Source organism: Taudactylus pleione, unplaced genomic scaffold (genome assembly GCF_031769625.1).
Source record: "Taudactylus pleione unplaced genomic scaffold, aTauple2 ptg000101l, whole genome shotgun sequence".
Lineage (NCBI taxonomy): Eukaryota > Metazoa > Chordata > Amphibia > Anura > Myobatrachidae > Taudactylus > Taudactylus pleione.
In genome coordinates this window covers 1-126,538 of record NW_028284503.1, presented here as the reverse complement: position 1 = coordinate 126,538, position 126,538 = coordinate 1, and the positions used below count along the sequence as shown (strand labels likewise).

At 48.5% G+C, this 126,538-nt stretch overlaps 3 protein-coding genes across 3 annotated transcripts; 1 reads left to right on the top strand and 2 right to left on the bottom strand.

Annotated features, from left to right (window-relative positions):
• The first annotated feature begins 11,914 nt into the window (after positions 1 to 11,914).
• Positions 11,915 to 22,955, top strand: ATP6V1E1 (ATPase H+ transporting V1 subunit E1). Its single transcript, XM_088470547.1, has 9 exons — positions 11,915 to 12,054; positions 17,107 to 17,172; positions 18,162 to 18,271; positions 18,348 to 18,414; positions 19,831 to 19,920; positions 20,009 to 20,077; positions 20,211 to 20,305; positions 20,613 to 20,700; positions 21,825 to 22,955. Exons 1-9 carry the CDS (start codon positions 12,022 to 12,024, stop codon positions 21,885 to 21,887), a joined length of 681 nt encoding a protein of 226 aa, XP_088326673.1. The 5' UTR covers positions 11,915 to 12,021; the 3' UTR covers positions 21,888 to 22,955.
• Positions 22,956 to 26,020: 3,065 nt separating this feature from the next.
• Positions 26,021 to 52,951, bottom strand: SLC25A18 (solute carrier family 25 member 18). Its single transcript, XM_088470546.1, has 10 exons — positions 52,672 to 52,951; positions 40,212 to 40,307; positions 35,968 to 36,090; positions 31,367 to 31,422; positions 30,557 to 30,647; positions 30,257 to 30,375; positions 29,620 to 29,776; positions 27,580 to 27,734; positions 27,137 to 27,212; positions 26,021 to 26,719 (listed from the first exon to the last, which is right to left on the bottom strand). Exons 2-10 carry the CDS (start codon positions 40,226 to 40,228, stop codon positions 26,578 to 26,580), a joined length of 936 nt encoding a protein of 311 aa, XP_088326672.1. The 5' UTR covers positions 40,229 to 40,307; positions 52,672 to 52,951; the 3' UTR covers positions 26,021 to 26,577.
• Positions 52,952 to 56,328: 3,377 nt separating this feature from the next.
• On the bottom strand, positions 56,329 to 99,575 carry CECR2 (CECR2 histone acetyl-lysine reader; the record flags this gene model as incomplete). Its single annotated transcript, XM_088470544.1, has 18 exons — positions 56,329 to 58,027; positions 60,751 to 60,847; positions 70,618 to 71,788; positions 72,544 to 73,084; positions 73,449 to 73,574; positions 75,360 to 75,715; positions 80,233 to 80,359; positions 80,542 to 80,633; positions 80,863 to 80,906; positions 81,001 to 81,130; positions 81,826 to 81,964; positions 82,347 to 82,436; positions 82,523 to 82,689; positions 83,111 to 83,169; positions 92,299 to 92,382; positions 96,885 to 97,018; positions 97,867 to 98,050; positions 99,481 to 99,575. Coding segments are annotated over 18 exons (3,642 nt in total), but the record flags the coding sequence as incomplete, so codon positions are not given.
• Positions 99,576 to 126,538: the final 26,963 nt, after the last annotated feature.

Sequence of the window (126,538 nt, the reverse complement as noted above, 5' to 3'; positions counted from 1 at the left end):
TCATACTCCCTCCCCTCTCATACTCCCTCCCCTATCATACTCCCTGTCATACTCCGTCATGCGCCTTCCCCTATCATACTCCCTGTCATACTCCCTCCCCTATCATACTCCCTGTCATACTCCCTCCCCTATCATACTCCCTGTCATACTCCCTGTCATGCTCCCTCCCCTATCATACTCCCTGTCATACTCCCTCCCCTATCATACACCCTATCATACTCCCTCTCATACTCCCTCCCCTCTCATACTCCCTCCCCTATCATACACCCTGTCATACTCCCTCCCCTATCATACACCCTGTCATACTCCGTCATGCTCCCTCCCCTATCATACTCCCTTTCATACTCTGTCATGCTCCCTCCCCTATCATACTCCCTGTCATGCTTCCTCCCCTATCATACTCCCTATCATGCTCCCTCCCCTATCATACTCCCTGTCATACTCCGTCATGCTCCTTCCCCTATCATACTCCCTCCCCTATCATACTCCCTGTCATACTCCCTCCCCTATCATACTCCCAATCAAACTCCCTCCCCTATCATACTCCCTATCATACTCCCTCCCCTATCATACACCCTGTCATACTCCCTCCCCTATCATACACCCTGTCATACTCCCTCCCCTATCATACTCCCTGTCATACTCCGTAATGCTCCCTACACTATCATACTCCCTTTCATACTCTGTCATGCTCCCTCCCCTATCATTCTCCCAGTCATACTCCCTGTCATGCTTCCTCCCCTATCATACTCCCTATCATGCTGCCTGTCATACTCCTTCCCCTATCATACTACCTATCATACTCCCTGTCATACTCCGTAATGCTCCCTCCCCTATCATACTCCCTCCCCTATCATACTCCCTGTCATACTCCCTGTCATACTCTCTCCCCTATCATACTCCCTCCCTGTCATGCTCCCTATCACACTCCCTCCCCTATCATACTCCCTGTCACGCTCCCTCCCCTATCATACACCCTGTCATACTCTCTCCCCTATCATACTCCCTGTCATACTCCCTCCCCTATCATACTCCGTCATGCTCCCTCCCCTATCATACTCCCTGTCATGCTCCCTCCTCTATCATACTCCCTATCATACTCCCTGTCATGCTCCCTCCCCTATCATACTCCCTGTCATACTCCCTCCCTATCATACTCCCTGTCACGCTCCCTCCCCTATCATACACCCTGTCATACTCTCTCCCCTATCATACTCCCTGTCACGCTCCCTCCCCTATCATACACCCTGTCATACTCTCTCCCCTATCATACTCCCTGTCATACTCCCTCCCCTATCATACTCCCTGTCATACTCCCTCCCCTATCATACTCCCTGTCATACTCCCTCCCCTATCATACTCCGTCATGCTCCCTCCCCTATCATACTCCCTGTCATGCTCCCTCCTCTATCATACTCCCTATCATACTCCCTGTCATACTCCCTCCCCTATCATATTCCCTGTCATACTCTCTCCCCTATCATACTCCCTGTCATGCTCCCTCCCCTATCATACTCCCTATCATACTCCCTGTCATGTTCCCTCCCCTATCATACTCCCTGTCATACTCTCTCCCCTATCATACTCCCTGTCATGCTCCCTCCCCTATCATACTCCCTGTCATGCTCCCTCCCCTATCATACTCCCTGTCATGCTTCCTCCCCTATCATACTCCCTGTCATGCTCCCTCCCCTATCATACTCCCTGTCATGCTCCTTCCCCTATCATACTCCCTATCATACTCCCTCCCCTATCATACACCCTGTCATACACCCTCCCCTATCATACACCCTCCCCTATCATACTCCCTCCCCTATCATACTCCCTCCCCTATCATACTCCCTGTCATGCTCCCTCCCCTATCATACTCCCTGTCATACTCCCTCCCCTATCATACTCCCTCTCCTATCATACTCCCAGTCATGCTCCCTCCCCTATCATACTCCCTGTCATGCTCCCTCCTCTATCATACTCCCTGTCATACTCCCTCCCCTATCATACTCCCTGTCATACCCCCTCCCCTATCATACTCCCTGTCATACCCCCTCCCCTATCATACTCCCTATCATACTCCCTCCCCTATCATACTCCCTGTCATACCCCCTCCCCTATCATACTCCCTGTCATACCCCCTCCCCTATCATACTCCCTGTCATACTCCCTCCCCTATCATACTCCCTGTCATACTCCCTCCCCTATCATACTCCCTATCATACTCCCTCCCCTATCATACTCCCTGTCATGTTCCCTCCCCTATCATACTCCCTCCCCTATCATACTCCCTGTCATGTTCCCTCCCCTATCATACTCCCTCCCCTATTATACTCCCTATCATACTCTGTTATGCTCCCTGTATTTATACATGTGCCTCTCCAGCCTTTCAGCTCACCGCACGTCACTGCTTTTTTGCGGTCTCTCGCAGTGCTTCAAAAGCCGCCGCACAATTGACATGCTGCTGGCGTTTGGGAGTGGCGACAGGCTGCGTTCCAGAAAATGGTGGCGTGTCCTTGGACGCAGCTTCACTGTCCCCTGCTGCGTGATTTCACAGGATATCCTGAGTAATCTGAGGGTTTCTTACATGTCCGATGTTGACGCAATCTATACTATGCTGCGTGTGCGGACCCAGCAGTGTATCACAGAAGCCGGCAGTAGTTGTGCCTTTAGCGCCCGCGCTGAATCGTGCACACTTACTCCAAGTATGGCATCATCATAGGCGGCCGGAAGCTTATATGCGTCCACTATAGAGCAGGTTGTTCAAGACCATCACGACTGTGGTCACCCACAGCTATGCGAGCGGCCAGGAGGCCGCTCCATTTTCATGGAGGAGGGCACTGATTCAGAGCGAGCGCTCTGGTCAGAGCGTTGGGCTCTGAATCAGGCTTATAAGACATATCAATTCTAGTACATTCAAGGGTGCATTCAACATTATACATTTCTGGAAGACGTAAGGAAATATACATTGAAGTTAGTTGATCATTACATTCCAGATACATGTTAAATACAAATAATAATTATGGTGAGAACACGAATCCATGTCGCCTGCTCTCTCCCTGTCCATAACTGTGTAACAAATATAAAATAAAGTTTCACTATGATTAAAATCAGCCTTAGGCCCGTATTCAATCTGAAGCGTTAAGTCCGGATCCGCGTTAAGTTACCACCGATTACGTCATTATCGCCTGTTTTGGTTTTCCACCGTATTCAGGGCCTGATTCAGAGCCGGACACTATTTGCGCTCGCTCGTTCAGAAAAAGCGGCCGGCTATTTAAATTGAGCGCTCGCTCTTTGCGGTCTGTTGACGCCTCTATGTCTGAGCAAGCGAACGAAACATGCGCTCGCTATTTTGTAAAGACGCCCCCTGGCCGCTCGCATCCTACGTCATCTCCGCTATTTATATGATTAATCGAGTACATCAAAAGGCGTATGAACTGCTCGCAGTGCTTGTGGTTGGATTTTCCTACCGCAATCATGCGAACAGTTCAGGCTAAGAAACAACCAAGTGACGTGTTCGATGACGCTGCTTTGTTAATTATGCACACCCTTAAAACGCCCGTTTTGACCGTTTGGCACGCCTGCGTTCGAATCTCCACTCCCCGTTTTCAAGCACCTTCCCCTGTTACCACCCACAAACACCTCATCCTGTCACTCAAATTAGCAGGCATTCGCTATTTAGCTGATTTTCGACCGCAATGACTGGTTGGCGCATGCGCATTACGACCCATACGCATGCGCAGATGTGCGAACATCGCTCGGAGCGAACGAGTGGCCGCTTACGAGCGGCTCTGAATCAGGCCCTCAATTTGAAAGACTTTCCGCCTAGGCGTTAAGTCAATTCAATGTAATAGGCTGTAAAGTTTCGCCTATGAATGGCAGGCAGGAAAAAGTGCAGAATTGGGGTTTTGGGGTGCAACGTTGCAGGATCCCCCGTGCAGCCTTCAGACAGTCCCCCAAAGGTAATCTGTGTCAAAAAAAAAAACTTAAGGACACCCCAAAAATTTACTTTGAAAAAGGGGGCAAAAAAAAAAATTATTGGAGTACAAAGTTAAAAACTAGCGAACTTGACTCTGGGGGGTCCCCAAGTATGCCGCAGGTGTTTTTTGTATTACAGGTGTTTGCAGCAGGTGGATTTTTCATGATTTTTCAACTTCACTTTAGCAACTTTGAAATATGCTGACCCCCATTTTCAAGTACCCCAAATTTGCTGGGATAAGTTATTTTCAGAAAAAAATACTCCTGAAACTATTCTGCACCACGTATAGAAAAACGCTATTTAGCAGCTATTGAGCTTGTTTAAAAACACCAAATACCTTCAGCAAGCCAAATCGGGGGGTACCATAGCTAACCCCCATGTCAGAGCATCATTTGGGGGTGTCAGGCTGATTTCCCCAAAAATGACAGCACTTTCCGCTTATTACAGTATCGCCGGGTGCCGTTTACGTGTACTTTCAAATTGAATACAGGGTAAAGCGTGCATGCGTGCGATACTTTAACGCCTACAAATCAGGCGAAGTCAGCGTTAAGTCCGGGCCGCGTTAAGTTAACGCGGCTCGGCTCGAATTGAATACGGGCCATAGTCTAGTCCAGTGCTTATATTTTATGACAGGGGTGGAAACTGCTTTTGGCGCACGTCCCAACACTCTTAAAAGTCTCACAGGGGCGTGGCCAAGGCGCTATGCAGGGAGGGGAATTAGTGATGAAACGTGCGATGGTCAGTGATTTTACAATTGTAAGTGAGTTTGCAATGTTTGCCCCCCATCGATGCTTTTATTCCAATGGCTTGTTCTCATCTGCTGATTGGCTACGGCCGCTGGTCAGCCCCTCCGCCAACCGCTGACTTCCGGCTTGGGACCACTCTGTATGCACGCTGCAGTAAGGTGGCCGAGTCTTTGGGCAAGCCCGCGTGCAGGGTGGAGCAGTCGCTGGAGGGAGCACAGCTACGCCTCCTCGTTTTGGTTACTTGCACCACCCTGCAATCCCAGGGCCCTACACAACCCCCCTCCCCTTTTGGCACCACACTCGCCACTGTTTATGTCACATGTATACCAAGCGGGACCTATACCCGGTCTGTGCCCTCCCACAGTGTGGGTGGCCATAGCCCTGTTCTATAATTCTAGTGGAGAATGCAAATAACCTCTGCTCCCAAGTCCAGCGCCCACACCCGAGCTATATTTAGCGGTAGTCTGCCCCAAATGAGCCCCACTACACCTATCACTGCAGAGTAGGCCGCATTTTGGAGGGTGACACCCGGCTACGGCCCGCACCCCCCGTGACGCCACTGGATGAATATAATGAAAATGGTGATGAAGCGATAATAGCGTTATGTGAACTCGTCAACGGTTGTCGTTTCTGTTTACCAAAAATGAACTTATCATCGTGTTCTGCGCACATTTTCTTCTTGCAAACAGGGGGTGTGTCCTAATTGCAGGAGGCGTGGCCACACTCCCTTAAGGTAAAGAAAAAATGCACATTTTTTTGCAGCACTGCGGGCTGGGGAGGGGGGCGCTGTGAGCCCCTCAGCCTGGTGCAAAGTCAGCGTGGCGTGTGGTCAGTGTGATGGCTCCCCCCCACAGCCACCTGCCGGGCCCCTCTAGCAAGCCCGGGTAATTAGTACCTCCTCCCCCTTGGAGAGAGCGAATGATTGCGGCCTGCGGACGGTTTAAAACAGCAGCAGTCTCATTGCTGAATTTCAATCGTTCTATATAGAATGGTGGGCCTGATTCAGACCCGGTCGCAAGCGCTGAGCGCTCGCAACCGGGTTGATGTTTGCCCACTGGGCATGCGCACGACGGAGCCGGCTCCGTCGGGCGCATGAGTAGGGCCGGATTAAGGTCTGTGGGGGCCCCTGGGCAATGAACGTGTGGGGGCCCCTATCAAAAAAAATAAATAAAAAAATATATATATATTCTCCGCCACATGCTGGTTTTGGACAATATACATACATACATATATATATATATATATATATATACACACACACACCTGTACACATACAAATACATAAATATATACACATATTCATGGTCACACACATATATACTGTATATATACATACACATACCTGTACACATATAAATACATACATATATATGTACATAAATATATATATATATATATATATATACGCACAGATAAACATGATCTGATCTTACATGATCTCGTGGTGTCAGCGGCAGCGGCGGGCCGGAAGCAGCAACAGCAAGAGTTGGACCACCAGATCACTGGCCCGATTCGCGGCTCTTTCAAAAGGGGCGGATCCTAATGTTGGGAGGGGCGGGGCTTAAAAGCGGTCTGTGCCGTGGCAGGCGACTGGAGTACATCAGAGGGATGTCTGTGGCAGGGGGCCGAGGACAGTGTGTGTGGGCCCCCAATGTGTGGGGGCCCCAGGACGACCGCCCCTGTCGCCCCTGCTATAATCCGGCCCTGCGCATGAGCGAGACCCAGCTAGCGACGGGTGCTCCGTCGCTCCGGGTCTCGCACCAAAGGGGGCGAGCTGTCGATGGTGAGTGACAGCTCGCCCCGTTTGGGGGGCGGGCCGTGGGGGGTGGCCGGCCAAACGGAGGCGTTCCCAACGGAACGATTGCCATTTGGGTGCGGCCCCACTGACATCACCAGTGATGTCAGTGGGAGAGATTCCTGCTCTGTTAGAGCCAGAAGCTCTCTGGGGCTTGCGGCCACGAGACCCTACCACAAGGGTCTCGTCGCAAGCCCGATGGTCGCGATGGTCTTGATCATCGCTACCATCAACCTTGCCGCTCGCTATAGCTGTGGGTGGTCACTCACAGCTATGCGAGCGGCCAGGAGACCGAACAAAGAAAAAAAAAATAGCCCTGATTCAGAGCGAGCGCTCGTCAGTCTCTGAATCAGGCCGGAGTCAGACAATTATCATGTGCTTGCCTAATAATATTGTGTACATTTATGTTGCTTATTGAGTGTTAGGTATATCTTTACTCAATATTCTACAACACATGAGAGGAAATTGATTTATTTCCACTGACACTTTCAGAACAGTGTGCTACAAAGAGGCCAATAACTCAATAGGCTGAGCCCAGCGCCCCATCTATTATTTATCATTATTGAATTTATATAACAGCTATTGTACTAATTGGTAGTTAATACTAATAATAATATTTATTTAATAATGTATAAATACATTTTTATATTGTGATGGGGTTTGGGTGAGGAGGAGATGTATATATTATCATTGCCATAAACCAAGTACTGTGAGGATGGGAAGAGATAGTGAGCCTGATTCAGAGCCCTCCTACCTAAAAATGGAGCGGCCTCCTGGCCGCTCGCATAGCTGTGGGTGACCACCCACAGCTTATGTGAGCGGCCAAAAAGATGGTCGCGATGGTCAAGACCATCGGGCTTGCGACAAGACCCTGCAGTAGGGTCTCGCTGCCGCAAGCCCAGGAGTGCTTTTGGCTCTATCAGAGCCAAAAACACTCCCACTGACATCGCTAGTGATGTCAGTGGGGCAGGACCCAGACGGTAGGCGTTCCCATGGGAACGCCTCCGTCTGGGCAGCAATGCCCCCGGCACGCCCACCAAAGGGGGCGTGCTGTCACTCACCATCGACAGCACGCCCCCTTTGGTGCGAGACCGATAGCGACAGCTTGGCTGTCGCTATGCAGGTCTCGCACACGCACACGACAGAGCTCCCTCCGTCGTGAGCATTAGGGCACCATCGACCCGCTTGCGAGCGCTCAGCGCTCGCGAGCGGGTCTGAATTAGGCCCAGTATCTAGCAAGGATGGCCATCGATTATCGATGTTTCATAATCATCAATGGTTTGTGTTCGATGTTGCATGTTGTTGTTGTTTTTAACATCGATGAGGAAGAACCAAATGGTTTCCCGCCATCGATGGAACAGCACAACCGAATGTTTTTTTTTTTTTTTACAAGGTACACGGTGCTCTGACCCAGGACACCCCCGAAGCCCCGCCCCCCAGTTCTGATTGGTCCATGGGCCAGTCAGTCCATGGGCCAGTCAGTCACCATCGGTTAGTGAAACCATCGATAGTCATCCATTGCATAGAGCCATATTCAATTTGAGCTGACCCGCGATACTTTTCCGCCTCCTGGACTTTTCGCCTGTTTTGTAGGCGGAAAAGTATCGCGCACGTGCCCACGTATCCCCGTATTCAATTTGAAAGTACGCGAAAATGGGACCCAGCGAAACTTAAACAAGCGGAAAGTCCTGTCAGATTTTGGGAAAACAGCCTGACACCCCCCAAAAGATGCTCTGACATGGGGATTAGCTATGGTACCCCCCGATTTGGCTTGCTGAAGGTATTTGGAGTTACTAAACGGGCTCAATAGCTGCTAAATAGCGTTTTTATATAAGTGGAGAAGAATAGTATTCAGGATTTTTTTTTGCAGAAAATAACTTATCCCAGCAAATTTGGGGTACTTGAAAATGGGGGTCAGCATATTTAATAGTTGCTAAAGTTCAGTTTTAAAAAACCTTCCGCAAGCCCCTGCAATGAAAAAAACACCTGGAACATAACTGTGTCCCCCAACTTTTTTTTTTTTTCACCCCCAAATTGAAAGTGATATTTTTGGGGTGTCCTTAAGTCTTTTTTAAAAAAATTTCTGACGCAGTTTACCTTTAGGGGACTGCCTTAAGGCTGCACGGGGGTTTCCGCAAAGTTGTACCCCAAAACCCTAATTCTGCACGTTTTTCCGCCTGCCATTCATAGGCGAAACTTTTTTGCCTATTACATTACATTGACTTTCCGCCTAGGTGGAAAGTCTTTCAAATTGAATACGGAAATACTTTCCCACCTGGCGAAATTACGTCATCGGCTTTTCGCTCCAAATAGAATACGGGCCATAGGCCTGTATTCATTTTGAGGCAAAAAGTCCAAACTTTTCGCCAGCTGGACTTTTCGTCTCCTTCGCCTGTTTTACAGGCGGAAAAGTATCGCGCGCGTGCCCGCTATTCCCCGTATTCAATTCGAACGTCGGCGAAATCAGGAACAGGCGAAACTTTGATCGGCGAAAAAATATGGGAATTTTCAGGAAATAATTGTAGGACCCCCCTAAAGATGTCCAGACTTGGGGGATAACTATGGGTACCCCCGTTTTTGCTTTTAAAAGAAAGTTGGGTTTTTAAATAGCCACGGCGGTCCCATCAAATTTGGGGTACCTGAAAATGGGTATTAGCATATTTTTAAGCCCCTAAACGAATTTTTTAAAACTTCTGCAAAAAAGCACCTGCCGCATAATTACAGAATACCCCTGAACCTATTTTGTTTTTGTTTTTTCACCCCAAAATTTGAAACAATTTTTTGGGGGTCTCCCGATTTTTTTTTTCTATTTTTTTTGGAACATTTCATTTTAAAGGGCCATTCCCAAGGGTACAGGCTATTTTTTTTAAAGCCTGCACCCCTAAACCCCAATTCTGCACTTTTTTTCACCTGCTAAAGCCAAGTGAAAATTTATTCCTTTTTTTTCACTTTACTTTTTGCACCATCTACGACAAAAAAACAGAATTTTTGGGAAATGTGCCTGGGACCCCCCTAAAGATGTCCAGATATGGGGGATCACTATGGGTACCCTCATTTCTGCCTGCTGATGGAAGTCTGGGTTTGTAATAGGCGCGGCAGGTGCATATTTGCGGCTATGAAGAAGGGGTGAAGAATAGCGCTTCGTTTTTAAAATAAATATTCCTATCAAATTTGGGGTACATGAAAATGGGGGTAAGCATATTTTTAAGTCCCCAAAGCAATTTTAAAAATTTTGCAAAAATTTACCTGCCGCTACTCTGCGCAATGAAGAAAACATCTGCCGCATACAAGGGAACCCCTGTGGATTTTGTCTATTTTAGAAGTGTTTTTTTTTCATCCCCCAAAAAAGTTTATTTTTTGGGGGGTCCTGATTTTTTATGACAGTTTATTCTTAAATGACATTCCCAGGGGTGCAGGCTATTTTTTTAAGCCTGCACCCATAAACCCCAATTCTGCACTTTTTTTCGGCTGCCAAAGGCCGGCTAATATTTTTCCCCGTTTTTTTACATTGACTTTTCGCACCAGCCAATGGGGCCAATGCTTTGGGGTGTGGTCAGTTTCCATAGGGGATGAGGCCAGCCTCCAGAGAGGCCTGTACGAACATTAGAGTCCATGTAACTGACCCTGTAATACAGTAACAGTAATAAAGTAACAATGTATAATGCAAGTACACAGTCTGAAACCTGACAGAGCAAGTGGTGGGGCCCTCACGCAGAGGGGCCCACCGGGGATTTCCCCTGTAACCCTGTGGGACAGTTCAACCCTGATTCCAGGCATGTATGGTGTTAGCTGATAGAGACAATATACTTTACGTTCAAGTTTATAAGCAGTGTAGTGAGGAATATAGGGGTAGATGTAGACAGGGGCAAGATACAGGCAAAGCCGTACACAGGGGCAGGATACAGAGGACAGCTGTACACAGAGGCAGGATACAGGGGCAGCCGTACACAGGGGCAGGGTACAGGGGCAGTCGTACACAGGGGCAGGATACAGGGGGCAGCTGTACACAGAGGCAGGATACAGGGGGCAGCTGTACACGCGCAGGATACAGGGGACAGCCGTACACAGGGGCAGGATACAGGGGACAGCCGTACACAGGGGCAGGATACAGGGGGCAGCCGTACACAGGGGAAGGATACACGGGCAGGATACAGGGGCAGCTGTACACGGGCAGGATACAGGGGGCAGCCGTACACAGGGGCAGGATACAAGTGGCAGCCGTACACAGGGGCAGGATACAGGGGGCAGCTGTACACAGGGGCAGGATACAGGGGCAGCCGTACACAGGGGCAGGATACAGGGGGCAGCTGTACACAGGGGCAGGATACAGGAGGCAGCTGTACACAGGGGCAGGATACAGGGGGCAGCTGTACACAGGGGCAGGATACAGGGGGCAGCTGTACACAGGGGCAGGATACAGGGGGCAGCTGTACACAGGGGCAGGATACAGGGGGCAGCTGTACACAGGGGCAGGATACAGGGGGCAGCTGTACACAGGGGCAGGATACAGGGGGCAGTTGTATACCGGGGGCAGGATACAGGGGGCAGCTGTACACAGGGGCAGGATACAGGGGGCAGCTGTACACAGGAGCAGGATACAGGGGGCAGCTGTACACAGGGGCAAGATACAGGGTGCAGCTGTACACAGGGGCAGGATACAGGGGGCAGCTGTACACAGGGGCAGGATACAGGGGGCAGCTGTACACAGGGGCAGGATACAGGAGGCAGCTGTACACAGGGGGCAGCTGTACACAGGGGCAGGATACAGGGGGCAGCTGTACACAGGGGCAAGATACAGGGTGCAGCTGTACACAGGGGCAGGATACAGGGGGCAGCTGTACACAGGGGCAGGATACAGGGGGCAGCTGTACACAGGGGCAGGATACAGGAGGCAGCTGTACACAGGGGCAGCTGTACACAGAGGCAGCTGTACACAGGGGGCAGCTGTACACAGGGGCAGGATACAGGGGGCAGCTGTACACAGGGGCAAGATACAGGGGGCAGCTGTACACAAGGGCAGGATATAGGGGGCAGCTGTACACAGGGGGCAGCTGTACACAGGGGCAGGATATAGGGGGCAGCTGTACACAGGGGCAGGATACAGGAGGCAGCTGTACACAGGGGGCAGCTGTACACAGGGGCAGGATACAGGGGGCAGCTGTACACAGGGGCAGGATACAGGGGGCAGCTGTACACAGGGGCAGGATACAGGGGGCAGCTGTACACAGGGGCAGGATACAGGGGGCAGCTGTACACAGGGTCAGGCATAAGATCTAGGTATCAGGTAATATATATGACCTCTATGGATACAAGGAACTGGCAGCTACACAAATAATAGGCGGGTCCCATGACACATGGGCGTGGTCAGTGTCCCTGGGTCTGTCACATGACCGGGAAGTGGGCGGTGCTTTGTGTGAGTCAGGTGACCGGTGTATAAGAGGAAGCAGCCGGCGCTCGGTGTCTCCGTCTTTCCCGTGTCCGTCTCCCGCAGCCCCGGTCATACCGGCACCATGGCGCTCAGCGATGCCGACGTCCAGAAGCAGGTGAGACGGCTCCGATAACTGGAAGGAGGGGGGCTGCGGCGTTCCCGGGTACAGTGTCTGAGTGTTCGGGTACCCCCTGTCCTCTGCCCGGTGCGGGGTGAGAGCTCCGCGGCGCCTCCTCTGGCGTCATCCGGTACTGAGGCTGTGCAGCGGCCCTGCTCCCCGATCCCTGCTCCGTCCTTGAATCCCGGCTGCCCCCCTGTGTGGTGTGACCCCCCCCCCCCAATCCTGTGCTGCTCCCCTCTGTGGTGTGACTGGGATGCCCCCCCCCACCCCCCAATCCTGTGCTGCTCCCCTCTGTGGTGTGACTGGGATGCCCCCCCCCCCCCAATCCTGTGCTGCTCCCCTCTGTGGTGTGACTGGGATGCCCCCCCCCCCCCAATCCTGTGCTGCTCCCCTCTGTGGTGTGACTGGGATGCCCCCCCCCCCCCAATCCTGTGCTGCTCCCCTCTGTGGTGTGACTGGGATGCCCCCCCCCCCAATCCTGTGCTGCTCCCCTTCTGTGGTGTGACTGGGATGCCCCCCCCCCCAATCCTGTGCTGCTCCCCTTCTGTGGTGTGACTGGGATGCCCCCCCCCCCAATCCTGTGCTGCTCCCCTCTGTGGTGTGACTGGGATGCCCCCCCCCCCCAATCATGTGCTGCTCCCCTTCTGTGGTGTGACTGGGATGCCCCCCCCCAATCCTGTGCTGCTCCCCTCTGTGGTGTGACTGGGATGCCCCCCCCAATCCTGTGCTGCTCCCCTCTGTGGTGTGACTGGGATGCCCCCCCCCCCCCCAAATCCTGTGCTGCTCCCCTCTGTGGTGTGACTGGGATGCCCCCCCCCCCCCAATCCTGTGGTGTGACCGGGATGCCCCGCCCCCCCCCCCCCCCCAATCCTGTGGTGTGACCGGGATGCCCCCCTCCCAATCCTGTGCTGCTCCCCTCTATGGGGTGACCCTGATGAGTAACATGGAGTCACATGATGTGCGGTGTCATGTGACCTGGCAGATTGGGGAACTGAGCTCCCATTCTCCGGCTGATGTGCAAGGGGGGGGGGGGGGGGGGTGTATGAGAGTGCCGCCTTTTGCCTTTTCTATACATTATTTTATGGAGGGCATCCCAATCTACAGATATACAGGATTTGGGTGCCAATCCTGTGTCTGTACCCTCCTGTGATGGGCACATAGAGATGGGTGAGAGTGTAAATCCACGGTCTCTCTTGCACCCAGTATAGTGAGATACAAATGCGCGTTGATGTCTAGTATCAGTCTCAGTGTACAGATAGGCGCCGGTGCCCAGCAGGATGCACATATACACTATTTATTTCTCTGTGCATACAATGAGGGCACAGGCTGTATACCCAGTTTCTGCCAGGCACTGTAATGCCGCCCCATCTCAGTAGTGCCCTCATTGAGTTTCTCCGTTCCCTGCTGGCGAGTTGGCTGTGCTGACCTGGCGTGTTCCTTCTGACATGTAGCCCAGGCCTCCCCCGTGTGTGTGAGATCTCCGCAGTCTGCTCCAACCTGCTCTGTTGACTGTAAACAGTGGGATTGTCCCAGTCTGCCCTCATCTAGATCCATGGTGGCCGCATCCAGCCAGCGCAGGGTTCCGGGCAGTCGCTGTGGGGTGGTGCCTGCTGTGTGTATAAACCTGTAATGGGCGACCTCTGATGGAAGCGTCTGTACATTTAATACCGGATCCGCTTGTCTGACATACAGCAGTACAGAGGCTTATTGTCTTCCTGGCCGGCTGGTCTGGCACTAGCTGGAGGATCTGCTGACCACATCTTCTTGTCATTGCAGTTACTAAAGGAGCCTACACATAGCGATGTGCTCACAATCCCACCATGTGTACGGTTTCCCCCTGAACTCTCCCCGGCAGTCGTGGGCACGATTTGGTCTGAAAAAGCTGCCAATCTGACGCACAAGCTATCGCGCCTCCTAAACCCCTCCTGACTCGAGATTGTCAGATCTGCCCTACAGCACGGCAGATCTGGAGATGCGATGTGCGACCTGCGGGGACACGCATCGTGAACGTGAGTGGGGACTCACAATTTGGGCATATTTTACACGATCTGTCGTTCCGATGCGTCGGAATCGGCCAGATCGGGTAAAATATCACTGTGTAGGCACCTTAAGAGCCGCTGTTTGCACTGCAGTGTTGGCAGAGTTTGATAGAAACCAACCACATTGGCAGAATGAGAGTCAGATCGTTTATGGCTCATGTTATGCAAAAGAGTCTGGCTATATAAGGCTTAGTGTGGGGGCTTTGCACTGCTGGGGATTAGGGGGTCTCAGCCTTTAGGGGTATCCCTCCCTATCATCCCCTGATGTGAAGTGGTAGAGTTAATAATGCTTTGCTGATATAGATGACCAGGACACACAATGCTGGTACAGCTTCTAGGTACCCCCCCCCCCCCTTCTAGATGTCATCATTGGGCCCTTTGTGTCTGCTCCCCCCGGGGACTAACGGCCGGACATGACCTGAGATCACTGCAGCTCCTGGGGCTGGTCCGACGCCTTCTGTTTCCTAAATATCTGGATTCAGTGACAATATTATGAGTAACAACAGTGTCCCCAGCACCTTGTCTATCAGGGTGATGCTTTGTATATACTGAGCTCTTCCCGTACACACTTATGTGGTGTATACAGGTAATACACGGCTACTGGACATGCGGGCAAAGAAATGAATGGGGGCTATCTGCGTCCCTCCCGCCATTATCCCCATATACAGATACACGGCTCAGCATTGACGCTGATTTTCAACCTCTTTCACCACGAGGAACAATACACAAGATTTTATAATTGCTGTGGCACACTCTCCAGTGACGCAGCGTGCCTGACCTATGCAATAACATACACATTGGCCTCTGCAGGAATAACACGCACACTACATTGGCCTCCGCAGGAATAAAAACACACATACTACATTGGCCTCTGCAGGAATAACACACACATACTACATTGGCCTCTGCAGGAATAACACACACATACTACATTGGCCTCTGCAGGAATAACACACACATACTACATTGGCCTCTGCAGGAATAACACACACATACTACATTGGCCTCCGCAGGAATAACACACACACTACATTGGCCTCCGCAGGAATAACACACACACTACATTGGCCTCTGCAGGAATAACACACACATACTACATTGGCCTCTGCAGGAATAACACACACATACTACATTGGCCTCCGCAGGAATAACACACACACTACATTGGCCTCTGCAGGAATAACACACACTACATTGGCCTCTGCAGGAATAACACACACAATGTTGGCCTCCACAGGAATAAAAACACACACACTACATTGGCCTCCGCAGGAATAAAAACACACACACACTACATTGGCCTCCGCAGGAATAAAAACACACACACACACTACATTGGCCTCCGCAGGAATAAAAACACACACACACACACACACACTACATTGGCCTCCGCAGGAATAAAAACACACACACACACACTACATTGGCCTCCGCAGGAATAAAAACACACACACACACACACACTACATTGGCCTCCGCAGGAATAAAAACACACACACACACTACATTGGCCTCCGCAGGAATAAAAACACACACACACACACACTACATTGGCCTCCGCAGGAATAAAAACACACACACACACACTACATTGGCCTCCGCAGGAATAAAAACACACACCCACACACTACATTGGCCTCCGCAGGAATAAAAACACACACACACACACACACTACATTGGCCTCCGCAGGAATAAAAACACACACACACACACTACATTGGCCTCCGCAGGAATAAAAACACACACACACACACACTACATTGGCCTCCGCAGGAATAAAAACACACACACACTACATTGGCCTCCGCAGGAATAAAACACACACACACACACACACACACACTACATTGGCCTCCGCAGGAATAAAAACACTCACACACACACACTACATTGGCCTCCGCAGGAATAAAAACACACACACACACACACACTACATTGGCCTCCGCAGGAATAAAAACACACACACACTACATTGGCCTCCGCAGGAATAAAAACACACACACACACACTACATTGGCCTCCGCAGGAATAAAAACACTACAGTACAAGTGCGCTGAGCTGACCGCCATGGCACAGTGGTTGAAAAACGCTGACCTAATTGCTGCATTTTACTCACCTGCCCCCGTCCGTGTAATATAGAACCAGCTCAACTATTCCAGCGCACCCATATATAATTGCCATGGAGTCGCCATTCAGAATTTTGAGATGGTTAAAATGTATAGTGCAAATGTTGACGTTAGTTGTCGACATTCCTTAGGCATCCTGCTGTCGACATTTTTTACTTCCAACATAACATGTATCCCTTTATAATGTATGTGCAGGGGACAGCTAAGAGAAATGGTATTATGTCTATATAATCTCTGTATGAAGAACTTTTTTAAATCCTCAGTTTGCCTTTTGCGAAGCATTTTATTTTATGGCTGAACTGGGGAGTTGTGAGGCTGCTTCCATATATCGTATGTACTATTATCCAGCGATGTCACTGGCGCCATTTGTGAGCCCCTGGTCGCTGCGTATCCGAGAGTAGTCGTCATTCTAGCCCCCTGCACCTGTCACACCCTGTGCAGTACCTCTCTCCAGCCTGGGGTGTTGCTCTCGGCTCTGGTGCTTCTAGTACACTCAGATGATGCAACAAACTGCTGAGATAGACCAGAGTGCTAGAAGCACCAGCGCAGAGAGTGATGCCCCAGGCAAGAGAGAGGAACTGCAGGGGCTGTGACAGGCACAGGGGGCTAGAATGAAGACTACTAGAGATTTGGCTAAGCTTGCAACATGGAGGTCACCGCGGAGCGTGGGGAATGGCCGACGTTCTGTCTCTGTTTTGTGTCAGTAATGATTATTAACGTACAAGGTGCCACAAATTACTGATTGCAGCAAAGAGACAAATCCGGATGTGTCACATGAGCGTTTAATACGCTACACGCCATAGCGCTGTTTCCACACATGCGCCTCGGAGGGAAGATGACCGGTATCTGCCACTTATAGGCTTTACGTTCTGTCTTGCAGATCAAACACATGATGGCTTTCATTGAACAGGAGGCCAATGAGAAAGCAGAAGAGATTGATGCGAAGGTAACTGGGATAATCTGCCGTAACTATCGATGGATGACATTTCCAGCCGGGGCCACTTAATAACGTAGACCGGTATCCATGTGTCGGCAGGCCGGGGTATACAAGTTGTCTCTCTAATTCGAAGGGAACATTTCACCTAATTTACTGGTAGTTTGTGTTTGTGCACAATCTTCAGGTCTGTGGGTCTGATTCAGCCAGGAACGCACGGATACAGACGGGCGCACCCGGCCGCTGCGAGAATATGCTAATCAATGCAAACGCACAGAGACCACAGCACAAGATGCAGCGCCCAGCCCCGTACTATCCTGCCAATCTCCCTTTACTCACAGCCTGATGGGTACGCAAGATGGCGTAAACATCGGGAACCATCGGATCCATTAGCATAATAGTAGTGACCTGACCTTGCCGCAGGATTTTGGCCGCTTCCTGTGTACAGCTTCCGGTATGGCTGCGTATGCCGTCGCACTGCCTTAATTATGCACGTCGTGCCTTAATTATGCACGCCCCCTATAACGGCGTTATAACGCCTGCGTTTCCCTGCCCCCCCCTCGTTACCACTCACAAATGGCACAACTGTCAATCAATATCTGAGGGGACTGCGTGTAGTCTGCGTACCCTAACACGATCGCACTGGCCAGTTTGCGCAGTGCAAAAGCATCGGCTGCGTGCGTTCTCTCCTGTGCGTTCCTTGCTGGATCAGGCCCTGTGTACAAATGACTCGGGAGCTTTTTAGAATAGAAGATGTATGATGTAAAGCTCTTGCCATGGGGGGGGGGATGATCTTCCTGCTACGCACCGGAGACTTCCTGTCATGTGAGGTGGTGAGTTGGAATGACCGGTCGGTAAGGAGCCCCATCGGCTGAGGTTTCCGGTCGGCATGTTCTGTGTCTGGCCTTATAATCTGACCCCTACACACATGAAGTGTATACTGTGTCTCTGTGGTGCCCGGGAGCTGGCGTCATCCTCTTCTCGTACCTGTAACCTCTCAGGCAGAAGAGGAGTTTAACATCGAGAAGGGCCGACTGGTGCAGACGCAGCGACTGAAGATCATGGAGTATTACGAGAAGAAGGAGAAGCAGATTGACCAGCAGAAGAAGATGTAAGTACAGGGCTGGCAGACGGCCGCGTGTCCTCTGATCTAGAGCCAGCGCTGACCTCTCTCCTGTCACCTGCAGCCAGATGTCCAACCTGATGAACCAGGCCAGGCTGAAGGTGCTGAAGGCGCGAGATGACCTTATAAGTGTGAGTGCAGCCGTTCTATCCTGTTACCTGTCTCATTACTGTGACCTCGGGGGAAAGTACATCTCCAGCTCCTGAGATATATGCCCTAGAATGTACAGGGGATTGGTGACACGAGTTATGTTGGGGGGGGGGGGGGGGGGGGGAGAGAATGTGTTCCCCTCTGATTAGTGAGGCCGTCCGCAGTGTTCTCCACAGAAATAGTTTCCAGCCAGGTGGCATCCAAAAGTAGCCGGGTGGGGGCCTTCGCAAGTATGCGTGCGCCGGAGAAAAGGGGCATCTCCCTTACCAATCCAGCCCGACAGGTCTCAGGCTGCTCCCCCACTGGCTCTCAGTCAAAGTGCCCATTATACAGTGCCCCCTGTAGTTTAACTTTGCCCTTATGCAGTGCTCCCACGCTTAAATAGTGTCCCCAGACTGGTCCCTTATGCTGTGCCCCCAGGCTTAAATAGTGCCCCTTATGCAGTGCCCCCAGGCTGGCCCCTTATGCAGTGCCCCCAGGCTGGCCCCTTATGCAGTGCCCCCAGGCTGGCCCCTTATGCAGTGCCCCCAGGCTGGCCCCTTATGCAGTGCCCCCAGGCTGGCCCCTTATGCAGTGCCCCCAGGCTGGCCCCTTATGCAGTGCCCCCAGGCTGGCCCCTTATGCAGTGCCCCCAGGCTGGCCCCTTATGCAGTGCCCCCAGGCTGGCCCTGGCCCCAGCCGAGCACTTACCTTTACTTGCTGGATGTAACTGGATCCAGCAGGCGCGTGGGGCAGGCTCCTCACGTCGCGGGTGACGTGATGACGTCACCCGCGCAGTGCATCACTGGGAAACGCTGGCCTCTGAAGCGACCAGAGGCAAAAGAAGCCTCCGATCACTTCAGAGGTCAGCGTTCCACAGCGGGGGTCGGCGGGGAAAAGTGCCGGGCGGCAGGCTGTTTCTGCCGGGCGATGCACCTGTGCCTCCCGTTGGTCCCTCCATCTTCTCCATGCAGAACAGATTCTTGTGAAAGAATCGCTGAGCAAATTCATCCCAGACATCTATTATCTTGTATTACGCTGGGGGCTGGGTGGTTTCATAAACTAGTTCATAGAATAGATGTCCATTGAGTGGCTGGATTGGTCCATTAGCCAATTTACTGAGATTGTGCCATGTTTTTACTGGGATGTGGTCAGAATGCTGGCGCTGGAATACCAACACCTGTCAGAGGCGGCATCCTAACCGCTGGAATCCCAAAGGTAAGTAGGGTGGTTGGGGGGTTAGGTTTAGGGTGTAGGGAGGAGGAGGCGGTTGGGTTTAGGCATCGGGGAGGGAAGGTTGGACCAACAGTTGTCTGTTTCCTAACAATATCGGGATTCCTGTGTCTGAATTCTAAGGTATTTACCTCCTCATGTAGCTCATTTCTCTCCTCCATCCTAACTGAACCCACTTCCCGTAGGATTTGCTGAGTGAGGCTAAGCAGAGACTTGCCCGCGTGGTGAAGGACACTGCTCGTTACCAAGCCCTGCTGGACGGACTAATTCTGCAGGTAGGGACCAGGTCTGAGCTGTGATACCTTGTTTATAATTCTTGCACGTTACCTGTCTCACACCTGCACCTCCGCCTCCTCCCCGCAGGGTCTGTACCAGCTGCTGGAAGCCAAGGTCCTGATCCGGTGTCGTAAGCAGGACCTGCCCCTCATTAAGGTGAGTCCTGGGGGATATTTAAGGCCTACGCTGTGCTTGGAAGATAATGCAGATGGGAGCAGGGGGTCCTTACCTTCTGTGCTGTAATACGGCTGTTACTGCTGCCAGTCATCCCTATAACTCCTTCTTCCAGGCTTCTGTACAGAAAAATATCCCAGCCTACAAGGCATCTACTAAGAGAGACCTAGAGGTGGTAATTGACCAGGAGAACTTTCTGGCTCCTGAAATGTGAGTTCTGTTTGTATGATTCATTTATAGAGACTCCTCAATATACATTCTTGTGTGGGAGCTGCCATATTGACCAGGTGATGTATCACCAGTAGGTAATGGTAGAACAGCTCCACCCAGTGGTCAAACAGTGATGTGAAAATGGTAGAAACCTGTCTTGTATTTACGTTAAGGCTTCTCTCCCACTCATACAAGGCGGCTTTCCTTAGAAGATCTGGGCTATGAATAAGATTGGGAGAAGGGAGGGGTGACAATAATATTACACGTATTTCCCGTACCTACCTCTAATCATGTTCATTATCCGCAGTGCTGGAGGGATCGAGATCTACAACGCTGAAGGAAAGATAAAGGTGGCAAACACACTGGAAAGCCGCCTGGACCTGATCGCACAGCAGGTACGCGTCCCGGCTGGCGCTAACCCTGCCTTATCGCTCTTACTGGTATACATGTCCCAGGGGTATATAATGTGCTTGTTTACAGAAGTGGAGATGTTGCCCTTAGCAACCAATCAGATTCTAGGTATTCTCTTCTAGAAGGTGCTAAATAAAGAAGTAGAATCTGGTTGCTATGGGCAACATCTCCACCTCTAATCCCGCACATTAGTAAATATTCCCCTTAGTGTCTAACGCTGTAGTTACATAAACTTGGTTTTGACACCTCCTTTCTATCTTGCTGTGTAGTATAAGGGCCTCTAGGTGGCGCTGCTGTTAGATCACAGAACTACCTCGGGCCTCGGCCACGTCAGTGGCAGATGCCAACCTTTCGTGTTGTCTCCAGCGGCATGTGATTTGGGGATCATGGCCACGGGGCATGTACCCAGATTATTAGGACATAGGGGCTATTGCTAGTATCAGCCCCTCCCTGGGGTACAAGTCTGAATGTGCAAGGGCTGAGACGCCCACTTAGTGTGTCCTTAGACCCGAGCTTTGGTCGCACTTGCCCCTATGTTTGGTGCAGTATCTCCATCATAGTAACGACCTTCAATGGGATTAAGCGTCTGAGCGTGTAACCCCATCGTGGACAAACCCGTGACACTCTCATAACACAGACCCGCCCTGTGCGTTTGAATAGTCACAGCCCAGGAACGCCCGGCTCATTTCATGTACGTCTGTCGCTACTGCGCCTCTGTGCGTACTCGCCGCGGGACACGTGCGCTGTACAAGTTTGTAGGGATTTTCTTGCAGCAGCAAAAATCTTTTATTGAACTCTGTAGACTTTGCATTGTATGTGTCTCTGTGTCTGGTCCTCACTGTTATATCCTTCCCCGGAGCTAGGACAGGAACACACAGGGCTGTAATATTGGGCATATTATTGAGAGAACCCTGTTTTTGGGGGGGGACAAAGGAAAATTTTTTTTTATGTATTTGACAATAATTGTCCTTTCGGTGGCGTTTTATTAATTTTCTGCACCTGTGCGTAATCTGCCTGCTCTGTGCTATGAGCCCTCAGCTCTATATATTAGAGAGCCGTATGCCCCGCCAGACCCTGCGCTAATCTATTTACCCGTTCTCTTCTCCAGATGATGCCGGAGATCCGAGTGGCGCTGTTTGGCGCCAACACAAACCGCAAGTTCATGGACTGATCTCTCTGCTAACACAGACCCTGAATATATTATTATGCTCCATTGTCCGTTTCAGTCGTTGTTCTGCTTTAGTTACTAGACCTGTGTAATAGAAACGTGTGTAGGGGGAGGCAGCAGGATTCCTGGGGGTATTAGGTGGGTGCGGGGGGCTCAGCTATTGTATCTGATCTGTGTGTACAGTAGCTGCTGATTCCCTATGTGTGGACCAGGGCTCTATCTCTCCCCTGTAATTACATGTAGGTAGGATGAAGCCTAGATATAGATGTACATTGTTATTGCTGTTGTAAATATCTCTTCCCTGTGCTCCGATACCTCTAATCCAAACCAGAGAATTTCTGTAATCCTGGGGTATAAATGGATGTGTTCTCTCTGTGTGTAATGTGGTATAGTCCACAAGTGATATGTCTAAAGACAAATTGCTCTGTTCCAAAGAGTTGCAATTGGTAACATCAAAAAGAGGGGTTTTCAGAAAATAGACCCTCTTCTGTATTGTATGAAATATTGCTCAAATGTATCAACACTCACTTAGTAATTCCTCCGCTATTGTCCTGGAGTCTTTTAGTGCAAACTGTCTGGGACATCCCAGTAACAAACTATACGACATTACATATACAGCGAGTAACATACACAGAAGCTGGCGTTACTCCTGGGCTGAGGTTGGACAAATCATCGCTGGTGTATCTCGCCCATCATTATCTTGCGTCATCTAGGGTGTAGTAGTTACATTTGCGCAGCTCTCTCTGCACGAAGCCCAGAAACGCTTGTGTAAATTTGCGGCTATATTTGTGCTTGTGATGAAAGTTGTGGAAGGAAAGTAAATGTTCTGCCGCTGCTTTGCGCCTGTGTTACATTGTCGCCATGTGCGGGCGGCCGTCTGTTACACGCTCTGATCACTGTCTGATGGAAAATGCTGTTGTGCCCGTTATGATCTGGAGTACAGTCTGCAGCCTCCCTCCCTACCCCCCACCCTGCCTGGCCCATCCTGCTCTGCTGGGACATGTGGTTCTCCGATCTGTCCCAGTGTCAAGTGTGACGTCTTTATTTATTACAATTAAAACTTTGACAACCTCTTGCCTATATTTTATTAACAAGGGTCTATCAGTTTATATTGGTTATTTTGATTTTATATTCTTTGAGATGATCTGGAAGCTGCTAGCACAATATGCAGAGTAAGTTTAGATGGGGAGTAAAACAGAAACTACCTGCACTTAGGGACTGGTGCTCCGTGTACTGCGGCTGATAGCTGTGTCCATTTCCATATTGGGAGTGTGTGTCCTGCTCTGTTAGCTGTACACATACAGTAGTTACTAATTGGAGGTTGCAGAAGATGTTACGTCTTTTTACCAGTGATGAAGCCTCTACCGTTCCTGGTCTGGTATATGAGAGCGACACTTTGATCTGGTTTTACAAATTGTAAAGTGAACGATCTGCTCAGACGCAGCGCAGGTTATTATAATGGGGTGTGGTCAGGTCACGTGACAAAAGTGCCACTTCAGGCATATAAACTCTGCTGTTATACAATGCTCCATATTGCACAGTTAATTCTTACAATCACATAATATTCTCTATACATACATGTAATAATAACACAATACAGAGGGTGGCAGCAGCCTAAGGGAGGTAATAGCCAGCGCTTGCTACCATTACTGTGGGGCAGAGGGGCTGCAGTCTTGCCAATTGTTACATGACTAAAAGTCCCAGTTAAAGGCTGGTGAGAATGCTGGTACTTGTTGTACTACAGCCACTGGCTGGCCTCAGGTTGCTTTAACCCTTTATAAAGTTACAGATTTACAAACCTTCTCCCATTCCCCTCACCCAGACCCCCCACCCCATGAGTCTGGCTATCAGATACCAGTGACTGGTCAGATCAGCCCAGCTGCTGCCCAGTGCCCCTTATATTGTGCCAGTCACATATACAGAGAAGGCAGCTGGGTTCTGGGGTCATCCAATACACTGTTAGTAATTGGCTCCTGCTGCATCGATTGGTTGCAAGAATGATGTAAGAGCCACAGAATGACGCGCTGCGACCCAGCCATGGGGAAACTTTAACTGAACTTTAAAATAATCCGAAGCCCTACGACACTCTAATGCAGATACTTTAATACTGGTGGATCACAGAATATTGTCAGCAAACAAAATATATATTGTATATAGTTACACCTTTTCTGCCAGCTCAGCAGCATATACATTATTCTGTGTTCTATGTACAAATGTCTGAATAAATGAGACTTCTAATTCACAAGGGCGGACGGCAGCGGACACAAGCGAGTTTGGAGGACGGCAGTATTAATATTTTCAGGTGCTCCAATAACTATGGGACAGAAGAGCCCTGCACTCTACACAGTAACAGGGAAGATGAGTACAGTGCTGGCACATTATTACCCTTCAGAATGACAATATACACCTTACAACACAGGTTCTCAAACTCGGTCCTCAGGACCCCAAACAGTGCATGTTTTCCAGGTCTCCTCACAGAATCACGAGTGAAATAATTAGCTCCACCTGTGGAACTTTTGAAATGTGTCTGTGAATAATAAATACACGTGTGCACCTGCTGGGTGACCTGGAAAAAGTGACCTGTGTGGGGTCCTGAGAACTACTGCCTTACAACAATCCCTTCGCCTGCAGTACATTCTGCCAGCCACAAGATGGTGCTGTTGTGATACTAATGATTATACAGTATGTTCCTTCATGGGGGGGTAGTTCTGAAGTTCTTAAACAGCACATTTATGGGGCAGCTTGTAAATTAAGACCACCCCTGGACCCGAAACACATTTCTGGACAACAGATTAATGAAATGTAGATGACTATTATTTACATGAGAGATTGCACTAAGTGCATACAGTGGAGGCTGCAGGTTATTAGTTGCCTAAGTTGGTGAATAACTGGCCTTGCGCCCCTACCCCCAGTGTAATGACAGGTCCCTAGTCCATAGGCTGCCTCTACTTTGTCCATGTGACATGTGCGTTCTATGTAAATCAGACGAGCATTATCATCATTGGCTAGTAATACTGGTGCATCACCGAACATGGTCAATAAATTGAATACAAATAAGCTACATACAAATACTATGCTTTACATTTCCCAGCTGTATCTGACAGCGCAGCAGCACATACATTATTCTGCGTTCTATGTACAAATGTGGGAATAAAGGAGGCTGTCGTGAAGCGGATACAAGCGCGTTGCACGGAGGATGGCAGTATTAATATTTCTGAGAGTTCCCCCAGCAACGGGTCAGCCATATAAAACTGAACACAAAACAAGCCTCTGCCTGACGACACTGCACCGGTCAGCCGCATCCTGCGTATCAATAATCACAGCCATGCACCACTCCCCTGACTGGCGGCCGTGCAAACCGGTCACCTGTATTTTCTGTCTGATTGGAAACTGCAATCTGTCCCTGCGCAGTGACTACGGGGCTCTGACTTGTGCGGTTGGTGACGGAGGCGGACACATTACCGCAGCAACTTTCCCAGTACACGCGGTGCCTGATCTGCGGCTGTGGAATGTGCCAGGAATGTCTGTGTCTGTAGGAATTTCACATCTGCCCGTCTGGTTCTTCCTCACAGGGTGATCTTAGTACGCTTCTGCTTTTCCCACTTGCTCTCCATTTCTTTTCATCTGGGTTGCTTAAGTTAATCAGATTTAACGTCCTCGTTAGTCGGGTTGCTCATTCCGCTACGGTTATTGGATTTGGAAAATAATTGGGAAAACCAAAAGCAGGTGATTATCACACCGTGAGAAACCGCCAGATTGGAAAGTGCAGTGTTTGAACGCGGTGCGGTATTTTATTTCCGGCAGTGTGATGGGAATAGTGCTCTTAGGGCCAGTGTTTGTGAGACGGACAAGCAGGGTTGCATAAGATTGATTTTTTTTTTTTATTATTATTTAAAAAAAAAACGGATTTATTTGATTTAAATAGGATTTTTTTTTTTTTTTTTTTTTTTTACTTTACATAAACGTTTAAAAATTGTAAATGTTTACTTAGGATTTTTGATGAAATTTTTTTTTTTTTCTTACATAAACGTTTAAAAATTGTAAATGTTTACTTAGGATTTTTGATGACATTTTTTTTTTTTTTTACATAAACGTTTAAAAATGTAAAATGTTTACTTAAAAAATTTTTTAAAATAAAAAATCCTATTTAAATCCAAAAAAATCTGATTTAAATAAAATAAATCTGTTTTTGATAAAAAAAAAAAAATCTATGCAACCATGCCTGGGACAAGGCATGTATGAAGATCATATGAGGACGGATTACCCCTATGTATCAGGAGGAATGATTTGGACACCCCCAGCTTGTGAACTGCGGATATTCTGGTACCCTGTAATTGATCATTTCTTTACCCATGAGTCAATATTTTTGTGACTCTAATACTTGCTTACCATCCTACAGAGCTTAAAGTTACCCTAAAGTGTTGCTTCATCTTATATAGTCTGCACAATACAGTAACAATATAGCGACCAGCAGGCACCAGGCCTGTAATCCATACCGGATTCAATCCTCCTGTTATACATAAGGTGCTATAGGGCACTGCTGCCACGTGGCACTGTATCCAGGACTTATACCGAAAAGCAGCCGCAGCCGGACGTTATGTTACAATATGAATCCCTATGCGTTTCCTGTGCCCAAACGGAAAACCTTTTTCTGTGTGTTCTCATACAGGGCCAACGTCAGCTGTCCTAGTATTTATCTCCCATGTCCGAGGATATATTCACCGATGCCGATAAAATACACCACTTGGGCTATTCCGAAGAGAGGCGCAATGACCAGCGCACGGCACACCGCCCCCTTCATGAAGGCAGAGGGACCCTCGTTTCTCCAAATCTTCCTGGTGGGAGAAGGAAAGAAGAGGTGGGAGATTGTGGGCGAGTTCGCTAAATAAAACTTTCGTTAACATTGAAAACCAAACTCTGGTCCCGGCCAGTCCTGCGTTGTGCGGGACTCAGCGTAAATGAATTATGTGTATAGAGAAAATAATCGTTTGCAGACCAGAAGCTGCAAATACTGCACGGCATGTGCACGTATAATTTATATACTTTAATCATTATTTTAAAAATGATATGTGTTACATCACCGGCAAATCCAAAGTGTGATGTACGAGGTGGGGGATAAGTTTTAAGTTTGTGTCTGTAATTTAACTGCTTAATATCAATAAAATGTCTCTATTCAGTAGTGCGCTGCTTTAATAAATGTCCCCCCCACAAGATATGGCGGTAAGGGGGGGGTTGTGCTCAGTAGGCCTTACCTGGCACAATCCGTAATTCCATGGTAAGTGTCTTCACCGACTCCCTTCTTCAGAGTCTGAATCCGGGTCTTCAGGACTAGTGACAAATGATCCACACAGTTAGTTTGCGGCTGGACACATCAGTGATACTGACAGGAGATCACATGCAGGAAGGGATCATGGGGAAGAGAAGGCAGGTAATGGAAACTGTACTGTAATAGTGAACGCTGCAGTCAGACTCACTAGCACCCAGGTGAAGAAGACATTTTTTAATTCTATAGAAAGCCGAGTTTGTTACTTCCCCTCCACGTACCGTGGTCTATAGTAGGATGCAGCACAGGGTCCCCTTACACGATTACACACGTCCTATATTATGTTTCCATAACAATGTTCACTCCAGGTACGTTTATGGCACCATGGTGAGACCAGGGATCTTGGGAAGAGATTAGATAAAATGCGCTCACCGTCTAGCGGTGTCACGGCCACCGCAGCCACCGAGCCGGCGAAGCAGCCGGCAATGAAGGAATGGTAAAATGGAGCCTTCTCCTGGGAGGACTTCTGCCCAAGTTTGTTGACATTGGCAAAGAGAGGGAAGTAGATGATAGAGAACGGGACGTCCCTACGGCAAAGAGACCAGAACATTCATATTTTATTTATATATATATATATATATATATATATACACACCGATCATCCATAACATGAAAAGCACCAGCCTAATATTGTGTAGGTCCCCCTCGTGCCAGCAGAGCAACTTTGGCCCCCGCCAGGCATAGACATCACAAGTTCTTTGACGGTGCCCTGTGGTATCTGGCACAGACATTACCAGCAGATCCTGTAAGATGTGAGGTGCGGCCTCCGTGGCTCAGACTCGTTTTTCCGGCACATCCCACAGATTCTCCATCGGAATGAGATCTGGGGAATATAGAGGCCGAGGCACCACCTTGATCTCCTTCTCATGTTCCTCAGAACAAGGTGGTACTCCCTGATGGCGGTGGCCTCTATCAGCAGGATAATGTGCCCGGGCACATTATCCTGCTGATAGAGGCCACCGCCATCAGGGAGTACCACCGCCATCAGGGAGTACGGTTCCCATGAAGTACTGTAACATCGTCTCTTTAGGCGGTACGTGTCACAGTAACACCCACATGAATGGCAGGACCCAAGGTTTCCCGGCAGAACATTGCGCAGAGCGTCAAACTGCCTCCGCCGGCTGCCCTCTGCCCATAATGCATCCTGGTGCCTCCTCTTCTCTAGGTAAACGACGTACACGCACCCGGCCTTTCACTATATGTAAAAGAAAAAGGCGATTCATCAGACCGGGCCGCCTTCTGCCATTGCTCCATGGTCCAGTTCTGATGCTCACGTGCCCATTGTAGGCGCTTTTGGAGGAGGACAGGGGTCAGCATGGGCGCTGTGACCAGTCTGCGGTTATGTAGCGCCATTCGCAGCAAGCTGCGATGCTCTGTGTGTTCTGACACCTTTCTACCATAGCCAGCAATAACCATCAGTAGTTTGTGCTACAGTGGTTCCTCCTGTGGAATAGGAGCAGACGGGCTCGCCTTGTCCTTCCTTGGACCACTTCTGCTAGGTACTAACCACCGCATACCGGGAACACCCCAGAACTGGCGATTTGGAGATTCTCCGACCCAGCCGTCTCGCCATTACAGTTTGTCAGTCGCTCAGATCCTTACACTGGTCCATTATTCTTGCTTCCAACACATCAACTTAAAAAACAAATTCAATTGCAGGCGAAGGGTGCGAATTGCCGTTGCTACGGCATTCAAACGTCGGCAACGGCAGCCCTTCTCGCACCCTTCGCACGGTCAGCCGAATGCCCGATTCGCTCAAAAGTGCTCGTCACCCTATGGGGTAGCGAACACTTTTGAGCGAAATCCCGCTGCCGTAAAGTGCGCGCAGATTCGACTGGGAAAATGTGTTCGCATCTAATTGAATTCCCTGCTCAAGGTGCGTACACACGTAACGATTTTTTGAACGATTTAACTATAACGATGTCGTTATCGTTATATCGTTTGAAAAAACGTTCATTATTTTTGGGTGGACGATGAACAATAATCGTTCATGCAGGCTCCCATTTGTAGTTTGGAGTTCAGCATCCATTCTGACTGTCCAACAGAACGATTTTCGTTCAGAAAATCGTTCTTGTACGGAATGAACGATGTCCATGTTTAAAAAAATCGTTCGTCATTCATGAAAATCGTTGAAAAAATCGTTAATTAATTTAATAACCAACGATTTTTCTAAACGATTTTCGTTAACGATTTTCGTTTACATTTTCCCTTGAAAAAGTGAACGAAAATCGCTGGTTGCTAACGTGTGTATGCAGCGTTCGCGTTCGCTTTTTGCCTAATATCTCCCAGCCCTTGTCAGGTGCCATTGTAACGTGATAATCAGTGTTAGTCACTTCACCTGTCAGTGGTTTCATGTTATGGCTGATCGGTGTGTGATATATACAGATATATATATACATTCTCTGCGGTTACCTGAGCAGTGTGGCGCCCAGCCCCTTGTACACTCCCGAGACGCCCTGTGTGCGCAGAAGGTCTCTTGCAATCAGCAGGGCGGAGGGTTTCCGGGGGGCGGCGATGGGGGGATGGGGGGCCGATGCCGGGTTATCCCCAGATACAACTCTCTGTGTTGCTAGAAAACAAGGAAATAACCAAAAGCTCTATAAGGTGATAATTACACTACGGCAAACGTTGTGGTGAAATATAATGAACGTTTGCAGATTTAATTCTTATTATCATTATTAAGAATAACATTTACTTATATAATTTATATAGCGCCAGCATAGACCGTTTACAATTATATATAAGAAAGAAACACCAATATATCCTGTTAGACAGTGACTATATAGCAGGTACATTACTGAGACATGAGGCACTGATGTCTCGTGTCTGGCGAGCCGATAGGCTGCATTCTGATGTGCTCCGGTTCCGCCCACAAAGCGTCCGTCCGCGCAGAGTGCTCGGGGGCGGAGCCTGTGACTCCTATCGCACTGCCGGGATTCTACGTGTATACTGGTGAACATTAGACAAAGCCTCTTCGTGCTGCATCAGCTGGTACTGGAGGTTTATGGGGTGTCCTAGTGCCCAAACTCCGCCCCGTACCCCGGCTTACCCAGGCGGCCTGCGTCCTGCAGCTGGATCTTCAGCATCTCCATAGGAGACGTCACTACGACCTGACAGGTCCCCGCGCCGCACCCCGCCAACATCTCCCTGATCAGGGTCAGCTGCTTCCTGTAACCACAAGGTGTCCTCACATTACAGATGGTCCTTATGGGGCGCTGTGGCCCGTCCAGGACCCATTTGTCACACACAGGCTAATACTGCTCATGTAACATGGAACCACTTATAACACACGTATGTGTCTGTGTGTGTGTACATATATATTTATATTTAGCAAGTAAGATGGACATACCCTTCTTGGGATAACCGGTTCCTAAAGAAGTCATTGGCCGCCAGTTTGATGGCTTTCTCCGGCGTGACCAGCGTGAGATTGACGGCGGCTCCTGCGAAGGACGGACGTGGTTATTCTATACTGTACACAAACACGACAACTCGTTATATGTGTCATAGAAATATTCATAGTAATGTCATAGTCGGTGTTAATACGAGATTTCAGGGCGCTCGTGGTGCCTAAACCTAACCCTCTCCCCCCTCCGTGGCTACAAGCTAACCCGGCACGCTATTTCCGGTGTCGGCATCTCAACTGATGTCGGGAATCCGTCGCCGGTGTTCTGGCCGCGAGTCGGGATTCTGGAGCCGGGATTTCGACCGCCGATAACAGCGGCGGTAAACTGGCTACATCCCGCTGGCTGGTTGTCGTTACAAATCGTCTGTAGCGAAACACTGGACCCTCTCGCTGAGTTATATACGGGCTACATGGTCGCGGGCTACATACGCATCCTAGAGTACTTATGTGCCATTCTGATTTGTGCGCTTCTCAGTCGCTTCTCGCTTGCGGCAGGATGGGCGTAACTGGGTGGCGATGGGGCAGTAGAGGGGTGTATGTACGCAGGGTAAATTTTCCTGTACTTGGATATGAGACGCCCTCATCTGATGGGTGCCGGTACTGCAGAAGGTCTGGCCCAGGTATTATAACTCCTACGCTGGGGGGTGCGCTGACGGGTTAGTGATCATGTCACGTATGGTTACGCGCCATCATGTCATGTATATAATTATAATGCTTAGTTATGTAACAGTCTAACACAAGTCTCCCAGCTCCCACCTCTGTACATTCCAAAGAATCCCTCCGAGCGGATGGTCTTCACCAGGCAGTCGAACCTGTGCGGAGAGATAAACAGACGCCAAAATACTTAATGAGTATTATTGTCTTTTATTTATTTAAATAAAATCTACTTAAATGCCCATTATGGGCTGTTACTTCCGCGGCACATGCACGCACCATGATGTCACTGCCAGTTGGGAAGATGCCGGTTAGGAAGGGAAGTAACTCGTGCCAGGTTTGCTATTCTACCTTTTTGACCCACCACCCTGTTAGAAGTGTAGGCTGTGGGGCATATTCAATATGGGAGCGAAAAAGTCCGTTCTGGACTTTTCACTCCATATCGGAGTTTTTCTGGGGATAAAGTATCGGGGGCGCGCCCGCTTTATCCCCGTATTCAATAGGGAGCCGGCGAAAACAGGAGCCTGCGTAAAGGTAAGCATCGGGAAAAATAGGGGAATTTTCGGGAATTCATCCTGGGACCCCCCTAATGATGTCCTGACATGGGTGATCACTGTGGGTACCCCCGTTTTTCCCTGCTGAAGGTAATTAGGGTTTTTAAATAGCCACGGCAGGTGTTTTCTTGCGGCTATGAAGAAGTGGTGAAGAATATCACTTAGGAATAGCAATTTTTTTCGGGAATAAAAAAACTATCAATTTTGGGGTACATGAAAATGGGGGTAAGCAGATTTTTAAGTCCCTAAAGTTAATTTTAAACATTCTGCAAAAATGCACCTGCCGCTTGTCCCCGCAATGAAGAAAACACCATCCGGATACATGGGGACCCGACCTGAATTAATTTAGATAGTTTGGCACTTTGTTCCCCCAATAATTTTTTTTTAACCCCCAAAATGAAACTTCATTTTTTGGGGGGTATCCCGTTTTTTTTTTTAAACTCTTTTTGTATCAGTTTTTTTTTTTAAATGACACTCCCAGGGGTGCAGGCTATTTTCTTGTAAGCCTGAACTCCTAAACCCCAATTCTGCACTTTTCGCACCGGCGAAAAGTCAATGTCACTGAATACGGGGATGATTGAAATAGGCGAAAATGACGTCATCGGCGATTCCGACATTTCACCTCAAATTGAATACGGCCCCTAGTTTGCTGTTTGTGGTAAATAAAAAGGGTAAGAATACAAAAATCGCATTTTACTTTTAAATACATCTGCAGTGGAAGCCAGAGTAACACTCTCCAGATTTCAGGGGACGTTACCGTCGTCCTGACAGAACAGCTTGTTCCCGTCTGATTGTTGGAAGTTATGTCCTGGGAGGGGGGGCTCAAGCCCATGTTTTTGCGTCTGCCAATGTCCTGGTTTGTGCTGGGACACTGTTGGGGGTTAGTGGTTACTGTTTTGTTACTATTGAAACCTTAAAAACAAAGGTATAATGTGTGTCTATGAGGCAGAAGCCATTTTGGAGCATTCTCGCAGCGGCCATGACATAGTGTAACCCTTATAACCAGACACTGACATGTACAGGAGAATGCTGGAGATCGCTACAGGGTGTGGTTACCCCTTCATTGCTGTAATAACAAACAGATGCTGTAACCGCCTGGCTGCGGTGAGCCGTGATTCACTGTAGGGCAGAGGAGGGGGCGGAACTGGCACTGGTTCCAGTAAATTCACCCAGTGGTGGTAAAGAGACTGCAACAGAGGAGAGAAAAGGAGGGGAAAAGCAGGGACTATAGGGGACCCTTCCCATATATGTGGCGGACGTCTGGCTCTCACCGACCCATCCCGGCGAGATTTAGGGGTCTATTTACTAAGCAGTGTTAGGAGACAGAGTGAAAAGTGATAAGAAAGTGATAAGGTGCCAGCCAATCAGCTCCTAGCTGTCATTTTTCAAACACAGCCTGTGAGATGACAGTTGGGAGCTGATTGGCTGGCACCTTATCTCATTTCACTCTGTCTCCTAACGCTGCTCAGTAAATAGGCCCCTTAGCCATAATGTGCCAGGAGCGGATAATCCGAGAGGACGAATTTATTCAATCCCCCGCAGAGGAGCGTTTGTGATGTCCAACATGGCACATTCTCCTGGCATGTTAGTGGTGGCGAGATGCGAAACGGTTGGAACACCAGCGTCTGGCGGCCATCAGCGCAAATTGAATTGCCACCATATAGTCTGCAGTCACCCGCAGGGGGAAGACGTTACCTCACTGTTTGGAAAATGATAGTTAATATAATGGATACATTTATTTATATATACATAATTAGGACCTGCAGCCAGACACATTTACACTCAATGCCCAAAATGATAAGTATTAAGGTAAAATATATAGTTTGGGGTGTCCCTGACTTTCCACAGAATATTACTTTGCCATTCCAGGGCCTTAAATAGAGGTTATACAGGTCAAAAAGCTGAAAATAAAGTCAGTTAAGCTGCTGTGACCTCATTATCCCCACCCCAGGGTATTAATCCACCAATCCGCACTGTGCATTCCTGCAAGTGACTCTATAGAGATCGTCTCTGTAATATATCCTCCTCCTGCGGCAGAGGAGGGGGAGATAGCATGGTGGGGTTATCTATAAATACCCCTGTTATTATTATCTGTATATTATTACGCTCAGTGATAATAGCCTCTCACATATATTATGTTATATAATCGCTATCTCTGATTATATTACAGGACACGTCCCCAGGACAGTACATGCACCCCCCACCCTCTGGGTGTATTACAGGACACGTCCCCAGGACAGTACATACACCCCCCACCCTCTGTGTATATTCCAGGACAGTACATACACCCCCCACCCTCTGTGTGTATTACAGGACACGTCCCCAGGACAGTACATACACCCCCCACCCTCTGTGTGTATTACAGGACACGTCCCCAGGACAGTACATACACCCCCCCACCCTCTGTGTGTATTACAGGACACGTCCCCAGGACAGTACATACACCCCCCACCCTCTGTGTATATTACAGGACACGTCCCCAGGACAGTACATGCACCCCCCACCCTCTGGGTGTATTACAGGACACGTCCCCAGGACAGTACATACACCCCCCACCCTCTGTGTGTATTACAGGACACGTCCCCAGGACAGTACATACACCCCCCACCATCTGTGTGTATTACAGGACACGTCCCCAGGACAGTACATACACCCCCCACCATCTGTGTGTATTACAGGACACGTCCCCAGGACAGTACATACACCCCCCCACCCTCTGTGTGTATTACAGGACACGTCCCCAGGACAGTACATACACCCCCCACCCTCTGTGTGTATTACAGGACACGTCCCCAGGACAGTACATACACCCCCCACCCTCTGTGTGTATTACAGGACATGTCCCCAAGACAGTACATACACCCCCCACCCACTGTGTATATTACAGGACACGTCCCCAGGACAGTACATACACCCCCCACCCTCTGTGTGTATTACAGGACACGTCCCCAGGACAGTACATACACCCCCCACCCTCTGTGTGTATTACAGGACACGTCCCCAGGACAGTACATACACCCCCCACCCTCTGTGTGTATTACAGGACACGTCCCCAGGACAGTACATACACCCCCCACCCTCTGTGTGTATTACAGGACACGTCCATAGGACAGTACATACACCCCCCACCCACTGTGTGTATTACAGGACACGTCCCCAGGACAGTACATACACCCCCTCCCTCTGTGTATATTACAGGACATGTCCCACAGACAGTACATACACCCCCCACCCTCTGTGTGCATTACAGGACACGTCCCCAGGACAGTACATACACCCCCAACCCTCTGTGTATATTACAGGACACGTCCCCAGGACAGTACATACACCCCCCACCCTCTGTGTGTATTACAGGACACGTCCCCAGGACAGTACATACACCCCCCAACCTCTGTGTGTATTACAGGACACGTCCCCAGGACAGTACATACACCCCCCACCCTCTGTGTGTATTACAGGACACGTCCCCAGGACAGTACATACACCCCCCAACCTCTGTGTGTATTACAGGACACGTCCCCAGGACAGTACATACACCCCCCACCCTCTGTGTGCATTACAGGACACGTCCCCAGGACAGTACATACATCCCCAACCCTCTGTGTATATTACAGGACACGTCCCCAGGACTGTACCAACACCCCCAACCCTCTGCGTGTATTTCAGGACATGTCCCCAGGACAGTACATACACCCCCCACCCTCTGTGTGTATTACAGGACACGTCCCCAGGACAGTACATACACCCCCCAACCTCTGTGTGTATTACAGGACACGTCCCCAGGACAGTACATACACCCCCCACCCTCTGTGTGCATTACAGGACAGGTCCCCAGGACAGTACATACACCCCCAACCCTCTGTGTATATTACAGGACACGTCCACAGGACTGTACCAACACCCCCAACCCTCTGTGTGTATTTCAGGACATGTCCCCAGGACAGTACATACACCCCCACCATCTGTGTATATTACAGGACATGTCCCACAGACAGTACATACACCCCCACCCTCTGTGTGTATTACAGGACACGTCCCACAGACAGTACATACATCCCAAACCCTCTGTGTGTATTACAGGACACGTCCCCAGGACAGTACATACACCCCCCACCCTTTGTATATATAACAGTATAATCATCCACTTACATTCCCCTGTAGACCCCCTGTCCCTGCTGGTTTTGTAGTCGGGTCTTGGCGAGGTCTATGGGGAACACGCAGGTGACGCCCACCAGTCCGGCCACTCCGCCATTGATCAGTTTAGCTGGTAAGCTGCAAAATAGAGACACCCGAATATCATCACCGAGATTTATAGCCAAAACTTCACCGCAGAGCGGCAGCAAGATGGATCCAAATAATAAATGAATGACATAGTCGGACAGAGAGACAGATAAATATGAAATAGACAAATAGGTACATAGGACACGTTGTACACTTGGACGCATTTTAAATAAATGTAGGTGTAAAATGTGACCAAGAAATATATATATTTTGTTCAGAATGCGGAGTGTGATGCAATTCAAGATGTGTCCAGCTCTGCAAGCGTACCATATGCGCCAGAATTACGCCAGGCAAAAACAGTAATATAGGTGCCGGGTGTACGTCAGGTGAAAATAGTAGTACAGGCACCAGGTTTACGCCAGGAGAAAACAGAAGTATAGGCGCCAGACGCAGCTTCACAGTTTTAGTAGTAAATGCAAAAGTTATAGCACAGGATTCAAAATGGGAATCTGCTGTTCTGCCTCAGTATTACACCACTAACCAAAATCCCCAAATCCCATCCCCATTACCCGAAACCAATCTCTACTACCCAATCTCTATTACCCAATCCCCGGAACCAAATCTCTACTACCCAAACTCCGACACCAATCTTTATTACCCAATCTCTATTACCAAATCCCCGGAACCAATCTCTACTACCCAAACTCCGACACCAATCTTTATTACCCAATCTCTATTACCAAATCCCCGGAACCAATCTCTACTACCCAAACTCCGACACCAATCTCTATTACACAATCTCTATTACCCAATCCCCGGTACCAATCTCTACTACCCAAACTCCGACACCAATCTTTATTACACAATCTCTATTACCCAATCCCCGCAACCAATCTCTACTACCCAAACTCTGACACCAATCTTTATTACACAATCTCTATTACCCAATCCCTGGAACCAAATCTCTACTACCCAAACTCCGACACCAATGTCTATTACCCAATCCCCGCACCAATCTCTACTACCCAAACTCCGACACCAATGTCTATTACCCAATCCCCGGAACCAATCTCTACTACCCAAACTCCGACACCAATCTCTATAACCCATCCCGACACCAATCTCTATTACCAATCCTGACACCAATCTCTGTTACCCAATCCACGATAGCAATTTCAATCACCCAGTCCCCGAAATCAATCTCTACTATCCAGTCCCCAACACCAATCTCTATTACCCAATCCCGATACCAATCTCTATTACCCAATCCACGATAGCAATGTCTATCACCCAGTCCCCAAAATCAGTCTCTACTATCCAGTCCCCACCACCAATCTCTATTACCCAATCCCAACACAAATCTCTATTACCCAATCCCCGAAACCAATATCTACTACCTCATCCCGACACCAATCTCTATTACCCAATCTCCAATACCCAACTCCGACACCAATCTCTATTACCCAATCCCCTATACCCAACACCAATCTCTATTACCCAATCCCAACACCAATCTCTATTACCCAATCCCCGACACCAATCTCTATTACCCAATCCCCGACACCAATCTCTATTACCCAATCCTCGACACCAATCTCTATTAACCAATCCTGACACCAATCTCTGTTACCCAATCCACGATAGCAATTTCAATCACCCAGTCCCCGAAATCAATCTCTACTATCCAGTCCCCAACACCAATCTCTATTACCCAATCCCGATACCAATCTCTATTACCCAATCCACGATAGCAATGTCTATCACCCAGTCCCCAAAATCAGTCTCTACTATCCAGTCCCCACCACCAATCTCTATTACCCAATCCCAACACAAATCTCTATTACCCAATCCCCGAAACCAATATCTACTACCTCATTCCGACACCAATCTCTATTACCCAATCTCCAATACCCAACTCCGACACCAATCTCTATTACCCAATCCCTTATACCCAACACCAATCTCTATTACCCAATCCCAACACCAATCTCTATTACCCAATCCCCGACACCAATCTCTATTACCCAATCCCCGACACCAATCTCTATTACCCAATCCTCGACACCAATCTCTATTAACCAATCTCCAATACCCAACCCCGACATCAATTTCTATTACCCAATCCCGACACCAATCTCTATTACCCAATCCCCTATACCCAACACCAATCTCTATTACCCAATCCCCGACACTAATCTCTATTAACCAATCTCCAATACCCAACTCCGACACCAATCTCTATTACCCAATCCCCTATACCCAACACCAATCTCTATTACCCAATCCCCGACACTAATCTCTATTAACCAATCTCTATTACCCAATCCCCGACACCAATCTCTATTACCCAATCCCCGACACCAATCTCTATTAACCAATCTCCAATACCCAACCCCGACACCAATTTCTATTACCCAATCCCGACACCAATCTCCAATACCCAACTCCGACACCAATCTCTATTACCCAATCCCCGACACCAATCTCTATTACCCAATCCCCGACACCAATCTCTATTAACCAATCTCCAATACCCAACCCCGACACCAATTTCTATTACCCAATCCCGACAACAATCTCTATTACCCAATCCCGACACCAATCTCTATTACCCAATCCCGACACCAATCTCTATTACCAAATTGTCACACTCAATCTCTACTACCCACTCCTTGGCATCAATCTCTATTACCCAACCCCCAATACCAATCTCTATTACCCAGTCCCTGATGCAATCTCTATTACCCAGTCCCTGACAGCAATCTCTATTACCCAGTCCCGGACAGCAATCTCTATTACCCAGTCCCTGACACCAATCTCTATTACCCAATCCCCAATACCCGACACCAATCTCTATTACCCAATCCCCGACACCAATCTCTATTACCCAATCCCCGACACCAATCTCTATTACCCAATCCCTGACAGCAATCTCTATTACCCAGTCCCTGACACCAATCTCTATTACCCAGTCCCTGACACCAATCTCTATTACCCAGTCCCTGACACCAATCTCTATTACCCAATCCCTGACACCAATCTCTATTACCCAGTCCCTGACAGCAATCTCTATTACCCAATCCCCAATACCCAACACCAATCTCTATTACCCAATCCCCGACACCAATCTCTATTACCCAATCCCCGACACCAATCTCCAATACCCAATCCCGACACCAATCTCTATTACCAAATTGTCACACTCAATCTCTATTACCCAGTCCCTGACAGCAATCTCTATTACCCAGTCCCTGACACCAATCTCTATTACCCAGTCCCTGACACCAATCTCTATTACCCAGTCCCTGACAGCAATCTCTATTACCCAATCCCCAACACCAATCTCTATTACCCAGTCCCTGACACCAATCTCTATTACCCAATCCCTGACACCAATCTCTATTACCCAATCCCTGACAGCAATCTCTATTACCCAGTCCCTGACAGCAATCTCTATTACCCAATCCCTGACAGCAATCTCTATTACCCAGTCCCTGACACCAATCTCTATTACCCAGTCCCTGACAGCAATCTGTTACCCAATCCCCAACACCAATCTCTATTACCCAATCCCTGACACCAATCTCTATTACCCAGTCCCTGACACCAATCTCTATTACCCAGTCCCTGACACCAATCTCTATTACCCAGTCCCTGACAGCAATCTCTATTACCCAGTCCCTGACAGCAATCTCTATTACCCAGTCCCTGACAGCAATCTCTATTACCCAATCCCCAACACCAATCTCTATTACCCAATCTCCAATACCCAACACCAATCTCTATTACCCAATCCCTGACACCAATCTCTATTACCCAATCTCCAATACCCAACACCAATCTCTATTACCCAATCTCCAATACCCAACACCAATCTCTATTACCCAATCCCTGACAGCAATCTCTATTACATGCCTAACCCCAATCAAAATCCCTAACCATTACCCCAACTCCTAATGCCAGTTTATTTATTTTTTGTTATGAATTTTGTATTGTTTTTCAAGTAGCAACAAGAGGGGTACAGAACGGCGAGATGCACAGAGCCCACAGAGCCAGCGGAATCTAACTCCAGTTTCTAATGTATATTCCAATACACTGGTAGACCAGAGGCTGTGGGAATTGTACATGGCGCCGTTATATATTCTGCAGTGATGTAGATTAGTGACACTTACCTGATCTTCTCAGTCATCGCTCTGTAGTGCGGTGTGTTGCAGGTTAAACCAGGTGGCGCAGTCTATCTCTGCCAGTGTCTGTGATGACCCCCTGCCCTGTAGGAGAGAATAAATTGTCCCTTTTATAGATACGTTATATAATCTTTATTCTCTTAAAAATTCATAGACATATGTTATCAAAATCTTTATTCTCTTAAGAATTCATAGACATAAAGACGTGTTTGCACCATTTCCTAAACAAGTCGTTATAATAGATAATGGTGTAATATTGTGCAGTTCAACCAAAGACATTTTTAAGATCAATTTATACATTACCCTCAAAAGTGGAGAAATAAACCTAAATTATTGTAAATATTCCTAGAATTATAGCGCTGTTGACGACGACAGTACTCCTATTGCTGAGAGGTACTATATTCAGAATTCTTTTGGGCTGCAGTACTTTACAACCGCCAGTGGGTGGTGCTAGCTGTTTGTACAATATGTTTGGCTGACAGCACTGTTAACAGCGACGCCTATAGGATGTTAGAACGTGTGACACCAAAATAATGGCTGTAGGACCTTCTGACAGCCTGTAGGGGTCGCTGTTCTTATTGCTGTCAGCCAAAACTATTTAATTGAACATTAGCATTTATTTAATTTCTCAACAGATATTCAAATAATCCCTTCACCTTTATAAATGAATCAATCTGTATACAGCGGAGTTATAGTATTAGAAGAGAAAAGGATTGTAAATTAAAGATATGATACATTTAAATACAAGCGACTACATTTGAAATTGAATGACGACCAATATAATGTTCTTTTTCCCCAGCCATTGTGACACAGTCGCCCCGGGCATGTGATAACTGCAAACACTCAGTGCTGTACACAAGCTGGACCTTTTATCTCCTGTACAAGGGTGACTGGCACAGAGGTTCATAGTACATAGATACCTGCCATCTCTCCCATCGCATTTACACACCGAGCCACCTGGAAAATAACTTGTGACCTGAGCCCACCCCTAAACTTGTCACCACTGCGGACGTTAGTTCCCGTGACCTAGTAAATAGCTCAGGTCACAGGCACAGGACACACGGAGCGATTGGGGACATTGGCGCAGCTGCAATATTCATGAGTCGCCTCAATAAAATATGTGTATTTAGTTGCACGTAGAAGACAGTTGTGGCCGGTGGGGTAAATATATATTTACTAAAGTGAGAGTTTTTATAAGTGGAGATGTTGCCCATAGCAACCAATCTGATTCTACTTATCATTTACCTAGCACCTTCTAGAAGATAATAGCTAGGATCTGATTGGTTGCTAGGGGCAACACCTCCACTTCTAAAACCTCTCACTTTAGTAAATATACCCCGTGGTGTTTATAGGGTGTGATGAGATGATGGTGTAACGGGGAATAGAGCAGCCATGTTGGGTAACTCTCAGAAGTATATATAGGGAGGAGGAAGACAGCGCTCGGTGTGAGATAGGGATCTGTGCATGTCCTGGAGTCATTGCGTGCAGACGTCTGTGCCAAGGCTAGGTGTGCCCCTACCTGGGGACTGACCGGGCGTGCCACCTCATACTCCGGGTGATTAGGGACATAGGGGGAGATGTACTAAATGGGCCTTTCCATTGCACCAAGAGGTTTTGGTTGTATTGTTCACAAAGTCGGGTAATGGATAGCTGGCAAGGACCAGCGATGCGCGTGTACGCTGGGTCCTTGCCGACCCCGACTATCTACTGAACATGCCCGTCAACCTGACGACGCTCCTCAGGTTCGGCATGTTCAGAGATAGGAGGTCGGGCTCCTGCACTGAATGAAGTTCAGTGAACGCCATTCAGTGCGGGCACCGCACCTTGACGACCTGAAGGTCTGAACGCTAGACGTTCAGACTTTCAGGTCGCCTAGTGGATAGGCCCCTTAAGCCTTGAAAAGTGATAAAGTATAGAGAGATAAGGTACTAACAAATCTGCTCCTAACTATCATGTTACAGGCAGTGAGGAAGATGTACTAAGCTCTGGAAAGTGATAAATTGTAAAGTGATTAACTACCAACCAATCAGCTCCTAACTGTCATGTTACAGGCAGTGAGGAAGATGTACTAAGCTCTGGAAAGTGATAAATTGTAGAGTGATTAACTACCAACCAATCAGCTCCTAACTGTCATGTTACAGGCAGTGAGGAAGATGTACTAAGCTCTGGAAAGTGATAAATTGTAGCGTGATTAACTACCAACCAATCAGCTCCTAACTGTCATGTTACAGGCAGTGAGGAAGATGTACTAAGCTGTAGAAAGTGATAAATTGTAGAGTGATTAACTACCAACCAATCAGCTCCTAACTGTCATGTTACAGGCAGTGAGGAAGATGTACTAAGCTTTGGAAAGTGATAAATTGTAGAGTGATTAACTACCAACCAATCAGCTCCTAACTGTCATGTTACAGGCAGTGAGGAAGATGTACTAAGCTCTGGAAAGTGATAAATTGTAGAGTGATTAACTACCAACCAATCAGCTCCTAACTGTCATGTTACAGGCAGTGAGGAAGATGTACTAAGCTCTGGAAAGTGATAAATTGTAGAGTGATTAACTACCAACCAATCAGCTCCTAACTGTCATGTTACAGGCAGTGAGGAAGATGTACTAAGCTGTAGAAAGTGATAAATTGTAGAGTGATTAACTACTAACCAATCAGCTCCTGTCATTTTTTTCAAACACAGCCTGTAGCATGACAGTTAGGAGCTGATTGGCTGGTAGTTTATCACTTTCCAATTTATCACTTTCCAGAGCTTAGTACATCTATCCCTGTGTTTGTAAAATTACAGTTAGGAGCTGATTGGTTGGTACTTTATCACTTTTCAAGGCTTAGTACATCTGCCCCAGACTGTGCTTTGTGGATAACATCTCAGAGTCTCTATAGTGTTTGTCTTGTGTCTTGTCTTTGCCATTGGCCAATGTGCGTCCTCCAGAATTCGCATATTGGAGCCCTCATTAAGCGCTTTGCGCTGTCCACGCACTCACTAATCGCGCCTGCCTGCATGGAGGTGGGTGTGGCTTGTAGGAAGGGAATCACTTTTCCGGGAGAACCGTGGAAAATACGTGGAATTATTTTACGAGCCGTGGGCCGCGTGCGAATGTTACAAGCGCTGCATGCACTGCTATGCGGCGTTCAGTGCCACGTGTTTCTTCACGGTGAATAATACGGGAATGTGTGTCAGGAGTAATCAAATGTCTTTGGTTTTAAGTCAGATATTTAAATAAGATGTGGAAATGTTTTTTTACGCACGTGCATTTGCGTAGAGTTTATACTTACGTTTACAATGAAGACATCTGATGTCCAGTGTGTGCAAGGCCTCATGTGCTCCCCATGTGTTACACTCATTAGTGCTCCCCTCAGCTCCTCCTGTCTCACATTCATTAGTGTCCGCCCAGCTCCCTGTGTCACATGTATTTATGTCCCCCTCAGCTCCTCCTAAGTCACATTCATAAGTGTCCATTTACCTCTCCATGTGCTATTCATTAATGGCTGTCAGGACCTCGTGTCTCCCCGGTTCCCGTGTGTCACACTCTTTACTGTCCCTCAGCCGCCTGTCACATAGTATCTCCTCAGCGTCCCGTGTGTCACATTTATTAGTGTCCCCTCAATCCTGGGCAGCTGTTACAATTACGGACAGCTGTTGCGTCGTCCATGTTGGGGGACATTTGAGCCCTTTCTGCACCACGGGAGGTGTCTGTCCGCCCTAAACTTGCCCCAGGACACCTGCGTAACTGTGTGACAATCGCCCAAGTTAAACCCCCACAAGCTACTGTCCCGAGAGGGTAGTTCAGCTATGCGCAAAGCACCGCACGAAGGCCGCGGGGACACTTGTAACTGTGGCACATAGAGACCGCAATCTATCTCTCCCGCAATTATCCATGATGTGCGCAGCCACCTGTCGCAACCACACATCAGGGATAATTAAATTGAGTTGTCCTCTTATTCTCCCATGATTCAGACTCTCCATCTACCCATAAAATGACCTGATAAGTAGAAATAATAACTACCAAGAGCTGTTTTATCTTATCCGGAACCTAAAATGATGTTACGGGGCGGATTTCACGCCTCAGCAAACTTCCCAGGGTCGCGAGCTTCTCGTTTTCCACTTAAAAAAATAACAGGATCGAGTTCCGGTTCCGGTGTCTATGCTGCTGCCACGGCTAAATACACTGCCAATCGCCGGTATGCGGCATCCAGGTGACCACCGCCTCCTCCTACCTCCCGGTGCACCCCCTGGGGCATTTATGTAAAGATTCCTCTCCCCCTTCATGCCGCCCAAGACTCGGAGAGTGAAGGGCCAGGAATCCAATATGGTGGCCGCGCCTGGGGTACAAACACAGCGGGCTGACTCTGCCACCAGATTGTCCTCCTTATCCTCTGAATTAGATCTGGCATCCCCCTCCTCCTCCTCCGCTGTGGACCCTCCTATCACCTATTCTGTGCTGACACAAGCCATCACAGATGCTGCAGGAACAAGCAGCTCAATTTACTCAGGTTATACAGCAGGTACCCACACAGGCTATCCGGCAGGTACCCACACAGGCTATCCGGCAGGTATCCACACAGGCTATCCGGCAGGTATCCACACAGGCTATCCGGCAGGTATCCACACAGGCTATCCGGCAGGTATCCACACAGGCTATCCGGCAGGTACCCACACAGGTTATCCACCAGGTATCCACACAGTCTATCCGGCAGGTACCCACACAGGCTATCCGGCAGGTACCCACACAGGCTATCCGGCAGGTATCCACACAGGCTATCCGGCAGGTACCCACACAGGCTATCCGGCAGGTACCCACACAGGCTATCCGGCAGGTATCCACAAAGGTTATCCAGCAGGTACCCACACAGGTTATCCAGCAGGTACCCACACAGGTTATCCAGCTGAAAAAAAGATACGGCAGTTCTGCAAAATAAATTAGGGCTAATTTCCATGATGTCCAAGAACTAGTCCGGACCCTCTCAGCTCGATTGCAAAAGGACTCATATCAGATCTGGAACAAACTGGACGATTTGGTAAATCGTTCCAGTCGTAATAATAACCTGCGTGTGGTTGGCCTCCCAGAATCTGTAAAAGGTCCTGCATTATATCATTTTTTAAAAGTGACTTTGCCATCTTTACTGGAAATGAATGACAGGTGTGAGGACCGGGTCAATTAGCGTGCCCATCGTATAGGCCCTCTCCATGAGCAACATAACAAACATCCTCGTATAGTCATCTCTCGGTGTCTTATATACGCTCACAAGGAGGCTATTTGGATGGAGTCCCGTCGCCAGCGAGACCTGATATGGAATGACTGCAAACTTCTGATTTTCCGGGATTATTCCGCAGAAGTCACAAAGGCCCGTAAGGAATCTTCACCTGTCTGTTCTCAACTTATTAAACGGGGGGTAAAAGTTTGTGCTCCTCTTTTCGGCTAAGCTGCGGATCTTTGATGGCACAACCCCGGTGGATTTTACCTCTGCGGATGATGCTCTCGCCTATTGACGTGAGTCTGGCTCGGCTGGAACTACTTCTCCTCCTCGCTCGCCACCCCAATCCGAAATGGACTTGTAAAGATAATACATCGCCAGCGCTAGGATTGTGCACGTCACATTATTTACTATTATATTGCTAATTTGTTTTTGTTTACATCGGAAGTTGTCACCACAATTGGTATGGATGGACCAAATAACCACCGTCCTCTGGCCTCATTGGTTCTATGACATTTTCTTTATGTCATTTATCTATGTGATCTTCTGTTTTGTACTGAACCCCTCCCCCCAATTTCCCATTCCCTGGGGTGCATCCTGTTCTTTACTCAGTTGTTATATGTAGGTTTACTTGCTCATTACATTGGTGGCATATTGGAGGCATTAAGTGAAAAGGAAACTTATTTTTACTTTCTTACAAAGTTAAAGATTGATGTCGCTCTTTTGCAGGAGACTCATCTCACTGCTTTAGAAACTGCTAAACTTAATATGTGCGCTAGTTGTACTCGCCTCTGCCCCCTGTAACTCCAACGCTAGGGGAGACGCTATTCTCTGAAATAAGTCTCTTCCTTATGTGATTCATTCTCCTGTTGCCGACCCTGTCGGTAGATTTGTGATTGTTGATGTCACTATTCGGTCCACTCAATGTCATTTGTAACCTATATGTCCCGAATGTGTACTCTAAGTTGCTTTTTGTAAACGTCTTTTGGCTGAACTCTCCACTTCTTCCTCCCCATCTGCTGTTATGGACGTCCCCCTCTGCCTAAATTTGGGGTTCCACTCTTTGCTCAGCAGCTACACCTCTCTGATGTTCCTTGCCTTTCTGCTGCGCATGGTACGTTATCTCACATAGACCGGTTACTGCTCGCCAGGCATTTATTACCTAGACCAGGCCCGGCCAACCTGTGGCTCTCCAGCTGTTGTGAAACTACAAGTCCCAGCATGCCTTGCCACAGTTTTGCTATTAGGGAATGCTAAAACTCTGGCAAGGCATGCTGGGACTTGTAGTTTACAACAGCTGGAGAGCCACAGGTTGGCCAGGCCTGACCTAGAGTCTCCGATTCCTCTATGGAACCAATTTGCATTTCGCACCACGCATTAGTTTGGTTTAACACTTACTCCCAATATCGATCGTGGAGCCTATCGTCAATGGCGGTTCCCTACCACTCTAATTCTTTGAAATTCGGAAATATGAGGCGACATGACAGACATATTTGCACAATGATTTGCACCAAGCATTCTGGCAGGCTTCCAAGTTAGTAATTCGCGGGACGATTTTGTCTTATGTCAAGCAACATTCTTTAGATATTAATGCTTATGTTACAGCGCAGAAATCTCTCACAGAAGCTTACAAACGGCTTCCTAACCCCTGTACGGAAGTAGTTACTTGCATTCCAAATTATCATTTTATACTGTTCTCTCTCAGATTGGGGAGCGTTTTGCTTTCATGGGCAATTTTCCGTTTTCACCTACATGGCAACAAGGTGGGCAGTTTGCTCTCTAATCTGTTAAAAGGGGCTCATTCACCTTCAATAGTCAAATCCCTAAAAATGTCGGCAGGTGCCCGTGTTTATTCTGGAAAGCAAATCCCTGATATTTTCCCTGATCTGCTGCTGATACTGTAAATTTAGACCAAAAAAACAATTATCCTTCTGGGAAGATATAACCCTACCTCAGGTGTGCGCAGGCGAGTATTACAAAATTCTATCGCCTCCTATTGGTGAAACACTAGTTTCTGTTTATATTCTTTAAAAGAAAGTATTGCCTCTGTATTTTAATTCTGCTACTCTTAAAGTTCTCCCTAAGCCTGGTCTTGATCTTGAGCTGTCGGGGTCTTACCGATCCTTCTCTCTTCTAAATTTAGCTGATAAAATTCTGACAAAGATTATGGCTTAAATTGATCCTCCCCTCTATAGCCCAAGTTGACCAAACTGGATTTGTGTGGGGCCGACCTTCAGTAGTCAACCTATGCGAGGTTCTCACAGTACAGCAGTGGTTGGAGTCCTCCAGGGTTCGGGCCGATGCGGTTCTCTTATCAGACGGCGAGAAGGCTTTTGACACGGTGACATGGGGTCATCTATACGAGGTCCTGGGTCAGTTTGGGTTCCCTGGTGGACTTCATCCAGACACTACAGGACTTTAATTCTTCACCTTTATCCCAAATTGCATGTAATGGCTATTTATCTCCTTTTGACGGCTCAGCTTTCCAGGGTGGGCGCATATATAAAGAACATTGGCATCTCTATTACCCCCACCTTTCAGGCTTATATATAAGGCCAACGTCACACCCATGCCTTCCAAAATTAAACATGTACTAGATAGTTGGCTATGGCTCCCCCTGTCACTTTAGTTTTCCCAGGCTTTTATATCTCATTTAAATGTTGCCTCTGAGTCTTTCTAGTAAAGACAAATACAAAATAGTGGTTGCTCATGATCAACCTAATAGTATTACACAGGTGCTTGTAAAGTGAGGGGTTTACTATAAGCTAGAATACAAAAATAAAACATTTTTATTTCCCTCCAGCACACTGCAAAAGAAAACCAGCAAAAAGACTTGAACACTACATGATCATAGACATTCTGACATCTTTGTCGCATAGATTTGCAAATACATGGTTAAGCGCCGGACCGCGTCCCTAACGCTACATGATAATAGCACCCACTCTGTTGTGCCACATAACACCACATACTTCAATATATTTAAGTTGAGAGCCAACTCACCTGAAGGTACCCCAGAGACCTCCAAATAGCACTACAGGTACCAGCACACCCTCCCAGTGCTGGTCCCCATCCATGCTGCTCAGAAGAGCAATACAAAATAGTGGTTTCTCATATCAACTTAATGGTATTCACAGGTGCGTGTAAGGGGCGGGGGTTACTCAGCTAGAAAAACATTTTTTCATTTTTTTTTCTTTCTAGGAAAGATGAAGACTATTGTCTGAAACTATTTTCAAAATGTCTTTGAAACCATAAGAAACCTCAGACCTCATTGGCAAAAGTTCAACTTCCCCGTTCTCAGGGTGGTTTGAGGGTACCAGACTTTACTAGGGCGTTTTTTTCCTATACATTATAGATTGGATTTAGAGACGTAGTTCTTATACTAATCAATCCTTAGAACTGGCTCTTTTTTTTCGCCCTGTTCCCCATGTGCGCTATTACACACCCCTCGTCCGTCTCTCTCCCATCTTGTATGTTAGATAATATCCTTTTTAGAGACACCTGTTTTTCTTGGCTAGCTAACCAAAGCTCCAGATTCACCACGATTTTTTTGGGGGGGGGATCTGCTCTATAGATCTACAGTAAAAAAAAAAAAGTTGACAATGTCTAGATAGTTAAACAGTCAATAGGTCGTCACACAGTAAAGATCGACATGTAAGAAGGTAGACAGGTACAGATGATCGACAAAAAAATGGTCAACTTTTTTTTTTATTTGGTTAGGGTTAGGCACTAGAAGGGATGGTTATGGGCAGGCACATACCCCAACGCTTAGGCTCCAAGGGAAGGGTTAGGGCGAAGATTAGGGTTAACAAAATGAATATATATGTGTCAACCATTTTTGTGTTGACCTCTTGACCGTTTCTAAGTGTCAGCCTTCTTACATGTCGACATTTTGTCGACTGTCTGACATCCGGTGTCTATCTATACATTGTCTACCTTTTTTAAATTGTCTCACCTCATTATTGCTCCAGCGTTATCCATCATCTTTTTGGTTATCTATGGTAAACCGCTGAAATTATTTAATACTGTCCTTAGAAAACCATGAAACCCTTATTAATTACTATTATACAACACTCCTCTCCCCCTCCTCACTTCTCCCTTTACCCCCAGGAATATGTATAGTTTATTTCCGTTATATTGTGTGTGGGGGGGGGGGGGGTTCTGTATGCCTGGACTGGGTTCTCTACCCTCCCTTTTTTTATTGTTGTTGTATTCCTTTGTCTGACTATGTTGATTCATCCTATTGGCCATTCCATGGTTTTGGCTTTGTCATGTCTCACTGCCACGTGGGGGATCTTGGCCGTTACTATGGACGCTCCCATTGTATCTCTGATCCTGTATTGCTGTGTACTTTGGAAAATAAAAACTGTTAAAAAAATAAATAAATAACAATATCCCTGGTTGGGCCAAACTATTTTTTTACCAGGCGGCATGGTGGTAAACGTGGCAGGAAGATGGCTGTATAATATACAGCCGGATACTCAATTTAGGCGCCAACAGATCAGATCATGTCCAGGGCAGGATCGGCAAGGAGGTGACCAGCTGTAACCTATACGGGCTGGGATGACCACCTCCTGCCCAGGATATAATCTGATTGGTTGTCATCCCCGCTCGTATAGGCAAGTTACAGCTGGTCACCTCCTTCCCGATCCTGCGCAGGATATAATCTGATCGGTTACCAGCTGTGACTTGCCTATACGGGCTGGGATGACAACCAATCAGATTATATCCAGGGCAGGATCGGCAGGAGGTGACCAGCTGTGACTTGCCTATACGGTGACGGGCTGGGATAACAACCGATCAGGCTATTTAAGATGTAATAGGCCGCAGCTCGCAGCGTGCATGTTTTCGACTTGGTATCTATCTGACTTATTAGGGCAGAAGTGTACGTCCATGTGCGTCAGTGGCAGAATCAGTTGTTGTACGGCTGATATCTGGTCAGAGCTGGAGCTCTCTTGGATTTAGGGGGAGATTTATCAAAGCTTGGAGAGATAAAGTACCAACCAATCAGCTTCTAACTGCCATGTTACAGGCTGTTTGAAATGATGAGTTAGGAGCCGATTGGTTGGTACTTTATCTCTCCATCTCCACCAGGTCCTTTATGAAGAGCCACCTTGGCAGTCCTTACCATGGTATTCTGGCCGTTTCCTGAGGTAATTCTTCATAGATGTACCATGTTTTTTGAGAGTGACAGGAGCAGTGTAAATAGTGGAGCAGTTGCCCATAGCAACCAATGAAGTCTACTTATCTATAATTTTATAGAATGTACTTAAATGTTATCTCAAAGGTGATTGGTTGCTATGGGCACCGTGTTCAGTCTTTACACTGCTTCATACATCTCCCCCCATGCCCTGGAGCGCACCCTGGCAGTGAAGGTGTTAATCTGAAGTACCCCCAGTGAATGCTCAGCTGTGCAGGGTACCGAGGGGCCACTTCTCCCACCGACTCCTCCAGGATCAGCAGAACAAAACCGGTCACCATGACGACCTCTGCTGCTCGGCCCGTCGCCATGGAGAGGAGTTTGGCCGGAGCATCAATTTAAATCTAGGCCAGGCCTGAGGCCTTTGTGATAATGCGGCAACAGCGCTACCACGTAATAAGCGGACTTTAACCCCGTCCCAGCCAACTCAGGGACACAGCCCCCTGTATAACAGAGCCCCTGCTGATGCACTATACAGATAACTGTATATTACCATTACCGTGACAGTATATACATATTATAGCCCACCAGCGTTATCTTACTGCTTGGGTCATTATATTATTCTCATCATTAGCACTAGCAATATTCCACACACAACACTAAGAACCTGTTCCATTATTGCCGTCGGTCCAAATAATTAAAATTAAAAACCAGTTCCATAATTGCCGACTGTCCCAATGGTTCCTAAAATCCCAGGTGTTAAAGATTTGTCCCTTGAATTGTCCCCGTTTTCACTTTTCACTAACTGCACAATTTCCTTTCACAGATCCCATATATAAAATGCCGGATACTTATTCTAATAAGTTACCGTTTCATTTTTTTATTAAAGAATAAACTTTGAAAAGACTCTAGTCCAGAAGGTCCCAAACTCCACCATTACAGTCCAGGTTGTAAGGATATCCAAGTGCTTGAGCCCAGATTGTTAAGTTAAAGCGAATAGAGGTACTAATTAAGTCACATATGCTCAAGCAGGGATATCCTTAAAACTTGGACTGTAATGGCAGAGTTTGTGAATCTCTGCTGTAGTGTAAATACTATACCAGAGGTTCCCAAACCCGGTCCTCAAGGCTCCCCAGCAGTTCAGGTTTTTGAGATATGCATGGTTGAGCACAGGTGACTTAATTAGTACCTCAGTCAATTTTATTAAACCACCTGTGCTCAACCATAGATATCTCTAAAACCTGACCTGTTGGGGAGCCTTGAGGAACGCGTTTGGGAACCCTCTGTGCTATACTAAGGATTCTGACATCCACTTAGACTGTATTGCGCCACGATGGTCCGGCTTAGCAGCAAAGCTAAAAATATTATTATTACTTTAGCAGTGCTGGGAATAACCAGTAATAACAGCCATCACTTTAGGGCATATGGGAATATAGCGCACTCATCAGCGGAGGCAGCCTTTTATTTGCCTTATCAACAGTTAGCCTATAAGCTCCCCAGGAACTAGTGATATCCCTGAGGCATGAGGCACAAAGCGGCTCATGTCTCAATGATGTTCCTAGCGAATTCCTGGACTGCATACTCATAATACCGGTCCAGCTCACAACATGGCTGCCTGGAGTGTGACAGGTCCCCTTTATCAGTGACACTAACTGAGATAGATTATTTTTTAGATATATTTTTTCCCTAAACACCCCGCAGTCACCTTATGTCCATTTTTTTTTTCACCCCACACAACTGAAAGTGAAACAATCTCTCCCATATATATAAACCTCGGATGGAAACGGGGCGCAGTCAGCTTATGTGCACAGAATGAGGAGACAACTTTTTCAGAGTAACCCGAGGACTGTCCCCTAAAGCTTATAATCTACTGCTGGGGATGAGGTGGTGTCGGAAGTTATATCACAGACATATCCCTGCAGCAGTAACCTTTAGCCTAGAACACACTGGGTCTGTTTCCTTAAGTGGAAACATTTATGGCATCAGCGGAAAAGGATTCCACAAAAATGGATTTCTGCCATTCCGTCATGTGATAAACGGCATTACCATATATCTGTATATATCTATATATAACATACAAAAGCAGAATTCTATCAAAAAAAAAAAATCTTACCTTCCCCCAAAAAAACTCTCTAGCGTCTCAGTGTAAATGTTTGCAGACGCCGTCGTTCTGTGGTTGGAACAGAGCCACGAAAAATCTTCCCAAAAATGTTCTGCACAACAAAATAGGAAGAAAAAACTTTCTAAAAAGGAGCAGGACGGTTGTGATCGGTCCTAAAAGCTGATTTTTCTCCCAACTTCAGCAGCATTAGGGTCCTGGTTGGAGTTTAGTTTATTCACCCAGGTGCTAACACTCAGATTAAGGTCCCAGCTCTCTGTCTCTCTCCTGTATAGTGTTGGGAATCCCTCTTAGCAACAGGGCTTGCCATTTGGGAGGGACAGGAAGAGAAGGGAGGAGAGACGGCTTCCTACATACAATGCAGTTTGTCAGGGACTTAAAACTGGTTTAATGATAATCCCGGAGAGGCTTTGATTAGAACATTGGCTAAACATACTGCATTGTTTATCTGTTTGCTGTAGCTCCATCCAAACAAAAGGCTGAAGATTAACGGGCGCGATAAATATACAGAGAAGTTTTTGAAGTGTTGAGGTTCATGGCACAGTACAGACGGTTTATATTGCTGAGCAGTGTACAGTCACTTCTATTAGTGCAGCGCTTGAATTCCCTATAGGAACCGCAATCAGTAGAGGACAGATATATAATAACAGCAAATCACAGAACAATGATGGAAATCTGCGCACACTGGGAGCTAATGGTCTGCAGTGGAACGCGGTTTGCGAACAGCGGCACTAAGCGTCACCAGCGCGGTACAGCGCTAATGCGTTTTATCCATGCCAGCTAAACCTAGCGTCACTTGCAGGATAGACAAAGTTTGTCAGCGTACAGTGGGCCCGATTCAGACCCGCTCGCAAGCAGGTCGATGGCCGGGCAGTGCACACGCGCGAGCCCAGCAGTGAGCGAGAAAACACTCCGGGGCTCACAACAAAACGGGGCGGCTGTCGATGTTGAGGCGGGGAAGGGGGTGGCTGGCTGACCAAACGGAGGCGTCCTTGAAGGAACGCCTGCCGTTTGTAGGCGGCCCTACTGACATCACCAGTGATGTCAGTAGTGAACTTCCTGCTCTATTAAAGTTTGCGGTGGACAAGACCCTACCACAAGGGTCTTGTCGCAAGCCCGATGGTCGGGATAATCGCGACCATCGCCAGGCCGCTCGCACAAGCTGTGGGTGGTCACCCACAGATGTGCAGGTGGCCGGACCCCCCAAAAAAAACGCCCATCAGACCTGCGAGCTGCCTCCGACAGCGAGCGGGTCTGAATCAGGACCAGAGCACGGTGCAGTAATAATATACCACAAAGAGAAATCGGACCAATGCTGGAATTGCAGAGGACAGTGGGTAGCGCAATATCGGACCACACTGCCTTCTGCCGTCCATCAGGAATCCGTTAATAGAACGTTAGCAGATGGTCGTGAATGCGGTGTAAAAAAATAAATGATCCGAGATTGTAGTCACAATTGTATGGCGGATATAAGTTTACAGACTGGCTTCATCAGTAATCGCGTGCAAAGACTGGTACGCCAGCTGCACCCGCTGCGAGATCACATGCGTATGCCCTAAAATGACCTTACAGAATTATTATGGGGCACGTGCACTGATGAGGTCGCAGGGTAACCGCGGAGGGCTCCTATCGGCCTGAGAGTGTTTACTGCACCAACAAACCCCAACGTCGCTGGAAGTGGTGCAGGTCGATCACCCGCATGCGTTCGGATTGGCCGGCGCGTGGTCTGTGTGACTAATACGTCCTCCAACCCAGATGCTCCACAGAGCACATTATGGAAAATAACGTTCATATGATTTAACTAGAGCAGCTTCTGTCCTCGTACGACCCAGGGTGGGGCAGGCAGCTCGTCACTCATTGACGGCTACTACAATGAAGATGCCAAACACGTAACAAGATACAGGCTAGGACACATACTGGTGGCAGCCATTTTCTGGGTGGGACAAATATATATATTTTTTTAAAACCGCTAGAATATAGTATAGTCACTGAGGCACGAGGTACCTCAGAGAGGTCAATAGCCCATAGTTAAACGTATAGGTGCCATTTTAACGACCCTTGGTTCAGCCCATAAAATGGATGCCACGAGGGAATGTAGGCGACAGGTACAGGCGGAGGTTTGGAGCCATGCAGGCCCGGGAAGCTCACATAGCAACCTGAGGCAACTGAAACCAATCAAGTGATCAAACTGGTTTGTCAGCTTCTGAGTTGCCCCCCGAGGGCTATTAAATGCGTCCGCTACAGCTCATACCCCCGGGTTAATGATGAAGCACTAACGCTTCGGTTTAAAGCCAAACAAAAAACCCCACAACAATGAAGTAAAACTGACACTAGCCATGGGATACACGTATAGCATTCAGGCAGGAGCGCGCTGAGCGTCTGTAGCGTCTCCGCACCGCACGCACGCAACTTTTCCTGGACAGTAACCAGTATATTAGTAATAAATCCAAGTGACAGGGCAACAGGGATCCAGGATTAAAGGAATTGTGTATTCAATGTGAAAAACAGCTGACTGGAGGGGACTCTATGGCGCACAGCTGTGAAGTAGTTAAGCCAGGATGACGTCCGCTGTGTAATGGAGTCTGGTGAATGTACACAGTTCTCTTAGTGCCCGGGGGGGGCGTCTTCCTTCTCAGTGTGGGCGTCAGACAAGCTCTTACATTACATAACCCCTCAGTCAGGCTCTTATGTTACATAACCTGAGTATTCGCAGGCCCAGGAAAGAGAGAATAATCCCACACAGGGGCGTTATGGTCACATACCCACACCAACCATTTCCTCCCGTGCCACAAACCGCCCATTTCAACCCGGATAGAAATGTATATATATAAATGTTATGTGCTAGGTGCAGATCACTCATTCTAACAGGCTACACACATGATTAATGGACCACACAAAATGGCTGCTTCCGAAGGCTCTACGGGAGTGGTTCAATATTTCTTTTGCGCCAGATCTGTCTAAAGTGACGGACATCGGGTGCGATATTCAATTGTTTTGGGAGCCCATGCCTCTTCGCACATATTGAATCCAAATAGACCGGGTTTCACCAGCTAAAGTCGTGGTTAGGGCGCCCAAAACCAAGACTTTTGAGGATGCGAGCAAAAATGTTTCCACCCGCAACCAAATGACGCAACAATTACATTGGTTCGCCGGGCGCTCATTAATTATCGCTGCGCAGAAAGTAATTGAATCGCCCCTTATGATGTGAACTTTAATGCAGCGGTTAACCCTTCGTTAAGCTGACAGATGCTCGTGAATAAGCATTTATCACCCTCGCACTGTGGCTGGAGCAATATGCAATTATATAGCACTTATCCGCGTGTATCAAACGCCTATTTCCCTATACATTGTAAACCGCGCCCTCTTACCGCTATCTCTCGTTTTATTACGGTGTTCCCACGAAAGCGTCCACGAATTTGCTGGCGTTATATAAACAAATGCTGAATGATAAAGCCGCCTGTGCGTACACGAAGCCCTTTGTGGTAAATGACTTAGCGATGGTTGCCAGTAAATTATTTGGTTGCGTTCGTTTGAAGACTGGTTCAGCTTACAAGATGGCAGACTCCGCTGGAAGTGGCAGGTGCATTGTATTTTTTACAAGCGACAGAGATTTCCGCATGACACTGAATACGCAACGATGATTTATAAACCAGGCAGTCACCTAATGTGTTTATTCTAATAATGAATTTTATACAAAAATAAAAGAAAACAAAAAGAAAAAAAACACATTAATACAAAATATCCGTCACATTCGTCATCGTGAAACAAAACTTAAATCAAAATTATCCTCTTTCCAAAACAAAACAAAAAGAACAGACATTTATCACACAGAGAGAGGCTGAGGTAAGTGGAGGTTGTGCAGAACCAATTAATATAAAAGAAAGAAAAAATCAATATATACAGAAAAGTAGCAAAAATACAAAACAAATAAATATATCATTCACATTATTTGGGAGCCTTTAGAATTCAGTCAGGTGAGCGGGAAACACTTCTATAAGGATGGAATGTTTGACGTGTTAATGTTATCAGAGGCACCATAATTCCCAGCAATCAGTGCAAGCGGGACAGGATCACAGGGACGTTCATTAATAATAACCGGGCCGGTATTGCAGCGTTTTCGTCCCTCACGATTTACCATACATTATCATAACACGTTACTGCTGCCATTTATGGCCAATATTCCACAGAAAGATTCCTCATTGGACGCAGATGAACAGTGAGAAACGTAGAGGTGGCCATTTTGTGGGCAGGACCAATAGTACGCTGCCAGCCATCAGACATGAGTGACATCACTGAGGCACGTCATGTGACAATACTTCTGAGGTGCTGGTCCCCTAGCCAATCCACAGGCTGCATGTTTCATGGATTCAGGCCCAGCCCACAACATGGCCGACACAATGGTACGCAGACAAAACATAATCCGAAAAACGTATAGGTTTAACTCTCTGTAGCATGAACATTTTGACCCCAGTTTCATTTTATTTAATTGTCTTTAATAGAACAAGGACTCTACCGCTGGATAACGGCGGCCATTTCCCAGGTCGTAGAGATGAGACGTTTCCATTGCGCAACTTAAAAGGGCAACAAAGCCGAGATGCAAGGTGACAATATCGGTAGGATTCCATGTCTGGTAAGAACTTGAGACGCTTGGATTACATTTGTGTAGCTCTGTCCATTGTCCTTCATTAGCCTTGCAGTCAGGATGTCTGGCGCACCCAAGAATGAACGATTTCCCCCGCAACCTCAGCCGCAACAAATATCTTCCGTTCGGATCAATCCCAGCGCGTTTTATATAAATATCGGTGAATGATACTGGCGGCTCTATAAATAACACAACTTGTATTTTATTTTTAACGGTCCTTTAAAGCTGAACAATTCATTTCAATGATCCCGTTGTTACCGAGGGCTCCAAATAACTTAACAACCCCCATACATTGTCCAAAGGATTGGGGGCTGGGGGGCACCTAAACACAATACAATCTTCAAACTGAAACATAACCGAAAAGGAAATATAATGTCAGAAATCAAAATGGAGGATGGGGAGGAGAAGGCAGCGAGTGGGTGTAGTGTAAACAGAGGAGCGGGCGCCCAGGAGGCGTGCGCTGGATTCCTGAGAGAAAGTCTGGTCTATAAACCTCGTAGGGACTGGCTGCCTCCGCGGAGGCGTTACAGTGTAATCTGACCACGTTCTGGCGCAAACAGAGAAACGCCACAGCGGCTCCAGAGACAGGCGGAGGATCCCAGAAGGCACAAACCCATTTAGGGCGGTGGGATCTTGATCCCGCGAGACGAAGGCCCTTTCCCTCCGCGCTGGATGAGTGAGGACCCCCAGGTGACGCTCACATTAAGTCTGTGGAGAGAAAAAGCAGAGTCGTCTTCACTTGTCAGATATGTCGGGAAATCTGAAATACTTATGGGAAACCCAAATCATACGTGTGTCAGACAGGCTTAGCGTGTGCTTAGGGTGACAAAGGGCCACGGGGAAATCCTTGGGGCCACATGTGGATTTTGGTGTCTATGTTTTCTAGCTGCTGTTACAGAACTACATTACCAAATACATAACTTTCTTCTTTTGATTCTGGCTCTTCAGGCATGTATTTATATAATCAGGCAGTTACTTCCTGTGTGTGCCCAGCAGCACAGAGTATATCAGGAATGAGTGATGTGTCAGTGAGGACAGGGCTGCATGTGACAGGGGCAGTGACATGATGTGAGGAGGGGAATGGAGGCAGCAGGAAGTCACAGACTGAGAGTTATATAGTGGGAGGAGCAGAGTCCCCAGCAGCACAGAGTATATCAGGAGATGAGTGACGTGTTAGTGAGGACAGGGCTGCATGTGACAGGGGCAGTGACATGATGTGAGGAGGGGAATGGAGGCAGCAGGAAGCCACAGACTGAGAGTTATATAGTGGGAGTTGCAGGGCCCCCAGCAGCACAGAGTATGTCAGGAGATGAGCGATGTGTGAGGACAGGGCTGCATGTGACAGGGGCAGTGACATGATGTGAGGAGGGGAATGGAAGCAGCAGGAAGTCACAGACTGAGAGTTATATAGTGGAAGGAGCAGGGTCCCCAGCAGCACAGAGTATATCAGGAGATGAGTGATGTGTTAGTGAGGACAGGGCTGCATGTGACAGGGGCAGTGACATGATGTGAGGAGGGGAATGGAGGCAGCAGGAAGCCACAGACTGAGAGTTATATAGTAGAAGGAACAGGTTCCCCAGCAGCACAGAGTATATCAGGAGATGAGTGACATGTTAGTGAGGACAGGGCTGCATGTGACAGGGGCAGTGACATGACGTGAGGAGGGGAATGGAGGCAGCAGGAAGCCACAGACTGAGAGTTATATAGTAGAAGGAACAGGGTCCCCAGCAGTACAGAGTATATCAGGAGATGAGTGATGTGTTAATGAGGACAGGGCTGCATGTGACAGGGGCAGTGACATGATGTGAGACAATTATCAGGCAAAAAGCAAGACAAAAATAATCCTCCAGATGGCGCTGTTACACTATTAGCAGCAGCTGTGAGGAGGGCGTCCATCTTCTATTGGTCGCAAAGAGATCAACATACTTGTAAAGAATTAAGAAAGGAAACAGAGCCCTAAATGAATAATAAAGGACTTGCTGGCTAGGATATAAAAATTGTATATAACTACATGAGGACCGGTGTACTGCCAGCCCCAATCCAGTAACATTCAGAGGTAATCGGCATGTAATGACAGCGGCTGTTTAGCCGCCAGATCAAATACCGACAGCGGTAGCCCGGCGGGTGGAAATCCCGACTACAGAATGTAAGTACTAGAAGGTAAGTACTGTACCCCCCCCCTCTCCCTACCCTAATCCAACCTTAGTGGTGCCTAACCCTAACCTTCCCCAGTTACTGCCTAAACCTAACCCCCCACCCTAAACCTAACCCTCCAGCGGGGGTGCCTAACAATAACCCCCCCCCCCTTCCCTACACTAACCCTCCCGGTGGAATGGCTAACCCTAAGTCCCCCCAGGTGTCCCTAGAGCTAACCCTCCCCCCCCCTCAGGCAGCTACACGCTAAGACACTCGGATTACCTACGATCAGTAAGCCGGGTGTCGGGATTCCGTAGTGGGGCTAATGATAGGCGGCGGGATTTTGACGCCTATCTTGAGTCCCATGTTGGTATGTGGGTGTCGGGATATCGGCGGGCGGGCTCCTGACTACATCCCCATTCAGAGTCCCTGGGCTCTTGTACGGTATACAATCGGGAAGCCGGCTTCCCGACTGTCATATCCCGGCGAGGGATGAAATGCCGGGCATCTAGATGTAGACGCCTGACATTTCCCTGACGCCAGGAGACTGGCGCCCGGCATCCCGATCGAAGGGACACCGGGCGCCGTGAAGGTGGTTGGGTTAGGTTTAGGGCACCCGGGGGGGACTTAGGGTTAGGCAACCCCCCCAGGGGGACTTAGATTTAGGCAGCGGGGAAGAGGGGGGTTAGGGTTAGGCACTTAGAGGAGGGATTAGGGTTAGGCACTTTGGGGGAAGTTTAGGGTTAGGCACCCCTAAGGAGGGTTAGGTTAGTACTTACCTATCCACGATCGGGATTTCCAGCGCTGTCGGGCTTCCGCTGCCGGAACTCTGCTGTTGTCGGCCAGGCGCTGCCGGGAATCGATTCATACCGATTCCTCCTGTACTGACTGCTAGACGGAGGAGTATGTAAATTGATACATATATGGTGTATTCCTACCCTCAAAATTGCAGTTTTATATTGTTCTGCTTATAAATCATTTCCTAGCAGAATAAATGGCTTATATCCAATTTATATATCCAGCCTGCAGGTCCTTTATTAGCAATTCTTCATTATTCATATATATGTAACAATTACACTTTATCCATAAAGCTGTGTATCAGGCAAAACATTGATGGGCTGCCCCCCATGTCTATCCGATGTCTGGGGAACATTAATGTGGGGTTCTCGGCAGATCACGTCCTTGGCGTTATGGTCAGTGGGTAACGGTTGCATTTACGGCAATTGCAATAAAACCCAAACCTACACTATGTCCCAGCCACATATAGCCTAATGTACAGATGGATCTCTGCTCACCTCATCCAGCGGCACTGTGGGGGGTCTGTGCACCATCTCCCCCTGAATGAGGGGCCTGCCCTTGGGGAATGCCTGTGTTTGGATTGGGAGACGCATCCTGAACAGAGAAGCAGAACGAGTTATTAATTAGTAATAGAATAACAAAATCATCATCACCATCAGAATTACTACTAGACAGAGTCACTCCTGCAGCTGGGCGTTCCGCCATGCGGGGACAGAGCACCTTACGAGACTGCGGCCATGATTCATGTAGAGATCGCCACCTGGTGGCACGTCCGTGGAATGTAAATCTCATTTCATTCTCTACAGCAGAAATAAGAAACCTGATAACTTCGGATACGTTCTGCGATTGCAATAATCCCTATATTAATATGTTTATATTTCTTAATACAGATTAATATGAACAGGGAACCAATTTAAATACGGCGTAATATGATAACGAGGACACAGTAAGGTAGGAGAACATCCTCATGAAGGGCGATTAGTTACCATGCAGCAGATTCTCTCAGCCGGAGCTTTGGTCAGGTTGGAGCTAAAAGTTTAAAAGCGACATTAACATTCAGTGTAAAGTCCGGCCTGCGTTATACAAAACGTAAGCGCTGCTTTAAATTTTCACCTCCAACCCGCTAGTATCGGCGGCTGCTACGCAAATATGTCCCGATGTGTCCCCCCCCCCCCAACTTCAAACTTTCATACAGTCATTTGTATTGATCCAATCAAGTCAATTCCTTGTCCAAAGAGTCCTCTTCTCCTTGTCTGCACCACTCTCTGTATAAGATCTGTCAGCAGCCAGAGCCCCCAGTTCAGGGTCTTATCACATCGGTGTTCCCCAGTATGATGGTGGGTACAGACTTAGTGCACAGGCCCCTCCTGTGCTATCAGTGTTCCCCAATATGATGGCGGGTACAGACTTAGTGCACAGGCCCCTCCTGTGCTATCAGTGTGCCCCAATATGATGACGGGTACAAACTTACTGCACAGGCCCCTCCTGTGCTATCAGTGTCCCCCAATATGATGGCGGGTACAGACTTAGTGCACAAGCCCCTCCTGTGCTATCAGTGTCCCCCAATATGATGGCGGGTACAGATTTAGTGCACAAGCCCCTCCTGTGCTATCAGTGTCCCCCAATATGATGGCGGGTACAGACTTAGTGCACAAGCCCCTCCTGTGCTATCAGTGTCCCCCAATATGATGGCGGGTACAGACTTAGTGCACAAGCCCCTCCTGTGCTATCAGTGTCACCAGGTATAGATAAGGGAGCAAAGAGCCGCCACTTACTCAGATGGGGGGGGAGGGGGGGTTTGCCAAAATCATATTCACTTATCCCTCCTTTACTCATTCCCCAAGATACAGAACATTTTGGGGTGCCCCCCAGGCCTGCGGGATACGGTCTCAGGTGCGACACCTCTTCTGCATCCATTAGATGAATATGTGAATGGATTTTTATAACCTATTGTGGAAAATGTTCCACATCAACATGAAATAGTAGTAATCTCCCTGATTGCCCCTTACCCCAGGGTTATGAAGCTGATATATATTATATATAAAAACAAACAGATATATACATTCAAATGGGATCATTAGTATAATGTCCCTGCATTGGGTATAAGGCACAATGATCCCTATGGCTACATGTATTGTCTGATAAGTATCACTGTGTTTTCATCAACAAATAGATCTTACGAACTGCTTTAGGTCTCATTTATATTTGAATGTAAGTCAGGTTTATGACACGTCCCTCAGATGTAGCAGTACACACCTATCACATGTATGACACGCCTCTCAGATGTAGCAGTACACACCTATCACATGTATGACACGCCCCTCAGATGTAGCAGTACACACCTATCACATGTATGACACGCCTCTCAGATGTAGCAGTACACACCTATCACATGTATGACACGCCTCTCAGATGTAGCAGTACACGCCCATCACATGTATGACACGCCTCTCAGATGTAGCAGTACACGCCCATCACATATAAGGCACGTCTCTCAGATGTAGCAGTACACGCCCATCACATGTATGACACGCCCATCACATGTATGACACGCCTCTCAGATGTAGCAGTACACGCCCATCACATGTATGACACGCCTCTCAGATGTAGCAGTACACGCCCATCACATGTATGACACGCCTCTCAGATGTAGCAGTACACGCCCATCACATGTATGACATGCCTCAGATGTAGCAGTACACGCCTATCACATGTATGACACGCCTCTCAGATGTAGCAGTACACGCCCACTTTACTCCCTGACATGCTTTTTCAAAAGTAGGCAAGTATGGTGTAAGCTCGACATGTCCGCAAGCTGCTCATAATCTTCCCTCCTCCAAGAGTCACCACCAGCCCCCAAATCCCCCTCACCGTCAGTAACACCATAAGTCTCCGAGCCCCATATTCAGCCTCTCCCCCAGGGCCATCACCACTACCTTATAATTATTGTCAGAATAAGCGATATTATCACCTCCCACCTTCCCTACTGCAACCTCCTCCTGTCTGATATTCCCCTCATCCATCTACCGCAAATCCTGCACCATTACTGATCTCTCACTGCCACACAACCTGCAAGTCCCTACAGACTCCAATTAATATTACCCATCCTCACTTACACAGCCCCCAGCTGCACCTATCATTCATCTCTAATCTCCCTCTTTAGTTTACCGTTGACCTGAATCATACTCCCACCTATACTACTCACACTTACACTACTCCCACATAAACTACTCACACTGGTACATTCACACTTACACTACTCCCACATATACTACTCACACTGGTACATTCACACTTACACTTCTCCCACCTATACTACTCACACTGGTACATTCACACTTACACTACTCCCACATATACTACTCACACTGGTACATTCACACTTACACTACTCCCACATATACTACTCACACTGGTACATTCACACTTATACTACTCCCACCGGTACATTCACACTTACACTACTCCCACCTATACTACTCACACTGGTACATTCACACTTACACTACTCCCACATATACTACTCCCACTGGTACATTCACACTTATACTACTCCCACCGGTACATTCACACTTACACTACTCCCACCGGTACATTCACACTTACACTACTCCCACCTATACTACTCACACTGGTACATTCACACTTACACTACTCCCACCTATACTACTCACACTGGTAGATTCACACTTACACTACTCCCACCTATACTACTCACACTGGTACATTCAGACTTACACTACTCCCACCGCTACTACTCACACTGGTACATTCACACTTACACTACTCCCACTGGTACATTCACACTCACACTGGTACATTCACACTTACACTACTCCCACATATACTACTCACACTGGTACATTCACACTTACACTACTCCCACATATACTACTCACACTGGTACATTCACACTTACACTACTCCCACATATACTACTCACACTGGTACATTCACACTTATACTACTCCCACCGGTACATTCACACTTACACTACTCCCACCTATACTACTCACACTGGTACATTCACACTTACACTACTCCCACATATACTACTCCCACTGGTACATTCACACTTATACTACTCCCACCGGTACATTCACACTTACACTACTCCCACCGGTACATTCACACTTACACTACTCCCACCTATACTACTCACACTGGTACATTCAGACTTACACTACTCCCACCGCTACTACTCACACTGGTACATTCACACTTACACTACTCCCACTGGTACATTCACACTTATACTACTCCCACCGGTACATTCACACTTATACTACTCCCACCGGTACATTCACACTTACACTACTCCCACCTATACTACTCACACTGGTACATTCACACTTACACTACTCCCACCCATACTACTCACACTGGTAAATTCACACTTACACTACTCCCACCGCTACTACTCACACTGGTACATTCACACATACACTACTCCCACATATACTACTCCCACTGGTACATTCACACTTATACTACTCCTACCTATAGTACTCACACTGGTACATTCACACTACTCCTACATATACTACTCACACTGGTACATTCACACTTATACTACTCCCACCTATACTACTCACACTGGTACATTTACACTTACACTACTCCCTCCTATGCTACTCCCACTGGTACATTCACACTTACACTACTCCCACCTATACTACTCTCACTGGTACATTCACTTACACTACTCCCACCTATACTACTCACACTGGTACATTCACTTACACTACTCCCACCTATAGTACTCACACTGGTACATTCACACTTACACTACTCCCACCTATGCTACTCACACTGGTACATTCACACTTACACTACTCCCACCTATACTACTCTCACTGGTACATTCACACTACTCCTACATATACTACTCACACTGGTACATTCACACATATACTACTCACACTGGTACATTCACACTTATACTACTCCTACCTTTACTACTCACACTGGTACATTCACACTTATACTACTCACACTGGTACATTTACTTACACTACTCCCACCTATACTACTCTCACTGGTACATTCACACTTACACTACTCCCACTGGTACATTCACACTTACACTACTCCCACCGGTACATTCACACTTATACTACTCCTACCTATAGTACTCACACTGGTACATTCACACTTATACTACTCCTACCTATAGTACTCACACTGGTACATTCAAACTTACACTACTCCTACATATACTACTCACACTGGTACATTCACACTTACACTACTCCAACCTATACTACTCACACTGGTACATTCACACTTATACTACTCACACTGGTACATTTACTTACACTACTCCCACCTATACTACTCTCACTGTTACATTCACACTTACACTACTCCCTCCTATGCTACTCCCACTGGTACATTCACACTTACACTACTCCCACTGGTACATTCACACTTACACTACTCCCACCTATACTACTCTCACTGGTACATTCACTTACACTACTCCCACCTATACTACTCACACTGGTACATTCACACACACTACTCCCACCTATACTACTCACACTGGTACATTCACTTACACTACTCCCACCTATAGTACTCACACTGGTACATTCACACTTACACTACTCCCACCTATGCTACTCACACTGGTACATTCACACTTACACTACTCCTACATATACTACTCACACCTACCCTACTCACACTGGTACTCCCTCACACCTACCCTACTCACACTGGTACACCCTCACACCTACCCTACTCCTACCTATACTACTCACACTGGTACACCCTCACACCTACCCTACTCCTACCTATACTACTCTCACTGGTACATTCACACTTACACTACTCCCTCCTATACTACTCCCACTGGTACATTCACACTTACACTACTCCCACTGGTACATTCACACTTACACTACTCCTACCTATACTACTCTCACTGGTACATTCACACTTACACTACTCCCACCTATACTACTCACACTGGTACATTCACACTTGCACTACTCCCACCTATACTACTCTCACTGGTACATTCACACTTGCACTACTCCCACCTATACTACTCTCACTGGTACATTCACACTACTCCTACATATACTACTCCCACTGGTACATTCACACTTACACTACTCCCACCTATACTACTCCCACTGGTACATTCACACTTATACTATTCCTACATATACTACTCACTGGTACATTCATTTACACTACTCCCACCTATACTACTCACACTGGTACATTCACACTTACACTACTCCCACCTATACTACTCACACTGGTACATTCATTTACACTACTCCTACCGGTACATTCACACTTACACTACTCACACTGGTACATTCACACTTACACTACTCCCACCTATACTGCTCACACTGGTACATTCACTTACACTACTCCCACCTATAGTACTCACACTGGTACATTCACACTTACACTACTCCCACCTATACTACTCACACTGGTACATTCACACTTACACTACTCCTACATATACTACTCACACCTACCCTACTCCCACTGGTACACCCTCACACCTTTGTTTACTGATCTGGTTTCATGGTGGTTATGTCAAAATCTAAAGGACGATGCTTGGGCAGATTTATTAACATACCAGGACTGAAAGCTGCAGTCCAAGCTGGCCATTGTGCCAATTCTGCTAGATGCGTCGTCATCAGAAATAGGGGGGGGGGGGGGGGGGGGGCAGAAAGTGCAAACATATTAAATAAAACCTGTTCTCACCAAACTCCTTGTAGGCCATGTGATGGCAAGATAAGGCATGTGTTACAGATATACTAGTTGGTGCACAAGTGTATTCACTCTAGCTGACACATTTTAAATGATCTAATTATTTCACTTGTGATACTGTGGACATATGCAAAGCATGCACTATTAAGCTGGGCACACATTGGTCGATATATCGGCATTTCAATTGAACGGCCGATATATCGGCCAGTGTGTACCCAGCTTAACAATTAAATTCAATCAATTGAACAGCTGATATATCGTGTGTGCTTCAGCCATGGTTCAGACATATCACGTCGGCTGTGCAGAAAGACAATATATTGGTCATCGTGCTGTGTGTACATTTGCTGCAGGAACTGCCGGTGACTGACAGCTCAACAGGCCGGACAAATGTAAATGCCCGCCCAGTAACGACACATCATGCCGACGATTGGCAAGTATCTATGCACTTACCAACAGTCAGAGAGGTCAGCGGATTGGCTGCATGGCCAATCCATCGTACTAATGTGCACCCAGCTTTAGGGGTCCCTGAGGACTGGAGTTGGGAAGCTCTACATCATGTGACCGGTTGCCATGGTAATCATGGCTCTTGGCAATAACATTATTGGCTACTTTAATTAAAACCCCAAAGAACCCTGTCTAGTTTAACTAAATTCAAATTTTGCTTTCTTTATTCCTATTGTGTCGACTGTCTTTAGTCCACATTATGGGCATCTTGGACTAAGGACGTCCCGGTTTTAGCAGATTGCTTTATGACATTATTACCTTCTGTTATTAAATATTCAGGTTCAGCGAAGCTGCAAGAAATTCATATGAAGTTTATAAATAGGGCTTAGTTTTCGCAAGCTCAGAGGAAACGTAGTAATCACTGAAACGGGGGTTTGTCCTAAGCGTAATACTCCTGCAGTGACTTTTGCCGCATAATGTCTGGCACTGCGTTAAGATTAGGCGGTATTGGTATAACATCTACGCCTTTATTCATACAGATATTGGACCTCATTCAGAGTCGGTCGTTGCGGCCACACGGCCGTACGCCACCGATGTTCGCTAAACTGCGCATGCGTAAAGTTCGCAATGCGCGTGCGCAAACTAGCTCTTACGATGAGAAATTTCTCTCTCCTTGAACACAGCCAGGTCGGTAGTTTGAGTGACAGAATGAGGCGTTTGTGGGTGGTAACAGGGGAAGGTGCTTGAAAACGGGGGAGTGGAGATCCGAACGCAGGCGTGCCTAATTATGCGAACGGCGTTTAATGGGAGTGCATAATTAACAAAGTAGTGTCATGGCACACGTGACATGGGAGGTTTGAACACTGACTTGATCGTAGTGCTTAAGAGAGGGTATGGTCAACCTTAAGCTCTACGACCAGCTCCGATGGTTCCCGATGCTCGCGATTAATCCTTATATCCCAGGAGATGACGTGTGTTGTGATCGAGAAGGGGGCGTTATTTAGTCTTACGGACGCTTCTTACCCTAGGTCGTTCAGCTAACGATCTCATCTTAGGACCGCAACTTGTGATCGCTTAATTTGCATATCCGGCCCCTTTCCCCTATGACCGTGAGGCCGCAACGACCGACTCTGAATGAGGTCCATTGTGTGTCAGTATCTTTCTCATGGGAAGCTTTTATTTTAGCGGATTTTACTTCCTGGTCTATTCTTCTAAACCCCCCTCCTGTACTGTTCTCCCATCAATCACTGTCATAGGGCCTGATTCAGCAAGGTTCGCAATTGTAGGCAGCTTCGCAATGCGATCCTTGCAATCATGCAAATACAGCAGACGGTGGATGACACCCCCTGCTGCATTTGCGATCGCAGTGCTGGCATCACCATCGCGACCATCAGTGGTCGATGGCGCCGGGTGGCCGGCTTACTCAGGCTGGCTGACTTGTGAGACCAGCAGACTGCGTACGACCACGCAGTCTCTGGGCTGGTGACTCCCGGAAAACGAGGAGGACACGTCCCGTTTCCGGGAACGCCGGCTGACCCCGCCCCTTAAATGCCAATCAGGTAGAGGCATTCAAGAGCTAGCGTGCGCGTTAGCAGGACCCATAATGCACACTCGCAGAATTATCGGGAATCTGCGTTCAGCAGCGCACTGCAGAATTATCCCCTTCGTTACCACTGCTAGGAAAGCTATATTAAAGAAATGGATTTCCCCGCAGGCCCCATCCTTACAGATGGTTAAACAAGATCTGCTCGCCATGCTGTATTTTGATAAGCGCACTGCGCTACTGGTCACTGAGGGCCTCATGTGTCAATGAGTTTTATCACTCAAAATGATAAAACTCATTACGTATGATAAATGGTGCTCCAGCCAATCAGCTCCCAACTGTCATCTTTCAAGCAGATGAGTTGGGAGCTGATTGGCTGGAGCACCGTTATCATACGCTACAAGTTTTATCACTCGTGGTAATAAAACTAGTTGATAAATGAGGGCCTGAGAATGGAGTTGTTAGATTCCATGATGGACCTGCGTCCCATTCAGAACGTATCAGGAATGTTTTTGAGAACTTGCTCTCTCTGTTGTGTATCACCCAAATTTTGTGTTCAAATATTTCCTTGGATTGCAGCATCTAATCCAATCCTACTGTTTTGTATAGGTTTTCCGCCGGAACGTGTTTTTGGTTTTCCTCTAAGTTTTATCACTTGTGGTAAATTAGGACCTTCGTTGTCTGGCTACTGTGTTAGAATGTTTTTGTATTGTTACAGATTCTATGCGTATTACTTACTCTCAATCTAAACCACTTTTCTTTCTAATAAAATTGTGTTTAAACTAAAACAAAAAAGAACTATAAAGTAGTATGAACAAGTCCCTGTTACAGGTAACCAAAAGGGATTTACAGGTCGAGTCTCCCATATCCAAATATTCCGAAATACAGATATTTTTTTTTTGCCATGACTGAGATAATGAAACCTTTGATTTTTGATGGTTCAGTGTACACAAATTATTAAAAATATTGTATAAAATTACCTGCAGGCTGTGTGTATAAGGTGTATATAACACAAACGCTTTCTGTGTGTATATTTGGGTCCTATTGCCAAGCTATCTCATTATGGTATGCAAATATTCCAAAATACGGAATATTCCGTTATCCAAAATACCCCTGGTCCCGAGCATTTTGGATATGGGAGGCTCAACCTGTATATTATTTTTATTTTTAAAGGGGGCTGCAGCTTTAATAAAAAAAAAAAAAGTTAATATTTGCCTTAGGCCCTTTTAAATGCTATATACACCAGCAGGGACCTTCCTGGCAGTAATCCTGCTCACACAACTCAGAAATACATGGAGAACGCTCGACCGTGGAGCAGAAAGATGAACGCTCGCTTGATCTTGATTTTCAGTATGAATACAGGCCGTGAAAGCGGGGCCTCGCGATCCTTCCGACTTTTGGGGTTTTAAGCAGGAGGTGTCAGAAAAGTTACCCTTGGCCGCTGGAAGGAGAGCGACCTGGTTGATCCTGCCAGTAGCATATGCTTGTCTCGAAGATTAAGCCATGCACGTGTAAGTGTACACACGGCCAATACAGTGAAACTGCGAATGGCTCATTAAATCAGTAATGGTTCAAAACTACAAGCCAAAAACAAAAATAATAAAACTTTTTGAAAAAGTTTCAGTTTTCTTACCCTTGTGGCCGGTACATATTGGTAAATGATGTCATGCTGCCCCCTTGCTCCATCATCACAGCATGGAAGTGACCCCTATTGTTCTCCATAAGTGGGTAGCTGGGGCCTGACGGTCGTTGGCCATTGGCTTGGCCATGTACAGGGTGGCGCGGTGGATGTAGAGGCTGGTGCGGGAACCCACGAGGCTGGTAGTGTTGCTGTGGGTAGTGCGGTTGAGACATCATACTGTGCTGGGGTCGGAAGTTGGCATTACCCCAGTCGTGTGGTCCCCCATATACAAAACCACCACTCTGCCTTTTGTGACTGTCTAAATCCAAAAACTGTTTGGGGCTCTCGGGTCGGTCTGAGGGATCTTCACTCTTTTTGTCCGTCTCCTCCGTCTGCTCAGTGTTTTCACCCGGCACAGCCCGTGGCTCCCCCTCCAGCAGCGGAGACATGAGTAGACTTCTCAGTTCCCCCACACCCTGCATGCCGAGGGCCCCATCTGTGTGGGGGTAGCCACCCGCATGCTGAGGAGCTTGATGTCCAGTGTGCTGCCAGCGTGGGTACTCCTGGGGATAAAAGGGAGGCCGCTGGTAAGGAAGGTATGGAGGCTGTGCGTGTGGTGGTTGCTGGTAAGGATATGTTTCCCCATGGTGGTGGAACCTGGGATATGGCCCTGGGGGAGGCCGAACATGCTCATTTCCGAATCTTTGAGGAGGGAAATGAGAAGGATGGCGTCCTGGAAACCTTTCAATGCCAGCATGATGGCCCATGGCGGGTCTGGGTCTACTGCCACCAGATGGAATCATGGGGGCATAGACACCCCTGTTCTCTGGTCCCACCACATCTGCTTGCGGTAGAGGCAGAGTGACCGCCTGGGGCTCCGTTACAGAGGGGACTTCCGCCGACTCTTGCAATGTGGGTAACTCGGTTGCCTTTTCTGGTGCATTTTTACCGGTGAAACCATTCTGAGGGCCAACTGGCACATCTCCAACATGACTGCCAAATCCAGAAGCCCACGACTTCTTCCCATCCTCAAGGCCATCGGTTGGAAAATTACCCGGGTGTTGAGGCTTTCCCTCAGACGGAAGCGATGTACCGTGCTCCCCATTGGTGGGCAGGTTCAGCGGTAGAACGGAGACAGGTGGTGTCCGCGCCCGGGATGTCACAGGCGCTAATGGAGACACATCTGGGGAGATAATAAAAGCTGGGTCAGATTCAGTTTAAGAGGCATAATAAATGCAACATATTCACACTGTAGGTCCAGTGTACAACAACAGGTGAAGACATTACATTCTGAACACTTTCCAGGAGGCACTTGGCAACTCACTGTGCACAAGTGTTCAGTAACCCGTGTCTATTGCACAAAGCAGCTTAAAAGAGGTTTTAGGGCACGCGTTATGTTCGTACCTGTAACAAATATATACTTTTAATCCCTTTGGAAAGGGGGTGTGACCTAGTGGACTGGGTGTGGTCAGAAATATTGGGGTCTGAGCCTAATGAGCCCCAATATTTACATTGGGAATGAGCATCAGTGCCCAGTAACAGCTGTTATTCTCATTATTATACCCGATGCAGAGCAGATGGCTCCCTTCGTGCCAGGTTGCTGCGGTGGTAGAGGGCATCTTGGAGCCGTACGTATATATAAAACGCTTTGTGATAGTCTGGAAGCAGATTACGCATGGAAGAGAGAGTTATGATATCTAAAGACATTTAACTGCAATAATTCCTATGTTAAAATGTGGGATATTAAAATAGACCTATCGATTGGAAATAACGATCTTCTAGCGGAGAAATGTAAAATCTTCATGAAACAACCGACTTTCGCCATATTTACGTAGATATATATAGACCAATAATATGACATATAAATCCAAAGACAGATAACAAACGCCGGTAACATTCAACTAGGGCTGAAACAAAGACCTTTAAATCAATTATTACCCTTCTCATCCGACGCCTGGTCCATCTGCCTGGCAGGCTGGAGGCTCGAGTCTGCTCCGTTATTTATGCCGGATGGGAAGGGAGCGGGCGATGGCTGGGATCGGTACCCCGAAGTTGGGGGGCAGACAAAGGAGGAGAGTCTTTGCATTGCCACCATCTCAGGGCTGTCCATCATGGAGCTCCCAGAAGAGACTAACAATTGCCGGCTATTGAGGTTGGGTCCCGGAGGTCTCAGACGAGGGTCCAAGGGCTGCGTGTAGTGGGGGGGACCTGCCCTAGCAGTATCGTTCTGCAGCCCATTTCCTCTCCATATAGGTGGCGGAGGTCCGTATCTGTAAGGTGGATATGTGGCACCAGTGGGGGGCGCTCTTTCACCTGGGACAGGGGGTCTCATGAGTGGCATATATCCCGCAGGATGCTTGCCGCCTTCCTGGACAGACATGGTAATGGGGTAAGGAGGCTCCGAGGCATTGTGGGGTCCCTGAGATGGCCGGAAATCCGTATTTCTATTGTTAGAGGTTTCAGGAGTTCCGGTAAAAGACTGTAACGAGAAGACAGATCACATGAATGATAATACATTAGCGCTGTATGATACACATCAGCCTCAGATGGTGAATATAAAATACAGCAATCCATTAGGTTAGTTTGTTACACGCGTGTATCGTCTGCGTGGAACGTGTTCTGTAGGTTTCATGATTGCGGGCAGCACCTCTGATCCCATCGCTTACATTACTTTTATTCAGCTCTCGATGAACCAGACTAAAATAAAAGTGTCCCCCTTATAGGACAAATGGACCCACAGTAACAAAATGGAGGCCTCGGGGACCCTGGTGGTGGCGATATCTAATTTTTTGTTTGTAATGTTAAATTCAAGCTTCTGGGGAAGTATGGCGCACACACGGTACCTGCGCGCTGTAACTCTGGACGCACTGACTGGGATCTCCCGGATGCGGTTCTGGAAACCTCATGGGCCCATAGCCGAGGCCGGTGTCTGAGCCTCTCAGAGGTGCATGCATTCCCGGCACAGGAGGCTGGTCGGGAAAAACAAAACGGACTTTATATAACCGATGATCTGTTCCGTCTGCAACTGCATTATGGGAAAAAGCTGAACGGTTATGGATCCACATGTATGTAACCAACATCTAGCACATGGATGAGACCGGTGCGCATATGGGCGAGAACACTGGAAATGTGGAGCTGGGAGAGGACCACTGAGCACTGCAGAGTCTAAGAAATTCTTGGGGTGCTGGAATTGGGGGTTCTCTGACACGAATGCGCGATCTGCGATTAATATATACTAATAACCTGAAGTCAGGGTGCGTTTCAGGACCCTAAACCAGGAGAGGTTTCCCAAGCAGATATATACAATACACGTCATTTTACAATGGTAAGTAGGAGTTAGGAGTACTCCCATTACTTCTCACCCCACCTGGCATCTAGGGGTACATTTACTAAGACTCGAGTTTGGTCGCATTCTTTGGAGAGTTTGGGCACTCGCAAATTTACTAATGACAAACTCGGGAGAGAAATCTCCTTTGCTAGGGGAAAATACTGGAGAGTTCGCAAACTCTCTTCACTTCACCATCGGCCAAACTCGAGTAACTTTTCACTAGTGAAGATAGGATTCGGGAATACTCCTGTAAAAATGTGTGAAATCAATTCACCTGCCTGTGAGCTGCGAGTTTGGCAGAAACATACACAGATCAGTGTGATCCATGTGTGTTTCTGCCTGTAAATAGTCTAAAAATTTTTCATTTTATTTTTTTAAAAAAAAGGATGTAGATTCCCCCTAAAAGCATAACCAGCCCCAGACTGCTCAGCCAGTCCTGGTTCTTAAAATTACGGGGGGGAAAATGTGTAGGGTTCCCCCGTACTTTAGAAACCAGCACTTGGCTCCAGGGCAGTCCTGGTTTTAAATATAGGGGGAAAATAATGCGTAGGGGACCCTCTATATTTAAAACCAGCACCGGGGTGTAATGCCACAGCCTATCACCGAGCCTTAAGGGCCAAAGTATTAACACCCCAAGCCGGTCAGCCCAAGCCAGGGATCTGAGGGGAGGTGGGGAGCCCTCCAAGAAGCCCAGGGGTGTGGGGAAGAGCCAAGGGCTTCAGCCTGAGCCTGGGGTTTCGGAAGAAGGGGGACCCCCTTCTTGGGGGGGTCCCCACCTCCCCTGAGATTTCCAGCTTGCGCTCACCGGCTTGGGGTGTTAATGCTTTGGCTGTGAAGACCCAGTGATAGGGTATCCTGGCTGTGGTATTGCACCCCGGTCGGTTTGGGTCCAGTGCTGATTTTAAAATATAGGGGGACCCTGACGCTATATTTAAAACCAGGACTGGAAATGCAGCTAGGTGCTGGTTCCTAAATTACAGGGGAACCCTAGACTTTTTTTCCCCCCGTAATTTTAGAAAACAGGATTGGCTGAGCAGCCCGTGGGCTGGTTATGCTTTTTTGGGGGGAGGGACCCTACGTCATTTTTTAAAAAAAGATTTAGCCCTTTTTTTTTTTTTTTTTACAGGCACAACATACAAGCAGCCTTCAGATATCTCACTGATACAGTATGTGCAGGCTGCTTGTTCAGGAGAGTTAGGCAGAGAGAAGACACTGCAATGTCGGGTGAGTAATCTCCTGCAAAACCTGCTACTTCACCATCGGCCGACTGACTCTCAGCTAAACTCACTTCTTTCTGAATTTCAGGAGCCTCAAATCACCTGAGTTTCGGCGACGCTAATCGAGTTGGAAAAATAAAAAAAACCTCGATCAGACTCGAATCTTAGTAAATTTACCCCCTAGTCTCTTGGGTGCCAGAATCTCTTACCATGTTTCCTGGGTGGAAGGCGTGCCTAGGCATTCCGCCATACTGCAGCGGGTGAGAGTATGGCGCCTTGGTTGTTTTATTCATGGATGTGTAGAGTCGCTCTTCTCCATCTTCGCTTGGCGAGGACTGTTGCATGGCGCTACTCTCCGAGCTCTGCCTCTTCCTGCCCCCGTCCTCTTTGCTTTTCCTCCAGCCCCCGGCTTTGGAGCGTTTGGCCTGGCTCCGCCTCTTCTGGGGCTTCTCCTCGTCCACCCGAATCCAGCTCCCTCCATCCGAGTCCACCTCGTCATCCGGAAGGTGCTTAAGTAACGCCTTTTTAAAACAACGCTCCAAATTCTCTGCCATCTGTGTGTACTCTGCAATGGGCAGACAAGATGCCGGCATTAGACTCTGCAAGATGCCAGCAGGAGGTAACTCCCCTCACCTAACAAAACATTACACGGGCATCCAACTATTGTGAGTGGGAATACATAAGAATAATCTACATTTAAAGAAAGGTGATAAAAAAAAACATTCATATAGCATGTATGAAGCCACAGACAGTTATATAGTAGAAGGAGCAGGGTCCCCAGCAGCACAGAGTATATCAGGAGATGAGTGGTGTGTCAGTGAGGACAGGGCTGCATGTGACAGGGGCAGTGACAGGATGTGAGGAGGGGAATGGAGGCAACAGGAAGCCACAGACAGAGTTATATAGTGGGAGGAGCAGGGTCCCCAGCAGCACAGAGTATATCAGGAGATGAGTGATGTGTTAGTGAGGACAGGGCTGCATGTGACAGGGGCAGTGACATGATGTAAGGAGGGGAATGGAGGCAGCAGGAAGCCACAGACTGAGAGTTATATAGAGGAAGGAGCAGGGTCCCCAGCAGCACAGAGTATATCAGGAGATGAGTGATGTGTTAGTGAGGACAGGGCTGCATGTGACAGGGGCAGTGACATGATGTGAGGAGGGGAATGGAGGCAACAGGAAGCCACAGACAGAGTTATATAGAGGAAGGAGCAGGGTCCCCAGCAGCACAGAGTATATCAGGAGATGAGTGATGTGTTAGTGAGGACAGGGCTGCATGTGACAGGGGCAGTGACATGATGTGAGGAGGGGAATGGAGGCAGCAGGAAGCCACAGACTGAGAGTTATATAGTGGAAGGAGCAGGGTCCCCAGCAGCACAGAGTATATCAGGAGATGAGTGATGTGTTAGTGAGGACAGGGCTGCATGTGACAGGGGCAGTGAAATGATGTGAGGAGGGGAATGGAGGCAGCAGGAAGCCAGACAGAGTTATATAGTGGGAGGAGCAGGGTCTCCAGCAGCACAGAGCATATCAGGAGATGAGTGATGTGTTAGTGAGGACAGGGCTGCATGTGACAGGGGCAGTGACATGATGTGAGGAGGGGAATGGGGGCAGCAGGAAGTCACAGACTGAGAGTTATATAATGGAAGGAGCAGGGTCCCCAGCAGCACAGAGTATATCAGGAGATGACTGATGTGTTAGTGAGGACAGGGCTGCATGTGACAGGGGCAGTGACATGATGTGAGGAGGGGAATGGAGGCAGCAGGAAGCCACAGACTGAGAGTTATATAGTGGGAGGAGCAGGGTCCTCCAGCAGCACAGAGTATATCAGGAGATGGGTGATGTGTTAGTGAGGACAGGGCTGCATGTGACAGGGGCAGTGACATGATGTGAGGAGGGGAAAGGAGGCAGCAGGAAGTCACAGACTGAGAGTTATATAGTGGGAGGAGCAGGGTCCCCCAGCAGCACAGAGTATATCAGGAGATGGGTGATGTGTTAGTGAGGACAGGGCTGCATGTGACAGGGGCAGTGACATGATGTGAGGAGGGGAATGGAGGCAGCAGGAAGTCACAGACTGAGAGTTATATAGTGGGAGGAGCAGGGTCCCCCAGCAGCACAGAGTATATCAGGAGATGAGTGATGTGTTAGTGAGGACAGGGCTGCATGTGACAGGGGCAGTGACATGATGTGAGGAGGGGAATGGAGGCAGCAGGAAGTCACAGACAGAGTTATATAGTGGGAGGAGCAGGGTCCCCCAGCAGCACAGAGTATATCAGGAGATGAGTGATGTGTTAGTGAGGACAGGGCTGTATGTGACAGCGGCAGTGACATGATGTGAGGAGGGGAATGGAGGCAGCAGGAAGCCACAGACTGAGAGTTATATAGTGGGAGGAGCAGGGTCCTCCAGCAGCACAGAGTATATCAGGAGATGGGTGATGTGTTAGTGAGGACAGGGCTGCATGTGACAGGGGCAGTGACATGATGTGAGGAGGGGAAAGGAGGCAGCAGGAAGTCACAGACTGAGAGTTATATAGTGGGAGGAGCAGGGTCCCCCAGCAGCACAGAGTATATCAGGAGATGGGTGATGTGTTAGTGAGGACAGGGCTGCATGTGACAGGGGCAGTGACATGATGTGAGGAGGGGAATGGAGGCAGCAGGAAGCCACAGACAGAGTTATATAGTGGGAGGAGCAGGGTCCCCAGCAGCACAGAGTATATCAGGAGATGAGTGGTGTGTCAGTGAGGACAGGGCTGCATGTGACAGGGGCAGTGACAGGATGTGAGGAGGGGAATGGAGGCAGCAGGAAGCCACAGACAGAGTTATATAGTGGGAGGAGCAGGGTCCCCAGCAGCACAGAGTATATCAGGAGATGAGTGATGTGTTAGTGAGGACAGGGCTGCATGTGACAGGGGCAGTGACATGATGTAAGGAGGGGAATGGAGGCAGCAGGAAGCCACAGACAGAGTTATATAGAGGAAGGAGCAGGGTCCCCAGCAGCACAGAGTATATCAGGAGATGAGTGATGTGTTAGTGAGGACAGGGCTGCATGTGACAGGGGCAGTGACGTGATGTGAGGAGGGGAATGGAGGCAACAGGAAGCCACAGACAGAGTTATATAGTGGGAGGAGCAGGGTCCCCAGCAGCACAGAGTATATCAGGAGATGAGTGATGTGTTAGTGAGGACAGGGTGCATGTGACAGGGGCAGTGACATGATGTAAGGAGGGGAATGGAGGCAGCAGGAAGCCACAGACTGAGAGTTATATAGAGGAAGGAGCAGGGTCCCCAGCAGCACAGAGTATATCAGGAGATGACTGATGTGTTAGTGAGGACAGGGCTGCATGTGAGAGGGGCAGTGACATGATGTGAGGAGGGGAATGGAGGCAGCAGGAAGCCACAGACTGAGAGTTATATAGTGGAAGGAGCAGGGTCCCCAGCAGCACAGAGTATATCAGGAGATGAGTGATGTGTTAGTGAGGACAGGGCTGCATGTGACAGGGGCAGTGAAATGATGTGAGGAGGGGAATGGAGGCAGCAGGAAGCCAGACTGAGAGTTATATAGTGGGAGGAGCAGGGTCTCCAGCAGCACAGAGCATATCAGGAGATGAGTGATGTGTTAGTGAGGACAGGGCTGCATGTGACAGGGGCAGTGACATGATGTGAGGAGGGGAATGGGGGCAGCAGGAAGTCACAGACTGAGAGTTATATAATGGAAGGAGCAGGGTCCCCAGCAGCACAGAGTATATCAGGAGATGACTGATGTGTTAGTGAGGACAGGGCTGCATGTGACAGGGGCAGTGACATGATGTGAGGAGGGGAATGGAGGCAGCAGGAAGCCACAGACTGAGAGTTATATAGTGGGAGGAGCAGGGTCCTCCAGCAGCACAGAGTATATCAGGAGATGGGTGATGTGTTAGTGAGGACAGGGCTGCATGTGACAGGGGCAGTGACATGATGTGAGGAGGGGAAAGGAGGCAGCAGGAAGTCACAGACTGAGAGTTATATAGTGGGAGGAGCAGGGTCCCCCAGCAGCACAGAGTATATCAGGAGATGGGTGATGTGTTAGTGAGGACAGGGCTGCATGTGACAGGGGCAGTGACATGATGTGAGGAGGGGAATGGAGGCAGCAGGAAGTCACAGACAGAGTTATATAGTGGGAGGAGCAGGGTCCCCCAGCAGCACAGAGTATATCAGGAGATGAGTGATGTGTTAGTGAGGACAGGGCTGCATGTGACAGGGGCAGTGACATGATGTGAGGAGGGGAATGGAGGCAGCAGGAAGTCACAGACTGAGAGTTATATAGTGGGAGGAGCAGGGTCCCCCAGCAGCACAGAGTATATCAGGAGATGAGTGATGTGTTAGTGAGGACAGGGCTGTATGTGACAGCGGCAGTGACATGATGTGAGGAGGGGAATGGGGGCAGCAGGAAGCCACAGACTGAGAGTTATATAGTGGGAGGAGCAGGGTCCTCCAGCAGCACAGAGTATATCAGGAGATGGGTGATGTGTTAGTGAGGACAGGGCTGCATGTGACAGGGGCAGTGACATGATGTGAGGAGGGGAAAGGAGGCAGCAGGAAGTCACAGACTGAGAGTTATATAGTGGGAGGAGCAGGGTCCCCCAGCAGCACAGAGTATATCAGGAGATGGGTGATGTGTTAGTGAGGACAGGGCTGCATGTGACAGGGGCAGTGACATGATGTGAGGAGGGGAATGGAGGCAGCAGGAAGTCACAGACTGAGAGTTATATAGTGGGAGGAGCAGGGTCCCCCAGCAGCACAGAGTATATCAGGAGATGAGTGATGTGTTAGTGAGGACAGGGCTGTATGTGACAGCGGCAGTGACATGATGTGAGGAGGGGAATGGGGGCAGCAGGAAGCCACAGACTGAGAGTTATATAGTGGAAGGAACACGTTACATTGCTCAGTCCAGATTAATATATATACACAGTTATTGTTCCATAAAATCTGAATTATCCCCATAGAGATACAATCAATACGTTTTATAAGCAGCGTGACGATGTATTACATCTGCCACAGGTAGGTACAGCAGATTGTTAGCACGGAAACGCCAGCACATAGCCACTTACCGCTGCTTTGCCCGTTGTACTTTACGCAGTTCTTGAAAATGGTTTTTATGTCTTTGACAAACTGATCCTTGGTGAGATAGTACCCGGAGCACAACCTCTGCTCCACCTTAGAGATATCCATCGGGCACTGGGGAGGAAAAGCAGATTATGACGATGCCGTCACCGCTGAAGCATAAGTAACCCTGCACATATATGCTCCGTCACAGGGGGGCGCTGACACGCTGCTCATATTAATGGCATGGAGGCGATTTACATAGAGACAGCACCCGCCCACTGGGGACACAAGTGTCCCTATAACACTGGACTTACCGTGATGATATCATAATAATTCGGAGCATAAGACTCGTCCACCGGCTCCAGGAAAGGCCAGGAATCCTTGTGAGCTTTCACAGCATCTAGAACTGAGACACCGGAGGAAAGGTCGGTACGTTAATACGCGGCTTCCATGGACGGGAGTGGCGACTTGCCAGCCAGTCATAAATCAAATCATAAATTAGGAGGATGGACAGAAAGGAAACTAGGAGGACAGCGGACAACACACCAGCGTCACGACCTGCGCCCACCCCGATGGTGGCGGAAACGTTTACACACAGAGAGAGAGAGACTGGCACGGCCGGGCAGAACGCTCACCTTTATACATGGCGGTGTAGTGATCATCCAAATCAAAGCTCAGCCTAAAGAGAGGAAGCGGAGAGAGCGTGAGGGGACCTAACGCGTGAGACTTCCATTGCTTCACATCAGGACAGTGACACAGGGAGGAACACTTACAGGTCAGGGACTCTATAATCCTCTCTGACGGGCGAGTTGGGCCCCAGGTGGAATAACTCGGGGGGTAACGCTTTACCCTGCGACAGCAGCCAGGCGCGCTCCTCACGCAGCTTCCTCCTCCGCGCTCGCTCTGCAGAAGGGGGGGTCGGAGATGTCGTCATCTTTATGGGGTTTGTACATTGCAAACTTACATTTATAAATAAGCAACTAATCAGTAGATGATCCGGAAAGTGTGTAACAATAATAATTGGGCTTCTCATAGGACCTATTAACAATTTATCTTATATAGAAGGACGCTGCCATCACAAGTAAGGATCTACAGAAAATGATATCTGAGATATGAGGAACAAGTCTCTGTGTTATCGGGGGGGGGGGGCCTCTGCGCGACAGTCAGTGACGGGACTGACACCCTGTACGGAGCTACTGAGCACATAAAATGGCGGATAGTAGGTTAACGATGTGGTAGAGGACGCGGGTAAATACAGGGTGACGGCAGAGAGATGTTACACGGATGTTTTCTGACATTAGATAATTGATGAGGATACAAAACATTAGTGAAATACCAGGTGCGCGGCTGTAATGAGCATCTCAGTCGGCTTTCTATGAAGCCGTACCTGGTAACGGGGAAATAAATACTGAGGGGGAATTCCTAACATTGATGAAAGGTGCAGATCTATGCTAATAGGACAGTAACCATTCAACAATGAGCGTTCATCCCTCCAGTGCAGGTTTCACAATGAAAGCTGGTGTCTGATTGGTTGGTCTGATGCTAATGGAGATTAAAGCCGTTAGTACATGACCCTCTCTGTCCTCTGTATCACTCACCTTCCACCGACTTCACCTTCTCAGCCATGAGCCTCTTCCTCTCTTCTTTCTGTATAAGTTCCTGCTCCTTCCTCTGCATAACCAGCAATAGCTGCCGTTCCTCCTCCTCCTCCTCCTGCGCTCTGAAGGGATCCGCCTCCTGCGGGGCACAGGATTATTGTTACCCAGGACACACAGCCACTGACAGGGGCAGGAATCTGGGACTAGTTATATTCTACATTCCACGCTTTCAAAAACGGACGCAGTCACCATAATGGGTGTGGCCTGTGCGAGCGCAGACAGAAAGCAGGTTGGTGCAATAGGTGGTTTACGCCTGTCAGAAACGAAGACGCTTCCGCAGACGTACAGCGGGGTTACGGCACAATTTTACTCACATGGAGACCAGCAAATGTAATAAATATTCAGTTTAGTTTCTGAAACGAGTGTTACATGCGTCTACCAGCAGAGGGCACCGTCACCCCACCAGCCAGTTGATCCTGTATCTCCCAGTACAGTTACACGGTTCCCGGTCGGCATCTCACCTTTTGCTGGAAAGTGGAGAACACAGAGTGGTTGGACGACCTCTGGGAGAGGAAGGGAGTCTGGTCATTCTGAACCTTCGTCTTGTGAATCTGGCAGAAGGAAGAAGAAGAAATGACCATCCCGCATGGCGGCGACTTGCCGCCAATATCTCGCAGTGCCCTCCGGCACGTCTCACCTTCTGAGAGATCATGTTGCAGATCTCCGGCAGGAACTCTTCACTCAGAATCTTATACAGGTGGCGCTCTTTCTGGCTCGCCTTGTCCCGGAAGCTCTCGGTGACCTCTCTCCATTCCTGCGCCGTCTGGCAGAGCAGACACCAGAGCCCCTCGCCGGGGGAACGGTCTGCGGGCGGGTACAAGAAGAAATGAACAATTCTGACATTTTATGCCTGGCGCAACCTTCTCACCCACAATAAAGACCAGCAGCCCATACCATACACCCCAATGTGGGCGGCAGGGAAGTAACATGGCGTTTAAAGTATAAGCAGCGCAATGAATGTTGCGGAACGCATAACACAATCCACATGACCGCAGACAAAAGCTATTCTGGCCATATGGCGTTTATCACTGGTTGTATTGAATATATTTTATAGACCATCACGGAATAACTTCCCCAGAGGTTAAATTATTGGGAAAAACAGCGACGACGCGTTTCATTATCTTTACCCAGCAATAATCACTGGGCGCAAAAACACAAAATAAATAAAATGTTTAAGATATTTAAAAACAAAACCGCACAACGGAGTGGAGAAGACGACGCTTACCGCTATTGCGCAGGACTTCTTCCACCGCCGGCAGCGGAGGCTTCACTTCTACTTGCTCACTGTGTGAGAACATAACGGAATAAATCACATTTTGTAATTTCAAAATACATATTGCACCGGGATAATAAATACTGTGCACGTTACATAGCGAGCTACAGGCACAGCCTCCCGAGGAAGAGGCTACGGAGATTATTTCAGGCTCCTCCCTAGAGATTATATGCAAATTAGCATCACTATAACAGACATCACATATGAGAAGACTATATATAGCAGCTCTTTGCGCAATCCGTTACCCGCAGGTTATATATAGCATTTGCCCCAATGCAAAGGGCAGCCCAGTTGCTTAGTGGTCAGCATTAACGCTTCACAGCACTGAGGTCATGAGTTCAATCCCTGGTCATGTCTCATGTGTGTGGAGTTTGTACGTCCCAGCAATGTTTGCGTGGGTTCCCTCCCACACTCCTAAAACATACTGCTAGGGAATATAGCCTGTAAGCCTCACTGGTGTGTGTGTGTCTCCATGCAGTAGGGAATATAGCCTGTAAGCCTCACTGGTGTGTGTGTGTCTCCATGCAGTAGGGAATATAGCCTGTAAGCCTCACTGGTGTGTGTGTGTCTCCATGCAGTAGGGAATATAGCCTGTAAGCCTCACTGGTGTGTGTGTGTCTCCATGCAGTAGGGAATATAGCCTGTAAGCCTCACTGGTGTGTGTGTGTGTGTCTCCATGCAGTAGGGAATATAGCCTGTAAGCCTCACTGGTGTGTGTGTGTCTCCATGCAGTAGGGAACATAGCCTGTAAGCCTCACTGGTGTGTGTGTGTCTCCATGCAGTAGGGAACATAGCCTGTAAGCCTCACTGGTGTGTGTGTCTCCATGCAGTAGGGAACACAGCCTGTAAGCCTCACTGGTGTGTGTGTGTGTCTCCATGCAGTAGGGATTATAGCCTGTAAGCCTCACTGGTGTGTGTCTCCATGCAGTAGGGAATATAGCCTGTAAGCCTCCCTGGTGTGTGTGTGTGTCTCCATGCAGTAGGGAATATAGCCTGTAAGCCTCCCTGGTGTGTGTGTCTCCATGCAGTAGGGAACATAGCCTGTAAGCCTCACTGGTGTGTGTGTGTCTCCATGCAGTAGGGAATATAGCCTATAAGCCTCACTGGTGTGTGTGTGTCTCCATGCAGTAGGGAATATAGCCTGTAAGCCTCACTGGTGTATGTGTGTCTCCATGCAGTAGGGAATATAGCCTGTAAGCCTCACTGGTGTGTGTGTGTGTCTCCATGCAGTAGGGAATATAGCCTGTAAGCCTCACTGGTGTGTGTGTGTCTCCATGCAGTAGGGAATATAGCCTGTAAGCCTCACTGGTGTGTGTGTCTCCATGCAGTAGGGAATAACAAGAGATATGGTAAGAACTTACCTTTGTTATCTCTGTTTCTACGAAGTCCATAGGGTCCACAAGGTTGACCTTGGGGTATAGGTTGGGAACCAAATCCGGGCACCACGCAGTTAAAGCTTTTAGCTCCCAGGATGCACTTGGGTCCACTCTCCCTATAACCCCACCCCCAGCCAGAGGCACCTCAGTTTGTAAGTAGCCAAAGGCCGGAGGAGGAGAGAAAACTGGAACACTCGATAACGATACTCACAGAAATGGGAGACGGAAAACCGGTGACCAGTCACACAGCCCATTTGAAGCCAGGTGCGTCAGGGCGGGCACCCTGTGGACCCTATGGACTTCGTAGAAACAGAGATAACAAAGGTAAGTTCTTACCATATCTCTTGTTTTCTACTTCAGGGTCCATAGGGGGTCCACAGGGTTGACCTTGGGGATGTTCCAAAGCAGTTCAACCAAGGGAGAGGACGCTCCTGTGCTGAGAGGAGAATCCGCCGCCAAAAAGGAAGCATCCTGAGAGGCAAAGGAAAACAATGCCTAGAACCTTAAAAAGGTGTGGACAGAAGACCACGTGGCCACCTAGCAAGGCAAACCAGCCAAGGCGCCACAGCAAGCCACCCACGAGGGTTACATGGCCCGAGAAAAAACAAGCAACAACAACAGAAAGGCCTACCCATGGGTAGGCCCCTGAAGAAGACATACGAGGCCGTCCAGCCAACATATGGCCATAGGCCGGCCATCCTTTCCTGTTAAAACCAGAAATCTCAGACCACCAATAAGGAGTCCGATTTCCGTCAGGAACTTGAATGGATCACATAAATCCACAGAGGCCGGACCACAGTCAATGAGGCCACACCAGCCGAGAGGACTGGGGACTGAATGGCCGCACCATAAGTTCCAGAATAATATGGAACCTGAAAATCACTAAGAAGAAACACAGGGTGAGAGCAACTCACACCCTGACAAGATGCCCTCCAGAAGAGGGAGCCACCTGAGAACGCTCCCAATTCCGACACTCACCTGGTTGATATAAACTCCCTGATAGAAAGAGAGAAAGCCAAAGCAATAGACCATGTAATGGCTATCACAACCAGCGGTTCCATTAACTTTCCCCGGAGTTAACGAAGAACCACTACTAACTCCCAAGGAGTCTCTAGGGAGGACAAATGGAGGCATAATCCAGAAAACACTCCAAAGGATGAACTGGATATCAGAGCGGAGCAATTCCATGTCCTAATCATACTGACAGTGTAGAGATCTGCCCTGTCAGGAAGGCCAGGCCGAGGGTGAAACCCAAGCCAGCCGGAAGGAATGCCAGAATATCTGGAAATCCTGGACACCAGAGGATCGTATCGATAGGTATAATACCATAAGAATTATGGCTGCCACAGTTTGTGGTAGGTCCCAGCAAAAGCTGATCCATGTGCTCTAATCATTCCAACGATGACAAAGCCAGGGAAGCCGTAAGACCACTGTAGGGACGTAGTCAAAGACAAACGACCCAGGTCCAAGGCAAACCCCAGGACCCTGAGACAACAGGTCTGGGCAGTGAAGCATCAGGAATGGAGTATCGATGAGAGACTCCGAAAAACCAAGTACCCCTGACATCTGGGGCAATCAGCAGCCACCAGCAGGAAAGCATCTCTGTCTCGATTGAAACACTTCCCTCGAGGAAGAATGGAGACTGGAGAACACAGGTACGCAAATTGGAAGAACCACTTCACCGACAAAGAGTCACTGAAGGTTGCTTCAGAATCCCCAAAGCTGAACTGTAACACCATAGTGTGATAAAGTCAGAAGGCCATGAGGGTCACCTCAGGGGGGCCCCCCCTGCTCACCAGGAGATGAAACCTCTCTTGGGGAAGAGACTAGTCCCCGGGATGCACGTCGTGACGGCTGAGGACTCCCGCTTCCCAATGGAGAGCACCTGAAATGAACACTGTCGAGATGGTCGGGAGGAGACCCTCAGACAATGTCCGAATGTATGACATACCTGACATTGCCAACCAACGAACAGTATTGCTAAAAAGGAAGCCACTGTTCTGACCCTGTCGGACTGAACTTTTTCAGGTTCACCGGGAAACAAGGGCTATGCCAGAGTGAAGGCCCAAGACAGGCTAAAGTTCCAACAAGTTAATTGACAGGGTGGAATCGACAGACATCCAATTGCACTGAAATGGATGCGAACCAGATACTGTCATTAGCAAAGAATACCCTGGACGAGATGGTCATAGTCACCCGAAAAGGGACCGACTTGCTTCCGGGGAGAGCAGCATCGTTTGAACAGTGATCAGTCAGAAAAAACTTGTTCCATCTGGAGATAAGCCAATTATGGAAAGGCCTGGAATGGAACTAAGCCCATTCCACCCTTCCAAAGACAGACACTGAATAGTGAACCATGCATCCCAGAGTGCAAAGACATATGTCGACTGCGCAGACATCCATGTACTCCTAATGGAAGAGTGGAGATGCCGTCTTACGCCAGAAGAATTCTCAGCTTCTGAGAATCCAGCAGGGCTCCTAGGTGAAGAATACCCAGAGAGGGATGCAGGGAGGACTTTTTCCCCATTGATTAAACGTCTGCACCCTGAAGAAGCCACAGTCAACCTGACCCGGCTGTAAAGTACCCCGGCGATCCTGCTAAGAGCAGGAGGCCATCCATGTACAGGAGCATTGCGATATACTGAACAGAAGAACTGTCAGAAAATCGAAAATGCTGGTAAACCCCCGTGGGGCTGAGAACAGTCCCAACAGGCAGAGCCCGAAAAACCGTAAGTGCTGTGATACAGCAAACCTCAGTCCATGCTGAGGCAAGGTCTCTGTAAGTACCCGTAGGCACGCGTCCTGTATATCCAGTGATACCATAAAGTCCCCAGGTTTCAAACATAGTATGATGGAGCATAGGGATTGCCTCCTGAGCCCAGGTAGCTTTAGGAACTGGTTCAGGGAATAGAGACAGAGAATAGGCCAAAGAGGACCATTCAGCCACCGCACCAGAAAGAAAGCAGAACAACCAGTCCCTCGCTGAGAAAGTGGGGATGGCCCAATTAGCTCCGCTTACCCCAACAACTGTATAGCTTTTTGGATTCGTAAGGCCCTGTTCGGGTCCGAATAAGGGCCTGCGCACCATCACCTGGAAATAGGCCGCCTGAGCAAAGAGAGGGCGTACCCTCCTACCCACGTAGCCGCGGCAACTAGACACTAGTACCGGGCGAACTGAGAAAATCGCCATCCCCCAGTGGTAGGCCTGTCTCGTCATGCTGACGATATATCCGTAGGTTCAGAAGCAGGATCGGCTGGCAGTCCAGGCCTGCTCGGTTGAAGAAACAGACCTTTAGGCTGACCCAGAGGACAAAAAGACTTAATAGACTTAGTCTGAAGCCCTGTAGTGGACATAGCTGAAGGCGGGAAATTTGTACTGCCACTGTCAAGGTCAGGACCCAACCAGATCTACCCTATAGATGGTATCTGCACCTCTGCATTCCCAGAGCGCAGCCATAGGGTATTACGGAGGATACAGTCGCAGCCGGAACTCTGAAAGTTAGGAGACTGGTATCCAATATAGGCATGTCCACCTATGACAACTGCATATATTACGTGAGCGACCAACTACATTTGAACCCCAGACGTGTTGGTGGGGAAAAAACATTACAAATGCATCAGCTCAGTATGCAATAGTATTAACCAACCATGCTATAGCCATGGTAGGATGGGTAACAACCCCTGAAAGCGAGTATACTGATTTCAGGCAGAGTTACCACCTACGGATCAGAAGAATCCGACCACGCAGGAATGGGATGCGTAGTAACGTCTGTAATCCGACGAGTAACACGCCCATCCACCCCATGAGGGGCTCGTGATGACCCTCAGGGAATTTGGGACAGGAGGCCAAACACTGTTGTAATACCTCATAACTGACAACAGCCAGAGTCCCGCCATGCGATCCCCCCGCTAGTCAGCAACAGGGACCCAGAAGGCACGCAATACTGAGGGTGTATGATACAGGTGCAGGTCAACATTCACTCTAACCAGAATGGACCTGCTACCAGCCCTAAAGCAGGGATAATAATACTTGAAATAGGCTTCCCCCCGTGTAAGAGGGAAAGAGCCCAAAACAGTATCCAGTTCACGCAGAGCCAACTGGGAAGTAACCACAGGGCGTCAACCATGCCAATTAGCGTTTCGTAGAAAACGACACCACCCAGGGTGGCTGTGGTAATCCCTGCAAAGGGGAATGACAGACTATTGTGGCAGGGGGAATTCATATACTGCGAAAAAACCCTGCAGGGAGCGATAGTCTGTGTCACAGGGGAAGAGTGCAAGAAACTGCGAGATACCCTGAGATGAAAAGGGCAGCATGGTGAAGTAACCCCCAAGGTGAGGTACAACAGTGGGGCCCGCCCGGCGATCCGCAATTAAGAGGATCCCGAGAAAACAAACCGCCCAAGGGGGTCGTGAAAGGGGCCGGCACCAGATGACGCCACACACAGAACCCTTTATGAGTCAAATCCTCCGCACTAACACCTGCAGCACATGACTTGCAGGATAGCAAAAAAATCTCCTGGTCAGACATATCTGACCAATCTTGGCGGAAATATCAAGCAGCGCTATACTGGTCCTGACTGATGCTAAAATTAGCTGCAGGGACCCATTTTCAGCGTATGCAACACACAGTTCCAACGAAAATGTGGCAACGTACAGCACGCAACAGTATGTGACAAACCTCACAAATATCAACGAGTATATAAATGTGAGGTCTCAGAACCACCCTAAGTACAGCTGTATTAGGGCAGATAAGGAAAAGGGATAGATATACACTGACAGGTGAGAGAATTAAATACAGACAGTCAGCACTAGCATAAGTCACATACCATGCAGATATATACATATATACATAAACATGTCATATAATATACTGCACTATTACACTGCATTCAACTGCCCAGATTCAGTGTCTGGGAAGGCTACAGCGCTGTGTACACTGACCTGATGGTGAGGTACGCAGGGGGACTGGACTCACTGCCATCTCCGGAGCTCTGCCACTGCACCACAAGAAAATGGCCGCTGGAGACCTCAGAAGAAGCGTGGCCCGCGGAGGAAGCAGCTCAGCGACGCCAGACTATACATACTGAAAGGCGCGCTGAGCTGAGGGGAGGAGCCGCTGTAACAGGGAAAGCTTCCTCCCCTGGACGGCTATTAACCTCCCGGGACGCCGGCTCCCAGCGCCGATCAGTAAGTCCATGGTGGTCTAGTGGACACACGGGGTATGGGGGGCCCGCCGCCACTGCCGGCGCCTCCGGTCTGTCCCCAGAGACCGGAGGCACAGGACTGCATATTAAATGCGCGGATCACCGCTTGCGGTGATCCGCGACCTTACCTGCTCCCCGTAGATCCGGCAGCAGTCCTGGGCGCCCGCAGAGTCCGGCTAGTACAGACTCTGGGGTCCCGCTGAGATCCCCAGATCTGTACTGGCGTCTCAGTGCCGGCGGGGTGACGGAGCGGCAGCTTAGACGTCCTATGGACAGTCCGACGCTGCCGCTCTGAAAGTCCAAAGTAAAAATGAAAAACTCTGTACTTAGAAAAAAATATATATAGCTTAGGGGCTGCTAATCAGCTCCCCACTGCACTAAACGGTGACCCGACTCCGGCCAGGCACAACTTAAACTGAGGTGCCTCTGGCTGGGGGTGGGGTTATAGGGAGAGTGGACCCAAGTGCATCCTGGGAGCTAAAAGCTTTAATTGCGTGGTGCCCGGATTTGGTTCCCAACCTATACCCCAAGGTCAACCCTGTGGACCCCCTATGGACCCTGAAGTAGAAATAGCCTGTAAGCCTCACTGGTGTGTGTGTGTGTGTCTCCATGCAGTAGGGAATATAGCCTGTAAGCCTCACTGGTGTGTGTGTCTCCATGCAGTAGGGAATATAGCCTGTAAGCCTCACTGGTGTGTGTGTGTCTACATGCAGTAGGGAATATAGCCTATAAGCCTCACTGGTGTGTGTATCTCCATGCAGTAGGGAACATAGCCTGTAAGCCTCACTGGTGTGTGTGTGTCTCCATGCAGTAGGGATTATGGCCTGTAAGCCTCACTGGTGTGTGTGTCTCCATGCAGTAGGGAACATAGCCTGTAAGCCTCACTGGTGTGTGTGTGTGTGTGTGTCTCCATGCAGTAGGGAACATAGCCTGTAAGCCTCACTGGTGTGTGTGTGTCTCCATGCAGTAGGGATTATGGCCTGTAAGCCTCACTGGTGTGTGTGTCTCCATGCAGTAGGGAACATAGCCTGTAAGCCTCACTGGTGTGTGTGTGTGTGTGTGTGTGTGTGTGTGTGTGTGTGTGTGTGTGTGTGTGTGTCTCCATGCAGTAGGGAATATAGCCTGTAAGCCTCACTGGTGTGTGTGTGTGTGTGTGTCTCCATGCAGTAGGGAATATAGCCTGTAAGCCTCACTGGTGTGTGTGTGTGTCTCCATGCAGTAGGGAATATAGCCTGTAAGCCTCACTGGTGTATGTGTGTCTCCATGCAGTAGGGAATATAGCCTGTAAGTCTCACTGGTGTGTGTGTGTCTCCATGCAGTAGGGAATATAGCCTGTAAGCCTCACTGGTGTGTGTGTCTCCATGCAGTAGGGAATATAGCCTGTAAGCCTCACTGGTGTGTGTGTGTCTCCATGCAGTAGGGAACATAGCCTGTAAGCCTCACTGGTGTGTGTGTCTCCATGCAGTAGGGAATATAGCCTGTAAGCCTCACTGGTGTGTGTGTGTCTCCATGCAGTAGGGAATATAGCCTGTAAGCCTCACTGGTGTGTGTGTGTGTCTCCATGCAGTAGGGAATATAGCCTGTAAGCCTCACTGGTGTGTGTGTGTGTCTCCATGCAGTAGGGAATATAGCCTGTAAGCCTCACTGGTGTGTGTGTCTCCATGCAGTAGGGAATATAGCCTGTAAGCCTCACTGGTGTGTGTGTCTCCATGCAGTAGGGAATATAGGGCCTGATTCAGACCCACTCGCGAGCGGCTGTCCGCTCGCAAGTGGGTCGATGTTCTGGACTGAGCATGCGCACGACGGAGGGAGCTCCGTCGTGCGCATGCGTCAGACGCGACGAACGAAGGAAAGTCCTTCGCTCGTTGTGTCTGATCAAAGGGGGCGTGCTGTCGATGTTGATTGACAGCACGCCCCCTTTGGTTGGCGTGCCGGGGGCGTGCCTCCCTGACGGGGGCGTTCCCACGGGAACGCCTCCCGTCAGAAGCCGGCCCACTGACATCACTAGTGATGTCAGTGGGAGTGATTTTGGCTCTGATAGAGCCAAAATCACTCCGGAGCTTGCGGTTGAAAACCTCAACCGCAGGCTCCGGCTCGCAGTTTCGATGGTCGCGATGGTCAAGACCATCGCGGCCATCAAACTGCACGCTCGTATAGCCTGTGGGTGGTGACCCACAGCTATACGAGCGTCCAGGAGGACGCTCCATTTTCATGGAGGCCGGCCCTCATTCAGAGCGTGCGCTCTGCTCAGAGCGTACGGCTCTGAATGAGGGCCATAGCCTGTAAGCCTCTCTCGTGTGTGTGTGTCTACATGCAGTAGGGATTATGGCCTGTAAGCCTCACTGGTGTGTGTGTGTCTCCATGCAGTAGGGAACATAGCCTGTAAGCCTCACTGGTGTTTGTGTCTCCATGCAGTAGGGAACATAGCCTGTAAGCCTCACTGGTGTGTGTGTCTCCATGCAGTAGGGAACATAGCCTGTAAGCCTACGTAAATTGGTGGCGCTTTAAATAAATAATAATAGTATTATGACATGGCAGTACCCCAAAAATCACCCACCTTATCACCGCCTCTTCCAACAATAACTTCTTTTTGGGGGGGCGCCCCCTTTTCCGTACAGGTTTCTCAGGAGCAGCAGACGCCCTGAAACAGTATGAGAGGATGATGATAATCAGAGAAAATATCAAAAGCATCTTAATGAGGATATTTTACATGATATGAATGGGTAAAGCACTGCATAATATGTTGGCGCCAGGGCTCGAAGAGAGCCGCTATACAGCGGTATGCCATACCGCTACTTCAGCCAATGTCCAACCTCCCGCTTGGCTGGGAGGCATTAAGTGGAGGTGTGTCCTGCTGGGGACACATCTCTGAGCAGCGCAGGCTTGACTGAGCACCAGGTGCCGGATCCAGGAGCCAGAACAGAATCACATGTGGCGACGCGGACCAAACTCTGCGCCGGTCGTAAACAGATCACAGACCGGCGGCCAACCAAAATGAATCATTGGCGGTGGGGTGGGTCTTTGAAATTTGGTGCCGGCCGCTATCCGATCACGGCATGCGGACCGGCAGCCGATCAGAAGCTGCCACGCGGCTGCATCCAATTGGCTGCCAGTCCATGCTGTGATTGGTTCACGGCCGGCACAAAGTGTAAAGCCTGGCGGGAGGTTGCTGAGCTGCTCGCGGAGCGCCACTGCCGGGGAGGTGCCGGGCTGGAGAAACTGGACTCCTTCAACATAGTCTAGTCCAGACATGGAAAGAGGTACGGGGGGGGGGGGGGGGTGAGAGAGGGAAGGAGGCAAGGTAGTGTGAGGTACAGGGGGTGAGAGAGGGAAGGAAGCAGGGGGTGAGAGGTACAGGGGGTGAGAGGTACAGGGGGTGAGGGGTACAGGGGGAAGGAAGCAGGTAGTGTGAGGTACAGGGGGTGAGAGAGGGAAGGAAGCAGGTAGTGTGAGGTACAGGGGGTGAGAAAATGAAGGAAGCAGGTAGTGTGAGGTACAGGGGGTGAGAGGGAAGGAAGCAGGTAGTGTGAGGTACAGGGGGTGAGAGAGGGAAGGAAGCAGGTAGTGTGAGGTACAGGGGGTGAGAGAGGGAAGGAAGCAGGTAGTGTGAGGTACAGGGGTTGAGAGAGGGAAGGAAGCAGGTAGTGTGAGGTACAGGGGGGTGAGAGAGGGAAGGAAGCAGGTAGTGTGAGGTACAGGGGGGTGAGAGAGGGAAGGAGGCAGGTAGTGTGAGGTACAGGGGGTGAGAGAGGGAAGGAAGCAGGTAATGTGAGGTACAGGGGGTGAGAGGTACAGGGGGTGAGAGGTACAGGGGGTGAGAGGTACAGGGGGTGAGAGGTACAGGGGGTGAGAGGTACAGGGGGTGAGAGGTACAGGGGGTGAGAGGTACAGGGGGTGAGAGGTACAGGGGGTGAGAGGTACAGGGGGTGAGAGGTACAGGGGGTGAGAGGTACAGGGGGTGAGAGGTACAGGGGGTGAGAGAGGGAAGGAAGCAGGCAGTGTGAAGTACAGGGGGTGAGAGAGGGAAGGAAGCAGGTAGTGTGAGGTACAGGGGGTGAGAGAGGGAAGGAAGCAGGTAGTGTGAGGTACAGGGGGGTGAGAGAGGGAAGGAAGCAGGTAGTGTGAGGTACAGGGGGTGAGAGAGGGAAGGAAGCAGGTAGTGTGAGGTTCAGGGGGTGAGAGAGGGAATGAAGCAGGTAGTGTGAGGTACAGGGGGTGAGAGAGGGAAGGACGCAGGTAGTGTGAGGTACAGGGGGTGAGGGGGAAGGAAGCAGGTAGTGTGAGGTACAGGGGGGTGAGAGAGGGAAGGAAGCAGGTAGTGTGAGGTACAGGGGGTGAGAGAGGGAAGGAAGCAGGTAGTGTGAGGTACAAGGGGGTGAGAGAGGGAAGGAAGCAGGTAGTGTGAGGTACAGGGGGTGAGAGATAGAAGGAAGCAGGTAGTGTGAGGTACAGGGGGGGTGAGAGAGGGAAGGAAGCAGGTAGTGTGAGGTACAGGGGGTGAGAGAGGGAAGGAAGCAGGTAGTGTGAGGTACAGGGGGTGAGAGAGGGAAGGAAGCAGGTAGTGTGAGGTACAGGGGGTGAGAGAGGGAAGGAAGCAGGTAGTGTGAGGTACAGGGGGTGAGAGATAGATGGAAGCAGGTAGTGTGAGGTACAGGGGGGGTGAGAGAGGGAAGGAAGCAGGTAGTGTGAGGTACAGGGGGTGAGAGAGGGAAGGAAGCAGGTAGTGTGAGGTACAGGGGGTGAGAGAGGGAAGGAAGCAGGTAGTGTGAGGTACAGGGGGTGAGAGAGGGAAGGAAGCAGGTAGTGTGAGGTACAGGGGGGGTGAGAGAGGGAAGGAAGCAGGTAGTGTGAGGTACAGGGGGGTAGGAGGGGGAAGGAAGCAGGTAGTGTGAGGTACAGGGGGGTGAGAGAGGGAAGGAAGCAGGTAGTGTGAGGTACAGGGGGGTGAGAGAGGGAAGGAAGCAGGGGGTGAGAGGTACAGGGGGTGAGAGGTACAGGGGGTGAGAGAGGGAAGGAAGCAGGCAGTGTGAGGTACAGGGGGTGAGAGAGGAAGCAGGTAGTGTGAGGTACAGGGGGTGAGAGAGGGAAGGAAGCAGGTAGTGTGAGGTACAGGGGGGTGAGAGAGGGAAGGAAGCAGGTAGTGTGAGGTACAGGGGGTGAGAGGTACAGGGGGTGAGAGGTACAGGGGGTGAGAGGTACAGGGGGTGAGAGAGGGAAGGAAGCAGGTAGTGTGAGGTACAGGAAGTGTGAGGTACAGGGGGTGAGAGGTACAGGGGGTGAGAGAAGGAAGGAAGCAGGTAGTGTGAGGTACAGGGGGTGAGAGAGGGAAGGAAGCAGGGGGTGAGAGGTACAGGGGGTGAGAGGTACAGGGGGTGAGAGAGGGAAGGAAGCAGGTAGTGTGAGGTACAGGGGGTGAGAGGTACAGGGGGTGAGAGGTACAGGGGGTGAGAGAGGGAAGGAAGCAGGTAGTGTGAGGTACAGGGGGTGAGAGAGGGAAGGAAGCAGGTAGTGTGAGGTACAGGGGGATGAGAGAGGGAAGGAAGCAGGTAATGTGAGGTACAGGGGGATGAGAGAGGGAAGGAAGCAGGTAGTGTGAGGTACAGGGGGATGAGAGAGGGTAGGAAGCAGGTAGTGTGAGGTACAGGGGGTGAGAGAGGGAAGGAAGCAGGTAGTGTGAGGTACAGGGGGTGAGAGAGGGAAGGAAGCAGGTAGTGTGAGGTACAGGGGGTGAGAGAGGGAAGGAAGCAGGTAGTGTGAGGTACAAGGGGGTGAGAGAGGGAAGGAAGCAGATAGTGTGAGGTACAAGGGGGTGAGAGAGGGAAGGAAGCAGGTAGTGTGAGGTACAGGGGGGTAAGAGAGGGAAGGAAGCAGGTAGTGTGAGGTACAGGGGGTGAGAGAGGGAAGGAAGCAGGTAGTGTGAGGTACAGGGGGGTAAGAGAGGGAAGGAAGCAGGTAGTGTGAGGTACAGGGGGTGAGAGAGGGAAGGAAGCAGGTAGTGTGAGGTACAGGGGGTGAGAGAGGGAAGGAAGCAGGTAGTGAGGTACAGGGGGGTGAGAGGGAAGCAGGTAGTGTGAGGTATAGGGGGTGAGAGAGGGAAGGAAGCAGGTAGTGTGAGGGACAGGGGGAGAGAGAGGGAAGGAAGCAGGTAGTGTGAGGTACAGGAAGTGTGAGGTACAGGGGGTGAGAGGTACAGGGGGTGAGAGAAGGAAGGAAGCAGGTAGTGTGAGGTACAGGGGGTGAGAGAGGGAAGGAAGCAGGGGGTGAGAGGTACAGGGGGTGAGAGGTACAGGGGGTGAGAGAGGGAAGGAAGCAGGTAGTGTGAGGTACAGGGGGTGAGAGGTACAGGGGGTGAGAGGTACAGGGGGTGAGAGAGGGAAGGAAGCAGGTAGTGTGAGGTACAGGGGGTGAGAGAGGGAAGGAAGCAGGTAGTGTGAGGTACAGGGGGATGAGAGAGGGAAGGAAGCAGGTAATGTGAGGTACAGGGGGATGAGAGAGGGAAGGAAGCAGGTAGTGTGAGGTACAGGGGGATGAGAGAGGGTAGGAAGCAGGTAGTGTGAGGTACAGGGGGTGAGAGAGGGAAGGAAGCAGGTAGTGTGAGGTACAGGGGGTGAGAGAGGGAAGGAAGCAGGTAGTGTGAGGTACAGGGGGTGAGAGAGGGAAGGAAGCAGGTAGTGTGAGGTACAAGGGGGTGAGAGAGGGAAGGAAGCAGATAGTGTGAGGTACAAGGGGGTGAGAGAGGGAAGGAAGCAGGTAGTGTGAGGTACAGGGGGGTAAGAGAGGGAAGGAAGCAGGTAGTGTGAGGTACAGGGGGTGAGAGAGGGAAGGAAGCAGGTAGTGTGAGGTACAGGGGGGTAAGAGAGGGAAGGAAGCAGGTAGTGTGAGGTACAGGGGGTGAGAGAGGGAAGGAAGCAGGTAGTGTGAGGTACAGGGGGTGAGAGAGGGAAGGAATCAGGTAGTGTGAGGTACAGGGGGTGAGAGAGGAAAGGAAGCAGGTAATGTGAGGTACAGGGGGGTGAGAGGTACAGGTAGTGTGAGGTACAGGGGGTGAGAGAGATGCCGGAGGAAGTGACAGGTCGACGGTCCCTGGGAGCAGGTTACATGTGTCCTGACTGCAGCAGGGGAAATAGACTGAGGGGTCCTTACTCTTCCAGCACTCGCTGCCTCTTCTCCCAGGATGGTTCCTCTTTGTAGAGCCGGGTGCCATAGAAGTACCAGTACAGGTTACCCAGCGAGTCCTCCCCGAGCGGTTCCACGCGCAGACTGTCCGCATCCAGGCCCTGGAAGCAGCACCCAGAATGAGAGGCGTGAGGGGAATCAGAAAGTCGGCAGCAGGTGTAACAGTCCTCGTACACATCCTTATCATATTAGTACTACTACACCTTACATACTAATAAAGGAGCTACTCATAGGTTCTGCAGCCATTATATATACAAACTGAAGATATTTATTATTAGCAGTCTGTGGGGGACACATTTTCCTGTTGCACACACATTTCCTTTAGAGAAAGTCTGTAGACATGAGGGGAAGAGGATTACTCAGAAAACCAAGACTAGAAACTGGGCTGACGGAGTATTCAGACCATCAATTCACTAACTGGTGACATCGCAGAGGCACAGCTATAAAAGCAGTACACAGAAAATAAAACACTGTATATACCCCAGCGTACATACCCCAGCGTACATACCCCAGTGTCCTCTAGTGGATGAAGGACAACTAAAAAAGTTAAATAAAAATAATTGCCCTAAATGTATAAAACAAATACGCTTTTTCTATATGTTCTCTAAACACCTTGCACTTTTCCTAGACCAGGCTTTCAGTCACAAGCGTTTCTTAAATCTTGCAATACTAGTCCCGCCCATAGCGCCACCTCTTTGCACACTAAGTGGCGGTTCCTTATAGTGTCCTGCTTATATAGGTGCAGCGCATTGCTATACGCAATGCTATAGATTTATTATGCCCCCATCATGGTAGGTGATATCCTTTACTTCCCAGTATACTGATGCGCTGACATCTCACTACGGCTCAGCCCATAAAATGGCCACTACGGATATTTGGGTCACAGTCACATTGTATGTAGTCTGAGGCCCGTATATCCCTCAGTAATCACAAAGCAGAATGGGCGCACCTTAAGGAGGTCGAACACGTCATCGGCGTCCAGGCGATAGTCACACAGTCGGTGCAGGATCTCCAACCGCGTGCGCAGGGGCAGTTGGTGGAAGTGGGCTCCATTTAGGGGGTTGGGTTTCCCCTCCTCCAGCTCCCAGCGGTAACTGATGATATCCTCCAGGTAAACGTGGAAGGTCTGCGCGCTGAGACAGAGAGATTTTACCTCACAGAGGGAAGTGGTACATAGACGCGGCGGGAGGGGAGGGGGCCGGTTACTAAAATACCACAAAACCCATCATACGGACGTCTCCCACAGCCACACATTTATTTAACCATTTCAGCAACCGGTCAGACAACAGTAATATTTGCTGTACTGGGGAAGGGAATTGTAAACTGTACACCAAATTTCCTGTGTATGAGGGGGATCGGTATGAAATACCGCTGGACGCGGTTCAGTTCCTGACGCCAGGAGACCGGCACCACTGAGGATCGCGACAGCAGCTAAGGTAAGTACTAGCTAACCTACCAAAACTCTCCCTAACCTCCCACCCAAGTGCCTAACTTGGAGACCGGCACCACTGAGGATCGCGACAGCAGCTAAGGTAAGTACTAGCTAACCTACCAAAACTCTCCCTAACCTCCCCTGCAAGTGCCTGGACCTAACCCCCCCTTCCCCTAGCCTAACTCTAAGTCCCCCCGGGAGCCCCTAACCTAACATTCCCCCCCCCGCGCACGGCTGTCCGTGCCTGGCGCCCGGCTTACCTTCTATCAGGATGCCGGGCGCCTTGCTCCCGGGATAGATGAAATGACAGGCATCAGGATTTCGGCACCTGTCATTAGACCCTTGCCGGGATAAGACAGTCGGGGAGCCAACGGTCGGCATTTAGACCGCCAGCATCGCGACTGCATACCGTACGAGGCACCTGGATAAATTGTGACAGCTCTTATGGGAATTGTGGTAGATTAAGGATTACACTAAGAGAGGTATTGAGATTCCGGTAATTGCAGGCTATATGTGGAAGTATTTATACATCACAAATTCCTTTTAATATAGAACAAACTTTGTTTTGGTTTAATGTCCAACAAAAGGATTATTACACAATAGGTGCAGGCAATCTAATACTGCGTGCATGTGGTGGAACTACAAGTCTCAGCATGGGATCCAGCAGTTCCAAACAGAACACAAAGCAAAGCAGCCGGCAAGCCGATGGACATACAGAAGTTAGCGAGCGCGGCCAGGGTAAGGGGCTCAGACACGTGTGCGTTAGGGTTACGTGTTCAGTTATTGCATTAATGACAGTGTTCCACTCAGTGCTCGTTCTGCTATAAACCATCCCAATATGAGGGAAAGGAGACTGAGGTTTAGGACCGATACATCCAATAACCCACTATGGCCCAAAGACCCCTTCCCCACACCAGAGTATAATATCCTGAAATCAGCTCCTAATACAGCTGCAACACACTGCAAGTCCCCCGCCACACTACTATAAGCCCCTATCTACTTCCACTACAGGGCGCTCCCACCACTCACTCCCCATAACATAGAGCTCATCAACATCCTGGGTTTCCATACAAATGCCACCTCGCCTGTAGCGATAGCGTCCGATACACAGGCGTCACATGTTGCACTCACGTGATGTCACTTCGCTGGTAGCACCCTCGCAGCAGACAGGACACGAGCTCACTGAGGAATCCCACGTCATCGCGGTGCAAGGCGTCTTCCAACTCCTGTGACCAAAAGAGAAGAGGAGATCAGACTCACTGAGCCAACACGAAGCATGGAAACAACGTGCACCCAACATCACTGAGCCAACACAAAGCATGGAATCAAAGTGCACCCAACATCACTGAGCCAACACGCAGCATGGAAACAACGTGCAGCCAACATCACAAAGCATGGAATCAACGTGCACCCAACATCACTGAGCCAACACGAAGCATGGAAACAACGTGCAGCCAACATCACTGAGCCAACACGAAGCATGGAAACAACGTGCACCCAACATCACTGAGCCAACACGAAGCATGGAATCAAAGTGCACCCAACATCACTGAGCCAACACGCAGCATGGAAACAACGTGCAGCCAACATCACAAAGCATGGAATCAACGTGCACCCAACATCACTGAGCCAACACGAAGCATGGAAACAACGTGCAGCCAACATCACTGAGCTAACACGAAGCATGGAAACAACGTGCAGCCAACATCACTGAGCCAACACGAAGCATGGAAACAACATGCACCCAACATCAGTGAGCCAACACAAAGCATGGAATCAACGTGCACCCAACATCACTGAGCCAACACGAAGCATAGAAACAACGTGCACCCAACATCACTGAGCCAACACGAAGCATGGAAACAACGTGCACCCAACATCACTGTGCCAACACGAAGCATGGAAACAACGTGCACCCAACATCACTGAGCCATCACAAAGCATGGAATCAACGTGCACCCAACATCACTGAGCCAACACGAAGCATAGAAACAACGTGCACCCAACATCACTGAGCCAACACGCAGCATGGAAACAACGTGCACCCAACATCACTGAGCCAACACGAAGCATGGAAACAATGTGCACCCAACATCACTGTGCCAACACGAAGCATGGAAGCACCGTGCACCCAACATCACTGAGCCAACACGAAGCATACAAACAACGTGCACCCAACATCACTGTGCCAACACGAAGCATAGAAACAACGTGCACCCAACATCACTGAGCCAACACGCAGCATGGAAACAACGTGCACCCAACATCACTGAGCCAACACGAAGCATGGAAACAATGTGCACCCAACATCACTGTGCCAACACGAAGCATGGAATCAACGTGCACCCAACATCACTGAGCCAACACGAAGCATAGAAACAACGTGCACCCAACATCACTGTGCCAACACGAAGCATGGAAACAACGTGCACCCAACATCAGGATAAATTGGGAAAAATCCCTATTTTAAGGTAAAAATGTCGGGACTTGGTTCAGAACCACTGGGATACCCTCGCTTTCTATGATTTCTTCACTGTTATTGAAAAATGCTTATAACAGACACTGGACACACTAAGAACCCCAAATACTATACTAGTTTGCATTTTTTTTTTTAGGTACAGGCTGACGTCCACATTTTCACCAATAGTGAACGCGTGCAACACCTATTATCGACCGAATGCCTGAAGACGACATTTCTAAATAAATTGGGCATTAAACGGTAACGAGAATACAGATGATAGGTGACATTGATGGTGGATAGGTGCGTTAAGTTTACACGTTAACTTTACGTTTTATCATGGCTAAATTAATACCCCCTCTTAACCAGAACCTCGTGAAAATTTTATTAATTTTTAAAACAATATTTAGTTAATTTTCTTCCCACGTTTCTGCAGGACAATGAACCTTGTAACATCCGCAGATATTCATGTACAAGCTCCCATACTTCAACAGGAGCCATAATCACTGACCTAGATGTAGCCCTGACATGAAGGGCCCACTGGGAGAATGCAGAGGAAAAGGCCCACGCTTAATGGGCGTGGCCAGCCACCAGAGGGGTGTGGCCACTGCTGCAGAGGCGTGGCCAACCAGTAAAGCGTGCATGGTCTGTTCCCCTTTTATAAATATACATATATATATATAGTGCACTGTAGTGGATATACCATAGTCTTTGTATTGCAGTATATCCCTCATGTAACATATGTATAATCATTAAGCACACGATGGTTCACCCTGCCTATATATAACAAACGAACGCACAGTGCATGTAATTGGGGACCCCGGTACTGACCGGCCAGTGTCTATTACTTAATAAGATCTGCATTAGACCTAGTAAAGGTGACACACATGTCAATGTAAAAATTAAAGAAAACAATCAACTATTTAAGCTCTTACCACTGTGATGACGTCATTATATGTAAGTGACTGAATGTAGAGCTACAATGCCGTTCCCATCATTGGCAGGAACTGTGCTCAATATTGCTAAAGCCCACAGCCAACAAGAAGAGGGGGGGCACTGTGATTGGCAGGAGGGCAGCTCTTGGTGTAGTATCTATGGCAAGTGAACCGAGCACCCATCTCCACCCGTGGTCCTGCTCCACCTGGTAACTGACCCTTTAACAGAGTAACAATGTATAATTTAAATGCACAGCCTGGAACCTGACCCCTAGGGGATGGGAAGGGGCCCTCTGGGGATTTTCCCTGACCCCTCTCGGCCAGTCCGACCCTGTGCAGCCCTGTCAGCCCCTGTCCTCTGCGATCAGTCTGTATTTCAGCCCCTGTCCTCTGTCTGTATTTCAGCCCCTGTCCTCTGTTATCAGTCTGTATTTCAGCCCCTGTCCTCTGTTATCAGTCTGTATTTCAGCCATTGTTCTCTGTTATCAGTCTGCATTTCAGCCCCTGTTCTCTGTTATCAGTCTGTATTTCAGAGTCTGAGACCCCTGGCAGTGTGTGACAGGTGAATATCAGGTTACCACAGAATAGATGTACACAACACACTTATACAAAAAGATCTGTGTCTAAGAGCTAGCAATCTTCCTCCAACAATGCAGTCAGAATTTCTGCCCCCCACCTCACCAGGGCAGGACCCCAGCTTTCCTCCAAGGCTCCTGAGCACTACTCAGCCATATTGGTGAATACGGCACTATCCATTATGTCCAAAATACAAATTCAGTATATCAGATAAGGGACACAATAGACATTCTCACACACACACACACACACACATATTATATATATTATATATATATATATATGTATATATATATATATATATATAAATGTATGTCCCCATTGCCAACCACACTTCCTGTGAGTAACACTACGGTCACCAATGGGGGGAATAATTTATCCTCTGCCAACCACACTTCCTGTGAGTAACACTACGGTCACCAATGGGGGGAATAATTTATCCTCTGCCAACCACACTTCCTGTGAGTAACACTACGGTCACCAATGGGGAGAATAATTTATCCTTTGCCAACCACACTTCCTGTGAGTAACACTACGGTCACCAATGGGGAGAATAATTTACCCTCTGCCAATCACACTTCCTGTGAGTAACACTACGGTCACCAATGGGGAGAATAATTTATCCTTTGCCAACCACACTTCCTGTGAGTAACGCTACGGTCACCAATGGGGGGAATCATTTATCCTCTGCCAACCACACTTCCTGTGAGTAACACTACGGTCACTAATGGGGGGAATCATTTATCCTTTGCCAACCACACTTCCTGTGAGTAACACTACGGTCACCAATGGGGAGAATAATTTACCCTCTGCCAACCACACTTCCTGTGAGTAACACTACGGGCACCAATGGGGGGAATAATTTACCCTCTGCCAACCAGACTTCCTGTGAGTAACACTACGGTCACCAATGGGGGGAATAATTTATCCTCTGCCAACCACACTTCCTGTGAGTAACACTACGGTCACCAATGGGGAGAATAATTTATCCTCTGCCAACCACACTTCCTGTGAGTAACACTACGGCCACCAATGGGGGGAATAATTTATCCTCTGCCAACCACACTTCCTGTGAGTAACACTACGGTCACCAATGAGGGGAATAATTATCCTCTGCCAACCACACTTCCTGTGAGTAACACTACAGTCACCAATGGGGGGAATAATTTATCCTCTGCCAACCACACTTCCTGTGAGTAACACTACGGTCACCAATGGGGGGAATCATTTATCCTCTGCCAACCACACTTCCTGTGAGTAACACTACGGTCACCAATGGGGGGAATAATTTATCCTCTGCCAACCACACTTCCTGTGAGTAACACTACGGTCACCAATGAGGGGAATAATTATCCTCTGCCAACCACACTTCCTGTGAGTAACACTACAGTCACCAATGAGGGGAATAATTATCCTCTGCCAACCACACTTCCTGTGAGTAACACTACGGTCACCAATGGGGGGAATAATTTATCCTCTGCCAACTACACTTCCTGTGAGTAACACTACGGTCACCAATGGGGGGAATAATTTATCCTCTGCCAACTACACTTCCTGTGAGTAACACTACGGTCACCAATGGGGAGAATAATTTATCCTTTGCCAACCACACTTCCTGTGAGTAACACTACGGTCACCAATGGGGAGAATAATTTACCCTCTGCCAACCACACTTCCTGTGAGTAACACTACAGTCACCAATGAGGGGAATAATTATCCTCTGCCAACCACACTTCCTGTGAGTAACACTACGGTCACCAATGGGGGGAATAATTTATCCTCTGCCAACTACACTTCCTGTGAGTAACACTACGGTCACCAATGGGGGGAATAATTTATCCTCTGCCAACTACACTTCCTGTGAGTAACACTACGGTCACCAATGGGGAGAATAATTTATCCTTTGCCAACCACACTTCCTGTGAGTAACACTACGGTCACCAATGGGGGGAATAATTTATCCTCTGCCAACTACACTTCCTGTGAGTAACACTACGGTCACCAATGGGGGGAATAATTTATCCTCTGCCAACTACACTTCCTGTGAGTAACACTACGGTCACCAATGGGGGGAATAATTTACCCTCTGCCAACCAGACTTCCTGTGAGTAACACTACGGTCACCAATGGGGAGAATAATTTATCCTCTGCCAACCACACTTCCTGTGAGTAACACTACGGTCACCAATGGGGGGAATCATTTATCCTCTGCCAACCACACTTCCTGTGAGTAACACTACGGTCACCAATGGGGGGAATCATTTATCCTCTGCCAACCACACTTCCTGTGAGTAACACTACGGTCACCAATGGGGGGAATAATTTATCCTTTGCCAACCACACTTCCTGTGAGTAACACTACGGTCACCAATGGGGAGAATAATTTACCCTCTGCCAACCACACTTCCTGTGAGTAACACTACGGTCACCAATGGGGGGAATAATTTACCCTCTGCCAACCAGACTTCCTGTGAGTAACACTACGGTCACCAATGGGGGGAATAATTTATCCTCTGCCAACCACACTTCCTGTGAGTAACACTACGGTCACCAATGGGGGGAATCATTTATCTTCTGCCAACTACACTTCCTGTGAGTAACACTACGGTCACCAATGGGGGGAATAATTTATCCTCTGCCAACTACACTTCCTGTGAGTAACACTACGGTCACCAATGAGGGGAATAATTATCCTCTGCCAACTACACTTCCGGGAGACAGCAGAACCCTCGGACAGCAGAACCCTCGGACAGCAGAACCCTCGGACAGCAAGGTGGGCGAGTTCTTAATTCAGCCATTGCAGTCACACAATATTGGGCTCAGACTCTCTGGTTAGGAAATAGGGCGTGGGGCGTAGGACAATACACCCGTAGCTTGGGGTGGGGGATATTGCTGTAGCAGAAGACAGAGCTGAGAGGTCACACACATGACAGAAGACCCCCTGGCCCAGGTTATCCCACCTTCATTTCCTCTTTATAACCAGGACAGGCAGATATCCAATTACCCAGAGAGGGAAGATTAAGACTAAATAACAAATCAATAAAAAAAAATACTAAAAGTAACAAACACTGAAATGCCAAAAGTCATGGGATAGCAGTATGTACACATAATGGTTGGTGACATCACTGTACTATGATGTCTTGGAAATGCCCAGACCTGCATCAGTTGTAATCTGACATCTTGTGAGTGAGTTTGAACACCGGCTAGGCTGCTCCAAGCGACTTGAAATATCAAAATTCGAGCGGGGCATGATAGTGAGCGCCCGACGGATGAGACATTCCATTTCCGAAGTTGTGCGGGCATTCAACATTCTTTGATCTACAGTGTCATGTGTACAGGAAATACCGCATGGTAGGCATTACCACCCACAGTGGACAGCGCAATGGCCGACCATGGGTGCTTAATGATCGTTACCAGCGGCATCTGGCCAGAATTGTCCATGGTAACAGATAAGCAACACTGGCTCAAATCACATCCACATTAAATGCCCTCTGGGAGAATGCAGAGGAAAAGGCCCACGCTTAATGGGTGTGGTCAGCCACCAGAGGGGTGTGGCCAGCTGCTGCAGAGGCGTGGCCAACCAGTAAAGCGTGCATGGTCTGTTCTGGACCCTGGAGGACGGGCAAAACGTGGCGTGGTCACAGTTCCAGTTGTTTCGGGCTGATGGGTAGGGTTCGGGTGAGGCACAGACCCATGAGACCATGGACCCCAGTTGTCAACAAGGCCCCGTGCAGGCTGGTGATGGTTCCATAATGGTGTGGGGTGTGTTCACGTGGCATGGGTTGGTCCGCCAGCGGTCCACCTGAACATGTCATTGACACATCCTCTACATTGCTTGCTGACCATTTGCAGTCCTTCATGGACCCCCCACAACGGTGGAATATTCCAGCAGGATAATGCACTGCGCCAAGGGTCCCAAGTTGTACAGAATTGGTTCGAGGAGTATTCTGGAGAGTTCAGACGAATGGTGTGGCCGCCACGTTCCCCCGACATGATCCCATTTGAGCATTTATGGATCATGGTGGAGAGGTCTGTTCGCACACAAGATCATGGGAGCTGTGAGAAGCTACGGGTCACCATCTCTCCAGGTCTTCCGTCCACTTGTGGAGTCGATGCCATGCCAAGTAGCTGCTCTTGGCCAGGCTAGAGGGAGTCCTACACGATCCTAGGCATCTATCCCATGACTCCTGACACTTCAGTGTACAGCAATGAGAAAGAGCTTGCAATCTAAAGAGTAACAATACGCAACGCCGAATTAAGCAAAATACACCAGCAGTCTATTTATGTACACACTACAACAAATCATCAGGGGTAGTGGACACAGAGTACACTGAAAGCAGGGCGTTCCGCACCGGTGGGGGGTCCGGCTGCGTGTATAATGCCCTGGTTGTACTATGGCTGCAGGAGGAGACCTCAGTGACTGTGCCATGGAGGATTGCTGGGGTGGGTTTGTCAGGAGGAGCTTCAGTGACCAGGATGTCTCAGCTCACTAATGTTACCTGAACAACAGAGTTTAAAGGTGATGCCCACCTGGGCAGCAAAGGGCAACAAGCACATAACATAGGATCATGATATCTGGGCATTAATTCAGCGCAGGGGTAGCCGGGGCTACCCCCTTTCACACTTAGGGGGACGACCTGGGTTATTTCTGGGTCGTCACCCTTCACCCCGTCCCAGGGTTTTGCAGTGATCCAGGTCTTCCGGCAGTCAGTGGGCGCTTAGAGACGATGTCATCTCTAACTTCCACTATACCCAGCCAATCAATTTGTTTTAGGAATGACCTGGGTCGCACCTTTCACACTTGAGCCTGGTCTTCGACCCAGGTTGCAAGTCCCGGGAAAAACCCCGCCAGCGAGCAGAGTCACGGTTCCGGGACTGTTAACCCGGGTCGCACCTTTCATACATACGCCAGAGCCGGGTTGATGAGCATTCATGTGCAACAGGGGTCTTCAACCTTGGCCCTCCAGCTGCTGTGGAACTACACATCCCAGCATGCATTGCCACCTTTTTGATATAACAGCATGCTAAAACTATGGCAGTGCATGCTGGGATGTGTAGTTCCACAGCAGCTGGAGGGCCAAGGTAGCAGACCCCTGACGTGCAATAACTAAAGTTTGATAGGGGTATTATAAATGCGCTCTAGACTTTCACCATCAAAATGGGTCGATCAGACCAGGCCGTTTATACCGGCACATGCGAGACAAGCGCGCGGGTGACCATTGGCAGGGCGAGCTAGTCAGTCCTGGCAGGAACCAGGGAAGCGGGTGTAAGGTGTATCGAACTTGGGGACAGACTGTGATTTTGGGGTGAAGCCTATAAAAGCCATGTGGAAAAACAGGGTGTTGGCAAGGCTTATAGCAATGGGAAAATCTCTATAGAGAGAGGGATGGAGTGGGCACATGCCTGGAGATCAGCTCAAGGCTTAACCTAATCCTCTGCGTCTCAGCATTGAAGGGGTTAAAAGTCCCAGCTGTCACTGAACTATAGAGTCTCTTTACTTCTGCTGTTGTGACTTCGGACAGACAGAGCGGCAGCAGGGGAGCTCCGAGAGGGGAGGGGGGCCGTTTAAGGACCATGTACCCATTATGTATGCACACGCAGCAGCCTCTCTTGGACTCTAGAAGCCCCTCACACAGCAGATTCAAACAAACAGGCAGTGAAAGGAAAAGCGGATAAAGGAAGGCCTTTAACACCAGCCCTGGGCCCTGTGGAGAGCTGGAGACTGATTGAGTCTTCCCGGGGAGAGAAACACAAAAGGGATGCTTAGGCAAAAGACAGGTCTCCCTCCTCCCTAACCTGGGCGAGAAGAGGAGTCACCCCAACGCGCGGCCACAAACCTACAAGAACAGGGAGAAGGCTGGAGAGGAGGACAGGGCTCAGGGCTGTAAGCTCCTTCTCTTAGGTCAGTCACAAGAGCCTTCCCCATCTGTCACTAAATCCCCCGGCCGGACGGGTGGAGGGGGACAAGTTCGGATCCAGTCACCCCCTGCAGCCAACTGTGCCCTAAACTAACACACACACCAAAAAACTTTACTACTTCTTCAAAAACAAAATGGTTTCCGTTCGGGTAAGTAATCTAGAACAGCAAAAAAAAAAAAAAAAAACTGAATTCAGAAAACGACAGCCCCAAATTACAGCGATCGATAAACAGCTCTTACACCGTGACAATGACATCATCACGACATGACACCCCTATAATTCCAACGGAACTAATCACACAAGAGCCCATTATACATGGGAGGAACGTACAGGCTGTACAGTACAAATATATTACAAGTCACCACAGCGTTTTAGGGACCATATAAAGGCCGGGCTCATCCTACATGCGGCTACTGATCTGGCCTGATCTACATAGTCCCAGCGTGGCTAGCATTGCACCCAGTAAGGCTACTGACCTGATCTATATAATAGCAGCCTGGCTAGCATTGCACCCATTAAGGCTACTGACCTGATCTATATAATACCAACCTGGCTAGCATTGCACCCATTAAGGCTACTGACCTGATCTATATAATACCAACCTGGCTAGCATTGCACCCAGTAAGGCTACTGACCTGATCTATATAATACCAGCCTGGCTAGCATTGCACCCAATGAGGCAACAGATCTGGCCTGATCTATATAATCCCAGCATGGCTAGCATTGCACCCCGTGAGGCTACTGATCTGGTCTGATCTGTATAATCCCAGCCTGGCTAGCATTGCACCCAGTGAGGCTGCTGATATGTATAATCCCAGCCTGGCTAGCATTGCACCCAGTGAGGCTTCTGGCCTGACCTATATAATCCCCGCCTGGCTAGCATTGCACCCAGTGAAGCTGCTGACCTGATCTATATAATCCCAGCCTGGCTAGCATTGCACCCAGTGAGGCCGCTGATCTGATCTATATAATCCCCGCCTGGCTAGCATTGCACCCAGTGAGGCTGCTGACTTGATCTATATAATCCCAGCCTGGCTAGCATTGCACCCAGTGAGGCTGCTGACCTGATCTATATAATCCCAGCATTGCACCCAGTGAGGCTGCTCACCTGATCTATATAATCCCTGCCTGGCTAGCATTGCACCCAGTGAAGCTGCTGACCTGATCTATATAATCCCAGCCTGGCTAGCATTGCACCCAGTGAGGCTGCTGACCTGATCTATATAATCCCCACCTGGCTAGCATTGCACCCAGTGAGGCTGCTGGCTGAGGAGCCCTCTGTAGGGGAATGTGAGGGAGATGTTATCTCTCCGCCCCCACAGGCCCTGGGCCCAGCTCATAGCCACATGCTGGGGTCCTGCTGAACTTTTCACCTGGCAGTAACCAGCTAACACCCCCCCCCCCCCCCTCCCTTCCCTTTAACCTTTCTGGTTCCAGAACATAATTATCCCGACCTGCACGTTCCGTCCCAGGACAACTCTGTATTAATCACATTGGGCGCCATCGGGCATCAGAGATTCACATTATAACTTTATTAGCTTTTCCTAAATTGTTTATGGCTGTTTTTCCCTCTTGGCGGAATTTATACCGGTGACCTATTCTGTATTTTAATTCTAAGACTCTGGTTGATTTCATTTAAAAACAAAACAATAATTTAAAAAAAATAAAATTGTGTTATCGATCTCAACTCCCCAACAAATGTAACATTTTACTATTGTAATCCCGAGCTGTAACGTGACGTTGTGACTCCTATAGATCAGAGAGACCCCCTCACCAGGGAATGAAGCCCGTACACACTGCTTTGGCCTCCTGAGAAATGAATAGGTTAAAACCACTACAAAGGATCTATTTGATATATCAAAAGCAAATGGCCTTGGGGGCTGGGGTGTTTACAACACTCCACACCCACCCCCTGCCGGCCCTCCTCCCCCATTAATGCCCCACAATAAAGCCCCAACAACAGGACAGTGAGACCCAAACTATACACGACCGACACACTGCGCCGCCCGGAATACTCAGCCGTGACAGGCGCCATGTCATAGAAGTGTCAGAACCACTTAGTATTATAGAGTCATATATAAGGCCCCCCACAGCCATCGGTCATCAGCTCATGGGAAGGAGTTCCCAGGAATGAATCGGACGTCCCCCCGAAAGAAGCTGGACGCGTTACATCACCGACTGGGAAAAACGGCGACTTTGAACGCAAGGAAACCATTTGAAAAAGGGCCCTTGTCCTAAGGAGCTTACAATCCATATTATTACTAAATTACCGAATAGCGCCTAATTAAAATAATAAACGTAGCTTTTAGCAAACAGCGAAGTTATGAAATAACGACGGCGCACAGCCCTGCATTTGCCGGATATAGAACAGCGCACGAGCCGATGCTGACGTCGCTAGAAAGTTTTGCTATAAAAGAATAAAGCACATTAAACACAGTATTGTAATATAAATTGTAACGCGCAAAAGAATACAAGTAGCATAATAATAGATAGGTGTATGGTTAGTAACGGTTATAGCATAAGAATCGTACCGTTATTATTATAGGGCTTTCCCACAAGAGCGCAATATTGCGGGTATAACGCTAGGTGTATAAGGCCAGCAAGGGAACCATTGATCCCTATGTCCTGTGTCCACATGAGTGGAATATTGCGGGTATAATGCAGTGTCTATACAGCAGTAGGGATCTGTGATCCCTACGCTGTGCACATTGTTCCCACATGGGCAGAACGTTGCAGATATAATGCAGTTTAATATGGGCAGTAGATATATGTTGACCGCTATGCTTTGTACAATGTGCCCGATTCAGACCCGCTCGCTAAGGGGCGTTCGATCGCTCTGAGCGATTTTCCCCCATCCGTGCATGCGTATAATTCGCAGTGCGCGTGCGCAAGCCATTCGTTGCGATCTGCTTTTGGTAGCTCGTAAGCCACTATCAGGTCACCGCTTTGAGTGACAGATAGCGCCGTTTGTGGGTGGTAACAGGGGAGGGTGCTTGTGAACGGGGGAGTGATGTTGCGAACGCAGGCGTGTCTGGCCGCCAAAACGGCGTCTAAAGGGCGTGCATAATTAGCAAAGTAGCGTCATTGTACACGTCACCTGCATGTATTTCAGCCCGCACTGATCGCAGTGCTTGCGGCAGGCTAAGGCAACATCAAGGGCTGCGAGCAGCTCCGATGCCTCCCGATGGCCCCGATTAATCAAACAATTCCCGAAGATGACGTGTGTTGCGAGTGGCAAGGAGGCGTCTTCAGTCACTTGCGACCGCACATTGCCGTAGCTCGCTAACACACAGTGGGCGTCCAAACGCGACGCAGTGCGAGCGCTTAATTTACACATCCGGCCCCTTTCTACAAGTGATCGATCGTATCTAGCGAGCGGGTATGAATCAGGCCCAATGTTCCCACATGAGCGGACTGTTGCGTGTATAATGCAGTCTGTACGGCCAGTAGGGATTAATTGATCCCTATGCTCTGTATACTGCTCCGACGTGAGCGAAATAATGTAGGTGTGATGCGGAGCCTGCACAGCCAGTAGGTATCCGTTGATCCCTATGCTGTGTACATTGGTCCCACATCAGCAGAATGTTGCGGGTATAAAGCAGTCTATACGGCCAGTAGGGATTTGTGGATCCCTATGCCGTGTGTACTGTTCCCACGGACAGCAATGAAAGTGGCAGCTTATCAGTTATCCCTGAACTACAACTCTCAGCAGGCTCAGTCAGTAGGTATAATAGTAGCCAAACAAAGCGCACAGCGGCTGACACTTTACAAATACAATAACCCTTTCTATGCTGGGGGTGCAGTCTGTCGTTTTACTCCTATTGGACGTTGCTACAGATTATAGCGCTGATGGCGAGCTGAGCACGTGTATTTGCGGAGTGTATGTCGCGTGTTTTCATACGAAGTGCGCTCTGGAACAGGGGTCTTCAACCTTGGCCCTCCAGCTGCTGTGGAACTACACATCCCAGCATGCACTGCCTCCTTTTTGATATAACGGCATGCTAAAACTACGGCAGTGCATGCTGGGATGTGTAGTTCCACAGCAGCTGGAGGGCCAAGGTTGAAGACCCACTGCTCTAGAACAAAGAGCGTTATAAGAGACGTAGGCATTTCATTGGCCTCTCCTCTTACAGCTGGAGAGACGGAACCGCGCTGTTCTCACATGGGCAGCGCTCGGCGAGGGCGTGTACTCGGATGGGTGCGTAGCTGCGCTACGGACAAATATACGCATAGCCCGGGGGCACCATACCCTTGATTCCCGCCCAACCCAGCATCAGCCCCATGCTGGCACTTTGCAAACGCTACAAGCGATGTGACTGTTAGGGGTCTAGTTACTAAGCAGTGTTAGGAGACAGAGTGAAAAGTGATAAGAAAGCGATAAGGTGCCAGCCAATCAGCTCCCAACTGTCATTTTTCAAACAGCCTGTGAGATGACAGTTGGGAGCCGATTGACTGGTACTATATCACTTTTCACTCTGTCTCCTAACACTGCTTAGTACATAGACCCCTTGGTTTCTTATTGCGGAGCAAATAACCAGAATACAGTTTGAAGAGGGAGAAAAATGAACCCTTCAAGGCCTTAACTTTATGTTTTCCCAGGCAGCCTCCAGAAGCCATTTTTCTCAGCCGCAAGGGGTTAACGGCGTGACATTGCCGGGGGAAGGAACACCGCAGGGCTGTTGTTGTGCTCTAGTTCTATCAGTTCCTCCAGGACCTGTGTGACAGGATTGCTGATGAGAGAATTCGCAGGGTCTGGGGCTGTTTTTATAGGTCCCACCTCTCCCCTATAGTCAGCTGTGCAGCTGGCGCGCGGCGGTTCAACCACAGTCTCCTGCACCTGGGGATCTCCCAGTTGGCCCCGCTGTAACGAGTGCAGCGTGCAAAGCAGGCTGGGGAGACGTGCGAGTGACGGGCGGAGGAGGGAGGGCTGCAGTAGGGATCTTTGTTATGGGATGATGGCATAGGTGGCAATACACAGTGCTAGAGGACGCGCACAGAGGCCTCAGCTGCTCTAACGTATTGTGCAGCTCGCAGCTAGGGCGCAAAGCGAGCTGTCACTGAGCTCGCGTACAGATTAATGTTCTGCGCACAGACTGGAGAAGCGAGAGCGACCCAGTCACCCGGGCTCATTGGCGTGACGTTATTCTCCTTCTGCATTAGGTAGTGTGTAAAAATAAATCCTGTTTCCCCCGGGAACGGAGTATTTTATCCGGCACAGAATGCTCCACGCCGGTTTGGTCTTACTTTGGATGCGGAAGATCTCTCAAAAGGATTGAGACGTTGCTCAGTTCATGCTGTTATATTCCAATGAAGGTCTATCCCACCACCACAAGTCACTGACTTGGACCGATAAACAAACTTATTTGAAAGCAGGAACCATCTATAGCAGATCCTGGGGGAATATTTATTATCCCGGGCTTTGGACGCGACAATTATAATTTCTTTTCACAGCAATAAGAAATGATGTACAGGTTGAGTCTCCCATATCCAAATATTCAGAAATACGGAATGTTCCAAAATACGGAATTATTTTGGCATGACTGAGATGATGAAACCTTTGATTTTTGCTAGTTTAATGTACACAAACTTTGTCTAAGACACAAATTATTAAAAATAAAGTATAAAATGACCTACAGGCTGTGTGTATAAGGTGTATATGAAACAAATGAACTTCATGTATGTACACAAACTTTGCTTGAGCCACAAAATGATTGAAAATATTGTATAAAATGACCTACAGGCTGTGTGTATAAGGTGCATATAACACAAACGCTTTCTGTGTGTATATTTGGGCCCCGTCCCCAAGATATTTCATTATATTATGCAAATATTCCAAAATACGGAATATTCCGTTATCCAAAATACCCCTGGTCCCGAGCATTTTGGATATGGGAGACTCACCCTGTACCACCCAGATATATTAAAAAAACCCACGCAGGGACAGAGGCTTCACTTCTCCTATGGGAGCCGGCGGTGCTACTGCGCATGTGCGAGCGGAGAGTGCTGGGGCGGGATATTACAGATCCCTCTCCTGATAACTATTGCGCACTGTAACCCAAGGATACAACGGCTAACGCCATCTGCAGATTGCGTCAGCTACAGAGGTCGAGCTGTAGAAAACTTCCCGTAAATATGCTTTGATAAATAAGCCCCTTACTGTTAGCGGCTCACATAGCACAGTGATTGTGCAGAGAGTATTGTGATGATTACAGAATGGTCTTAGAGCTCAGTACCATCCATTATTGAGATGCGCCATCATGGCCGCCCCATGTGACCCTAGGCAGCGTACTGGTTTGGGCACCTTACACCCTGTCCAGTTACCTAAAAAATAAACAATATAAAACACACACACATAGGTTATGGCAATCTACGCCCCCTTACTGCCCAATTATCCCCAAACAGGAACCTAGGCTGCCTAATGGATGATCCGGCTATACATCCTCCCAATCACTGAGGGGTGTATGTACTAAGCAGTGTTAGGAGACAGAGTGATAAGGTACCAGCCAATCAGCTCCCAAGTGTCATTTTTCAAACACAGCCTGTGAGATGACAGTTGGGATCTGATTGGCTGGAACCTTTTCTCATTTCACTCTGTCTCCTAACACTGCTTAGTAAATAGACCCCTAAAATCTGACACTGCGACCTAGTGTAGGTCCATACAAAATACTCTGATAAATCAAATTCACATACATAACGAAATCCTTTTGATTAAGACTTGGCCAAATAGAACTTATACACTGCAACAGCACATTATATACACATTAATGAGCCAGGACACACACGTAATACAGAGCTGCTTAGAAACATAACTATATATATAATATACAGCCCATATAACCATCATATAATTCCCAGCAATTCGCAATTTATTACACCAGCATTTAGCGCACACACACACACCTACCTACCTAACGGCCATTTATTCCATATTTGTGTGTGCTGGACAATGGGCTCCATCACTAAGGTTTAGGCATTACCACAATACACAGACTACCCAGCAGCGTAATGAGGCCTCGTCCCTCCCCAGTGGGCACACAAAGCTGAAAGTGTTGGCAACCCACAGACCCAGGAGCTCCGCAATGCTAGAGAGATATCTGATGGACCATTTCCAGGGGGATGTAGTGAGATTGCCGGCAGCCGGAATGCCGGCCAGCAGAATCCTGACCCAGGACTAATGATAGGCGTCAAAATCCTGACGCCTACCTTTAGCCCAACGCCGAAATCTCGAAGGCCGGCACCCCTAAGTAGCGTTCCTGCTAGGCTGTTTTAGCGGGGCGCCCTGCTGAAACAGCCTACGGGTTCTGTCCCCTCCCGTGGGCTGCAGTGTCCCGTGGGTGGGGAAAACGTCGGTGCAGGGGGCTGCCTGGCATGTCCGTAAGTGGCGGGCACACCCCCAAGAGTGCTGAAAAGGGGATGTGTCATAAAGACACGCCCCTTTTACTTGGCCATGCCCCCTCTTCAGACGCGCGCAGAAGTGCCCTTTCGCTAGGCCCGGCGCCCCGCCCGGCACTGGACCTAGAGTGAACACTACCTATGGGAGGGTTAGAGGGTGGGGGATATGGGAGGGTTAGAGGGTGGGGGATAGGGGAGGGTTAGGGTACTTACCAGCCCCTGCCGGGATGTAGACCGTTCAGGTTTCCGGCGTCGGTATTTCATCTGGCGGGTAATGACCCGCCGGGATTACATACCGATTCCTTTGCAGGTATGCCCATAAATCGGGTCTCATGAACACCACCAGCCCAATTGTGTGGTCACAGACCTAACGCAGCAAGGGTACTCGACATGTGCCCCTCCAGTTGCAGTGGAACTACACATACCAGAATGCCCTAATAGCAGAACTGTGGCAGGACATGCTAGGATGTGTAGTTCCACCGCAACTGGAAGGCCTACCCTACCCCTGTATTACAGCAACAGGTTCCCAGATCAACTGGACCAGTCCAACATGGTCAGACAAATGGTAAAGAGAGAGGTGAGAGGCGAATGGCCATGACGACAGGAGGGCGACAGTAACTCAGATGCGTTACAGCAGTGACCGGCAGGAGAGCATCACTGACCACACAGCGCGTCGCACCCTGACCACCATACCGGGTACCTCTCCTGCCAGCTAAGTACAGGAAGCGGAAGTTACAGTGGGCACAGGCAGTGAATACTGGGCAGCTGAAGGTTGGAAACCATTGGCTGGTCTGGTGCAGATGGTAGGGTCAGAGTTTGGCAGTGTGCCGTGTCAGTCTGCGCGCCTAGCAGTGTGCCGTGTCAGTCTGCGCGCCTAAGCAGTGTGCCGTGTCAGTCTGCGCGCCTAGCAGTGTGCCGTGTCAGTCTGCGCGCCTAGCAGTGTGCCGTGTCAGTCTGCGCGCCTAGCAGTGTGCCGTGTCAGTCTGCGCGCCTAGCAGTGTGCCGTGTCAGTCTGCGCGCCTAGCAGTGTGCCGTGTCAGTCTGCGCGCCTAGCAGTGTGCCGTGTCAGTCTGCGCGCCTAGCAGTGTGCCGTGTCAGTCTGCGCGCCTAGCAGTGTGCCGTGTCAGTCTGCGCGCCTAGCAGTGTGCCGTGTCAGTCTGCGCTCCTAGCAGTGTGCCGTGTCAGTCTGCGCTCCTAGCAGTGTGCCGTGTCAGTCTGCGCTCCTAGCAGTGTACCGTGTCAGTCTGCGCTCCTAGCAGTGTACCGTGTCAGTCTGCGCTCCTAGCAGTGTACCGTGTCAGTCTGCGCTCCTAGCAGTGTACCGTGTCAGTCTGCGCTCCTAGCAGTGTACCGTGTCAGTCTGCGCTCCTAGCAGTGTACCGTGTCAGTCTGCGCTCCTAGCAGTGTACCGTGTCAGTCTGCGCTCCTAGCAGTGTACCGTGTCAGTCTGCGCTCCTAGCAGTGTACCGTGTCAGTCTGCGCTCCTAGCAGTGTACCGTGTCAGTCTGCGCTCCTAGCAGTGTACCGTGTCAGTCTGCGCTCCTAGCAGTGTACCGTGTCAGTCTGCGCTCCTAGCAGTGTACCGTGTCAGTCTGCGCTCCTAGCAGTGTACCGTGTCAGTCTGCGCTCCTAGCAGTGTACCGTGTCAGTCTGCGCTCCTAGCAGTGTACCGTGTCAGTCTGCGCTCCTAGCAGTGTACCGTGTCAGTCTGCGCTCCTAGCAGTGTACCGTGTCAGTCTGCGCTCCTAGCAGTGTACCGTGTCAGTCTGCGCTCCTAGCAGTGTACCGTGTCAGTCTGCGCTCCTAGCAGTGTACCGTGTCAGTCTGCGCTCCTAGCAGTGTACCGTGTCAGTCTGCGCTCCTAGCAGTGTACCGTGTCAGTCTGCGCTCCTAGCAGTGTACCGTGTCAGTCTGCGCTCCTAGCAGTGTACCGTGTCAGTCTGCGCTCCTAGCAGTGTACCGTGTCAGTCTGCGCTCCTAGCAGTGTACCGTGTCAGTCTGCGCTCCTAGCAGTGTACCGTGTCAGTCTGCGCTCCTAGCAGTGTACCGTGTCAGTCTGCGCTCCTAGCAGTGTACCGTGTCAGTCTGCGCTCCTAGCAGTGTACCGTGTCAGTCTGCGCTCCTAGCAGTGTACCGTGTCAGTCTGTGCTCCTAGCAGTGTACCGTGTCAGTCTGTGCTCCTAGCAGTGTACGGTGTCAGTCTGTGCTCCTAGCAGTGTACGGTGTCAGTCTGTGCTCCTAGCAGTGTAAGCGCGGTGTAGAGCCAGGAGGTTCTGTGGCACGTTAGTCACTTAGTGATTTTGCTGGAGCGAGAGATATAAAGTTAGATAACACTGTAACTCCTTTGCCGACCTAACACTACACCGTTACCACAATACAGCCAGAGCTAAGCTGCAACCTAAACGGCATGTACCTGTCACATGTAGCTCACTACAGGCGCAGAGCACTACAAGGCCCAGAATGACCACTGATCAGAATACAAACTACATATCTGAGTATATGTATCAGCCTTTACACAGAGGAATAACCCACCAGCTGCCCTTTCCTATTGGCTGAGAGCCTCTGAGAGCCCCGCCCACTTATGGTAATCCTGTGGTACTAAGGCTCCTGCAATCTAATTGCCGTATTACAGCCAGATTAGTAATTGGCCCCCAGCAATGTCCCCCGGTGACAGAGGAAGGTGACAGAGGTCTGCACTGATTACAACTTTGCTTTTTACACAGTAAATGTGACTTTATTAGTTATTATTAGTACTGTGCAGCCATAGACGGGCTGTATTGTGCATTCATTGTACTTTATAATGTACTACTATAACTATGAAGTCACATCTCCTGGGCGCTGGGCGCATATACCACCTTTGCCGGGCTGTGCATAACTACTACCTGGGAACATTTTACGCTTACGATATAAACACAAATTACGCCCAACTCAGCATGAGCTCCTAAGGGTGCGTACAGGACACGGTATTACATATGGGCTGATAAGGCACTAGGAACAGATCCTGAAAACTGCAAGAACAGGAAGTGGTACTGTGCAGCGGACACTATAGTTATAAAAAGCAATATAAAAAATGACACAGAGGAAGAGAAGTGGTACTGTGCCATCATCCTTACATGTATAGGAAGCGATATAGAACTAGTGCATACAGAGGAAGGGAAGTGGCACTGTGCTGTCATTCTCACATGTATAGGAAGCGATATAGAACTAGTGCATACAGAGGAAGGGAAGTGGCACTGTGCTGTCATTCTCACATGTATAGGAAGCGATATAGAACTAGTGCATACAGAGGAAGGGAAGTGGTACTGTGCTGTCATTCTCACATGTATAGGAAGTGATATAGAACTAGTGCATACAGAGGAAGGGAAGTGATACTGTGCTGTCATCCTCACATGTATAGGAAGCGATATAGAACTAGTGCATACAGAGGAAGGGAAGTGGCACTGTGCCATCATCCTTACATGTATAAGAAGCGATATAGAACTAGTGCATACAGAGGAAGAGAAGTGGTACTGTGCTGTCATTCTCACATGTATAGGAAGCAATATAGAACTAGTGCATACAGAGGAAGGGAGGTGGCACTGTGCCATCATCCTTACATGTATAAGAAGCGATATAGAACTAGTGCATACAGAGGAAGAGAAGTGGTACTGTGCTGTCATTCTCACATGTATAGGAAGCAATATAGAACTAGTGCATACAGAGAAAGGGAAGTGGTACTGTGCTGTCATCCTTACATGTATAGGAAGCAATATAGAACTAGTGCATACAGAGGAAGAGAAGTTGTACTGTGCTGTCATTCTCACATGTATAGGAAGCAATATAGAACTAGTGCATACAGAGGAAGAGAAGTGGTACTGTGCCATCATCCTTACATGTATAGGAAGCAATATAGAACTAGTGCATACAGAGGAAGGGAGGTGGTACTGTGCCATCATCCTTACATGTATAGGAAGCAATATAGAACTAGTGTATACAGAGGAAGGGAAGTGGTACTGTGCCATCATCCTTACATGTATAGGAAGCAATGTAGAACTAGTGCATACAGAGGAAGGGAAGTGGTACTGTGCTGTCATTCTCACATGTATAGGAAGTGATATAGAACTAGTGCATACAGAGGAAGGGAAGTGGCACTGTGCTGTCATTCTCACATGTATAGGAAGAAATATAGAACTAGTGCATACAGAGGAAGGGAAGTGGTACTGTGCTGTCATTCTCACATGTATAGGAAGCAATATAGAACTAGTGCATACAGAGGAAGAGAAGTGGTACTGTGCTGTCATTCTCACATGTATAGGAAGCGATATAGAACTAGTGTATACAGAGGAAGAGAAGTGGTACTGTGCTATCATTCTCACATGTATAGGAAGCAATATAGAACTAGTGCATACAGAGGAAGGGAAGTGGCACTGTGTCATCATCCTTACATGTATAGGAAGCAATATAGAACTAGTGTATACAGAGGAAGAAAAGTGGTACTGTGCTGTCATCCTTACATGTATAGGAAGCAATATAGAACTAGTGCATACAGAGGAAGAGAAGTGGTACTGTGCTGTCATCCTTACATGTATAGGAAGCAATATAGAACTAGTGCATACAGAGGAAGAGAAGTGGTACTGTGCTGTCATCCTTACATGTATAGGAAGCAATATAGAACTAGTGCATACAGAGGAAGAGAAGTGGTACTGTGCCATCATCCTTACATGTATAGGAAGCAATATAGAACTAGTGCATACAGAGGAAGGGAGGTGGTACTGTGCCATCATCCTTACATGTATAGGAAGCAATATAGAACTAGTGTATACAGAGGAAGGGAAGTGGTACTGTGCCATCATCCTTACATGTATAGGAAGCAATGTAGAACTAGTGCATACAGAGGAAGGGAAGTGGTACTGTGCTGTCATTCTCACATGTATAGGAAGCGATATAGAACTAGTGCATACAGAGGAAGGGAAGTGGCACTGTGCTGTCATTCTCACATGTATAGGAAGCAATATAGAACTAGTGTATACAGAGGAAGAGAAGTGGTACTGTGCTGTCATTCTCACATGTATAGGAAGCAATATAGAACTAGTGTATACAGAGGAAGAGAAGTGGTACTGTGCCGTCATTCTCACATGTATAGGAAGCGATATAGAACTAGTGTATACAGAGGAAGAGAAGTGGTACTGTGCTGTCATTCTCACATGTATAGGAAGCAATATAGAACTAGTGCATACAGAGGAAGGGAAGTGGTACTGTGCTGTCATTCTCACATGTATAGGAAGCAATATAGAACTAGTGCATACAGAGGAAGGGAAGTGGTACTGTGCTGTCATTCTCACATGTATAGGAAGCGATATAGAACTAGTGTATACAGAGGAAGAGAAGTGGTACTGTGCCATCATCCTTACATGTATAGGAAGCAATATAGAACTAGTGTATACAGAGGAAGAGAAGTGGTACTGTACTGTTATTCTCACATGTATAGGAAGCAATATAGAACTAGTGCATACAGAGGAAGGGAAGTGGTACTGTGCCATCATTCTCACATGTATAGGAAGCAATATAGAACTAGTGCATACAGAGGAAGGGAAGTGGTACTGTGCCATCATTCTCACATGTATAGGAAGCAATATAGAACTAGTGCATACAGAGGAAGGGAAGTGGTACTGTGCCATCATCCTTACATGTATAGGAAGCAATATAGAACTAGTGTATACAGAGGAAGAGAAGTGGTACTGTGCTGTCATTCTCACATGTATAGGAAGCAATATAGAACTAGTGCATACAGAGGAAGGGAAGTGGTACTGTGCTGTCATTCTCACATGTATAGGAAGCGATATAGAACTAGTGTATACAGAGGAAGAGAAGTGGTACTGTGCCATCATCCTTACATGTATAGGAAGCAATATAGAACTAGTGTATACAGAGGAAGAGAAGTGGTACTGTACTGTTATTCTCACATGTATAGGAAGCAATATAGAACTAGTGCATACAGAGGAAGGGAAGTGATACTATGCTGTCATTCTCACATGTATAGGAAGCAATATAGAACTAGTGCATACAGAGGAAGGGAAGTGGTACTGTGCCATCATTCTCACATGTATAGGAAGCAATATAGAACTAGTGCATACAGAGGAAGGGAAGTGGTACTGTGCCATCATCCTTACATGTATAGGAAGTGATATAGAACTAGTGCATACAGAGGAAGGGAAGTGGTACTGTACCGTCATTCTCACATGTATAGGAAGCAATATAGAACTAGTGCATACAGAGGAAGGGAAGTGGTACTGTGCCATCATTCTCACATGTATAGGAAGCAATATAGAACTAGTGCATACAGAGGAAGGGAAGTGGTACTGTGCCATCATCCTTACATGTATAGGAAGTGATATAGAACTAGTGCATACAGAGGAAGGGAAGTGGTACTGTACCGTCATTCTCACATGTATAGGAAGCAATATAGAACTAGTGCATACAGAGGAAGGGAAGTGGTACTGTGCCATCATCCTTACATGTATAGGAAGCAATATAGAACTAGTGCATACAGAGGAAGGGAAGTGGTACTGTGCCATCAGCCTTACATGTATAGGAAGCGATATAGAACTAGTGCATACAGAGGAAGAGAAGAGGTACTGTGCCATCATCCTTACATGTATAGGAAGTGATATAGAACTAGTGCATACAGAGGAAAGGAAGTGGCACTGTGCTGTCATTCTCACATGTATAGGAAGCAATATAGAACTAGTGCATACAGAGGAAGGGAAGTGGTACTGTGCTGTCATCCTTACATGTATAGGAAGCGATATAGAACTAGCGCATACAGAGGAAGGTAAGTGGTACTGTGCCATCATCCTTACATGTATAGGAAGCAATATAGAACTAGTGCATACAGAGGAAGGGAAGTGGTACTGTGCCATCATCCTCACATGTATAGGAAGCGATATAGAACTAGTGCATACAGAGGAAGGGAAGTGGTACTGTGCTGTCATCCTCACATGTATAGGAAGCGATATAGAACTAGTGCATACAGAGGAAGGGAAGTGGTACTGTGCCATCATCCTTACATGTATAGGAAGCAATATAGAACTAGTGCATACAGAGGAAGGGAAGTGGTACTGTGCTGTCATTCTCACATGTATAGGAAGCAATATAGAACTAGTGCATACAGAGGAAGGGAAGTAGTACTGTGCTGTCATTCTCACATGTATAGGAAGCAATATAGAACTAGTGCATACAGAGGAAGGGAAGTGGTACTGTGCTGTCATTCTCACATGTATAGGAAGCAATATAGAACTAGTGCATACAGAGGAAGGGAAGTGGTACTGTGCTGTCATTCTCACATGTATAGGAAGCAATATAGAACTAGTGCATACAGAGGAAGGGAAGTGGTACTGTGCTGTCATTCTCACATGTATAGGAAGCAATATAGAACTAGTGCATACAGAGGAAGGGAAGTGATACTATGCTGTCATTCTCACATGTATAGGAAGCAATATAGAACTAGTGCATACAGAGGAAGGGAAGTGGTACTGTGCCATCATCCTTACATGTATAGGAAGCAATATAGAACTAGTGCATACAGAGGAAGGGAAGTGGTACTGTGCCATCATCCTTACATGTATAGGCAGCAATATAGAACTAGTGCATAGAAGGGAAGTGGTACTGTGCCATCATCCTTACATGTATAGGAAGCAATATAGAACTAGTGCATACAGAGGAAGGGAAGTGGTACTGTGCCATCATCCTTACATGTATAGGAAGTGATATAGAACTAGTGCATACAGAGGAAGGGAAGTGGTACTGTGCTGTCATTCTCACATGTATAGGAAGCAATATACAACTAGTGCATACAGAGGAAGGGAAGTGGCACTGTGCCATCATCCTTACATGTATAGGAAGCAATATAGAACTATTGCATACAGAGGAAGGGAAGTGGTACTGTGCCATCAGCCTTACATGTATAGGAAGCGATATAGAACTAGTGCATACAGAGGAAGAGAAGAGGTACTGTGCCATCATCCTTACATGTATAGGAAGTGATATAGAACTAGTGCATACAGAGGAAAGGAAGTGGCACTGTGCTGTCATTCTCACATGTATAGGAAGCAATATAGAACTAGTGCATACAGAGGAAGGGAAGTGGTACTGTGCCATCATCCTTACATGTATAGGCAGCAATATAGAACTAGTGCATAGAGGAAGGGAAGTGGTACTGTGCTGTCATTCTCACATGTATAGGAAGCAATATAGAACTAGTGCATACAGAGGAAGGGAAGTGGTACTGTGCCATCATCCTTACATGTATAGGCAGCAATATAGAACTATTGCATACAGAGGAAGGGAAGTGGTACTGTGTCATCATCCTTACATGTATAGGAAGCAATATAGAACTAGTGCATACAGAGGAAGGGAGGTGGTACTGTGCCATCATCCTTACATGTATAGGAAGCAATATAGAACTAGTGCATACAGAGGAAGGGAAGTGGTACTGTGCTGTCATTCTCACATGTATAGGCAGCAATATAGAACTAGTGCATAGAGGAAGGGAAGTGGTACTGTGCTGTCATCCTCACATGTATAGGAAGCAATATAGAACTAGTGCATACAGAGGAAGGGAAGTGGTACTGTGCCGTCATTCTCACATGTATAGGAAGCAATATAGAACTAGTGCATACAGAGCAAGGGAAGTGGTACTGTGCCGTCATTCTCACATGTATAGGAAGCAATATAGAACTAGTGCATACAGAGGAAGGGAAGTGGTACTGTGCTGTCATTCTCACATGTATAGGAAGCAATATAGAACAATTGCATACAGAGGAAGGGAAGTGGTACTGTGCTGTCATTCTCACATGTATATGAAGCAATATAGAACAATTGCATACAGAGGAAGGGAAGTGGTACTGTGCTGTTTGTATGTATAAACAAAAGAATAGTATCAAGGATATTAAAAAATATTTTCCCAAATTTAGGCAACTTAGAAGTCTAAGGAGGATCTGGCCAGAAGAACCCACAAGACGTCAGTAGCCAGTGATACATATTTAGCAGACTCTGAAAACAAGGAGACTGCTGCCACCAATGCAAGCAAAGGAACTTCCATATAATCACTTTCGGTTCCATTCAATTCCACGCATATTGAATAGCACCGGGAAGGAGCTCCCAGAGCTATTCAATCCAGCACTCTGTTTTATTGGAGAATGCCAGTTCTCGCTCCTTAAACATGGTGTTTAGTCGCGAGAACTGGCATTCTCTGACTAAACTGCCCGACGCGATGCTGTTTCCGCAGCGCTAAGGGCAGAAAACAGCATCGCATGTCGGATTACTGCTCGCACCCCAGGAGGGATGAGAGAAGAAATCCTGAGAACGGGCCTAACTGCGCTCTGAATTGAATAGCCCTTCGATTCTCCTTCCCAGCGCTATTCAATTTGCGTTGAATTGAATCGAGCCCTTTGTTTCTTACTAGTCAGTCAGCTGCCTCCAGTGAGGTCAGTGCAGCATCTCACATGCTTCAGGCCTCGCTGTGGTGAGCTCAACACCATTGATGTGTCCAACCCACATCGCAGACCTCCATTGTAGGCGCACTCACAGCCTGCACCACTAAGTGCATGGCGCCCCCTCATGGCCACAAAATCCTGAAAAACTCTACAGTACATTCATTAGGGTTTCTCAAGAAATATCTTTTGAAAAGAATAACCGCAATAAAGCTTGATATAAAAAAATAATGCAGGCACATGTCAGACTCATAACTCCAGCCTGACAAACTGGTGTCATCCATTGTCCCCATCTTTACCCAAATTATTTATCACTGTTCTTGCTGAAAGCGTAAAGGATGTAAAAAGGACATTCCATTAAAGATAATTATTTTTTCACTTTTAAATGATGTGCTTTTGTCGGACGCACGGTCACCCACTCAGGCGACACAGCCACTAATCGCTGTCAGTAAAAAAACGAGCCTCAGGGTGGAAATGGCGCAGTATTGCTAAGTGAGGCGTTCTCCTTTCACAGTACTCAGGAAACAAATTCATCTTTGTGGTCCAAGATTTAGCACTGTATGGGGGGTTGCTGTAATGTTGTAGAGCCCCCCCCCCCCCCATAAAATGTTAGGGTGCCCACACACATACCGATATACTTACAATCCGATGATGTGTCCGATTTCCCTTGAAATTTTCCCCGGGCAGCTCAGCACACGATATGCTGTCCAATCTTCATCCGATCTTCTGCAGCCAGACTTTTCTATAGTGCATTGTGTCCTAGATTGTCAGGTGTACTGCACGGCAGATCTGAAGATGCGATGTGCGACCTACGGGGGCGCGCAGCGCATCGTGAGTGGGGACTCACCATTTGGGCAATTTTTTACCCGATCTGTCTTTCCAATGTGTCAGAATCGGCGAGATCGGGACAAAATAATCGCTGTGTGTGAGAGCACCCTTAGACTAAGATGGTCATTAGGGTGTATAGGGGCCTAACTTCCAAGTAGGGCAACTATAATATGTTGGAATTAGTGTATAGTTCTATATAAATAGGTATTGTTAGATAGTGCTTGCCACGCTGCCACACTGTAAGAAAAGTCTTTTATTTTTATATATATATATATATATATATATATATATATAAATATTTTTTATTTTTTTTTGCACGCTAGCTTTTACATTTGAATGGCCAAATATTCTTTGTAAAGCTCTGTGGAATATGTGTGCGCTATATATATATCTGGTAATAAATAAGTAATAAGGTACCTTTACCCTTGCATGAATATCACAAGCAAGATAGTTACTCGGGCAGGGCAGGGATGGGGTAATACATTTTGTTAATTGAATTGGGCACAGTAGCTCTTTGGAGAACTCTGTCCAAAAGGATAAATGAAAAGGGGCAGACTAGATGGGCCGAGTGGTTACATTGTCCCCACCTCCCTGCATCTGCAATCTCAGCC

What these genes read in the sequence shown, in the direction of transcription:
- SLC25A18 (XM_088470546.1), bottom strand. An exon ending in GCAGGACGCAGGCCGCCTGG is followed by an intron (nt 29,777 to 30,256) that starts GTAAGCCGGGGT and finishes CTTGTTTTCTAG; the next exon opens with CAACACAGAGAGTTGTATCT. An exon ending in CTGGGCGCCACACTGCTCAG is followed by an intron (nt 27,735 to 29,619) that starts GTAACCGCAGAG and finishes TCTTTGCCGTAG; the next exon opens with GGACGTCCCGTTCTCTATCA.
- ATP6V1E1 (XM_088470547.1), top strand. Translation starts at nt 12,022, where the DNA reads ATGGCGCTCAGCGATGCCGACGTCCAGAAGCAG. An exon ending in CAGAAGAGATTGATGCGAAG is followed by an intron (nt 17,173 to 18,161) that starts GTAACTGGGATA and finishes GTAACCTCTCAG; the next exon opens with GCAGAAGAGGAGTTTAACAT. An exon ending in AACTTTCTGGCTCCTGAAAT is followed by an intron (nt 20,306 to 20,612) that starts GTGAGTTCTGTT and finishes CATTATCCGCAG; the next exon opens with TGCTGGAGGGATCGAGATCT.